General features: G+C 34.7%; 17 protein-coding genes and 1 non-coding gene across 36 annotated transcripts; 14 read left to right on the top strand and 4 right to left on the bottom strand.

The window, feature by feature from the left end:
• Positions 1 to 1,782: 1,782 nt before the first annotated feature.
• LOC111019449 (phosphatidylinositol:ceramide inositolphosphotransferase 2) lies at positions 1,783 to 5,957 on the top strand. The gene is made up of 12 exons (XM_022295841.2): positions 1,783 to 2,236; positions 2,345 to 2,434; positions 2,799 to 2,885; positions 2,969 to 3,037; positions 3,671 to 3,751; positions 3,982 to 4,053; positions 4,230 to 4,290; positions 4,375 to 4,477; positions 4,619 to 4,714; positions 4,809 to 4,855; positions 4,943 to 5,070; positions 5,163 to 5,957. Exons 1-12 carry the CDS (start codon positions 2,204 to 2,206, stop codon positions 5,244 to 5,246), a joined length of 951 nt encoding a protein of 316 aa, XP_022151533.2. The 5' UTR covers positions 1,783 to 2,203; the 3' UTR covers positions 5,247 to 5,957.
• A 3,915-nt stretch (positions 5,958 to 9,872) lies between these two features.
• Positions 9,873 to 13,736, top strand: LOC111019450 (serine/threonine-protein kinase BSK5). Of its 2 annotated transcripts, none has more exons than XM_022295844.2 (10): positions 9,873 to 10,280; positions 10,405 to 10,625; positions 10,745 to 10,880; positions 11,171 to 11,304; positions 11,395 to 11,500; positions 11,893 to 11,978; positions 12,147 to 12,335; positions 12,603 to 12,767; positions 12,980 to 13,093; positions 13,307 to 13,736. In XM_022295844.2, the coding sequence occupies exons 1-10, from the start codon at positions 10,199 to 10,201 to the stop codon at positions 13,547 to 13,549; spliced, it is 1,476 nt and encodes a 491-aa protein (XP_022151536.1). In that variant the 5' UTR covers positions 9,873 to 10,198; the 3' UTR covers positions 13,550 to 13,736. The 2 variants fall into 2 exon arrangements, with proteins under 2 accessions (XP_022151536.1, XP_087980581.1); XM_088124455.1 differs by having other exon boundaries at positions 9,877 to 10,308.
• Positions 13,737 to 14,312: 576 nt separating this feature from the next.
• LOC111019441 (uncharacterized) lies at positions 14,313 to 16,463 on the bottom strand (the record flags this gene model as incomplete). Its single annotated transcript, XM_022295823.2, has 3 exons — positions 14,313 to 14,472; positions 15,113 to 15,308; positions 16,180 to 16,463. Coding segments are annotated over 3 exons (558 nt in total), but the record flags the coding sequence as incomplete, so codon positions are not given.
• A 2,084-nt stretch (positions 16,464 to 18,547) lies between these two features.
• Positions 18,548 to 21,926, bottom strand: MYB1 (myb domain protein 1). The gene is made up of 3 exons (XM_022295872.2): positions 21,500 to 21,926; positions 19,442 to 20,680; positions 18,548 to 18,773 (listed from the first exon to the last, which is right to left on the bottom strand). The coding sequence occupies exons 1-2, from the start codon at positions 21,834 to 21,836 to the stop codon at positions 19,887 to 19,889; spliced, it is 1,131 nt and encodes a 376-aa protein (XP_022151564.1). The 5' UTR covers positions 21,837 to 21,926; the 3' UTR covers positions 18,548 to 18,773; positions 19,442 to 19,886.
• Positions 21,927 to 29,848: 7,922 nt separating this feature from the next.
• LOC111019442 (laccase-7) lies at positions 29,849 to 33,198 on the top strand. Its single transcript, XM_022295824.2, has 3 exons — positions 29,849 to 30,222; positions 31,130 to 32,094; positions 32,887 to 33,198. Exons 2-3 carry the CDS (start codon positions 31,578 to 31,580, stop codon positions 33,015 to 33,017), a joined length of 648 nt encoding a protein of 215 aa, XP_022151516.2. The 5' UTR covers positions 29,849 to 30,222; positions 31,130 to 31,577; the 3' UTR covers positions 33,018 to 33,198.
• A 1,409-nt stretch (positions 33,199 to 34,607) lies between these two features.
• LOC111019410 (fructose-1,6-bisphosphatase, chloroplastic) lies at positions 34,608 to 37,303 on the top strand. Of its 2 annotated transcripts, none has more exons than XM_088119252.1 (5): positions 34,608 to 35,170; positions 35,843 to 36,067; positions 36,178 to 36,690; positions 36,882 to 36,981; positions 37,124 to 37,303. In XM_088119252.1, exons 1-4 carry the CDS (start codon positions 34,736 to 34,738, stop codon positions 36,951 to 36,953), a joined length of 1,245 nt encoding a protein of 414 aa, XP_087975378.1. In that variant the 5' UTR covers positions 34,608 to 34,735; the 3' UTR covers positions 36,954 to 36,981; positions 37,124 to 37,303. The 2 variants fall into 2 exon arrangements, with proteins under 2 accessions (XP_087975378.1, XP_022151478.1); XM_022295786.2 differs by having other exon boundaries at positions 34,610 to 35,170; positions 36,184 to 36,690.
• Positions 37,304 to 37,888: 585 nt separating this feature from the next.
• On the top strand, positions 37,889 to 40,718 carry LOC111019417 (fructose-1,6-bisphosphatase, chloroplastic). Of its 2 annotated transcripts, XM_022295795.2 has the most exons (5): positions 37,889 to 38,385; positions 38,480 to 38,704; positions 39,839 to 40,345; positions 40,461 to 40,550; positions 40,625 to 40,718. In XM_022295795.2, the coding sequence occupies exons 1-4, from the start codon at positions 37,978 to 37,980 to the stop codon at positions 40,530 to 40,532; spliced, it is 1,212 nt and encodes a 403-aa protein (XP_022151487.1). In that variant the 5' UTR covers positions 37,889 to 37,977; the 3' UTR covers positions 40,533 to 40,550; positions 40,625 to 40,718. The 2 variants fall into 2 exon arrangements, with proteins under 2 accessions (XP_022151487.1, XP_022151486.1); XM_022295794.2 differs by having other exon boundaries at positions 40,461 to 40,675.
• A 141-nt stretch (positions 40,719 to 40,859) lies between these two features.
• Positions 40,860 to 44,757, top strand: PTAC13 (plastid transcriptionally active 13). Its single transcript, XM_022295897.2, has 5 exons — positions 40,860 to 41,940; positions 42,389 to 42,567; positions 42,928 to 43,231; positions 43,394 to 43,501; positions 44,291 to 44,757. Exons 1-4 carry the CDS (start codon positions 41,530 to 41,532, stop codon positions 43,475 to 43,477), a joined length of 978 nt encoding a protein of 325 aa, XP_022151589.1. The 5' UTR covers positions 40,860 to 41,529; the 3' UTR covers positions 43,478 to 43,501; positions 44,291 to 44,757.
• Positions 44,758 to 50,554: 5,797 nt separating this feature from the next.
• LOC111019493 (L-type lectin-domain containing receptor kinase S.4) lies at positions 50,555 to 52,309 on the top strand. Its single transcript, XM_022295898.2, has one exon. The coding sequence runs from the start codon at positions 51,012 to 51,014 to the stop codon at positions 52,098 to 52,100; it is 1,089 nt and encodes a 362-aa protein (XP_022151590.1). The 5' UTR covers positions 50,555 to 51,011; the 3' UTR covers positions 52,101 to 52,309.
• A 456-nt stretch (positions 52,310 to 52,765) lies between these two features.
• LOC111019446 (tubulin beta-8 chain) lies at positions 52,766 to 54,823 on the bottom strand. Its single transcript, XM_022295832.2, has 3 exons — positions 54,296 to 54,823; positions 53,944 to 54,213; positions 52,766 to 53,634 (listed from the first exon to the last, which is right to left on the bottom strand). The coding sequence occupies exons 1-3, from the start codon at positions 54,687 to 54,689 to the stop codon at positions 52,961 to 52,963; spliced, it is 1,338 nt and encodes a 445-aa protein (XP_022151524.1). The 5' UTR covers positions 54,690 to 54,823; the 3' UTR covers positions 52,766 to 52,960.
• Positions 54,824 to 57,006: 2,183 nt separating this feature from the next.
• On the bottom strand, positions 57,007 to 61,278 carry LOC111019454 (chaperone protein dnaJ-like protein). The gene is made up of 7 exons (XM_022295848.2): positions 61,065 to 61,278; positions 60,736 to 60,942; positions 60,410 to 60,476; positions 59,191 to 59,522; positions 58,872 to 59,013; positions 58,556 to 58,681; positions 57,007 to 57,651 (listed from the first exon to the last, which is right to left on the bottom strand). Exons 1-7 carry the CDS (start codon positions 61,084 to 61,086, stop codon positions 57,267 to 57,269), a joined length of 1,281 nt encoding a protein of 426 aa, XP_022151540.1. The 5' UTR covers positions 61,087 to 61,278; the 3' UTR covers positions 57,007 to 57,266.
• Positions 61,279 to 66,264: 4,986 nt separating this feature from the next.
• On the top strand, positions 66,265 to 69,960 carry PUMP1 (plant uncoupling mitochondrial protein 1). Its single transcript, XM_022295876.2, has 9 exons — positions 66,265 to 66,627; positions 67,296 to 67,508; positions 67,597 to 67,675; positions 68,318 to 68,451; positions 68,529 to 68,627; positions 68,738 to 68,842; positions 69,044 to 69,118; positions 69,309 to 69,395; positions 69,645 to 69,960. Exons 1-9 carry the CDS (start codon positions 66,544 to 66,546, stop codon positions 69,681 to 69,683), a joined length of 915 nt encoding a protein of 304 aa, XP_022151568.1. The 5' UTR covers positions 66,265 to 66,543; the 3' UTR covers positions 69,684 to 69,960.
• Positions 69,961 to 71,151: 1,191 nt separating this feature from the next.
• TRNAY-GUA (transfer RNA tyrosine (anticodon GUA)) lies at positions 71,152 to 71,244 on the top strand. The gene is made up of 2 exons: positions 71,152 to 71,188; positions 71,209 to 71,244. It is a non-coding gene; the product is annotated as a tRNA-Tyr (tRNA).
• Positions 71,245 to 73,901: 2,657 nt separating this feature from the next.
• On the top strand, positions 73,902 to 79,562 carry CAC3 (acetyl Co-enzyme a carboxylase carboxyltransferase alpha subunit). Of its 5 annotated transcripts, XR_015790148.1 has the most exons (13): positions 73,911 to 74,159; positions 74,550 to 74,969; positions 75,062 to 75,136; positions 75,252 to 75,359; positions 75,460 to 75,620; positions 75,762 to 75,876; positions 75,959 to 76,113; positions 76,280 to 76,331; positions 76,422 to 76,490; positions 76,968 to 77,045; positions 77,129 to 78,350; positions 79,120 to 79,273; positions 79,514 to 79,562. XR_015790148.1 is itself a non-coding variant. In XM_088122374.1 (12 exons), the coding sequence occupies exons 2-11, from the start codon at positions 74,637 to 74,639 to the stop codon at positions 78,347 to 78,349; spliced, it is 2,367 nt and encodes a 788-aa protein (XP_087978500.1). In that variant the 5' UTR covers positions 73,902 to 74,159; positions 74,550 to 74,636; the 3' UTR covers position 78,350; positions 79,120 to 79,562. The 5 variants fall into 5 exon arrangements, 4 of the variants coding, with proteins under 4 accessions (XP_087978500.1, XP_087978494.1, XP_022151491.1 ...); XM_088122374.1 differs by having other exon boundaries at positions 73,902 to 74,159; positions 79,120 to 79,562; XM_088122368.1 differs by lacking the exons at positions 79,120 to 79,273; positions 79,514 to 79,562 and adding an exon at positions 78,643 to 79,043 and having other exon boundaries at positions 73,912 to 74,159; positions 74,585 to 74,969.
• Positions 79,563 to 81,539: 1,977 nt separating this feature from the next.
• Positions 81,540 to 92,804, top strand: LOC111019426 (mRNA capping enzyme family protein). 9 transcript variants are annotated; one of them, XM_088119340.1, is made up of 19 exons: positions 81,540 to 81,558; positions 81,689 to 81,919; positions 82,187 to 82,419; positions 82,870 to 83,005; positions 83,315 to 83,466; positions 83,865 to 83,948; positions 84,052 to 84,114; positions 84,637 to 84,768; positions 84,876 to 85,112; positions 85,300 to 85,422; positions 86,425 to 86,474; positions 88,913 to 89,075; positions 89,177 to 89,314; positions 90,169 to 90,291; positions 90,367 to 90,465; positions 90,865 to 90,957; positions 91,039 to 91,123; positions 91,963 to 92,090; positions 92,172 to 92,804. In XM_088119340.1, exons 3-19 carry the CDS (start codon positions 82,291 to 82,293, stop codon positions 92,313 to 92,315), a joined length of 2,079 nt encoding a protein of 692 aa, XP_087975466.1. In that variant the 5' UTR covers positions 81,540 to 81,558; positions 81,689 to 81,919; positions 82,187 to 82,290; the 3' UTR covers positions 92,316 to 92,804. The 9 variants fall into 9 exon arrangements, with proteins under 9 accessions (XP_087975466.1, XP_087977118.1, XP_087975683.1 ...); XM_088119557.1 differs by lacking the exon at positions 81,540 to 81,558 and adding an exon at positions 82,027 to 82,084 and having other exon boundaries at positions 81,602 to 81,919; XM_088119822.1 differs by lacking the exon at positions 81,540 to 81,558 and adding an exon at positions 82,027 to 82,087 and having other exon boundaries at positions 81,602 to 81,919.
• Positions 92,805 to 94,442: 1,638 nt separating this feature from the next.
• On the top strand, positions 94,443 to 100,933 carry DEX1 (defective in exine formation protein (DEX1)). Of its 2 annotated transcripts, XM_022295805.2 has the most exons (13): positions 94,443 to 94,824; positions 95,022 to 95,132; positions 95,283 to 95,365; positions 95,582 to 95,699; positions 95,809 to 95,969; positions 96,154 to 96,695; positions 96,798 to 96,868; positions 97,148 to 97,404; positions 98,043 to 98,224; positions 99,153 to 99,436; positions 99,556 to 99,673; positions 100,007 to 100,189; positions 100,308 to 100,933. In XM_022295805.2, exons 1-13 carry the CDS (start codon positions 94,685 to 94,687, stop codon positions 100,623 to 100,625), a joined length of 2,568 nt encoding a protein of 855 aa, XP_022151497.1. In that variant the 5' UTR covers positions 94,443 to 94,684; the 3' UTR covers positions 100,626 to 100,933. The 2 variants fall into 2 exon arrangements, with proteins under 2 accessions (XP_022151497.1, XP_022151498.1); XM_022295806.2 differs by lacking the exon at positions 94,443 to 94,824 and having other exon boundaries at positions 95,016 to 95,132; positions 95,267 to 95,365.
• Positions 100,934 to 103,961: 3,028 nt separating this feature from the next.
• LOC111019421 (Transducin/WD40 repeat-like superfamily protein) lies at positions 103,962 to 114,569 on the top strand. Of its 3 annotated transcripts, none has more exons than XM_022295801.2 (20): positions 103,962 to 104,165; positions 104,284 to 104,502; positions 104,731 to 104,839; positions 104,933 to 105,277; positions 105,363 to 105,418; positions 105,814 to 106,060; positions 106,143 to 106,198; positions 106,342 to 106,579; positions 106,858 to 107,021; positions 107,158 to 107,303; positions 107,374 to 107,475; positions 108,213 to 108,351; positions 108,530 to 108,616; positions 108,682 to 108,843; positions 110,099 to 110,461; positions 111,772 to 111,947; positions 112,027 to 112,145; positions 112,902 to 113,194; positions 113,704 to 113,898; positions 114,043 to 114,569. In XM_022295801.2, exons 1-20 carry the CDS (start codon positions 104,121 to 104,123, stop codon positions 114,499 to 114,501), a joined length of 3,720 nt encoding a protein of 1,239 aa, XP_022151493.1. In that variant the 5' UTR covers positions 103,962 to 104,120; the 3' UTR covers positions 114,502 to 114,569. The 3 variants fall into 3 exon arrangements, with proteins under 3 accessions (XP_022151493.1, XP_022151492.1, XP_087977153.1); XM_022295800.2 differs by having other exon boundaries at positions 112,896 to 113,194; XM_088121027.1 differs by lacking the exon at positions 103,962 to 104,165 and having other exon boundaries at positions 104,363 to 104,502; positions 104,735 to 104,839; positions 112,896 to 113,194.
• Positions 114,570 to 124,649: 10,080 nt separating this feature from the next.
• OPS (LOW protein: UPF0503-like protein, putative (DUF740)) lies at positions 124,650 to 127,079 on the top strand. Its single transcript, XM_088126444.1, has one exon. It carries the CDS (start codon positions 124,659 to 124,661, stop codon positions 126,870 to 126,872), a length of 2,214 nt encoding a protein of 737 aa, XP_087982570.1. The 5' UTR covers positions 124,650 to 124,658; the 3' UTR covers positions 126,873 to 127,079.
• Positions 127,080 to 129,745: the final 2,666 nt, after the last annotated feature.

Below are 129,745 nucleotides of genomic sequence, written 5' to 3'. Positions count from 1 at the left end.
GTTGATCCGTACCTTCTCCATTCAATTTTTGTCATTACTATCTATAATGAGTTACGAGTTAGAGAAATCAAAAAATATATGGGAAAAATTAAATTGCTTGTTGTTGGAAACTGAATGAAAAAAAAATTACGCCATAACTGTCTAATTCTACTGGTAGATTTTTCCCTCTAAATTATTGAGAATTTACCTGGACTCTTCTTAACCAATATGTGATGATAAGATTTTATTGTTTTTAAAATATGTACCCAAACAATAGGGGCATTTGTTAAAATTTAAAAATACGAATAATTACCAAATATTTATATTTATATTGATGGATTAAGTAAATTCAATTCATTTATGAGTATCTCAACCCCCTCTCTCACTTTGTCATATTTTCGATGAAGGCAAGTTCGCTCATCCGGAGAACAAAACTTCCACAACATTGATGACCCAAGTCGTCGTGAATCGCAATGACGAAGGATCCATGGTAGCGGCATCCATGAATACGTTACATCATCCTCTTCGTTAGCATATTTCTCTCAATTGCGGCTAATCTTCCCACATATCCTCCATACAATTTTTCGTAATAACGATGGGAGGGAGGGGGTCACGAGGAGTATAATTTTTTAAAGTTAAGGTGTAATTTTGAAAGTAAGAAAGCTTGAGAGGTTGTAGTAAAGGTTGAATGGTCTAATTTTTTCGCCTGTGAAAGTTTGAGGGTTCAATTTTTACAGTAGAAAATTTAAAAAGTGTGATTATAATAACTAAAATATTTCAGGGTGATTCGTACAATTTACCATTTTTCTTTATAGGATGAGAATCATACTACAAAATAGAAAATTTTTCGTTAAATCAAAATCTAAAATAAAATTTAAACAATAAAACCATTATCGAAAGTGTTATAAAAAAAATCTGAAAAGAACATAGAATAAACATTAATAAATCAAATATAATTGTAACTAGAAATACTAAAACCTAGGCCAAAACAAATACAATGAATATATACAATGTATTTTTATATACCAATAGAACAATGAATATGAAAATATAAAATATTTGCTCAACCTCGAGCAATAAACTGAGAGTTCTTTTTGCCGTACTTTTCCCAAATTGTAGAAACCCAAGCAAACTCGTATTATTGCCGTACTTTTCCATCATTATAAACTCTTCAAACAATGAGAGTTCTTGAAGAATTCTCATTCTTTGTTGAATAGGTACGTGACGATTTTAAGAAATCTTTTTAGTATTTGCAAAAGTTAATAGTATGTATGTATATATATATATATATATATTACAATAATCAATTTGGGGATATAAAATATTCGAGCTTCCGACCTCGAATAAATGAGGACATGTTAATTACCAATTAACTATGTGTGTAATGGATTGATGATACGAGTTTAAATATATGTGTTACTTTGCTAACTCAATATATATTATTAACTAAAAGATTAGAAGTTCAAATCTCTACTTTTTCGTATTGTAAACTAAAAAAATTTGTTAGTCGAATTAGGTATCCGTATTATATAAGTCTCCTCATTGTAAAAATAGTCGAGATGAGTCAACTAGCCCAAATACTCATGGTATCAAAAAAAAATTTTTAAGTATAAAATTAAAATATAATCTCATAAATTAGAGAACCCGTAATTTAAATCAAAATTGAATTTTCTTTATTTTATGGGAGACTCCGAATCCCGTGTTGAACTCGCGTGGCCGGTAGCCGTCACCTCTTGTTAGCGAAGGAACCAGAGGCTTATTTATTTATTTTTAATTGTTTAATTTTTACTCTTATTTCAAAATTTTGATTTTTCAAATAACGCGTTGTCGCCTTTCTTATTCAAATACTTCGCCTTCGCTGGCTTCTCTTCTTCAACGTAATCTCTGATTTTTTTTTTCTTTTATCTTTTACTCAACAGATCTCGTTTCCTCCTTTTCGAATTTGATTTTCAGTCTATTATTCCAACCCAAGTATTGAAACGAATCGATTAAGTTTCTGATTCCTCCCGATTGCTTCTATTTTGGTTGTTGGAGGCTCTGGTTGTTCCTTCTTTTTTTGGAGGGAAATTAAACATTTCTGCCGTGGTTTAAGATTTCAGAGGCGATTTCCGTCGAGGGGTTTTTTTTTTCCTCTCTTAATTTTATTTGTTTTCGCGATGATCGATGTTGGGTTTACGAGGTTGATTCTGGAGTAATATGGAATTGGCTGTTCCACGAAGAGAAAATGAATCTTTACATTGGCCGGGAATCTTCAAAGGTTGGTTTTCTTATTGTGCTGGACGACGATTGTTTATGACGTCGTTTAATTTTTCATGTACTGTTGCTCTTGTTTAATGTGTTTGTTGTGTTTGTTGTGGGAGAGAAGCTATGGAAAAGAGTCTGTGCAGAGACCTCCACGGAGATCATCCTTCTCGTAGAGAATTGGAAATACCTTCTTGGGGGGCTCATTTGTCAGGTATTCTTTGATGATGAGAATTTTTATGGGAACTTGTCTGCAAATTTAAATGTTGTCATGTAGAGGCTTCCCCAACTTCATGCTCAGGGATGGCTTTTGTTTTCTTCACCACACTGCCTATCCAATTTCTGTAGAAACAGTGTTCATTTTAAGGATAGATTGAACTGTATTTGAAATTTGGATTTGAAAAGGTGTTGGAACTTGTAGAAACTTAAATATGCTTATAAATTGAAGAGGGAAGTAATATTTCTTTCGGATGTTTATGTCAAAGAGTTGAATAAGCTTTTGTTGTTTATTTTTTCTTTAGTCTGTCATTTTGTCAATGCCCTCCAAGCCTGACATGCAAAATACTTCTTATGGACAGTACATACATGGTTTAGCTGCTAGAGGAGTTCATTATATACATAGGCCTGGACCAGTACTTCAGGACGTTGGTTTCTTTCTTCTTCCGGTTAGTATCAAAACGTTGCATCCTTTGGTTTATATTACATTATCTTCAACTTAGATGTTCATTTTGAGTGTGTTTGAATATAGGAGCTCGGACCTGACAAAGCTTACATCAGTGAAACTTTGTTTTCTTTCATCTTTATATCATTTGTCTTGGTGAGGTTCCATTCCACCTTTCGCTAGTTTATTTTCTCCAATCTTTTTATATTACTGGTTTCTTGGTCACATAAAACATGAATTCCTGCTAGCATGTTAATATGCACCTTTTGTATTGAAAACTTTTTAGCAAGGCTTTGGTTTTATCCTCTATTTGATCTGCCTTTCTACATTCAACATCACTTAAACTATGGTAATGATCCATTGTCTTTCTCATTTTGATCAAGACTTCATGAGTAGACAGCGCATACTGAACTGAAGAAGAATATCCCGTGCTGATTTCTAGGGCTTGAATTATTTGACATTCTTGTTGTAAGGAGGTGACACAATTGTCATATGAGCAAAGCGTCTCTCTTGGTTGATGCCTGAAATTTGACTAGAAATTTGAGTGGCATATAAACAAGATGCCCTTTACAGTTTAATATCCATGAAATTGTATCTCATAGAAAAAGAGGGAAAAAAAAACTTGATCATGATTTTGTTTTTACTTTCTTTCATCCAGATCAATGCAGGTTTTGTTTTCTCATATCATTTATCTCTTTATGGCATATCGATTTGTTTTCTCAAGGAATTGTAGCATGACACACATGGATTGTTTTTAGTGGTTCTAATGATTTGATTTTTCTGTTGCAGTGGACCTTCCATCCTTTCATTCTCAAAACTAAAAAGATCTACACAGTTCTGCTATGGTGCAGGGTTCTAGCGTTTTTAGTTGTAAGTACAACTTTTGTTTCTTAGTTAACATTTTGGAGTCTTGTGGAATGTCTTCTGTGTTACGTGTTTGAGTCTTGCCTTTATCATCTCCCCTTTCCTCTTGCTAAAATTGGTTTCTTGAAAGAAACTATTTTTAAGAACTTTGTAGTTGATGTTACATCCCAGTTCCTTCACAACTTTGGTTAAAAGCAAACATTTATATTGTATGGCCTTCTTATTTGTTTTTTCAGGCTTCTCAAATCCTTCGTATTGTAACATTCTATTCAACCCAACTTCCTGGTCCGAACTACCATTGCCGTGAGGTATAATTTCTAATGTAGATCTGAATATTTCTCGGTGTGCCTGAAGGATAGGTGCAGATTAACTTTTGTTCATGAGTAAACTTGATTGATCAATGCAAGGCTTTTATTTTGTAATTATTTCAAAATGGCAATTAGAAAAGGAAAATGTCAGTGATGTCTTCACCACTTTTGTGCAGGGTTCAAAACTTGCCACGTTGCCTCCCCCGAAAAGCATACTCGAAGTTTTCATAATCAATCGTAAGGAATAATCATGAACGTTTAAAGTCATTTGAGATATTATTATTATTGCCATTATTCCTCATACAGTTGTTGCATTTGCAGTTCCAAGGGGTGTATTGTTTGGTTGTGGAGACTTAATTTTCTCATCGCACATGATCTTTACTCTTGTTTTTGTGCGCTCGTATCAGATATATGGTACTCAAAGGTATTATGTGACCCCTTCTTAAAAATTACTACAATATAAACAAAAAAAGAAAAAATGAAAGGCCAATTCTATACCTTAATGAGCTGCGGACGTATTAAAATTTTAAATACTAGCTAATGTTTTATTTTTGCAACATTTTAGGTTCATAAAGCAGTTGGCCTGGTTACTCGCTATAGTACAGAGCTTCTTGATTGTAGCCTCGCGCAAACATTACACTGTTGACGTTGTAGTAGCATGGTATAAAAAATGGCCATTCGCTTTGTTGTATGTTAAGAATCATGTATTGGGCTTTTTAATTTTTCATTGTTTTAAACGTTCCATCTTTCTGCAGGTATACAGTGAACCTGGTTGTATTCTTTGTTGATAAGAAGTTACCAGGTTACTTCTACTTTCTTATTGCCCTTTGTTCAATTTCATGGTCCGTTGACGACTACCTTTACTGAATACAAATTTTATCGATTTCAGAATTGCCCGACCGAACCAGTGTCGCTGCATCTACATTATTACCATTGAGCACAAAAGACAGAGACACCAAGACAAAAGATGAGAATCATAAGCTCATCAATGGGAACTCCGGGGACCCTGCAGATAGGGTACGTATCATCAACCATTCATATTCTGTTCATGATGTATAAATACCGGTTTCCTTTTCCTGAAAATTACTCGGTCCACTGTTCAACTCCAGAGATTAAGAACTCAAGTCAATGGCAAGATTGTTGAAGAGGGAACTGCAGTTCACATCAATACTTCCATGAATGGTGGTGCATAGGAGGGGCAACAGTAAGTTCTCCAAACGGGCCTGGAAAAAGATTTATATGAGAAACTGCTCAATCTTTGATTTAGGAGGGTTGGATGAATCTGGTTGTGAATCTGTATCTGGGATAGGTGAAATTAGTAGTTTAACTCTCTTTTAACCCCCACCCCGGAAAAAAAAAAGAAGGAATCAAAAAGGAAAAAGAAGTAATTTGAGTTATGTGCTTCTTTGACAATTTTGCAGCATCCTTTTTTCTACTTCTTATCTGCCTTAAACAGTGCATTAAATGGATCAAAAGTTTGAGAGTTTCCACTGTAAATATGTGAGGAAATGGACAAAAGATTTTGAAGAATGCATCATCATCTGATTCTGATAGGTACACAACATGCATAAACAGGGTGGAAGACAATGTGGTGGCAGTGGGGGCCCACATACAGAAAGATAGCAAGAACAGCAAACGTTGCAATTTGAAAAGTTTGATGAAATAACATGCGGGAGAGCACATGATGTTCCTTTTATGATGAGGATCTCTGGCATGTGCTGTCCCAGCAAAATTAATGCCCTTTTTTCTTTTTCTTTATTTTTCCTGCCCATCCCCACCTCCAAACCAAATCTTTCTCTGTAGGCAAGCTTTCTTTCTTTCTTTCTTTCTTTCTTTTTTAATATTATCAATGAGAATGGTATAAAACATCACACTCTCACAGGTGATTTGTTTTCATTTTAAAAGCAAGCTGGCTCTCAATCACGTGCCCTTTCTTTTTTCTCACATTGGCTGGGGGTGATCTACAAGTTATTTATTCTTTTTGGACCAAATCCATTATGTTCAATCAAAATACGTTTTCTCTGATCTTTTTTACCAATGTAATTGGGGTCAAACTCTTGATGGGTTCTTTATACCAACCGATTGAGACACGACGTAAGTGAAGAAGAGTATAAATAGTGTATATGTTGGAAAGTGGTTCGAGTTATACCTCTAGCGGGAAGAAGTACAAAGATTAGAAGTTGTTCTTTTTTTCTAAAACAAACTGTAGCTGTCTGAATCAAGCTGGGTGTCACCTCCAAAAGTACTGAAGAGAAAAGGAGAAAACATGAAGCATCTGTCTAGTTTTTCATGGATCCAAGACTGAGTTTACAGCAAAGCTTGGGTTTGTTTTAATGGCGGATATGGTTGGACACTTGACATCAAATTGGAGGACCCATATAATATAACAAAGAAATATGATGTTGGTGTGAGACTGGGTTGGAAGGCTAAAAGCATGGCTGTGGCCCCAGAAACAAAAAGCACTGCTTGCGCAATTTAAGCCTCTCGACTCTCCATTGATGACGACCAATGATGAATTCTTTTTTAGAGAGAGAAAAAAAATGTGTAAACTTACTTAAAATGTCGGTGTTTTTGTGTATTTTGGTTTCTGTAATTTCAAAACATCTTTTGTTTTATAAATACAAGGACCACAAAGTTGCTTTTCTTTACTCTTTTGGGTTAATATCAAAGGCTGAAATCAACCATAATTTGGAGTAATCTAATGATGTTTGTGTGTAATGCAATGATGATGATTGAGGCATGTCTTGACCACTTTGAAATGAGCTTCCTTTTCACTGTAACGAGGGGTCGGCCGGACACCCAAATGGGGTGGCGCTAATCATAGCGCCACCGCCTCTCAGACAAAAAATGCTCGCCCCTCGCTCTTCGCCTCCATTGTCTTTTTTGCTTCAAAACTAATCATTTTTGGCCTAATTATTACGATGGGGACGAAAGATTTGAGAACCCCATTGTTTCAGTTCCTGTTTGGAATTTGAAAGAGAATGGATATTGAAGAAGAGAGCGCATTTTTGGGTGTGGAAGTTCACTGGGGCATTTTGACAAACAGGTTGTGGGCGCTAAGTGTTCCAAAGGATTTTTTTTGTACAGTTGCGTGGAGTTGAGGCTGGCGCCAGCCTCATGCTGCACTATCAACAACTAGCACTAGCACGGTCTCTGTACAAATCGGCGTAAACAATCATTCAAAATTTTAGGGTACGGTTTTTCAAAACAATTTTCATGGAACTGATTTTGACAACTATAGAAATGATTTCCATTATGCCAAATCACTTCCAAACATGTCGTAATATTTATAATGATAGATAAGTGATATTATACTCATGATCGAGCATGAACGTTAGAGTTTGTCAAAGCAAGAGGTCATGAGTTCGATCTTCCATCTCCACATGTTATACTAAAAAAAATCCAACCTTAGAGTTCTGCTTCCTTATACCTAGGACACTTGCACTGGCCAAATGCTCGAACTCGAGAGACATCGATAATTTTTTATATTAAACTCATTCGAAAGTTTTAATTTTTATCGTGACCCACAAACTATGAAGGGCTAATTTCGAATAGGTTCGAGAAGGATTTAGATACGAAATCAATCTTCAATCTTCATAGACCTAGTTTTAAACTCTTTAAAATATAAAGGGACAATGTTATCATAATCTCAAATGCAGGGAAATTTTTTTAATTAAATTACAAATTTAGTCCTTCAACTTTTCCAAACATACCTAATAAGCGGATAAATTTTCAATTTTATGAACTTTAAAAGTATCTAACAGGTCCATAAAATTTTAATTGTGTCACAATTTATGTGTTTAATAATGTCCGCATTATATTTAACATTTTTAAAATCTACAAATCAATTAGATATTAGTAACTTACTGGACACTTATTAAAGTCCAAAGATTTATTAGGGAGTTAATAACTAAATTTGTAATTTACTTATTTATTTATATTAGAATATAATTGAGGTGAAGAAGCAGTATGCAGAATGCACATGATATGCTGCTCTCATTCTCTCTCTATGAAGAAAAAGACAGGCTTTCACATGGACTTCATGAGACCTACATATAACGTATGAAAACTTGTCCTTATTTCCATTATATATTTTTCTAAAACAGAATGTTTTTACAACTTTCTTTTATTTCTGCCCACTTTTTTCCCTTTTTCCTATCAAATAAACACGACTCATTTCCTTCACAAAATTATTTGTCAATGTGATTGTATTTATTACCTTTCATAACGTGTTTGTACCTCTTACTTATTAGCGAAAACAATATCATTTGGTTAAGAAGGAAGGATGTAAAAGGATGGACAATATTGTTAAAACCTTTAATTCTTTCGATTAAAAATAATAACATTTTCTAGAATTTAAGGACAATTTGGTTGGAGGTGATTTCTCACTCATCACGTGACAACTCTTGATAAGACAATGATGATGAGTCAGCACAGGATTCTCTCCTCCAATCTCGCCCTAGAGGTTGAGTTGACCTATTTCTTACCTTAGTCGCTAAAAATACAAGTCGAGCTAGATTACCAATTTCCACTTTGGCTGCCTTAGTTGTTAGTTGTACCGATCAAAGGACACTCCTTCAGGAATTTAACTCTAACACAATCCACGGCAATACGCTGCGATTATCGGGTTGTCGGAGAGATGTTGGAGACTTGTTGAAAGCTCCACGTATAAATAGAGACCTCTCTCCTCATTTTTAGGTACGCGAAACTATATTCTCTCTCGAATATAGATCGGCCAGCTAATGACTTGAGCATCATAGTACTGACTCTTTTTTATAGGTCTTCTACTTACCAGTATGTCCGCTTGCCTAGCCATGCTTCACAACCTTGGTCAAAATAAACAGATTTTACTTTAAAAAAAAATCATGAAAAAATAAAATGTTCTTTTTAAATCCACTTCAAACAAAAAAATTCCCTGATTTTGGAACACTTTTACATGAAAATTGAAAAAGAACACCAAACTGTTTGCTATAAAATGATGTATATCCTATGCTAAAATGTCCATGGGATTTCCTAATGAAGAGAGAGTTCTATTTTGGAAGCCTCGACCCATGAGGAAAAATATATAATTGGAAAATTTGAACCTATTTCATTACAATTTTACTTTTTAATTTCCTATTTTAAATAGTTTATTAATGCTTCTTTGGTTCATGATTTGACCTGTTATAATTTATTCGTCCTCAAATGAATTGATGGATATTATTACGAAGAAAAAAAAAGAGCAAAAATTTGAAACAAAACAACTACCCACCTCATTAAAAAAAATAATCTTCTTAAAATTTTCATGGAAATGTCATTTTATAAAAAATTTCATGCTGTAATTTTTAAAAGTATACCAACAACGTGAATTTGATTGAAAATATTTAATACAAAAAATATTATATTGAAATTTTAAAAAAGGAAGAAAGAAAATTAAGAAAAACCAACATGTGCATTCTAAATCAAATAATATATCCAGCAATTTAATTTAAATATACTTAAGTTAAAGGTAAATATTGAAATGGTTTTCTTTTAATTTGGGGTTAATAAGAAAATAATATTTAGACAATTATGTCAACAACCGTTCCATTAAATTCTAATTCCAAGTACCAAAACAGAGGGCTTTACGGTATTTATTTGTTTGACTTTTCTAGTGATTAAAAAAATCTGACCGTTTGATTCAACTCTCAGTCCACTTTCTCCATGCCAATCTGACGAAATGGAGCAATCAAATGGCTCAAATTTATTTTCCTTTCCAAAAAATAAGAACTGGGAAATTGGAAAGAATTAAAGAAAAGGAAAAAGGGGTGAGAAAGATGCAACAGGGAAAGAGTGGAATGATGAAAATAATTAGAAAAAGAAAGCTGAATCCAGAAAGCGAACGCTCTTTTGCAAAGACAAACACATGAAAGGCAAGAGAGAGAAGGGAAAAAAAAAATTAAAGTGAAAAGTTTATATTAGCAGCAGGATTTGGAATACAGAGAGATTAGAGTGTGAAACAACCAGAGATTTGGATCCATAAGATGAGACTCAGTCACCCCTTTTCACCCCATTACTGAAATTTGAAGGAAACGAGGGATTGTTTCTGAAAATGAACGCTATTTGATCAGTTTCCAACTTCATTTCCTCTCTTCTCCCTCTCTCAGTTTGATCGAATCCACCATTAATGGGGGCCCGTTGCTCCAAATTCTCCCTTTGCTGGTTCCACTCCCACCTCAAGCCCTCCGTCTTGGAGTCCTCTGATCTGGGTACCTTGCGTTTTTAAAACCTTCTCTGGTTAACCTCTGTAGAACCCATTAATTTTTTTTTTTTGAGGTTCTGTTTTGATGATTACGACTAAGAATGCTGGGTTCCTTTCGCCATTGTTTGCAGAAAATGGGAACAAGAACGACCGGAACTTGTGGCCGAGTTTCAGCGAGTTCAGCTTCGAGCGGCTGAAGGCGGCCACCGGTGGGTTCTCGTCGGAGAACATAGTTTCCGAGCACGGGGAGAAAGCCCCCAATGTTGTTTACAAAGGGAAGCTCGACAATGGCCGCTGGATCGCCGTGAAGCGGTTCAACAAACTCGCCTGGCCCGATTCTCGCCAATTCCTCGTCCGTTAACTTCCTCTAATTTCTCTGACTGTGTTTTTCTTCTTCTGCTCGGTTTATCTCTGAGTGTTTCTTTTCTTCTGCTCGGTTTATCTCTGAATTTGATTTGGGTTTTAATTCAGGAAGAATCAAGATCGGTGGGAAATCTAAGAAGCGAGCGATTGGCGAATCTGATTGGATGTTGCTGCGAAGGAGAGGAGAGGTTGCTGGTGGCAGAGTTTATGCCTAATGAGACTCTTGCCAAGCATCTCTTTCACTGTAAGTTCTTTGGGGAATAGTTGATTGTAATTCCATGGATAAGGTTGTCTTTATTATCTTAATTAGCTCTCAACTCATTACCCAAAATCTCTTGTAAGATAAAACCCTGTTTGTTGGTGAAGTGGAAGCATGTTAAGAAACAATCCCACTTCCTCAAATGAACGTGACGTTCACCAAGCACTGCCTAATTTGACAATCTTTCTCCTTCCTGAATATACATTGACTGAAAAAGTGAAAGAAATTTGAGTGCGTTGATGGTTTTTGCTTCTTTTAAACAATATTGATGTTAGGGGAGACGCATCCGATGAAATGGGCAATGAGGTTGAGGGTGGCATTGTATTTAGCACAGGCTTTGGAGTATTGCAGTAGTAAGGGACGAGCATTGTACCACGATCTAAATGCTTACCGAATTTTGTTTGATCAAGTGAGTGCTTTCTTTCTTCCTTAACTTACTATTTTTTCTGCTCAAGTTTATGTTCAAGTGTTGTGATTTTGGTTTGTTGTGTGGGTTCAGGATGGTAATCCCAGGCTTTCATGCTTTGGCCTTATGAAGAACAGCAGGGATGGAAAGAGTTACAGCACAAATTTGGCTTTTACCCCTCCAGAGTACTTAAGGACAGGTATATTATTTCTTTCATTCTCTGCCTTGTCATTCTGGTCTTCATCATGCTCAGACAAATAACCACAGCCTAAACTCTGAACACAAATGCTTCTGGACGTTCTTTTACCGATGCATAAAACTTGAGTGAAAACTGTTACAAATTGATGAACTGAAAACTTCCGTTCATTGCCATATTACATGTTTCATTGAAAAATCCGTGTTCCATGTTCATCTTTAGTTTGCTAGATAAACCAAAATATTGTCCTTCACACGGGTTTGTACTTTTGATATCTTTTCTGAGGGTCTTTAACGTGCAAAATCCGTAATGTGAAAAACTCAGAGAAGATTAGTACCGGCATGTGTGTTGTCGATGGGTTCTTATTAGAATGCACAAATGTGTGTTTTTGGCAGGTAGAGTGACACCAGAAAGTGTAGTTTATAGCTATGGTACCCTGCTGCTAGATCTTCTTAGTGGCAAACATATCCCCCCCAGTCATGTAAGTTCTCTTTTTCTGGTCCTGTTAGATTTTTGTACAAATAATCCATGATTAAACATCTGCCATTTTTTTTCTTATTGCAATCAATGTTAGAAACCTTCCTTTTCTTTTGTTTGAATCTGTTTAAGTTGTTGAACTTCGGACATGCTTGTGCTTGTATGAATACAGGCATTGGATCTAATTCGTGGGAAGAACTTCCTGATGCTAATGGATTCTGCCTTGGAGGGTCATTTCTCAAATGATGATGGAACTGAGCTAGTGAGGTTGGCTTCTCGCTGTTTACAGTATGAAGCTCGGGAGAGGCCGAATGCAAAGTCTCTCGTGACTGCCCTCATGCCACTTCAGAAAGATTCAGAGGTCTGCACTGTGAATAACTATTCAAATATCTTATTTTAGTCGATAGTTGCAATAGATTCGAGTACACCGACGGGTTCCTCGATCGACCTGGCTATGGTGTTTGATAAACTCGAACAAGTTTCTTTCTAAATAAGCTCTTCTGTTTCCTTCTTAAGTGAATAATGGTGGATATTTGATAGTTATTGAATGGTCACATTGTATTGTTTGTTGGGGTTGTCTACTAATTCCTGAAAGGCTCGGATTACTGATCAAATCGTTTTCAAGCAGGTTCCATCGTATGTTTTGATGGACATCCCTCATGAAAATGCATCCCCAACGCAACCATTATCTTTGACACCGTTTGGCGAAGCGTGCTTAAGAAAGGATCTCACCGCCATTCATGAAATGCTGGACAAGAATGGATACAAGGATGATGAGGGAATTGCCAATGAGGTTGGCTACTGCCAATACATACTTTAACTTTCCACATAGAACACAAAAATTGCTCACTCGACACACACCATAGTCTACTGCCTACTATGTTGTTATCCTCTCTTGTCGAGAGTCGAATATAACAAGTTCAACAAGGCTGCAAACTAAGATATTGTATTTACAATTGCTCATCTTTTACATTAACTCCATACAACTTCTTTGGCCTGTTTCAGCTTTCTTTTCAACTGTGGACCAGTCAAATGCAGGAGACTCTCAATTCCAAGAAGCATGGAGATACAGCTTTCAAAGCTAGAGACTTTGCAACTGCTATTGATTGCTATACTCAAGTGAGTGCTTCTTATATAACCTCATTTTCGACTATCTCTTACCCTTCGAGCTCAAGAAATTATTGATGGCTGGCTGGTAACTTTATACCGTTGGCTGAAACTTCTATCCAACTGTTATTGCGAGACAACCACATTGTGTCATCTACATTCAATAATTTTTCTTGGAGCTTATCTTAGTTAGTAATGTAAGACTGAAATGATTTGTTTAAGCAGTTTATCGATGGCGGGACAATGGTATCACCGACGGTGTATGCCCGGCGGTGTTTATCGTACCTGATGAGCGATATGGGGCAAGAAGGTCTAGGAGATGCAATGCAGGCCCAGGCAATATCACCAGAGTGGGCAACTGCTCTGTATCTTCAAGCAACTTGCCTGTTCAACCTTGGGATGGAGGATGATGCCCAAGAAGCTCTAAAAGAGGGCACTAAATTTGAAGCCAAAAAGAACAAAAATTGAGGGGAAAAAAGAAAGAAGAAAAGAAAAAGGAGGAAATGTACAGGTGTTTTTCCATTTGTTTTTATGCCATTTCCTGTATTTTTATATAGCTTTTTATATATATAGTTGTGTTTTTGGGAGATTGTTCTGCCAACTTGACCATTTTGCTACACAACAGGAATACTGGAAAAAGTTGTGGTTTTGTTAATCCTTTATGTGGTTTCTTGTGACCAATTAATTTCACCCATTTTTTTTTGTTATGGTCAATTTTCTCATCTGAAATAATATTTAGATTTAAATCCTATTTTAGTCTCTATACTTTTATAAAGGGATTATTTTGATTTCTATTTGTAAAATCTTAACACAAATTTTATACATAATGAAAAATCTTTAATATAAATGACTATATTTTAAGTTTTTTTTTTGAATAAGCATGATGTTTTAACTGTTGGTTTTGCTCATGTTGACTATATTTCAAGAAATTTAGTGATTGAAGTATTGTGTTAAAATTTTGATCAAAATATATAAGATAAAATTGAAAATGAAAGGACTAAAATAGTCACTTTTAAAATATATAGGGACTAAAACAAACGCTTCAAACGTATAAAGATTAAAATAAACAAAAGTATAAAATATAAAGACCAACATGGACATTTTAAAAGTATATAAATAAAAATGAACTAAAGTTGAAAATATTATACCTAATACTTATTAGAATAAGTTGATTAAATAAGAAAGGTAAAATATAATTTACCCTGTTAATTAGGGGTTGAGCCAAGAATCTATGTTAGGGGCAGGAAATTCTTTGTCACATATCACATGCTCAAACTCGATCACCAGATAAGTATGAACAGAAGACAGGCATATTACCTTGGTAGTAAGAGTTCGGAGATATCTGTAAATGGAGCTCCAACCACCCACTCACCACAACTCTGCTTCATGCTCTGCAATATTCAAAAAGAATATTGTGGACAGTTGCCATCTAATCATTGACGGTCTATAAATACTCAAACACTTACCGATCTCGATTTGATTTGAGAATAAAAAAATTCAAACCTCTACCGACTTGAGCATCAAAATGCTCATTTTCATTTTCATTAGATTTTCATTAGGATTCGTGAGATGTTTGAATGAAATTTTATGCTGAATATATATATATATATAAAAGTTTTTTCTCCAATGAGTGCTAAAATTGGAGGGAAAGTATTGAGAAATTTAGAGGGGATTCTTTGTTGGTTTTTACTAGTTTATATTTATGAAAAGAAACGTTTGTGTATACAAAAAGTAATAAAGTTTTCCATTTTTTCAAAATTGGCTCGATTTTTTAATTAAATATTAAGCTATGATTCTTTTTCCTTCAAAATTATATCCATCCCTTAGTTAATTATTTTTTAAAATGAAAAATGATACACTTGTCCTTAAAATTTGGCTTAGTAAATTTGAGGTAGAAAATAGAAATGCAATCTAATCTCATCAAAGCATCAAATTGTGGCAACTTCTCTACATATTTCTTCAAATATTCCAAGTCTTATCTTATGATGGCACATTGAAATGGAAGAGCCAAGATATGACAAAAGCAAATACCATACAAGCCAGAAGAAAATTCAGCACACGGTGGACTTGCCAAAAGCTCCGGCCACCATTGGGACCACCGGTCACCGACGTCGCAACGGTGGTTGTCGATACCGTTGCATTGTTCGACTCACTGAGTTGCTCTACTGGTTCAACTTCATGTGCTCCAATGACATTGCTTACCACTGAATGACATATCTCACACGTCCTAACAAAAACCACCCACATTCAAATTAGACTAATTTACATAATTAAAAAAAATTGTTCTTAAGTCTATGTTCAGCAAGACAATCTTTATCTTAGAACTTAATGTTTGAAGTCTTTTATAACTCGAGATTCCTCATGAACTCTTTGACCAGATCAATATATTAGCTTTAACACCCTCCCTCACTTGTGAGTTTGAAAATTTGCACAAGACGCAGTTGATGATAATCAATATTAAATGGAGATGAAATAACATTACAAGAGTTTGAATGCAGGACTTCCTAATATAATACCGTGTTAAATTGCTAATTAGCCCAAAAATTTAAACTCATGAACTATGATAAATTTCATCTTTTACGAGCTCCTTTAACACTTTTAACACTATATAGAAAGTATATAATATACATACATTAAGAATCATAAATTATAATATTATTTTTTTAACACAACATGTGAGTCTGAAGATTCAAATTCACGACATTTCAATTAGAGATTAGGTATTTTAACTAGTGGAGCTATGTTCAGATTTTCGTAGTTTATAATACCATTGAACATAAACAAACATGACACTATAGAGTAGAGATGTCTAATTAATCTCCGCTTTATGCTTCAAAAAGAAAGGTAGAAGAGATTCCTATGTCCATTAAAGGCAATAGAATAATATTTGAAGGTAGAGAGAGTTTTTTCCAATGCTTCACTCCTCAATTCCCTATTGTATTCCATTCCCTTTTAATTTGACCGAGACAACATAACATTATTCTTAATTTCCCCTTAATTTCTTTCTTACCCTTTGCCCAACAAAGGATTTAAAAGAAAACCCCTCAAAACTAATTAATTCTTAAAAGGGCATTTTGTAAATGGGATTTGAGACTCACTTGTTTCCTCTGATTTTGAACCAAGCCTCAGCACAATGCTTGTGGGCAGCACCCAAATCGTTCTTACAAGAACATCCCAATTCAATTCCAATTCCACACTCATCGCTACTGCTCTCCAAACCCAAATGGCAAATCCTGCAGTCTCTCTCCGCCGCCTCCCGCCGCCGCTCGCCGCCGGAGGAGCAGCGGCCCTGCTCCAAATCGGCTGATCCGGGAGTGTCCACAGCCGCTATTTTGAGAGAAACCCCCAGAAGCAGATATGAGAATCCGAAGGGTTGTGGAGTTTATGGGGGCGTGGGGATCCTCTGAAGGAGGGGTTGAGTGCGTAATCCGAGAATGTAATGTTTTGGACAATATATGTCGGAGTTGAAGTTGGACTGAGAGAAAATTAATAAAAGAAGAAAAAAAAATAATTGAATTTTGTGTTAGAAGTTGTCGTTTTGCTGTGCTCTCCTTGTTTTGCGGATGTTATAGGAATAGGAAGAAGGCTTTTTCACTGTGAAAAAGACTGTCTTGTGGCCCTGCCCGGGGAAAATATTCCAGGGGTACTTTTGTCATTTCACTTCAAAACTACCTCTATTTAAATATTTTTTTAGTACAACGGGTGGGACTTGCATGTTCGAATTCGCTAACTTCTAGTCTGATATACGTGCTTTTAATTTATTGAATTATACTCAAGTCCCGACAACTTTTACTTGGTGATATTTCTATTTTTGGCTCTTATGACTTGATGTTGACATCACTTTTATAATTGTTAAATGGATAAAAGAGAATGACAAATATTTTTAATCATGTATCTCACAGTGATACCACTTTTGGTGAACTTATCTCTTCTTACCTTCAATTCGAACTCTAGAGAATGGATAGTAGTAAAAAAAATAAAAAAAATTAAATATTATTTTAGTTCATGTATTTTTAATTTTGGTTCATAGTAATAAGTAAAATGTTATGCTAAAATTGTGAGAGAAAGAATTGAATTAATAATGAAAACTAAAGGAGTAAAATAATTACTTTTTCTAAAAGTACCAGGATTAAAATGAACATTTTGTAAGTACATATTAAAATAAATAAAAAAATTGAGAGCACAAAAATAAAATAGACATTTTGAAAGTAGAAGGACAAAAAATAGATATGAATTAAATTGAGACCAAATTACAATCATAACCGTGTTTTGTAGATTCTATATATATTTATTTATTTACTTAAAAATTACAAAAAAATAGCATAAAATAAAGTAAAATGAAAAGATTCAAGATATGAATTAAATCGAGACCAAATTACATTCTGAAACCATATTATTTTGTCCTTTGCAGATGAAAACTTTTAACTTAAAAGTTGCCAATACTTTAACTTGAACCGAAGTACAGACCAGTGTTAGTTTTCACTTTTCAGTCAGGGTGTTCTCAGATTCTTGATTTTCGTATTTTACCCCTATATACGTGTCACACAAATAAATAATTTCCAAGTACCTATCTTGATTGAGTAAATTTCGAACAAGTTATTGAGTGCTTGGAAGCCAAGTCCTGTACTATAGTAGCTTTCAATAAATCATAAGCCTTCATTTCTTTGTCTAGACCGTTTGGACAAACTAAAAAGAGACTCGAAATATGCCAACCTAAGCATAATTTAATAGGTTAAAGTACCTATGTTCGACCAGAATTCCTATGTTCTATATTCGACTAGAGTTCGAATCTCCACCCCAATATAGTATCTTTCAATAATTCATAACCCTTCGTTTCTTTATCTAATAGACCAACTAAAAAGACTAGAAACATGTCAACCCAAACATATTTAAATATATACTAAGAAACATGAAAATCTGAGCGTAATTTAATTGGTTAAATGTTCGACCAAAGTTCGAATCTCTATCAAATATTCTGACTCAAATCAGTAAAATTCAGAAAAATTCACATCTTAACTAAATATTTTTCAAATTCCCAGATATTCTATTCCTGCATAACAATTCAATACCTTCAAACATCTAATTCTCATATATTTCAATGCATTTCATTCCTATCACACCATCAAACAGAGACCATCATCTTACCTTGTTGCTCAGCTCACACCCCACCACCATTGAAATGGGGATTCGTTTTCATGGGTTTCTCCAATAAGACATCAGAAATATTCACTCTTTTACTTCTACTTCTGCACACACTGAAATCCCACAGAAGTATTTGCCATAACCTTCATTGATGCAGCTATGGTGAATCAACGAGGGAGCAGATGACAATGAAGAAAGAGTTTATAATAATATCAGGGAAAGAGAAACCAGTAAACCACCCTTTCCACATGGATATGGATAGAATAAGGCTCTGTTCATTAACATACGTTTAAATATTGATATATATTTGGATAAGTCAACGCATATGGAAAACTACCTATATTATGGACAGATAAAATATAAAATAACCAATCGTGTTATTCCAAAATTGAACATTAGAATTTTTAAAAATTATAACAACCTATATCCCAATGACAATCATCAGCCATCACATAAAAAAGGATTTATAGTTATGCTAAATTAAAACTAACGAGCAGTTAGAATTATCTCTGGACCTCTACCACGTCGAAGGCTGTAGCTTCAATTCACCCTGAAACAGAGAGTTGGAAATTAAAGGGGGAAAAGAGATGGAAGAGGGAGAGGAAATATCCAATGAATGAGTTACAAATAACCAAGATTGTTGATACTGCATCTCTAAAATTTAAAAAAAGAGAAGAAAAAAGGAAGACGTTTCAAGTTGAGATTAATAAGATAATCTATAGAGTTGTGTCTATGCATAGCCATTGGAGCAGAGCACCAGACTGGACACATGCATTCGAACTTTATAGAAGTGGTTATGCTTTTCACATCACATAAGTTCGAGGGAATATCATTTCAGGTTTATTCGATCACAGACATTCACTTCAAGTACCTATAGTTATGAGAGTGAAAATGCAGAATGCAGTTGACCATTTCGATCGGCAGTGTTTCACATCACACACCTTCTTTTTTCCTTTTTTCTTTGGTGGGGTGGGGTGGGGTTTTACTATTTCAAAATTCCATATAGATATATATTGAATTCAGGTCCATACAAGCTTCAGAGTTGAGAAGGCACTGCGTCACTCACAAGATCTTAAGAAGTAGGTTATTTGTGTTTTACATCAGCAACATTCATTAAAATAAAATAAAATGAAATAAAAAGGTTGCACGGAATCCCAGATCTCAGAGGCCTAATTAAGAACAAGCATATGCTAGCTAACTGAGGTAAGAGAACCATACCTTTCCATCGAACAGTCATCAGGAACAGCTTCCAAGAACGTTCATCAGCTGGAATGATACAAGAAACTTCAGGTAGTATGTTGCTGACAAAGTTTTAGCCCTCTCAATGCCACAAAGATTCTGTGGTCAGAGACAAAAAAAGAAAGGACTTAGGAAACTTAGACACGAGGTTACTTTACTTCCCTCCTTTCATCCACGATTCCTAGCAGCTGAGACAAGCTGTACAGCTGGTAAAGAGTAAAACTAACTTATCACAACACTAAGTACAGATCCAGTAAACTCCAAAAGTTTCTCCTGTGTGCAAGAAAACACCTCCATCAATGCCACAAATAAAATCCAGGTCCATTCTTGTAGTCTGAAGGGATAGCATAAACAATCCTTGTCAAAATCAATCATATATGCTACTGGCTAGCGTATTATTCCCCACTTCCAAGTGAAAAGTCTCTTATAAACGCCCCATTTGCATCTGACAACCATTTAATCTCCCAGCCGAATCTCCCATTGCTCTAACACTGCCATTCTCCAATCCACTCTTAAGCCAAGCAAGGTTACTTATGTCAGTTGCAATTGCAGCTAATTCAAAACTGGGAAAGGATGGTGGAGGATCTGAGAAGTCTACAAATTCTGGCCCTAACAAAGAGTCTACAGGAGATCCCTGGTTATGACTCTCACAACAACCATGGCCACATTGATGGGGCACTGATCGATCACCATAGACACCTTCAAGCAATTTGCTAGCTTCAACGTCTGGTTTTGATGCTTGAACTAATGGTCCTTGCATCGGAACAGGTCGTAAAAATGCCCTCAAAGACTCTTGCCCATCCAAAGGGTTGTATACACTAAAAGCACTTACTCGAGCCACCGGCCTGAAAAGAGTAGGCTGTTCTTTGACTTCATGACTAAATTGACCCTCAATAGCAATAGGTACTTTGTCTTCAAATTGGTCATCCATATGCTCCCGTGAGCAGGCGTCTCTCGCTTCCAAGGATTTAAAGGAATTGACATCTCCACATGAAAGGGTTTCTTCAGATGATCCTTTGGTTTTTTCTAAACTAGCATCATCCACCATGTTCCCAGATTCTAACTTGATTCTTTCAAGCTCTGTGCATCGCCGCCGTAAAGTGGAATTCCAATGATTCTTTATAGCATTATCTGTTCTCCCAGGTAAAAGTCTAGCAATTGCTGCCCACTTATTTCCATGTATGGCATGGGCTGCTACAATGATCCTGTCCTCCTCATCTGAACATAATTATATCTTTAAACCACTTTTACTAATAAAATTACACAATTATATTAATAAATGACCACCATTTAAACAGGATATAACCAAGATCAATTAACACAATGCATATTTTCACCCACCCATGGAAGCTGGTATACGCAGTGCAAATAAAAAAACAGGAAAAATGCACATTCACATACGCTATGAGAGAAAAGGTGTGTCCCATATGCTATTTGCTTAGTTGTATTTGTTTGGCTGACAATCTAAATACATAATATGGTTCACATTCCTTTATTTTTCAGTTAAATATTTGAAAGCAACATAGATCAGACAAGTCTCGTGCCAAAGTCTTAAATGCTTGAGAATCATATAAGAAAACTTCTACCTTCACACAGAATTTTGAATTTCACAACAATGAACTACAAATCTCTAAATTTGGCTCATAAGGACGACTACCAGATTAGAAAGCAAAATAAGAAATCCACGTCATACTTGTTCGTGTTCAACTCGTGTACTTTACCTCGCATAGAACTTGACCACAAACACAAACGTCATTTTCATTAATATTTATGATGGCATCGCATTACATTATAATCCTACTATACTAGACGAAAAAGAAATTACGGAAAAGAGCAATGTCCAACAAAACAATTTAGGCTCCAGAAAGAAAAATAATCATCACGGAGAATCAACTGAGATTAGACATCTAATTTTAAATCAAAAAGCATATAACTCAACTCTCCAGACGCTTAACACTAACAACCATTCAGAATCGGGCCCGCAAATGAAATAAAGAATCAGACGAGCAATGAATGATCAGAGGTAGAGTCTAATACCGGTGAATGGCTTGCGTTTCACGGAAGGGTCGAGTTGATTACACCACCTAAGGCGGCAAGACTTTCCGGATCGCCCAGCGATTCCCCGAGCAATTAAGCTCCAATTCCTCGCCCCGAACTTGCTCACGAGGCGGCTGAGTATCGCATCCTCTTCAGGAGACCAAGGCCCCTTCACTCTATCTTTGCCGCCACGGCCACCACTTGCTTCTCCCTCACCGACGATCGGCACTGCGTCGTCCCCGCTCCCGCAGTCGGCAACGGAAGTAACGGCATCACATGCATCTACTCCTCCTTCAGCGGCGGTAGCATCGACCTCGGCGACGGCCGTGCCCTCCATCCCGGACTCTCACCGGCAAGGCAACCGTCTACGGAACACAGTCACTTTATTGACTTAACTGCTCTTGTTTCAATACGAAACAAAGACGACCGAATAAAATTTATAGGGCAAATGTTTCGGAATTTCATTCTTTCCCAATTCCCACCCAATTACCAAACTGTCCATTTCATAATTACTTTAATACCCTCCTCCCCTCACTCGCCAATTCCCACTTTTTTTTATTCTAATTTTGCTCTATGGCTAAATTTTACTGCATTTTAATCAATTTTGGAAATAATTAATTTGAGATTTTTTTTTCAAAGGATTAATTTAATTTGAGATTTTAGAGGAGTAGTTGAAATTTAAAATTCGTTTGAGGATCAGGGACTCGCGTCTAATTAGCTAGTTTGTGAGATAATATCCTACAAATACAATGATTAGTATCTGATTCGAGAAAATGATTAATCATACTTGGACTGACACACGTTCCAAACTCCTAAAGCAAAAAAAGTGCGAATGTTTATCTATTACAAATCGAGATGAATACTATATGGCAGCAACAACAAATTTTTTGCTACTAATTTTAGATACAGGAGGAATAGATTTTTCCAATTCGTTATCATTAACAATTCTTGACTACTTAATAAGTAATTTTCAAATTTCTTAAAACTTAAAAACATAGATGTTGAATAACTTTAAAATTATACTACTAACCTATTTTTGTAATATTCAATCCAAACATTACTAAGCAAATATAGCATCAATTACCTTCTTTAAAATCAAAGTTGAATTCACTTGCATGTAAATTTTTAGTGAAATATAGATATTTTATGCAGTGGAATTCTGCACAGTTGGACTTTTTGTTAACAAAATTTTCATATCATTCAGAATTTATTTTGGTTCGGTAGTGAGTCTATTTTGGTAATTCGACCATTGCCCCTCTAATCTGTTTAAAATCCAATGCCGATAATGCCCATCGAATTGAAAGTTTTACCATACAGGCACTGAACCGAAGGAAATGAGACAAATGGGCCGGCCTGAATTACTTCCGGAGCCCAAATATTTCGAATGGGCTTCTTATGTGGGCTACATAGGTCCAGTGAATGATACAATCGACAGTCTTTAAACGACATGTCGTCCACTTGCGCAAGTTGTCATTGGACGACAGCTGAAAAAAAAATTACACTTCAACTGGAACTACTCTCGTTTCTTCAACTATTTGGACGAGAAGGTTAAAATTTTAAATGACAAATTGCAAAAATCACCCTTAAAATATAATCATTGTTGCAATTGTACCCTTAAACTTTCAATTGCAAAAATTAAACACTTAAATTTTAACTAGTAGGAAAATTGAACCCTTAAACTTTTATGAGTGAAAAATTTATACCCAAAAATTTTTAATTGTAAAAATTAAACCTCAAAACTTTCCTAATTGAAAAAATTACAACCTTAAAATTTATAACTTTAAAAATTAAACACTAAAAACATTTTTTTTACGGTCACATTGTTATCCTTTCTCTTTCATTGCTCTCCCTTTCTCTACTTTGTATGCCGGTCGGCGAGAAGACATATGTAAACAACAATGGAAAGAGTGGACAGGTGTTGTGGGTTGGGAGGATTTGGGGCCATGTAAGATAAGAACGCATTACTCCAATGGAAAATCTCCGATGTCTACAAAGTCTCTCGAAATTGGTGGACGACATCTATGTGTTTCAATTTCTTCAAGATCTGGAGTGCCAAGATCTTGAAGGAGACATCGAGAGAAAGAAACGCAAACATTGGTCAGGAGTTGAGGTCATTCCGAAATCTGGAGAGGTTGGAGTTTCTAGACATTCACAAATTTTGGAACACCCAGATTTCTCTCAGGTTGAAGGAGGTTATTGGGAGAGTCAATTTTCTCGGAGGACAGAGTCCAGAGATATGGAAAAAACTCATATCAGCCTTTTGAGGAATAGATTTTCCGCCATGGATTAATCAGAAAAATTCCTCTCAGAATTCTCTTGTACTTGACGATAATAACCTTGAACGAAAATTGCCCATAGGACCAACTCTCATTTCTCCATAGTTTCATTATCAATTTCCATCAGCCCAGTGCTCAACTTCTATTTTTTTATGGTTTAATTTTTAAAATTGAAAGTTCCATGGTCCAATTTTTTCATTTACGAAAGTTTAAAGGTTTAATTTTTACCATTGAAAGTTCATGGGTACAATTTTTTTTCACTTACATAAGTTTAAGGGTTTAATTTTTCTACTTGAGAAAGTTTAAGGGTCCAATTTTTATAATTAAAAGTTTAAGGGTGAAATTGCAACAATCATCATACTTTATGAGTGGTTTTTGCAATTTGCCCAATCTTAAAAATCGATATTAAATCCAGAGAAAAATATAGATAAAATTTTAATGTGGTTAAATATTTTTAGAAAAATTATAAAAATAAAAAATTCATAACAAATATTTAAATTAATAAACAAGTATTTCAATATTTTTAAATAAGTCAAGAATTATCAATATTAATATTAATATTATATCTTTTTTTACATAAATATTATGTCAATTTTTTATACTATAAAATCTATATCGGTGCTAAACTTACAGACCAGATCAAATTAAAATAATACCTATTTGACTTCCATCAACATCATACAGTGGTTGTAAAAAAAAAAAAAGAAAGAAACATCTTATGGTAAAATTGTTATTATAAATGTTTTGCCAAAGCACACTAGCACAGACGTACACGAAATCCAAAACTATAATAAAATAATACCCAAAAAAACATAAATTTAATAAGGTTTGAATCCTTTGATAAGATATTTACTACTTTTTTTAGGAAATAGAGAGAAAAAATATACAAAACAGTTGTTCTTGATAAATCATAGAATTGAAAATTCTAAAAAAAATCTTTGGATGAATGAGGATGGGTTTATCTTCTTAAAAAAATAATAATAATAATAAATAATAGTCACAGCAAAGTTAAAAAATGGTGAACATTATTATTTGAACTATTGTTTGAAATGATCTTTTTGTGATGTCATGAAGTCAATTTGATAAAGCAACGATTTTTTTTTAACGACAAAATTTTAACCGATTTACAATATAGTAATTTCAATATGGTCCATGCTATTTAGTTGTTTCGAAATTATTTTTGTCCCCTTGTAAAAAAAAAAAGTTTTTGTCCAAATATATATTGATTTTTTTTTTGGAAGACTTAAATTTTTAAAATTTTTAAGAGAAGGTTATTTATTAGGTTTAATTTGCTTTTAAAATTTTATTAATATAGTTATTTGATTAAAGCATATCATAGAAATGGAGAGGAAATCAACCTAACTTTTTAAATTTAAAACAAAACAAAAAATCGCATTTACTGTTTTTAAAATTTAAGTTTATAATATCTACCCTTCTAATTTTTTATTTTTAAAAAATGCATTCGTAATATTAGCCATCTTTTCTAAAAAGAAAAAAGCTTTAGGTAGGATTTAATAAAATCAAGGAGTGTTCTGTAAAATACAAGGAAGAGAGTGTTGGATTGTCTCAAAATTCTTCCCCAACTTGAAGAATTCGGTAAAGAATTCAGACGATGAATCGTGAGATCTTTCCATTTGTGCTCAACCGTAACTTGGTTTTCATAGATTCCACTGCAACGCTACAAGAAGTTAGTGTCCTACCCACACAAAAATCCAACACTTCAATTTTCAAAATTTAGCTATGATTTAAAAAACGATTTTGAAGTAGGATATTAGAATACAAAGAAAAATGTTATTAAATAAACATAACTTTCAAAATTAAAAATCCAAAACTCAGAAATATTATCAAATGACCCTTGTTTTTTTTTTTTTTTAATATAGTTTTGTACAATTAAAACATGGAAGATGACAGATGATGATGAGAATGCAAACATGCTCGTTTAAGGAAAAGGTTAGCAACGTGTCGACTAATTAAATATGTTTTAATAGTTATTAATAATTTAATATATTAATAATGTGATTCCTATAAAGCATAATACGATTTTTCTTACAAGAAGAAAATAAAAACAAAAATAATATATGTATTTTCTTATAGACCAAGCAATGAATTAGCTGCAATAATATGTGGTCAAATTTGACAACTTTATCAAGTTTGACAATGATTTATTTAACATTACAGTCAATCTTGATCATGATGTTAAATTTTTGTCCTTTTTTTCATTTTCATCTTTTTACTTATAAATTATCGTCATTCATCAAAGTTTTTATTAAATAAATGCTTCAAATGTAGTGTAATTTTGTTTACTATTTATATGTTATGTTATATAAAAGGAGTACTAAGAGTTCAATTATCCTTTGGATTAAAATATTAAACAGACTAATTGCTAAGAAATTTACCACCATATTTTATTGTTATGAAATGGGATTCAATACTATAGCTTTTAAAATTCACTAGTGTTTTTTAAATATATATATATATATATATATAGAAAGACGAAAAAGGAAATTGTATTTCGAACGTAGTAGGAAGAAATTAAAGATACTAGCTACTTTGTACCAAAAAAACCAATAAACATAATTCCTCCTGAACAATAAAATATGGAGGAGCGTATTTGTTAGTTATATCATCTAGAATCGCTTGAATAATTTCAAGTCGTTCTTAGAACCAATCATACACTTTATTGAGGTAGGTAAATAGAGGGGACCCTCTCTGAAAATCGTATATAGAATTTCGTCTCGTACGACTCAAACAAAAACACCTAAATAATGCTTATAAGAGATACGTGTACTAAAAAGTTTTAAACTTCTTAATGTTATGATTCCTTTTTTTTCCTTTTTTTTTTCTTTTAAGCGATTATAGAGGAGATTTCACATTTTAGAAAAATGATAAATAAAAAATAAATAGTTTATGTGGAAAATTAAATGTTAAAACATATCTAGACACAAATGTCAACGTTTTCTTTCTTAAATAATATTATTCATTACATCAACGGGTCGTCTTCTAGATAAAATATTTAAATAAAAGTTCCTACCCAATTAAAGGAAAGTTTTAAGACTGTTTTGGCTTGCAATTTTTTTCGTGTGCTACTGGCTCTTTTATTTATTTTGTTTTTTTCAGTATATTAAATGTGTGGGAGGGAGATTCAACTTCCAACCTTTAAGAAAAATGCAAAATATTCAACATTCACTACGAACTTTTATACTAATTTATAGAATTTGTTTTTTTTTATACAAAACCTAAAGATGGGTCAAAATTACATTCTTATATAGATTCATATGTCCAACTCTTTAATGTGACGCCCGATTAGGGAGGAGGAATACATGAATGAACCAATACCACATCCGAATGAGAGAGATTATGAGACTATGTAAGCATGTTCAATAAAAGGTTAAAAGAATTGATAGTTACTGTTTATACTAACAAGGTGTACCTTCATTTTTGGTAACTCAATCGTAAGAACTGGTGGTGCAGCCAAATTGCAAGGGACGCAAGGGAATGCCGAGGCGACTAGGCCTAAATTCGGATTCTGAATCCTAGGCCTGACTTGGAGCAATCTTGGGTTGGGAAACTTCCTAGTTGCTTTACTAGGAAGCATGTGAGTGAAGATAAAGCATACTAAAAAGACACGTGTTGATCTGTAGGAATAGTCTGTAGCTCAGAACGGTGGTGGAGCTACATCGAGACTATTAAAAGTTAAATAATGTGAGAATAAGTTAGAGTTAGTTTAATAATTATTTTGAATTTTTTTTCCGGAAGAAATTTTGAAATTTTTTTTAAACCAGTTTTTTAGTTACAAATAATATTTTTATTTTGTAATTTATTTTTTAACAAATGTCTTTAAATTTGCATTAAATTTTCTCTGTTTGATAAAAAATATAGATTTGAACCTACAAAGAGAAGCAATGTCTTGATTGCCAGTTGGAGTGTGATCATATTAGTTGTTTTCGAATTTTTAGAAACCATGAAAAATAGTTATTTGAAGAAAGTAGTTTTTTCAATCTAATTATTATTTAAAAAGAAAAATTTAGAAAGCAGAGAATCGAAGTTACAGTCTCTTGGTTACTATGGAGGTATTGTTCTTTGACATTTAATTTAGAGTTTTAATTTATTTAAAGATATATATACAAATTAATTTTTTTCCCAAATATATAGAGGATTCATTTTGACGTCAAATGGGGTGAAAAGAAGTCAAATATAATACTTTTCAAAAAAGAAAAAATGAAGTCAAATATATTAGTGTTTAAACTTCTATGAGTGAGAGGTCAAAATGGCTGCTTTAGCTTGCTTTCCTTGGATAACAACCAACATTTCTAACATATATATTCTACGTATCCACTGTTACTAGGTTTAATTGGGGATGTTATAATTTTCTTTTTTCTTTCAGCTGTTTTAGATAACGAAGAAACTTGAAAATTCAAAAACCATTCCCCAATTTTAATTTCCAATGAGCCGCAGAAGCAGATTTTTAGACGAATTTATCTATAAATATCTCTATATTGTGGTTCTTCTTCTTCCATCTCAACTCAATAATAATTCTCTGCAAATTGCTTCTCTTTTTGCTCTTTTTCTTCTGGCTTCCTCTTCAATGGCTTCCGCTGCCATTCTCCAGCATTCTTTCACTGTAAAATTCTCCATCTTCATGCATATGCCTCATTATCATCATTCGTATGTTATATGGTTTTTGGAGAAAAATAAAATGCCTGTATAAAGTATAATTTTCTTTTTTTTTTTTTCTCTTTTCTTTTCTTCTTGAAAGTCGAACTTGTTCACCTTCTTTTGAAATTGTTTTCAAAATATTTTTTTACTCATAGAATAATATTATTGTTCTAATTTGTAGTTTTCTTTGAATGAATGAATCCTGCTAAAAAGTTGTCAAACTTGAACCTTATTTGAATTAGGTTCAAGTTCGGGCAACTTTTTATGATAAAACTTCAAATTCTTAAAATAATTTTGATAGGTATTTTAAAAAATATTGCAATTTTTCCTCTCTTTTTTTGTTAATATAGCATAAATTTGACTAATTTTAGTGTGTACCTTTTTTATTACATATTTGAGTTTGATGATTTGAATTATGTCCTTTTTGAAAATTTTATATTTCTGGCTATATTTGAAAATAGATATTTATGTTATCTTATTTATGTAAATGCTTCAATAAATTTTAGAAAATTGTCTGTGAAAATACATTTAGATAACTTTCTTTAAATAAATTTTCTTATTTTCCATATTTTCTTTGATTGTATTGACAAATGAACTTACGTAAAATGATTTTTAACTCTTCCAATAACATTAACTATTATTTCAATAACAAAAATTTAAACACAGTTTTGAAAACAAAACGTAAAACTATTTGTCCAAACAGCCTCTTGATATACATAAAAAATTCTATGATTTCTTTTGCATGCATATCAGAAGTGAATATTATCGAGATGAATATTTCAAAATATATATATATATATTTTTTTTTTTTAACTAATGCTTATTCTCTCTCTACTTGTATAGGTGCAAGACATGACCGTCCGCCGGCTCTGCCGTGACCAAGTTATAACGGCCGTCAACGGAAATTCCCGGGTCCAACCATTCACGCTCAAGACGGCGACGTTCTGGTCGTCCACGTCTTCAACAAGTCCCCTTACGATTTAACCATCCACTGGTAAATTATTCTAAATTAATTTAGTTTGTTTGATTAGAAATTCTGAATCTATTTTTTGTTTTCATCAAATTGATTGATCTCGTTGAACAAAATTTGGAAAATGCGTTTTTTTAAATTGTTTTCGAATTTTGTTATCCAAATTATCAAAATTGACACGATGTCAATTACCGCTGAACTATTGCTCGCTTTAACAAAATATAATCGTATTCTAAATTATGTAAAATTCACAAAATATATTAATTAATTAATTAATAAAGTTTAGATTAAACTATATTTAATGGTAACTATTTCTAGCTTATAAATATATTATTAGAACAATTTTTTAAATTAATACCAACCAAAACCACCTTTGATTATTCGTTGATGTCTGATCATTGCCATATTTTTTTCTTTTAACTATTCCGATGATCTGTAATTGGTCAGGCATGGGGTTTTCCAGCTGCTCAGCGCGTGGGCCGACGGGCCGGAGAACGTAACGCAATGTCCGATACGGTCCGGCGAAAACTACACGTACAGATTCAAGATCACCGGACAAGAGGGGACTCTGTGGTGGCACGCGCACTCGTCTTGGCTACGCGCCACCGTCCACGGCGCCCTCCTCATCGCCCCCAAGTCCGGCCGACCGTTGCCCTTCCCGAAACCTTACAGGCAGATTCCGATCTTGCTCGGAGAGTGGTGGAACGCCAACGTCGTTGAGGTTGAAGAGGGAGGTCTCGCTACCGGCGCCGGTCCGAATAACTCCGACGCCTACACCATTAATGCCCTCCCCGGAAATCTCTACCCTTGCTCGCAAAATCGTAAGTAAAATATTCCACCCATACAAATTTTAGGCGCATGCATAATTTCCACTATTCAAAAAAATTTATAAAATCTTATTTTTCCACTGTAGGTTTAGTTTCCTTGTAAATTGTAATCAAAACTTTAATTTTCAATTCGTCCTGCAAATCTTAAAGTTTTAATTTAGTAGTGATGTGACCTCAACAAAAATTAATAATAATAGTAGTGATGCTTCTTATTTTAAAAATTTTAATTTGTTGGTGGTGATTTAAATTTATTGATTATTTTCAAACTGTCTTTTATATCCTCAGAAACCTATCTTCCTTTTTCATAATTTCTAAAGTGTATCAATACTGCAACAAATAAGGTTTTTTCTAATGCATCGGCAAAACCCTTAGAAACTTCGGGAGTCACATTTAGTTGGACAAAATGCAGGAAAAGATACTCCCAACGTTTTTTTTAGAAAATATTGGAAAAATATCACTTTTCCTCGTCTTCTTTTTTAAAATAATTGAAAAAAAAATATTTATTTTCCAAACGGTTTGTGAAAATGTGATTTGACTTAGTTTTAAAAGAATTTGATTGCCATTTTTTTAATTTTTATTTGATCCATACAGAGTTTTAAACTTTCATTTTTATCTTAATAATTTGGTCAAACTCTTACTAATTAAATATACTCCAAATTGTCATCTACCCATCCAATAAAAAAAAATTGTCAAGATATTCATATGATATAGAACATAAATTATAAAGATCATAAAGTTGAAATTTTTAAAATTATTGAAACAAATTAAATTGAAATTAAGCTTAAATAATATTGAAACTTTTAGAAGTGGAGACGCTAAATTGAAAGACTAAATTGTCAAATATATATATATATATATATATGTAATCCCATTAAACCAGTTTTTCGATTCCTATTTTTAGAAACCTATCAACTGAAGATGGTGCCCAAAAAGACATACTTGCTTCAAGTAATCAACGCTGCACTCAACAACCAACTGTTCTTCAAGTTGGCCAATCACAAAATGACAGTTGTCGCCGTCGACGCCATGTACACCGACCCTTACGTCACCGACGTCATCGTTCTCGCCCCCGGCCAGACCACCGACGTCCTCGTCAAAGCCGACCAGCCCATCGGCTCCTACTACATGGCCGCCAGCCCCTACTCCGATCTCCGCCCGCCGATCCCATTCCCAAACTCCATCACACGCGCCGTCGTCATCTACGACGGCGCCTCGCCGTCCGCCACTCCCCGGATGCCGGTCTTACCGGCGTTCAACGACACGCCGACGGCGCACAGATTCTTCACCAACATAACCGCCCTCGCGGGGGCCCGCCACTGGGTCCCAGTGCCCGCCACGTGGACGAGCACATGTTCGTCACGTTCGGTGTGAACCTGGCCCCGTGCGAAGAGCCGAACCGGCCTTGCGGCGGTCCGAACGGGCAGCGGCTCTCTGCGAGTATGAACAACGTGTCGTTCGTGATCCCAAACGACGCCGGATTGTCGATGTTGGAGGCGTTTTTCCACCGGGTGGAGGGCGTTTATACGGCGGATTTTCCCGATCGGCCGCCGGTTGAATTCGATTACACGAATCCGAATATTTCTGTGGAGAGTCCGTTGATCTTCGCGCCGAAGGCCACGAAGGTGAAGAAATTGAAGTTCAATTCGACGGTGGAGATGGTTCTGCAGAACACTGCATTTATTGCGATGGGGAATCACCCATTGCATCTCCATCGATTTAACTTCCATGTTCTGGCTCAGGGATTCGGAAATTACGACCCGATTAACGACCCGAAGAAGTTCAATTTCTATAACCCGCAGATCCGGAACACCGTCGCCGTCCCCGTCGGCGGTTGGGCTGTCATCCGGTTCCAAGCCAACAATCCAGGTCCTCATTCTTTTCTTTTTTAATTTTACTCCCTTAAATTTTTTCACATTCATTTTATTTTTTTTAGATAAGAGAATATTTATCCTATTTTGGTACCTAATTTGTGATTTTAACCTTTGAAGTTTAAAGATAATCATTAAGGTCTGTATCTTTATTTTAACTAGAATATTGTGCATGTTAATTACATAGTGGACTAAGTCTGGATATATTAAATGGTAAACGAATAACAATTACCAAAATAATTGTTTTTTTTTTTAAGTTTGAGGATTAAAATTGATATCTTGAAAGTTAAAAGATGGAAATGGTTATTTTGTAAATTTAAAAAGAACACAATGTTTTTTAAAGTTAAAATTTTGAGTCTTTATAGTTGAACCGATTAAAACATATATCATTTTTATATAAAAAAAAAAGTTGAAAGTTTGAATTATTTCTACTCTCATATTATACTAAAAACAAACTTCAAGTGATAAGTTTAATAATTTAGTCTCAACTTAAAAACAAAATTACTTTAATAAAATTTTAAAATGCTATGTAATTAGCATGATCTAATAAAGTTTTCGACTTTTAATTTTATGTTTAATGAATTGCTACCTTTGTGATAGAAATTTATTATTTATTAGACACAAAAAGGATAAGTTTAGAAATTTATTTGAAATTTTTTAAAATATAGTTTTGGAATAGATGGATTGTAGATATAACCTAATTTATGACTAAACTTCTTTTTTATTGATAATATTACCAGTCCGTGATTAGTATTTTTTTTAACGGTTTAGGATGTATTGAATTTAACAGGTGTATGGCTGATGCACTGCCACCTGGATGTCCACCTACCGTGGGGATTAGCCATGGGGTTTGAAGTCGAGAACGGACCAGCTCCGTCGTCAAGGCTGCCTCCGCCGCCGCACGATCTTCCCAAATGCTAGAGAAATTGTCGACAAAGTTCCTAAAATTTGAAGAAAAATTATTATTATATTTTATAGTTAATTTAAGTTTGAATATAAATTAACAAATACAATAATTGTTCTATGTTGTAGTCATTTTAAGATGTATCAAGTTACGTAATAATTCAGCCTACTTAAGTATAGGGTAAAGGATTAGTTTAAATTTTTTAATTCTCACTTGAGGTAAATTATTATGTAATAAGTGAGAATCAATTTTAATGGTAGTACAATTAAGTTTAATAAATTTATATTTGTGTAGATTTATAATTATGCGAAGAAAATCAGGTTAAATTTTGATATTCATATTAGGAAAAAAATTAAAAATAAGGGACCTACAATGTTTAAATATTGATATCATATCAAAACCAATTCAAATGGGATTCCGATTCAAAAATTGACCTAACAAGAATTTTTATAGTAATTACAATAAGAGAAGTGGATCAAGTTGAATAAATAAGATAAACAAGTATTGAATGTTCTATCACAATATGGTTATCTCTGGATGCAAGTTCAAAATTTTGATATATGTTTCTAATAATAGTCTAAGCTACATCTTTATAATTTACTTTCATATATTTCATGGGTTAAAACTGCCAACCAAATCGTTTTCAACCTCCAATAACTTTCTAAAGGGACAAAGAGAATTAATTACAAGGTATTGGAAAAGTAAAAAAGGCAAATGGTATACAAATTTGAATTATTATTGCGATTTAACTTTTACCACTTCATAAAACAAAAATAGAGTAAGCTAACCAAAACAGAGTAACCTCCTTATTATAGCTAAAGAATGAAAAAGTCCATGAATAAATCCTAATGTAATATACATAAAATGACTTGAGTGATCAATAATGGATTAGTTTCAACCACATTGTGAACAAAACAAAAATATAATTTTCTATCGTTTTCGTTTATCACACGTAAAAAGTCTTACTTAAATATTCTTTCGAAGAAGACGATTTCAAGAGTTGAAATTTAACTTTAATAATTTTTTAGGGAAGAATAATCATTAATGTGAGAAAACTCTATACATTTCGATCCATGTGTGACCAATTAAATTTGGTTAAAATTGCATTAACGAGTACGATGGGTGGAAGATTGCAAAAGACCTTAACCATTATGAAATTTTCTTCTTTGATTTTTTCCTCTCCAATCTCCCATTGGAATTTGTTTTCAACTTATATTTTTATTAGACAATAGCTATATAATTAAGTTGAGTATAATTTATATAAAATATTATAAAAGAAATAACCATTACATGTGACCCAATGATATACCATGGCTAATATAGCTAATCAATATATAGGTTAATCACAAATTACCATTATTCAAGAAAATCAACAATTTACCAATTCAAAAACTGGCTATATTTACCCTTAAGTTTTGGAAATTATTGGGCTTTCAAATGGGCCCAATAAAGCCCATATTAGAATCAATCCAGCTAAATGGATCAATCTCATATTGGACTCCCAATAAAGCATGATCACAAAAAAGAGCGCGAGATAAAGTGGGACCCAATATCGCCTCGACGGTTGCGAACCTCACAAATTCCCTCAATTGAAACTGTGAAACAAAATCAATCAAATTCAGAACCCAAGCGCCAGAGGAGAGAACTGAACAGAGGCGAAAGCAGAAGAAGAAGAAGAGGAAGAGGAGAAGAAGAAGAAGAAGAAGAAGAAGAAGAAGAAGAAGAAGAAGAATCAATGGCTTCCGCCACAGCGACGACATCGCCGCGCCATCTCTCATCACCAGTAGTCTGTCGCTCTCTCTCTCGTCTCTCTCCATTCCACCTCTCCGTTTCATCTGGCTCTAAGCCCGCCGTTCATCCTCCATGCCGTAGCAAGAGAAGGCACGGCGGCGCTGCAATCCGGTGCGCGGCGGTAGGGGCGGCGAAAGAGGCGGAGACGAAGAAGAAAAGCACGTTTCAGATTGAGACGCTGACGAATTGGCTGCTGAAGCAGGAGCAGGCCGGAGTGATCGACGCGGAATTGACGATTGTGCTTTCGAGCATTTCGATGGCGTGCAAGCAAATCGCGTCGCTGGTGCAGAGGGCTAGCATTTCGAACTTGACCGGAGTTCAGGGCGCCGTCAATGTTCAAGGAGAGGACCAGAAGAAGCTCGACGTCGTCTCCAATGAGGTTCGTAATCGTAGATTCGTAGTTCGTACTCTGTTCTGAAACTACCAGAGATAAAGTTTATAGAACAATAATCTACGGATATTGTCTATATAACAACAATATGACATCTATATCATTTCTCATTAATAATCTTATGATTTTCTTAATAAATATCTGAGTAAGTTTAGAAGAATTAGGATTTACATTTTGGGTTAAAAAAACATGTAATATGTAGTATTTTTTAGTGGTGAAATTATGAAGGTAAGAGATCAAGTTAGCGTCAATAGTCTCAACAGGTTGCAAAACTTTCACTCCTGCACAAAAACTAAAAAAACAAAAAATAATCCTATAAATATTCATCTTAATCGTTAAAATAATGATTTGAAAAATCACAACGGACTCGAGTAGCTTAGTGGTGGAAGAATCATATAAATACTCTTGGTTTATTGATTTTCGTTTGCTTTTAACAAATAAATAATTAGACTTCCAAGATGTATAACAACACTAAATGCGTACAATATTGGTTGAGATGCGAATATTAACTCAGTGATTAAGGTATCGTCCTGCTTTGTTGTATGTTTAATAAACCATATTTAAAAATGTGTAGAAACAAAATGAAATTTGAAATTTGTTGGGATAAATTCAATCTCCCATCCAGAGTTATGCTCTAACAAGCCAAGTACACTGCCAAAGGTGTTCTCCAATTGCTTGAGATCAAGCGGGCGAACAGGGATTATAGCATCGGAGGAAGAAGACGTGCCAGTAGCCGTAGAAGAGAGCTACTCCGGCAACTACATCGTCGTATTCGACCCACTCGACGGCTCCTCCAACATCGACGCTGCCGTCTCCACCGGTTCCATCTTCGGCATCTACAGCCCAAACGACGAGTGCTTCGCTGACATCAGCGACGATTCCACTGTATGTTTCTTAATCCCCACACTCTTCTTTCCATAAACATTTCCCCCCGACTTCCCTGCAAAGCTTGGGCCACCCCGTCATGCCCTCTAACTGTTCGATAAAATGCCAAGGAACAGCTGAGCTCGACAGAACTGAGGTGCGTGGTGAATGTGTGCCAGCCAGGAAGCAACCTCCTCGCCGCCGGCTATTGTATGTACTCAAGCTCCATAATCTTCGTGCTCACGCTCGGAAATGGCGTATTTGCGTTTACTTTAGACCCAATGTACGGGGAATTTGTGCTGACGCAAGAGGACATCAAAATTCCCAAGGCTGGGAAGATTTATGCCTTCAATGAAGGGAATTATCAGCTGTGGGATGATAAATTGAAGAAGTACATTGATGATTTGAAGGATCCTGGCCCCAGTGGGAAGCCATACTCTGCTAGATATATTGGTAGTTTGGTGGGTGACTTCCACAGAACCTTGCTTTATGGTGGCATTTATGGGTACCCCAGAGACAAGAAGAGCAAGAATGGGAAGCTGAGACTTTTGTACGAGTGTGCACCCATGAGTTTCATTGTGGAACAAGCTGGAGGCAAAGGCTCTGATGGCCATCAGAGAATTCTTGACATCCAACCAACAGAGGTTAGTTTTTCTAATCCATATAGCTTTAAGAACAAATATACTATGATCCATCCCCTTGAAATTCTGAATCTAGTGATTATTTAACATGAAAATTCTGAGTTCGAATGTTTTTGGGTCTAGTAGTGATTTCAATAAGGCTAAGTTTGACTGAAGTTTTATTTTTTTTTTTCTGATTTTGTGTTGTGGAATAGATCCATCAACGTGTGCCTCTGTATATTGGGAGCGTGGAAGAAGTGGAGAAAGTGGAGAAGTATTTAGCTTGATTTTGGTTGATTTGAGATGAAGAATAAGGTATATATTATTTGTATTCTTGTATAAAGTTCATTTCAATGCTGAATAAAATTTGAGGCATTGTGCAATTCATATTTTCTTCCACCTGAAAAAGCTAATCCATACCCAATTAATAACTTTAGCTCGTGCTTGTGCCATGCAGATATAAAGGGATTGAGACGTAGGACTAAACACCTTCAAAGCAACATAATAAATCAACCTCCTCGATTGATTTTCATAAATTATGATCGCACCAAATATACTTGGAAAAATTTGTTTCTAACCAAGCCAATTGGTTCATTCCTCCATGTGATCCTTACTTTTTATGAGATAACTTCCATTACTATGAGCTGTACTTACAACTTAACTATATCAAAATGAGTAAATTTAATTTTAAAATGTTGAGAACCTTAAATTCAAAAGAAATATTCTAGTTTTACTAGCTTTGAACCATTTGCATTACTTTCAAAACATTTAAAATGTAATTATCATAAATAATTAGACATTCTAGAGATTTTGAAGGTTAAACATATTATAGTTTAGTCTAAGCCCAAGGGAGATACCTTTCTTGGCTTTTTGGTTAAGATTAAGTGTAGTTTAGTCCAAGGAAGTGAAAAAGAAAACCATTATTATATATATAAATAATATTTTCATTTCTTCAATGCATAAATGAGATCACTCAACATGAGCAAACTCAAATCAAAATAAGAATTAAAACCTAGCAAGTAGCAACCTAAAGATTTATGATTAAAAAAAACCATTTCTAAAATCAAACTTTAAAAAAATAAAATATGCCATACCTTACTAATTAATTCCTCTAGTTCGACTCCAAATGTTGAAAGATTCTTTCATGTGTCGAATTTGAATGATGAATCAGACGATGGTCGTTACCGGTTACTGAGATAAACTGTTCACTTTGGCGAATCAGAATCACACAATTGTTTCACAAAGAGATAAGCCACAGCAAAACCCCAACAAACAGACACAGAGAAGACAGAGAGAAGAGAGAGAGAGAGAATGGTTCGCGCGATTTCTTCTCCTCCACAACGCACTCTCTTCTCCAGCTCCGGCGCTTTCCCCTCTTCCAATTTCTGCACTCGCCGCCCATACAGCTTCTCCGGCATCCCGCCGGCCAAGTCCCCGACCAGAGCCGTGAGCTTGGGGACGACCCAGCCGGATACCCGACCCAAGAACCCGACCCGACGCGGATTCGACGTCGAAAACCTAACCACATGGCTGCTGAAGCAAGAACAATCGGGCCAAATCGACGCGGAACTCACCATCGTCCTCTCCAGCATTTCCTTAGCCTGCAAGCAGATCGCCTCGCTGCTGCAGAGATCCAGCATTATCAACCTCACCGGCGGCCACGGCACCATCAACGTCCAGGGCGAGGACCAGAAGAAACTCGACGTCATCTCCAACGAGGTGGTTTGGTTAATTAAATCCTTTTGCTGTTTGGAAACAGGGGAAATCGGGGGAGAAAAAAGCCCTAAATCTATAATATGGGGAAATTTTTCAGCTGTTCTGCAACTGCCTGAGATCGAGCGGGCGCACGGGGATCATAGCCTCGGAGGAAGAAGACGTACCAGTTGCTGTGGAAGAAACCTACTCTGGAAACTACGTGGTGGTGTTTGATCCCATTGATGGCTCTGCCAATATCGACACTGCCTTGACCACTGGTTCCATCTTTGGGATTTATGCGCCTGATAAGCAATGCCTCTTCGACATTGAAGATGATTCTCCGGTAATTTCATCTTCATCTTCTTCCTCATATTAATTGTCTCTCGAGAGAGTCTGCCATTGTTAATAAGGCTCTCTGCAACTCTGCTTTTATCCGCCATTTTGAGAAATTTAGGTTTGGATTAACTTCTTAAATGGCTTTGGAGGCCAATTGTTTTTTTCTTTTAAATAAAAATTAATTTCAAATTAATCGAATATTCTTAAAGTTCATCATTCAAAAAGTGATTCACTGATAATCACTTTAAAATCTAATTTAGCATTTGTAGGGTACATTCACTTTTAGATATACCCAGCCTAAGAAACTAGTGACTAAAATTACTTGAAAATGTAATTAACATAAACAAGTATTTCAATAGAGCTATTTTTATATATAAAAAAAGAGAAAAAACAGTGTTTTAACAAAAAAAAAAAAAAGTATGTTTAAAGAGCGTTTAAATTAAAAAGTCATCATAACTCACCTTGTATTTTAAAAAATCTTTAAATGGGTCTATAAACCTTCAAGATTGTTTGTTTGTTTTGTATATAAAATTTTTAATTTGTCTATAACTCTGACTATAATTTTTTATTAATCTATCTATTTGGTGGCATAAGTGTTATGCTTCTGAATTCGATGATATTTTAAACAAAATTAAAAGTAAAACTTCATAACCTATCAAAAAAAAAAAAATATATATATATATATTTATAGGGACTAAATACATACCATTTTCAAAATCTTTTGCACCAATTTTTTTAATTTAACTAAAGGTGGCCCTTATAACTTTCAAGTTTAGGTAGCACACATTCAGTTAACTAAAACAAGCATCATTTCTTAATTTTTAAGTTATACAAACATAAGCCTTATTTCTTAATCTTTAAGCTCTCCTTTCTTGCTTTTATTTTCAGCATGGATATAGAAAACGTTTTGACTGGCCCGATTTTCGCAATTTTATTACTTCTGATTTGTAATGTACTTTTGTTTGAATAATACTTACTAATATATTAGTAGGTATCTTCTTACCGACTATCATTGAAAGTTGAGTTTTGAAAGAAGAAAAAATCTCTCTTTTCTCTCCTTTCTAAGCGGTGAATAGATAACAACAATTTTAGTAGGTTGGATTGATAATAGCCATATATTAATGTCTTTGCATTGGTACAGCTTAATCAAGAAGAACAAAAATGCATCATGAATGTATGTCAACCTGGAAACAACCTATTAGCAGCTGGTTACTGCCTCTATTCAAGCTCAGTTGTCTTCACAATCTCCATTGGAAAAGGAGTTTTTGCCTTCACTTTGGACCCTTCCTATGGTGAATTTGTCTTAACTCATAACAACATCAAGATACCAACCTTGGGAAAGATCTACTCTTTCAATGAAGGCAACTATGATCTTTGGGACGACAAGCTGAAGAACTACATCGATCATCTCCGACAACCGACGTCCTCTGGCAAGTCCTACTCCGGCCGCTACATCGGCTGCCTGGTCGGCGAAATCCATAGAATGTTGCTTGTTGGAGGTATCTATGGAAACCCTGCAAATGCGAACAACAAAAATGGCAACCTTAGGTTGTTGTACGAGTGCGCGCCGATGAGCTATCTGATCGAACAGGCGGGAGGGAAGGCGATAGATGGTCATCGGAGAATACTTGACATCGAACCCGCGAAGGTAATGCTGATGATATGAATGATGTTAATGTCATTGGTTTGTTTCATAGTAACAAAATTGTGGATGCTATGGGATGTAAATGTAAATTTTGATCTAATGTTGTGTTATTGGACAGATTCACCAACGCACACCAATATTCATTGGGAGCTCAGAGGAAGTGGAGAAATTGCAAAAGTTTTTGGCTTGATTTGAAACAGAGAATGAGGTTGGAGGAGAAATCATTTTCTTTCTCAATGTTCTTTCTTCAATATATATCTGTCTCTAATTTTCTCATTGTAGGTAATCCAAGATTATGGCATCAGAAAGTTGAATTTTCTCCAATTATTCCAATATTTTTGGACACCAATGCAGTGATGGAAATTGTTGGAGATAATCTGTTTACCATATATATTTAAAAATTTGTTATAATTCTTTTTTAGAGAAAATTGCAATCTTGATTTTTAAGGATGTTTCATGGGTTTTTTGTCACTTGTAAAAAGTAAAAATGGACTTCTTAATCACAAGAATGCAATACAGGAGAATCCAAACTCTTGAAACACAACATATTTTAAAAGGTATATATGATAATCAAATACAAAATCAATTAAATGAAAAAAAATATATATTTTTTGAGAAATAATCTTTAACTAATTCGAAAAATTACCGACTTGAATATAGCTCAACTGGCTTAAGTACTTAAAACCCAAGTATCCCCATCTAATCCTTAAAATTGTAAATCTCACGTCTTTTTTATCTTTCAATACTTTCCTTTTATCTCTACTTTCTTTCTACATATAACTTAAATTAATTTACCACCCTAAGTGTTAGTAAACTAAATCAACCCTAATATACTACATTTTCTACTCCAATTCCAAAATAGTTTTATAGTTTTAGTAAACGCAATATTAAAATTTTCATTTTGATTCCCCATTTTTTTCATTTCAATTGATTTCTTATTTGGGCCTGGAGTGGTTCTCTTTCATATGGGCTCCAACTGTAAAGCCGGGCCCAATAAGATGTACCCCGATTCTCCATCCGCCATTAGCCCGCGGCCCCGCAATGCCGACAGATCGGCTCGCAACCAAATTATCTTCTTCTCCACCAAACGACAATGGGAGTTGCAATAACGACCACTCATCGGCGTTTTCGTCACCGGTGACTCCGGAGCCGAGCCAGTAGTCGGAAAACCGATTTCTGCAAAGAACATGGCCTTTGGGCTTCTGCCGTGGAGTTCAATTTCTCTCCGCTCTTCCTCTTTCCCTGCCCTTTCCTTCTCTCTCTCCTCTTCCAAATGCACCCAATTATCCATCTCCGCCGCCCTCGAAACCGCCGCCGCCGACGATGTCCAGCAGCTGTCGGCCCGGGAGAGGAGGAGGCTGAGGAATGAGAGAAGAGAGATTAAAACCACTACCAATTGGAGAGAAGAAGTGGAAGAGAGGCTCTGTAAGAAGCCGAAGAAGGAATTTGCCTCTTGGACTGAGAAGCTCAACCTCGATTACCTCGCTAAATTGGGCCCTCAATGGTGGGTTATGAGGGTCGCTCGCGTTAGAGGTCAGGAAATTGTCGAACGCCTCGCCCGTTCTCTTGCTAGGAACTACCCCGACCTCGATTTCAAGGTGAAATTTCTGCATTCGACTGTTTGATTTCTAGGTTTTTAGTTTCTGGGGCTGGTGTGTTGCGTTAATTTTCCATGAATTTTCTTGAAATTCATTAACAGAACTCGAAATATAAATCTACTGAGTTCCATTGTTCTGAAACTTAATGGAATGAGTGAATACTATTTCACTAGCTTGAGTTCATCAGTGCTGAAATTGGTAAATTTCTCTACAATGTAGTATTTAGATTAAGAGAAGGAAGGATTTAAGTAAAAGAGTCAAAAGAAAAAATAATAGGTTATGAAGATCTTGAAATATTCCTTTTGTTAAACTTTACATTAAATTCCAGAAACGAAGGTATCAACCTGATAAAGAATAAATCAACGGGAATCATTTTTCTAGCTGGGATGAATTGTTTGAGATGAGACCATGTGTATCAATAGCTCAATTTCTTAAAGTTGGATTGCAGATATATTACCCATCAGTCCAGGAGAAGAGGCGACTAAAGAACGGTACTTACATGGTTAAACCAAGAGCTGTTTTTCCTGGATCTGTATTTATAAGGTGTATCATGAACAAGGAGATACATGACTTCATTCGAGAGTGTGATGGAGTTGGAGGCTTTGTTGGCGCGAAGGTCGGGAATACGTGAGTCGTTTATGTTGTTTTATTCTATGTTAAAGCAGCTAAGCAACTATTTCTTCTTTAGGTTAGGAGATAATTCTACTCAGAAATTGTAAAGAAACTGCAGAAAGGGAATGAGGGAACTGCATTGGCCATTTGGGGTTATGATATTTATATGCCTTAATAGTCTAAAACTGAAGGATTTTGGTGTCTAGGTCTATGGCACAAAACTAAGTCTAAAAATCTGAATTATAAAATTTTTTGGAATAATTTTGGATTGAAGTTTCAGGTTCCGAATTTTTAAAAATGTCATCTTTTCCTATTTTGAATATGTCTTATCGTTCTCAGTTAGTCTGTTATTCTGATAGTTTGCGCAATACACAGGAAACGACAGATAAACAAACCAAAGCCAGTATCTGAAGCTGATATGGAAGCAATCTTCAAAGAGGCAAAGGAAGAGCAAGAAAGACATGACCAGGATTTTCTTGAGAAAGAGCAAGAGAAAGCTCCAAACTCTACCATACACAAGACTGACTTAGATACAAATGGTACTACTGCTACAAAGCCCAAAGGAAGATTGAAAAAAGCCGTTAATGCTTTGTCTCCTGGGTCAACTGTTCGGGTGGCATCCGGGACTTTCGCAGAATTTGAAGGCTCTCTTAAGAAGCTGAACCGTAAAAGTGGAAAGGTATGCTGTTTTCTTCTAGACTATAATTGTTTTTGTGCTCAGGACCCGTTAAGAAGCATTTGAGAGCTTTTTTATTATTTTTTTTTTAACCATAATTGATCGTTTTAGAGATTGCTACATAGAAGAGAGCAAATGAATTTTAATTTGATTTCCTTCATGCAGGTAACGGTGGGATTCACACTATTTGGGAAGGAAACCCTTGTAGACCTTGACATTGGTGATATTGTAGTTGAGACAACAAATTGAGGCGAATCTACTTTCTCATTGATGGTAAGTTTTCGAAATTGCAACGAGATAGAAACTATTTATCTTGCTAACCCATCTTGTATCTGAGGTTTCTTTCTTCAACTTCGATGGAAAGTTCAGTGCCTTGGTAATCAGAAAAAAGCCACACCATGTTCTATTAAGTACAGGGGAAGAATAGAGAAGCCACCTAACCATTGACCTTAGTCAATTCATTATTATCATAAGAACTTGCAAAGATCTTGTTTGGTCCTTCAGATCTTTCAACTCACTCTTTGTACAATCTTGATTTGTCACTTCAATATCCTTAGTAATATTGAAAGTTAGAATAGGCTGTAATTACAAAGTTCTCAAAATTGCAATAGATACAGATTTAGCAACCATGTCTGCAAGTTTTCAGGAGATGTTTGTACCTGAAGTGAAATATATCATGATTAATTTTTCCGTCTCAAGCCAAATGTGGATTGTGGTGGAAATGTTTTGGTATCTCTCGAGACCAGTTCGGTTAAGGAGAGCCTCTACTCGATACTTAGAGTTATTTTCTCGAACAAAAAGCTAACGTCCTTTAACTTATCGCTTCCGAAGTGATCATGTACGAGTTGTTGTTCGAAAGAAATAGAAGACTATTCCAAGAGGAGTACAAAGAACCTTTCTAGATTTGGGATATTATTTCATTTGTTGCTTCTCTTCGAGGTTCTAAAATACCTCCGAGATGACTCGCCTCCCTACATTATTACTAATCGGAGCATCTTTTTGTAAGCTTCTTGCAGGTTCATAATTGATCACTCTTCATTCTTGTCTGTGATTGGTTTGCAGTAATGGGGAAGAAGAAACTCATGAAGTTGGAGGATAAGTAAAGAGCTCTCAACTCACAGGCACATCCATGAACAACCAATGTATGGAAGAGAGCTATGCTGCTTGAATTTCCAAACAGCTCTCACTTTGATGAACATCAATGGAAATCAGATCAACTGTGCTGCCTGAAATTACTCTGCAATTGGAAATCAACAGCTCGAAGGAGTTGGCAGAAGCCCGAATGTATTGTTCTTTGACTTTTGAGAAAGCAAAATAGGGAATATTTTGATCCTTAGAACTTTCTTAATAAAAAATTTTCAAAAAAGAGGCTGATTTGGAATGTTACAGTCCTATACACTAAACGTTGTAACTATTCTAAAATCAGCTCGAACACCCAACAAGGGTGGTTCACTCGTGGTGGGAGAGAGGAAAGATTCCTTTTTTTAGGGTACGCCAGGAACAAATTCAATAAAGAGGTGGAGTCTGTATCTCACGGTGTCGAGAGTTCGAATTCCTCTTCATCCACAACTGGCCAAAAAAAGAATGACTTTTTCTCTAGGAAAGTCATGATCGAGATAGCATACTTAAAGCTATGAAACTTGGGCGTGACCGTAAATTTCACAACGTCCACTAATTTTTGAGTCTATTCATTTTGGACTTATAGTGAACTTCTCCCAAACTTCAATCCTAGACTTGGACCAACCCACTTCCATGGCCCCAACATTTATTTCTAACCTCAAGATCATAAAAAGATGTTGATAAAGAGTGTGTGGGAAAATGGTCAGATATGAACTGAACTGAGCTGAGCTGCTGGTGGTTGTAAGTGGTGGTGCCACCCAATGGATTACAACTCACATGGGCTGCGCCTGCGGTCCCTTTTGCCTCAAAACCTTAATTTAATGCAACATGTGAGTGTTTCTGTTAAGTCACTACCTCTTCTTCGCCCCCACATATCCCTCCTTCACCCTTCTTCAATCCAACTTTTTTATATTATATGCTCTCTTTCACCTTTTTCCTTTTTCTTTTCAATTTCCACTTTTTGTCTTTCTCGGACGTTTACGTTCAGTCTCGGGTTATGAAAGAAGGAATTGAGTGGAAAGTATTAGCAACGACGGATTTTATTACAAGACAACTCATCATGTTCTTGATCTATTATGCACTTCTTGTCTCGCATTGAATAGTAACTTTTGTTTCATTGCTTCGCGACTATAAAACAATAAAAGAAGAGGGGATGTTCACTTTTGTCAACTTAGCTATTTTAATACTACTCAATACTAAAACAAAGGCTTTTGGAGCTCCTAGGCCTGGATGTCTAGCAGAACACTTGGCTCCCTGCGCCAAAAGCGAGACCCGAAGGGTTGGCTTCTAGAAATAGATAAAATAGGCATTAGGCATTCTGAGCTGGAATAAGGCAAGCAAACATCAAAAGATGTCATTCATTTGATGAAAAATAAAAAGGATTATCGAAACTTCGAGAAGTTGAAGCTGAAGTAGCTACTTTCAAAGTAACGAGAGTTAGGCAACGACTAGAATAGGAGAGTTAGAGTAGAAAAGAGGATTCCTCACTTCTTTCTTTCAAAACCATGCATGAGACTTTCATCTCGCACGATTAGAATCAATAGGTTTTCAAATCGTTCATCAAGGACAATCTCAAACACTTTTTTTTAATAGTCTAATATTACTTGTAGAAATTCGTACTTTTATTCTTTCTTCAACATATATCATCAACATAAAAGGAAAGAGGAGGAGACAATCGCCCCTCTCTTGTTTGTTTTCAATTAAAAAATATAGATAAGAAAATTAATATTTAAACGTTTTCATCCTAATGTAAATTTCTGGCTTCGCCCTTATTTAACGTGCTTATTATAGATGATAGAGTTATTCAAGTTCCTATAGTTAATCATGTATATTGTATACCATAATCTTTTATCTATTAAAAATGTCTAAAAGTGTTTCAAGTACTAGTGAAACTTCATAATCCTTCAGCATTTTTCATCATTAGCCTTAATATTTGATGTGAAATTTTAAAAGATTTGATTAATTGATATACTATAATCATATAAAAAGGAAAGTGTTAAATCTTTGAATAATACGACTAATAAAATTTGAAAAGAAATGCTGATTAGATGTCGCAATGCCATTGGTCAAATTTTAGAAATCATCTATTTAAATTCAAATTTAAATGGTTTATATTCCATCACAAAATTTGATGTTCCGGTTTAGCTCATATAGGAATTGCAAATATTATCATAAAGTCTAATAACTAAATAAATTTATATTTATATTAAATTATAAGTTTGATCTTCCAACTTGTTTCTAAGTATCTAATAGATTCTTATCATTAATTTTACCTCACTTCTTTATCCGCCCATCAAACACTTGAGCTAGTCCAAAGATCGAAATTCCAAAGCTTTAAATAATTTTATCAACATACTACGTAAATTTTAAATTGATGGTTAACGACAAACACTTATTAAACATAAAATTAGAAGTCTTTCATAAATATTTTAAAGTATAGATACAATTTTGAAAGTTTAATGATTTTTTAGAAGCTTCTTAAACTAAAAAAAAAATTAAATAAATACAACCTGAAATTGCAAAGGACCAAACTTGTAATTTAACCTCTACTTTATTATACAATTCAAAATATATTTAAAAAGAGTGAAAAGTGAGATTGAAGAAATGGTAGGTAAACCAACTTAATTAAATTTTTAGAAAATAAAAAGTTAAGAACAAAAACTTTGTCAAATTGGAGTTAATTGTTAGTTTGATATTTAATTTAATACACATAAATTTATTATAATGTTATTTGTAATATTATTCTAGAAAGAAATGCTCTCTTGCAAGCTCCAACTAGATTGGGACCATAATCTTTTAAAAAGATTCGCTCTTTTGGAAAGGATGTCCAGAGATATTCTACTTTTTGTTGGTTGTAAATTTGAAGGTGAAACTAGACAATGGATGCAAAATTTGTCTTTGATTTCAAGGTAAGATGTATGTAAACTAAAAAATAATATACATTTAAACAACAAATTGAGTGTTATAATTTGGATTTAGTTTAATCTCGTAATTTTAAAAGTTTTAATTTGATTTCTGTTGGTGGTCAAAATCAGACTCGACACGTGTAAGCACAAACTTCGTTCGTACTAGTTTCATTTCAGATTGGACCCAGTACCTGACGACATGATTCATAACGAGTTGAGATGAAATGGAATACAGCTACCGATATGAGGAATTCGACCTCAGGATCGAGCACCGATTTGGGGACCCGACAATCGTAACCGCTGGTCGTAACAGTCAAACGACTTTGTCTCCCTCACCTACCTATAAAAGGGACACTCCACCCCATCATTCAGGTGCATTATTTCCTCTGAGAACAACCTGAACAGCTTGAGCTTGCAACTGACTTGGGCGTCAGAATGTTTGTTCCCTGTGTAGGTTTACTTGTGAGCACTTCGACAGCTCGTGATCGACCTGTGAACTCGGTTGTAAAGCAGTATCAATAATTTCAATATTTTGAACTCAATCTCAATTTTAATTCTTATGATTTTATAATTTTTAATTTATTCTTTATAATTTAATTAAACCTGGCTAATGGTCTCTCGGGGAAAAGCTAGCTAATGTTGGTTGATTTTTAAGTTATTCATAACAATAACTATATGTCGGTTAATGTAGGATTTTAACCCTTCTTCGAAAGAAGATTGAGATTTTTTTAGGAAAAAAATATTTAATATAGATTTATGAAAGGGAATAATAGAGATGTTAAACAAAATAGGGAGAAATTTATTTAAAAGAAAAAAAAAAGGAGAAATTAAGGACATAAGAATTTGATTAGGTGTAGGGTTGTTTTTTTAAAAAAAAAAATTCCTTCTTTGTATAGTGTTAAGATATCTCGAAAATTTGTCTCTAAAAATAAGACGAATTACTAATAAGTAAATGCAAAACTTCAACCACAATCCTCAACAAACACTAGAGCAATTGTCCAGAGAAGGAGAAATTTGAGAGAATTTCTTTTTATACAAAAAAAATAATAATAAAGACTGTTTATGTTTACAAACTATTTAAGGTCATTCAAATAGTCGCATCTTTTATAATATCTTTTAATAAAAATACACATCCTTCATATAAATTTCTGTGATTTAAAAAAATGCATCCTCTCATGGAAAAGTCGTAGTTGTTTACCAATTTCATTAATAAATTCCAACCAAAGATGACAAAAAAAGTAAAGAAAATCAGGTGGGGGAGGAAGGAGCCATAAAGAAGAGAGAATTAGGGTTTTTTTTTTTCTCTCTTTTTCTTTGTAAAATACCCAATACAAAAAAGAAAAAAATAAATAAAATCCCACAGAAAGCACAAAAAGGAAAAATGGTATTTTTCATATCACAAAAAAGGAAAATGGAAAAGGGTGAAATTTTGTTAAAGCCAAAATTTGAAGGAAGCTGTTTGAGTTATATTGTCGAACAAAGCGTTTGTTTGTTAATTTGAGAGCGCCAAGACGACAACAAAAGCACAGCCACAATCACAACCACAACCACGCGCACTGTTAAAATTTCTCATGTGAAAAGACCTCACATGCCCTCGACTCCCACAGCGCTTTTCCCTTTTATTGGTCCCCCGACCGACACGTCGTCCAATAATCCTTCCCACCAATCCACTCTCTTTTTGTTTCTAATTTTATTTATATTCTTCCCCAAATAAATCACCATAAAAATCAACTTCTAGTTAAGTACTTAGGCAGGATCACCTTACAAGTGCTTCTCACGAGATATTTTAAGTTTCTTCTTACTTTTTAAAAAAGTACTCTATGTTACTTCTAACACAATATTTTTTTAGTGGAAAGTATTGTAGTTATATTAAAAATAATCTTAAATATAACGTTAGAACATTGTGGCATCACATGTGGTAGCATACTACCTTTACATCATAACAATTGTCAATACTCAAGCTCGTGTCACAATTCTTGCCTCCATTGTGCACGGTCATATTTGAGAATTTTGAATGTGAAAAATTATCTCCTCTCAATTTTTAGAAGTTTATTCAAGAATTTTAAAGATTTTACATTTAATTAGAATTAATTTTAGAATCTCAAATTCAATAACTTCTAAGGTGAATTTATCTCTCCCTTATATAATACTGTTGTTTAGATCTTGTTTGACGAAGCACAAATAATTTCAATTCATCAAAGTTGTAGAGTGATATTCTTGAATAATCGTAGAACATTGTATCACAAAAAATCAATGTGAAATAAAATGCACAAATAAGAAATAAAATGCAATACTAAACATTCTATTTCAATGATTAAATATACAAAATACATCTTGAATAAAGATTTGCTACATTAAAAATCACATCATTTAGATTTTTTATTTGAAATGGAGTAGAAAAAGGAACCGTACTCGCTCTTTGACTTGAACATGTGTCCATTTGGTACTCCCCATTAAAAAACAAACAAGGAGCGCGTGATTTTACGACAGTGTACTTCGCCTGTCTTTTTCTTGTTTCTGAAGAACGGTTAATAATGTTTCCATAATTTGCTAAAATCCGCTTCCTTTTTGCTTTATTTTCAAATTCACCCATCATTTTTGCTTCTCTTCAAATTATTTCCACAGTTTCTTAATATTAATTATTTGCCCCGACATTAATCATATTTTGTCCTTTTTTTATTGACTTTAATTTCTGGTACAAAAACCAGTATTGACAGTCCTCCCATTTCTTTCTCTTGAATTATAATCTTCTCTAATTCTTCACTAATTTGTTGGAGGAAGTTTCAACTTCTAACCTTGCATAATATTATTTTTTTTTTGTCTTGATCATTGTATTTAGATTAATTTCTTGAATTAGAATGTGGTTCGAAAATAAAAATTATTCGATATTGTACATTAATACAAGTTAAATTTAGCTCTATCAAGTTCATCATTTTACCCGACTAAAATACAAATTGAGTATCAAACACTCATGCTCTCTTTAATATATGCGAACTAAATGTCTATTTTGTTAATAATATATTAAAAATGAGTTCGTCTACCCTAAACCTAACCATTTACATTTTACAATCTAATGGTATTCATTGAATTTGTAAATGATCGCAAACAAAGTCTCACGTTAATAGAGAAGAGATTAAATATAGAACAATTATCATGTTTTGTTTTTGTGAAATCAAAGTAAGATATGAGGATTATGTCTAAAACAGACAATATCATACGTGTAGAGATACTTTGAGTATTAGGTACCTGTTGTCTTTAACAATATTTAACTCCAAACTCCAAATAGGTTCAAACTTCATGACAATCCTTTTTTTTTTGTATGAGTTAAACAATTATAGGTGAAAAATCAAATCATCGAACGATAAAATAGTAGGTCGTGAATGTTGGAATGGACTAGGGGCAAATTTGAGAGGTGAAAGGGGAAGAGGGGCATGATAGCAAAAAGAAGAAGTTTGAGAAATGAGTTAAGAGTGAAGAGTAGTGAGTAGAGGCATTTAATTTCCTCAACCTCCGAGCCCACCCAACCCCCAATGTCCTATATTCTTTACTTTCTTCTTCAGCTTTCTACCTTCAAACCCTAGTGAAAAAAGGGGCACCAAAAACAAAAACAAAAAAAAAAATACAACAATCAACCAAGTTGCAGAAAAAAAAAAAAGGTTCAATCGCAGGTGAAAGAAGATGTTTTTACTTCACAATCCAAAGCAACCGCACTAGCCCCTCCTTGCACCCACAATCTACTCAAAACTCCCACTTCACCCATGGCTGCCTTTCCTCTCTCACCCACCATTTTCATCTTCCTCTTCTTCCTTCTCTGCAAATCCATCCATTCCTTTTCATCTCCTTCCTTTTCGCTTTCTGGGTTTCGTGGAGATCCAGATTTCGAGCTCAATGTCGCCCTGTACGGCGATGCGGCGGTTGTCGGCGGCGGCGGTGCTCTCCGGCTCACCGGCCCGGCCAGTTCCAGTGCTGGGCGAGTCATGTACAAGAAACCCATCAGCCTTGTTCGAGGTAAACCCAGGAGATTGATGTCTTTCTCCACAGATTTCTCGTTTTCTTTCTCGCCAGACACGGGGGATGAGGGATTGGGTTTTCTTATGGTTCCCAGTGATTTTAATGTTAGTGCCTTCGATAACAGACCATTTGGGCTTCCTTTTGGATCGAAGGAACAGAAGTTGAAAACGATCTTTGTTAAATTTACGGCTTCTTCCGATGCTAAGAATGGTGATCTGGTTTGGACTCGGGTGGGAATTGATGTGGGTTACAACAATAATACTCCGTTAGCTGGTTCAGGTAATTTATCAAACAGTTACCAGGCATCAATTAAGGGGCAGAATTTACACGCTTGGATAGATTACGAGGTGGGTTCTAGGAAATTAGAAGTAAGATTAGCAGAAAATGGCAAGAAGAAGAGGCCATCTGCGCCATTGTTTTCGATCCCAATTGATATCTCTCAAATTTGGGGAGAAGATGAACAAGTGCAGGTGGGTTTGAGTTCATCAAATGGGAACTCCTCCCAGCCATGTCTGGTCTATTCTTGGAGCTTCAAGGTGAAGAACATTCCGAACTGGATGCATTCGGAGCCGCTCGATCCGAAGACGATCACCGTCGCGAAGGAATCGGAGCCTCAAAGTGTGGTTAAAGAGGGCAAGAACTGCTTAATGAGAGTGGTTGCGGCCATGATTTTTGGGACTGGGTGTGGGGCATTGACAGCTTTTGTAGCACTGTATTTATGGACCATCTTTGGGAATAGGCGCCCTGTGGTGCCTGAGGAGTTTGCGGTGTACAAGAAAGTTGTGGTGTTGGACAAGCCCACGGAAGATGATGGTAACAAGAAAGTTGATGTTTGAGGTTGGAGAGAATTGTCTGTTGTAAAAAGCCAATATGTTTTGTTCTTGTATTTGAAGGGTTTTGGTTTTTTTCTTGTGTTGCTGTAATTTGGCTATCAATTGTCTAAAGATGTAGTTTTTTTAGTTACATTATGTGCAAAAGGGCAAGCCCATCTCATCTGGCTTTTGTACTGTGATTACCAATTTAATGGAACCCATCTCTTTGAATCTGCCCACTCAAAACCTAATTTTAGGCTGATTTCGACTTTCTTTTTGCATCATATGACATTGCCAAGCCCACAGCTAACAATTGTAACATGAACTGAAAAGCTTATAAAACCCAATAGTCTGAAACTCAACCTTTGAGAGTTTGGGTAACATAACTTCAAGAAATCCAACCTCGTTAAAAATTGGTAGAAACATCTTTTTTGCAACTTTACAAGAGGCCTCGTCGCTGTTTTAGTATGTAACCAGAAGAATACTAGGGAAATCTCTTCAATGGGAATTCTTGATCCAAACAATTTCTCTATTGAATTGATCAACATTTCAGAACAGATGAGACTTCAGCAACACTTCAAACAAAACAAAAAACATCATTCAAAACAGTTCCACACACTTGCCTTTGTGAGCTTTTACTATTCAATCAAATGGCATAACTTGGCTTCAGAAGGTGATGTTCACATATGGGATTTGAACAAAAATTCATATTAGGTAGGTTAAAGATTTAACTGTCTGCAGACAATCAGTTCAGAAGTCAAGCCACATAAAAGACAACAGAAAATAGACAAATCCATGTCTAGCAACATAAAGTTGCAAAAGTTGCAACACATATTACACATCCCTACAGACATAAAAAAACCCCTTCATACAATCTTCTTCCCTTACACATCTTCGGGTTCCTCCTCTTCTTCATCGTAGTAGTCGTCATCAGCAGTGGCATCTTGGTACTGCTGGTATTCAGAAACCAGATCGTTCATGTTACTTTCTGCCTCAGTGAACTCCATCTCGTCCATGCCTTCACCTGTGTACCAGTGCAAGAAAGCTTTCCTCCTAAACATGGCAGTGAACTGCTCACTCACACGGCGGAACATCTCCTGAATTGATGTGGAATTTCCAATGAAAGTCGAAGCCATCTTCAGACCAGTTGGGGGGATATCACAAACGGTCGATTTGACATTGTTTGGAATCCACTCCACAAAGTAAGAAGAGTTCTTGTTCTGCACATTGAGCATTTGCTCGTCAACTTCCTTGGTGCTCATCTTGCCTCTGAACATAGCAGAGGCAGTCAAGTAGCGACCGTGTCGTGGGTCAGCTGCGCACATCATGTTCTTAGCATCCCACATTTGTTGAGTTAGCTCTGGAACAGTCAATGCTCTGTACTGCTGGGAACCGCGGGATGTAAGAGGAGCAAAACCCACCATGAAAAAGTGGAGACGAGGGAAGGGAATGAGATTAACAGCGAGCTTCCGGAGATCAGAGTTAAGTTGACCAGGGAATCTCAAACAGCAAGTCACTCCGGACATTGTTGCAGAGATCAAATGGTTCAGATCACCAACTGCTCCAACAATAAACGTGAAAGAAATTAGTACAAACAAACACGACTAAACCAAATTGTATTTAAAATATAGCACAACACCTTGAATTTAAGATGCACTTTAATTTCCTCTACGTAAAATCACTAGGCAAATAATTCTTGTAACAGATCTCATCAGTAATTTACAGCAACTTCTCACATATCAGCTTAAACTCAACGTATTTAACTCAAGACATTCAATGAAATTAACAAATATTCAGCAAACTACTAAAGCAATCGGTACAGAGCAAAGAATAAGGTTCCAAGTGTTTAAAAGAAGAAAGATCTTACAGCTTGGAGTGGTGAGCTTGAGGGTTCGGAAGCAGATATCGTAGAGAGCTTCATTGTCAAGAACCATGCACTCGTCTGCATTCTCAACCAATTGATGAACTGAGAGGGTTGCGTTGTAAGGCTCAACAACAGTATCAGAGACCTTCGGGGATGGGAATACAGAGAAGGTAAGCATCATCCGGTCTGGATATTCCTCTCTGATCTTCGAAATCAGAAGAGTACCCATCCCAGATCCAGTTCCCCCTCCTAGAGAATGGCACACCTGAAACCCTACAAAACCCCAAAACCACACAAATGTTCAGCGAAATCCACAGAGATGAAACAAAAACAAAGAGGCAGATCGAGAGCAAACCTTGTAAACAATCGCAATTCTCCGCCTCCTTCCGGACGACATCGAGCACAGAATCAATAAGCTCAGCGCCTTCAGTGTAGTGGCCCTTGGCCCAGTTGTTTCCAGCACCAGATTGACCAAAAACAAAGTTATCCGGCCTGAAGATCTGGCCATAGAGCCCAGATCTGATACTGTCCATGGTACCGGGCTCAAGATCCATAAGAACCGCGCGAGGAACATACCTCCCGCAACTGGCTTCGTTGTAGTAGACATTAATCCTCTCGAGCTGAAGATCGGAATCTCCCTGGTACTTTCCGGTGGTATCAATGCCGTGCTCGGCGCAAACAACTTCCCAGAACTTGGCGCCGATCTGGTTGCCACATTGCCCACCCTGAACGTGAAGGATCTCTCTCATTTTCGCAGAAGAAGAAATGGATTCTGTGAGAAATGCGAGAGGGAAAATAAATGGGAAGTTGTAGGGACGGAAATGGAGGGGTTATCTTTTTTACAGAGAGATAATGGAATGGCTTATAAAGAGAGGGAGGAGAGAAATTGGATTTAGGGTTTTTTGGTTTTAGAGAAATTGAATGAGCTGTGAATTGCAACCGGCTACCTGCTGCGGTGGTAACGGTAAATGGAATGCGCTGGATGGTTTTCAAAATTTGAAATTCAAATTTCATTTAACAGCTGGACTAGACCCGGCCCTTTACCAAATCCAATAAATAAATTTTAAAATAAAATCCTTTTGAAACTTCATCATCAGAGAAGTAGCTCATGCATTAATTAATAAACCTTGTTGGATCCTTTGATCTTTTTCGAGGTGGGATTATTAACACTTTTAATCTTGCAATACTCACCTCAACTGCATTAAAGACGATGAGAGGCAAATAAGCGCCTTGTAACCGTAGAGTCACGTTTCTCAATGATACTCCTCTGTGAAATTATGAGTCCCACCAAATGTGCGTAGTTTCTTTGCATTAATTTTCGACTCAACACCAACTCAAACTAAGTAACTAAGTAAGAGTGTTCAAAAAATGATGACTTCAAAAAATCAATCAACCTAAACAAACACCTACACTTGTTTGAGTTGAATCGAACCAACTCGAACTTATTAATTTTAAAACTTTTTATTTTACTCACCATAAAACCTATATTTAGTAATAATTATTTAATTTTATTTCATCCAATAACCTTTTATAGATTATTTATTCTACATCGGGTTTTAAAAACAACTTTTAAAGTTTTTTTACGGTACTTTTTTCACCCTATAAATAAACATCAACTTACGGATTTTAATTCAATGTTAGACAATATATAAATAAATATTTTAGATATTATAATTTACCTTTTTTTTACACTACTTTAAATAAGTGACTCAACTAACCCAAACTAATCATATTTAGGTTGAGTTTAATATTTAATAAAAGTTATTTGAGTTGAATAAATTTAACAATTCGAACAATTGAATCGGGTCTAAAAAGTACCTCGACTCAACCAAGACCTAATCCATGAGCACCTCAATAACTTTAACTAATTAAGTTTTGGAGTGTACATGTGCAACGTTGCCATTTAAGCCCACGTCAGCCTCCCCTCATACCTGTCGACGTGTAATATCACCACAATCGTGCATCAGTGTGGTCGGAATCAAACTTATTATTTGTAATTTTAACAAAAGACTCGTTGTTGCATTTTTCAAATTCTTAAAATCATATAATGAAAGTTATACATGCTAATTTTGTTGGGGAAAATAAATAATTTTGTCTTAGAAATTTTTTAAATGCAGAATTTTATTGAAGATGAAGAATGATGTATTCTCAAATCTCAACAATAAGATCAAATAGTTGAAGAAAAATTAAAACTCAGAATTTTATTTTTTTTATTTTATTTTTTTTTGTTCATAGCACGAAATAACGAGGAAAAACATAGCTTTCCAAGCATGTCCTCAAAAATCTAAAAAATCATAAGTTAAATTTGTCGTTTAACAATCAAATGATTTACCATTCTATGTTATCCTATGTTACCCAAAATAGAAAGAGATGAATCGGACGAAAAAAAAAATATTAAATTTAACACCTGTCCATAATGGGACAGGAAAACCCATTGTCTTAAGTGGGAGAGGGACATTTTAACAACTTTTGCCCCTTTTATTTTAATATTAAAAATTAAATGAAAAATATATATATAATATCCCTGTCACAGTCCTAACTTTAAATGTCATTCTATCATTCAAAAAATAAAATTTTGGCAACTTTCATATTTTTTAAAAAAAACAGAAAAAAAAATATCTGAACAAAAAATATATATTTTCGTACATTTATCTTCTACTTGTTAAAAAGATTTAGAAAACTATACAGATATCATAAAATACATTCAATCAAAAAAAAAAAGCATAAAATACATATATTTTTATAAAAATGTCACTACCTTTTGTTTTCTTATCATGTAATTGTATAAATTTACAATTTTGGCCCTTTGAAATTTTTTAACATAATGCTATATATAAAATATATATTTATTTTGTGATATTTTTGTAATTTTTAGCCAAAGATAGTTGCTGACCAATAAATACTTTTAAGTATTTTTCTTTAATTTTAAGGGAGCTAAAAATTTCTCTTAATTGCAGAGAACTCCCGACCTCCCCCTTTGATTTAAAAACAAATGGAAACGGACTAGATCCTTGTCCCCACCCGTCTTAATAGCAGCAGAATCTCCATAGCCAATGAATATGTTGATTGAAAGAGAAGCGAATGTGATATATTTGTCATTTGGAGCCAAAACTTTCAAGCAAAGCAAAATAGAGAGGGTCTCACTCGGAAAAAGCACAAAGCAAAAGAAAGGAGGCTTGGTCACAAAGATAACCCATGGCAGAAGGGAAGCCATTGCCAAAGTAAAATAAAAATTACACAAGAAAGAAGCCCACATGAGTTTCAGAGTCACAACACACACTAAGAACTGGCAGCCATGTGCTATATGCTTGTGGTTGTGGTTTTATTTACAACTTCAGCCACTCCAAGCAAGGACAGAACCCCCAACAGAACCTTGAGGGGTAGTAGTCCTTCAAGTAAACTTCCCTGCTGAAACCCACAATGTAGAAACTGAAGGACCTTCCACGGTCTCCCATCGTGACACGGGTCACCGGTACGACCGAGATGATATGTCGCTCGCATATGACCCGTGCAGTGGGGGAGATGGGCGTTCGATCTGCGATGACTTCGGAAGAGAACTTGTTGAGGAAGAAGGAATCTGCAAAGAAAGCTGGGGCGCATTGATAGGCCTGAGTGTTGCATAACTGGACCCCTTTGGCTCTGTGGAACACTTCGTCCGGTACAGATGCTGCTCCGCTCATGGCGCTTACTTTTCGAGTCGAAAGTGTCCTCCTGTGACAGAAGAATTCCTTTCTTGTTGTAGTGGTACACATCTTTCAGCAAAAGAGAACATGAATATATAACTAAATAAACAATCTGATTCAAAACTTTCACTTTTGTGGTAGTCTAATTGATATACACAAGAAGTTTAATCATCTACTCCATATTCCAAAGCCAAAAAATGATGAGGGCAGAATAGGAAGGTTAGCTCACAAAATCTATGTGGTATAGCTATAAAAAGTTATACCGGAAAAGGTAAGATTCTTCATGTGGGACTTATGCCTTGGGAGGTATTAAAATGGGAGCACTACTTCAAAGAACTCCTACCATTCAAATTTCACCTACTCACTGCTTTCTTTAAGGTAGAGGGAAGAAACTCGAGATCGTATGTTTGTTCGTTGCCACTCTGATTAGTAATTAGTTAAGGGATTTATTTGTAAGGAATTGTTAATATAGTAAGCGGAAAACGATGAAGGCAGGCAATTATTTAGTGGGTTTAGGCTTGAATAAGAATACTTAAGAGTTAGAGGTTCCAAGTAACTCGAATACTTGGAGTTATATCTTCTGTCTTTTTTTATACTTCAATATTATTCTAGTTACTTGAGTGTCTGTTTTGGGAAAGTTTGGAGGAAAAGGAACTGAAGAAGTTTCCAAGCATTGGGAAATTTTGAGATATCATGATTTTCATGGCTTCCCTTTGGAGCTCTTTCCATAAATATTCTTTTGTAAATAAGATTGGATTATTTTTCAATTAAAACCAACCAACTAGGGGATTTTTTGTAATCCCCTTGACTTCCGGTTGATTTCTCACCACCCTTTCCTCTTTAAATGAACGTTACTCCTGCTTCATGTCAGAAAATACTATAGCTATAGAACAGCAAGTCGTAATAAAATGTATCAGAATTAGTATGCACACCATCTAACAACGGCAATACTCCGAGTCAGAAGAGAACCACTTTGTTGGCACGTGTCGCACTTAGTTAGGCCACGAGATCCACAAGTTGCACAGGGGATTTTCCCCTTGCCATCACATTTTGCACATCTGCATAAGACATTAACTATTCAGCATAGAGAAACAAAATAGTCTAAACAGAAAGTTATGTCACCCAGCAGCAACAGTGAAATTTTAAGTGGGTTAGTATACATCAAACAGGTTGACGAGTCTCATGGAAGAATCTAATTATCGAATAATTTCTTAAGACTCAATGATATACTGATAAATAACTTCTTACATGGTGTCAGATCCATCTCTATGAGCAACCAAACCCCGACCGCGACAAGAAGGGCATTCTGCCATCTGATTTTCAATATAAACTCCAGGTTCTTGATCTGCATTACACGTCGGACATACAAGACCTCCTCGTCCCGCACAGGCTGCAAATTTTTTCATACACAAGTGTCAAAAGCAAATGATTAGTGCCTAATACTAAAGATTTTATAAAAACTCCGGTTGAGTTATTAGGAATCTTTAAAAGGTTAAATCAGGTATTCATACTAAACATAAAGTAAAAGCACTTCAATAACTACAAATTTGATTTCCAGAGTCCTCACCTGAACACTTCTCAACGGTTTCTGAATGAGGAATCGTTTTCCTTGATTCTTTATTATGTACAAAAAGAAGTGGGAACTCAGATTTCAAGTCCAATTCCCAGACTCCAAGTTCAGGACCATTATTTCTTCCATCAATCGTGCCACCTCTATATGCCTCGGTTTCTCTTATAACATCCCTTTCCTCTATAAAAGTATCCAGAGTTCCCACATAAACATTACAGTCTTCCACTGCAATAATCTTCCAACTACGAGCAGGACGACTTCCCCAACAACAACGATGACCGACATGATCAATAAGCAGTTCTCTTATCTCTACTTCATCCAATACTTGTCTGTCAATTCAGGAGCCACATTAATGATTTGCCATTGAAAGATAGACTCGACTCTTGACCAGAGAAAATGAGTGATGTCTGAAAACTGTTTTGATAATCAGTTTTCTACTTTTTGGATAAAAAAAGATGTAAAAACATGTACAGTTGAAAGTGTGTTTGGGGCTTTGTAAGTGATTTTGGAAGGAAAGAGTGTTTTTTTTTTTTAATCTAGAGCATAATAATTAAATTAGTTTTAAATCTTTTATTTTTCAAGAAATACTTTAAAGTTATTATCTAAAAAGTGATTATTGATCGGGAATCGCTTTATCATAATTTGACTTTTGTGGGATCACGTTTAGATGCATTGCAACCATACAAATTTGTGATTAAAATAAATTTTAAGAAAATGTAACCAAACACATAAATGTTTTGATCAAAACCATTTTTATTTAAAATGATTTTTTAAAAAGTGTTTAAAGTTTAAACTAAAAGTGTCAAACTCACCCTAAAGTTTCTTAAAAGTTATATATTGCTTCTTTAGTGTATTATCACAAATGGTCTATACCATCAAAATACAAGTTTCAAAGATTTGCAAACCACACTAATATTAACTTTTACGAGTTATTCAATTACAATTTTCAAACGCACTTTTGAAAACAAAAACAGAACTGTTTCCAAGACAGCACCTAAAGCTTTAAGATCACTAAGACACATGAAAGAGTGAATGAGAGCCTCCCCCATACTGCCATACAAACAAACAGATGAATAATGAGTGTGTTGGAGCTAACCAGTTATTGATACTATTTATCATTTTCATGTCTCCATTTTCAACAAAGCAAACTAAGTGCCGCGGAATGGAAATCGATGCATGATCTAAAAAAATTCTACGAGTTCTACGCTCCTCTTACCTTCCAAAATCATTACTGGTTGGACCATACTGTCCTCCATATCCACCTTGATAAGAAAGAGCTTGATCTGCAATAAATAACTATTCATTAAACATCCATGATAATTTTCACGATTCAATTTCACAGACTTCATTATTTGTTTCAGATTCTAAATAGCAAATCTCAAAATTCTGATCATACTTAACAAGAAGCGAAACAGTAAGTAGCAATCAACAAAAGAAATGGAAGATTCTGGCATTGAGTAATATCAATTTCCGCAAAAGATCCAAACAATTGACACCCACGAATTTGATTCTTCATAAACTAATTCCAACGCGATTGCGTACCTCTAGGATCAGGCTCTGGCGAACTAACCAATGCGCCGTGAAGAGAAGGTGGGTAATAATCAGAAACATAGGGCGCCGATCGAATTTCTTCGACGCTGACTTGGGTCCCTGCAGATGAATCGGTGGGGTTCGCGGAGCCTGTTCTTCTCAAGTACTGATAAGAACTCAACTGATCACTCCCTTTCTCTCCCAATTCGCTTCGATTTTCTTCCCCGAGCCAAAGTGAAAAGAGAAAGGGGGAAAATCCCACGAACAAAAACTATCAGCAATGCCAATTCGAATTTAGAACTCTAAAATTTTCTACCAGTACAAATCAAACGAATGGGTACCTGAAAGAAGGGGATCCTCCATGTCTGTATCTTCGTGACTACAATTCGGGGAGGGGAGAAACTAAAGTAACTCTAATAACAAGTCCATTTCCTTCGGAGCGAAGAAATCAATCGAGTTCCTGGTGATGGTTTGGATTTTTGTCATGTTGATAGAATTTCTCTATTATTTCTTGGTCCACGTATTGCTGGATTGTTTCCATGTCTGTCGCCTTCCGTTGGTTCGTTCAGTACCCTCCGGCTCTTCGTGGAACAGTGGAGTATGATTTTTTTTTTTTATTCTTTTGGGTCATTATTATTATTTTTAGTACAAACACGAGGTAGGTATCAAACTTACTATCTTTTAATTTGAAATGTATGTCTATCATTATTGAGATAGGCTCCTTCGAGGATTCGAACACATTACTGTTTGATCGGTATCTCAACTACTTGAATTATGTTCATTGCTCAAGTTGTTTGATTAATGTAGTATAATAATTTTTTATTATAATGTTTAAGTACTTATATTTAAATATGTATTTCTTATCTATTCATCTTTGTACGGACATAGATTTTGAGATAACAGGTAATTAATTTCAAGGAAGGATAAACGAGTACAATTCATATATCTCGAAGTATAGTAGTTCGATCTCTTTCACTAGCTCGATTTCTCATTGAGATTTCTCCTATATCAAGCCCTCAATTCTAATCCATTATCGGATTAGGTGACAAATTGATACTCCTGAGCAAGAATTTTACACTTCTTCGACTTCCATCACTCATCTCGTAGAGTTGTCATGTCACGGTCGGTATGGATTCACATTTTGTTGCTCTATGATTATAGATGTTTTGATCCTTCAACTAAAATGACATAATGTAGTGTATTTTAAAGACTTGAAATATGTGAAATTGTTTAAACACATGTGTTGAACGGTTTTTTATAACATATTATTTTTATTAAATAGAAAAATAAAATTGATTTTTAGACCATTATTGTATTTGGTAGGAAATCTACTGACGGAAATATACGTTGTGTGAGTGGCAAACCTGATATGTTTATGTGGATATGGTGGAACGTAATAAGGATGCTTGAATAGTCAATGTTAATTATAAGTTTGTTGTTGAATTTTAAACCTAGTTTTCATGAGTTTATTAAACTCTATAAAGTTAAATTCCATTGTTAAAATTTAAATCACGTGTATATTTGATATTTTATTTTCTTAATTGATGATTAGTCTCTGTTTAGTCAACAAAGTGTATACATGTTTCACAATAATATTAGTATAACTTACTTATATCTCAAATTACCATGTATGTTCTATACGATTAAAATATTAAAATAAAATGAAACAAGAGTAAGTAAATCAGGATGTCTATAATACTCGTATGTATGTTGCAATTACATTATCTAATCACGTAGGTATTGTTCCATACTATATCTTAACATTAATAGACATAGTCTCTCATTCACATAAAGTTGAGCGGTGCATTGTTTCAATATTTTCTAACAGAATGTAAGAATAAATTGGTCAACAGTGTTCCATCTCTCATCTTCATATAATTGTTTATACTTAACTAAATGATCGATGACTTACCCCAGACGTGCAACAAATTGAGTATGTGTACCGATCCTAGAAGAAGATTACTAATCATCTATTATTTTTTAATAACAAATATCTCATAGACTCATAACTGCTCAAACGAATCAAAACTCATATTTAAATGGAACATTGTACGGAAGAATCATAATTTATTTTGAATTACTTCTATTTATAAATTACTAAAAGAAGCCAATTTACCAACCATAGCTCTTTTTATAACACTAGTTAGTCCATAACGAACATATGAACTATTTATAATCCATTTCGACACAAAAATCAAGCCCTCTTAAATAGCCTCGACACTGTCAACCATGCGAGAGATTTCTTCATCCCAAATTTCCTCCTAACAGTAACAATGTAGATAGAAAATCTTACAAACATCATCACTTTTGAAAATAATTGAACATGGCAAATGTTGATTTAACATAAAATGCAAATCTCTGCAATTTGATCATATGCCTGACATCAAAAGACAATTGAAAGATGGTGAGTGTGGCAGGCCTTATATGCAATGGCAAGTGGCCTATAATTGTAGCTTTAGGGCCCCCTTTTGGGCCTTTTTTCTAATGCAAGTATAGTGGTCCATTTTCCTTCAAAATTATTCCCATTCTCAATGTCAACTTTCTCATCTTGTCTTTATTTTTTTATATATATATATATATATATATATATATATATATATATATTAGTTTGACAAAAGAAACAACAATTTGAGTCCTCGATGTTTTGATCGATAATATACATATATATGTATTAACTAATTGAGATATGTTTAAGTTAGCGGTATTATTTTTATTTATCTCTTTCCTTTAACATACAAAATAAAATGGAATGATCATTTTTTTTTTAAGTGAGAGTTAGATATCACGTTTGGTATCGAACATCATTTTAAATAAATATTTGATGTTTGGCTACTTATAAGTATTTTTAAAAGTTATATAAATACTTGAAAAAATAGTTTGATTTTTTTTGTTTTTTGGGACAATATAATTATAGTGAATTTTCGATGCAAGTGGTCTAGTAAATCACTTTTTCCTATAAATAATTTTGAAAAAAAAGCATTAGTCTGGTGTTTACTTTAAAAGTTTTTTATTTTTATTTTAATGTTTTCAAAGTGTTATAGGATCTTCCATATTAGTTTTGATTATCAAATTAAATGATGCTTTGATATGAGTTTACTCCAATAGGACTTGTTGAAAAAATATTTAAAAAATTGTAAAAAATCATTTTAAGTGTATGATTTTGAAGTAGATGAAAAAACTAAACCATGAAATTCCAAAGTTAGTTTGGAGAATAACTTTTTTTATGAGAAAATATCGAAAATTTCAATAGGCTCCGTAATCATCTGTACTAATTTACTTTTGTTTGTAAAATGAAATGATATGAAATTTTGGGTCATCGCTTTTTCCTTTTTCATTTATAATCAAAAAAGGTAGATCAACACAAATGAGATTTAATATTCAAATCCGTCAAGATATACACATTTAGATGAATAACAAAAAAAAGGAAGAAATTGACATAATATAACGTATTATGTGTTCGCATGACTTTTTAAATTCAAATCTCATCGTTTGACAAGAAGAAATGAGAAAAAGTTTATGATATTGCTTCCTAGAAAATTACAAGATATAGAAGTTGGACTTCGACGTCCCTCTTACAACAAACACGTGAACAATGTTGTAATAATACGTATTGACTAACTACTCTATTTGTTCACATCTTACTTTTTTTTCCTTTTATAAATTATTATTTCGAAACATGATTACTTTCTTATTTATCAATTTCTATATTATTTTTAAAAGTTACTGACGTGATTAACATGAATGGTAACGAGTGCTAACGGCTCCTATAAAGTTAGAATTTTATCAAACGAGTCATCTACGACTCAACTTTCCTTTGCCCACTTGGAGGGTGTCAAGATTGTCGATATCCACGTGGCGCCTTATGACTTGTAAATGAAGGCTGGTTCCATTCCTATTAATGTATCGCCGCGCTTTTTGAAACTTTTACCAATTCGACGATATTTTTAATATTATCGAAATATAAATTATAATTTTATAATTACGGATAGTCCGTTTGTTTCGTTTTAAACTATTCTAAAATAGACATGCACACGGACTTTTAAATAATATATTTTATTATCTTTTCTACAACTAAATATATTGCATGTATATTCGTTTTAGTACAATAAATTTAGTAGAAAATTCGAATTCATGACCTCTAGAGATAAGTGGTCATTTTTTAAGAGATATATATATAGATCGAGTTTGTTGTATACATATCTATGTGAATAAAAAACAGTGTATGAAATTTTTAGGATTTTTTTCAAAATCGTCCTCTCTCACTATTTGCTATAATACTCATTTTCTTCTCCACTCTAACCTTGAAGTATTTTATCTGACTTTATATTAAACAACGTGTTGCACAAATTCAAAATTGATGGTATGTACTTTCTTTTTAACTTATGGACCATATTTAATAAATACATGTCCATTTAGTCACAATCCAACTAACTAAAGTATTATAATGACAATTAAAAAAGTTAGACAATCGAATCTCTATCTCCACCTCGTATATTGTTGAATTAAAAAACTATATTATTATGCAGTGTATGATAACATGAAATCAAATAGTGTAATCTCTCGTTGAACACATAATACAAATTCATCATAAAAAATTCATGATGGGTGTATATATTACGCGCGTAGGATGGAAATTCGAACACAAGAAATTTTAGTTGCGAATATATATCTTAACCAGTTAAGTTAGGGAAAAAAAACTAATATTAAAAGATAAAAAATTAAAATACAATAAATGGAAAAGTCCAACGTTCAATTCATAAGTATCTTATGTTCAGATTATTATCTACTTGATATATACTAGTTTGAAATGTCAAATGTTTAAACAACATAATTAATGAGATTAAAGTTATTATGGTTGACTTTGTAGACTCTCTAAGTTATCTATATTTATATTTAATATATTCGTTAAATTTAAGAAACATAAACTCCACATATTATACCTTAAGATCTATTTAATATGGTGAATAGTATTCATCGATGGTACCTCATCATTAATCAATAGTTGCACAGTTCGTGGTGCGAGATACTTCAACAACTAAGAGGATGGTAAGTCAGTTTTAAGATGAGTAACACTGTAAATATTGGCAATTTAGATCTCATATCCCATTAATAGATGGTAGTGACTCTTAAGTGTCTTGGAGAGATAGATGAAGTGATGAGCTAGATTAATCCTGGCTATATAAATACCAAAAAACTTGTTAACAGAAAATATAAGGCAAGAAAACCTCAGTTTAGTCCCACGGTCATATGAAATCGATATAGTCACTTCACAATGTATCGAATGAAACACCGCATCAATATGCAATGATTTATTGGTTACTACGTGCAGGAACAAACATGCGACAAGATGAGAAGCCAGAGTATATCACCAATTTTCTGTTGAAAACCTATCTACACCGCTATATTACGATTTACTCCCTCTGCAAAATCGGAAAGTATATTGAAGAAAAATGATTACATTTAAAATTTAAATCATCATACATGGAATTTAAATAATTTGAGAGGTTTATTATTAAATACAAATACCAAGTACGAATATTTTTTCCACAGTGAAAATTGAAAATAGGAAGAGGTAATCGGAGTGACGACTGGGATACCGCAGCCCGAGAGAAGAGCCGCCAAGACGAACAAAGCTTCGCCCCCATTTGGTTCTCGTTTTTGCTTTTCCCTAGATTCCCATATAAACGACGACACCCATTATTCTCCTGCTTGATATTTTCGCCTAATTTCACTGCCTTCGTTTGTTCCTGAACTTCCGATCGCCTTATCGACGGTTCTGTCCTGTGGGCTTTTGCCCTTCGGCTGCTGCGGTATATTGCAATGGTTGCCGATTCGAAAGTCAAATCTGATATCTCATTCGCCGGCACTTTCGCCAGTAGTGCATTCGCCGCTTGTTTCGCCGAGGTAATCTGTTAATTCCTCGCAGTATGTCTACATGCGCTGATTTGGAATGTGTTTTGCTTTCTGGAAAAATTTCATATGATTCTGCGGAGGTAATCCGTAGATTTGGGCTTACTTTAATCAGTGTTTGGTGTACTTGTAATTGTTAAATTCAAATTATAAGCGTGGGTATGTAAGATCATTAGCTGAATTTGTCTATATGCTGATCATTAGTTGAATTTGATGGGTCGAGTTTTTTATTATTTTTTTTATAACAAGGTTTTATTTTTATATGCGGGTAGAGTTTTACTGCTGTTTCGAAGAGACTTTACTATGATTAGAACTGGATTTTCTTGATCTATGATGAAAGTTATGACTTCATAACTCTTTGCTTTCCTGTATGTGGGCGAGAAACCTATATTGCGGATAAAGTTAGCTAAAGGGCTGTTTGGTGAAGTTTTTGTTTCTAAAATTTGGGAGAGTGCTTAAAAGGTGAAAAACCGATGAAAGAAGATGTAGATAAGTTGATATTATAAGCATAGTTTCTATGAATAGAAAACTGAGAACAAAATTGTTTGTTCTCAGATGGGGTATTGCACTCAAGAAATTGTTTTTAGCTCTTATACCCCTTTATATTATTGGATCCGAAGTCATTTCTGTAAATAATCGGCTTGCATTTAATATTGATGCAGGCATGCACTATTCCTCTGGACACTGCCAAGGTGAGGCTTCAGCTACAAAAGAAAGCTGTTGCAGGCGATGCCTTACCAAAATATAGGGGCTTGCTGGGCACTGTTGCAACCATAGCCAGAGAAGAAGGTCTGGTGTCCCTATGGAAAGGCATTGTACCTGGATTGCATCGTCAATGCGTATTTGGAGGTTTACGGATCGGGCTATATGAGCCTGTAGGTTATTGAAGTGAATTCTCTATGCCTACTGTTCTGTATTTTAGTTCATATCTAAAACGAACTACTATATTTGTTTACACAACAGGTTAAGAACTTCTATGTGGGCAGTGACTTTGTGGGTGATGTTCCTTTATCTAAGAAGATTCTTGCTGCACTGACAACTGGTGAGCCTGGATTGGAGTTTATGCTGTGTGTAATCTTTGTTCTTGAATCCATGATTGAACATAGATGTAGTTTCTAATGGTTGGCATATTTGTTGTTTATATTAATGCAAACTTATATTTCTCGTCGAGGGTGTTGGGAAAATTTTGAGGATTAGGAGTTTCTGAAAGCATCAAAATGACAATATCATGAAATGAAACATCTGTGAAAGAAAAAGATTTGGGCTGCAAATTCTCGATTGACACCAGCATTGTACTACTAAAAATATTTTGTGTAACACTTTGACACAAATCCCCTTATTGCTCGTATGCTTAAAGCAAAGGACGAAGAAGTGGGTGTTCTGATAAGTTGGAACCAGAGAAAAGCTTGCAAAAAATGAAGAAACTGTCTCTATCTTTGGGGAAGGCACTGGGATTCAGAAGAGGGGTTTTTCCAACCCGTTTTTATGTTTTAACTTTTCACTCATTTTTAAGAAAACTGCTTCCTTTTATAGGAAAAGGGTTGAGATTTTCCAACCAATTTGGAATATTAAGGACTATTTAAAAAAAAAAAAAAATCTTAGAATCATCTAAAAGAGGAAAGGGTAAATCAATTTACTAAACTAAATCTTATTAACTCCTTTCCTTTTCCTCCTTATGTAACAGGTGCTTTAGGGATCACTGTAGCAAATCCAACTGATCTTGTGAAAGTTAGACTTCAAGCTGAGGGAAAATTACCTCCCGGCGTGCCTAGGCGCTATTCTGGGGCATTGAATGCTTATTCTACCATCGTGAGACAGGTTAGCTATTTGACCTAAAAATTCCGGGAAAATGTAATTGTCCTTTCCATTTGCATAACTTACATATTAACATATAGGAAGGACTTGGAGCTCTATGGACTGGCATTGGACCTAATATTGCAAGAAATGCCATTATAAATGCTGCCGAACTAGCCAGCTACGATCAAGTGAAACAGGTAAAACATAAAAGCATTTGAAATTGTTGTTCTTAGAACTACTATTGTCTCCCACCTCCATACCGGGGTCTTTTCTGATGTTTCTTGTATTATTATATATTTTGTTGCAGACAATTTTGAAAATTCCAGGTTTCACGGATAATGTTGTTACTCATCTTTTTGCTGGTCTCGGGGCAGGGTTTTTCGCTGTCTGTATTGGGTCCCCAGTTGACGTGGTAATCTCTCTATATCCATGCCAAGCCTCATATTTCATGGGGTTTTATTTAATAATTTCTCAGCGCCACACTCTTTCGAATATATAAAGCACATTTGAATTCGTACTGTTTATCGTAGTTTAAAAGCACACTGTTTATGCCTATTACCCTTCTATTGAAGACTTGGAGTCATTTTCACATTATCATTTACCCTTTTGGCAGGTGAAGTCAAGAATGATGGGGGATTCAACTTACAAAAGCACACTTGATTGTTTCATCAAGACTTTAAAAAATGATGTATGTTTTCTCACCCTTCCAGTGTTTCTTTATCAATTTCTTTATGATCCCAATCCATGTATTTCATTTTCATTAACTTAGTTGAGTTTGTTCTCTTGATATCTGCTTTTACTATAAAGAAACTGCACCTTTAGAAGGAAACAAAAACAGAGTAAATATCTTAATACCATTAGGTATTTGCATTTCTCAGGGACCTCTAGCATTTTACAAGGGCTTTATCCCGAATTTCGGACGGCTGGGATCGTGGAATGTGATCATGTTTCTAACTCTAGAACAGGTACTTCTTTTCCGACCCACACACTTTCGATGTCAATTGTTATCAGCTGCTCATTCTCAGTAACTTCTTTTTTCTATTGAAAAATCAGAAACAATAAAAATAATCAAACTCTTGATCTTCTACTTCTCTATCTGAACAGAACCAATAATTATGAAAGACACAGTTATATGTCTTGTGTCTCCTTTTTCTGGTAGGAAACAATACATCTTTGCTATTGAGACCTTATAAATCAATTATTTGCTGTGATAGGCCAAGAAGTTTGTGAGAAATATAGAATCTTCATCCTGAGCTATTTGGGGGATTGTGGAAGAAGATTGCTCCCTTTTCAGCCATTGCTTAGAGAATAAAAAGCACCCCACATGAAGAGTAACTTTATTTTCTGATTCCATTGATGAGATGAAATATTTTGCTCCTGCCATGGGAGAATAAGTTGAAAGCAATCCTCAGACTGAGGTTCTTTCTCAAAGTTGTCATTCATCTCTGTGCTACTATAAAATATATAATGTCATTCTGCTAATCTTATTAAACTATTTCCCTGAAATATCAGTACTATGTTGTTCTTCAATATTTGCTAAATGCCTTGAATGCTAGACTATAATCAGGTCGTAATCCTCATACGAAACATCTGTTGATGAAATATTCGAATTTTTGGAGATGTTTGGCTCGTGTTTTTTACTTTAATAATCTCGGATGGGTCTATGTAGCTCGAGATCGGAAGCTTGGATTCGTATGGTGTATAGTTTGAATTGTTAGGAGAAACGAGTTCAAATATTAGTCTCTTTTTAGTTTGTGTTTGTGGAATCTGAACTGATGCTTTAAATATTCAGACTCAGTAAAATGAAGTACTGAATATTCGAGATACTGTACTGATAGCCGAGATCTAATTGCCATAATAAACTTTATTTATTTTCTTTTTCCCATGAAGTTGGCAATGATAGTGAGGAAGTATAAAATTTAAAATACACAACATATTTTTTTTTAATTTAAAATAGTGGATAAGACACTTGTTACTTTAGGCTTTGTTTAAGAACCAAAATGAAATCGATCATAATGAGTATTATTCTCTTGATATTGTTTACTATAAAATTTTTGTAATCAGAATAAATAAAATCATTTGAGATTATTTATTAAACTTGTCTAGAATCATAATCGAAATAGGAATAGCTACTTGTATACTATATTTTATTTATTTATAGCTAATTACATAAACATCATTGTAGTAATCGTTTTTTATTAAAATAATAACAAAGGTTAATGTCTTTTATTACTATTTTATTGATAGTAGATGATTTTTATTAAAATAATTTATTTAATATCAACAAATAATAACTAATTAAAAGAATACATCAACTAAAATAATTTTTTTACTACAACAAATTGAGAGCAGAAGAGAAGAATTAAATGTCAATTACTGTCAATATTAGCAACAAATTTTTTATTAGAACAACTATCATTTAATATAAAATATTATTAAACTTTACTGTTATAATATTTAATAGTGATGACTTATATTTTGAAAATTTTATTAATATTAAGTAATAATAACAAAGTTGTCAATCTAAACATAATTCAAGCGGTTAAAGTATTTAATTCTAACTAAAAAGTCACAAGTTTGAATCACTAACATCTAAATGGTCGATGGTCATCTTGGTAATGGTTAAATTCACAAATAATAAAAATAAATTATTTATGAAGCATGAATTTGTAAGAATACAAACAAAACTAAATATGATATGAGGCAGAATAATTTCAAAAACCGACCTTAGCTCAGTTGGTAGAGCGGAGGACTGTAGTAGGAATAATCCTAGTAGCCATCCTTAGGTCGCTGGTTCGAATCCGGCAGGTCGGATTTTTTTAATTTTTTTTCTTTTCATATTATTTATTTTAAGGATTTTTTTTCTAATTTTTTTTAACTGTACAACAATTAACAATCCTTCTTTTAAATGACGTGTTTAATATTAAACAGATTAATATAATAATAAAAGAATAAACAAAAAAAATTTACTCCAGTTAAAATTTTTTTTAATGACAAAATATAAAATCTTCATCTTGGTTTAGATTTATATAATTATGATTGATTTTTTTTAATACAATAAAAGTGAGAGGTGAGAATTTGAACCTTCATTCCGTCCTCTAAAGAATTAGTAAATATTTGTTCATCTATACTTGATAATTATAATTGAAAATTTGAATTTGTATATGGATGGGTAGATTTTCACCTAGCTTAGCTAATCTTATAAGATACAAAAATAGCATACACAATAACCTACTACCCACCTAAAATCCACCTATCTTTTTATTAGTGGCGTAGAAGAAATAATAGTTTAATTATTCCAAAGTTAAAGATTTCAATATATTTATGAAATATAGAAAAGTATTTTTTCAGTCCATATAATTTCAATTTTTTCTTGTATTGAAATTGTTTGAAATTTTGAAAATATATGATGTAGCCTATTTTGATGTTGTGGATGAAAAAATAATAAATTAAGAGATACTGCGTGATATTTGAGGGTAATTTTATTAACACGATCGATAATTCATGTGGTTGAAATGTAAATTCAATAAAAAATAATAATAAAATAAAAAATTTATTGGTCAATTGACTCCCCACTAGACATGTAATAATGAAACAAAATTTAAAACCATTGTACTAATATTAGCTTAGATTATAACATATAATTCATTTTCTTAAATTTTTTTTACAACATGTGGAGTAGGAGATCGAACTCACTACTTATTGGATAGAAATATATGCTAATTATCAATGAACTAGACTTATTTTGACAATCATTGTCTTAAAGTTGAAGTTAAAATTTTCGATACTAAAAATAATAATAATTAAATTCTAACATCGTACCTTTTATTCTATTAGCAAAAAATGCAAAAGATGGTTGATTACAAAGTCGTGGTTAAATTTAAAATAGTTTCCTGACGATTTTATATTTTTCTTTTTACAAGTATTTTTTTAGTGCAATATATGGGGTGGAAAATCAAATTCACAACCTCTTAACTGGAAGTATATACCAATTATCGAAACTATACATGCTTTGATTTTAGATGTGAAGTTGTAATTCATGGTCATCTTTAAATCATAATTAATGTAATATTATTTGAGGCCCATAAACATTATTTTGAACTTTGAATTTGAAATATTTAATTGATTAATTTAATGGTTGTAATTAATACAAATTAATTGATTAAAACCGAAGGCCAAAGTTAGTTAAACTAATGAAAATTTATTCTTCAGTTAATTTGGAAGTCACATTGTGTGGATAAAACTCGATGCGGGAGTTACAAATTATCATGATGTTTGAGTTTATCAATTACCCATTTAAATATAGTTCAATTAATTATATTAATATTTTAAATTTTGATGTCTTAATTTTATTATTTCACACATTTTAACTAAGTTAAAAGGTATTAATATGTACATTATATCCATATATATATACACATACACATATATATGTATATGTAGGTATCTATTTTAAAATTTTTGTGATATTATGAAAACGTGGTTTCATTCTTTTAAGTTTATGTTGATGTCAAACTTATTGTTATATAAAAATGCCAATGGGAATATCAACATGTGAATGAAAAGTTAGTATCCTAATTTAGATATATCATTGAACAAAATGTCGAAAGTTCGAATTTTCTCTTCCGCATATTGTTACTACTAAAAAAGATTATTTATTTTGAAGAAAAAAATTATTTATTATTTATTATGTACTTGCTAATAATTGGTATTTGTAATGTTCCAGTCACAAAATTTGAATTCTAACCTTCATTTGTAGCGTAAAATAAATAAGTCGTATAAAATTGACGAGTTTATTTGTAGACCTAAAATTAGTTAAAAAAATAATATGTAGTGCAAAATTAGCAATTCCACCCACTTGAGATAGCACAATTTTACGCGAGTCGAAGATCTCTTCAATTAATATATTTTCAATAGAAGCTTAGCAAGTTACAGAAATAATAAAATTTAGAAATATGAATTTGTGTAACATATATTTGAATCGTGGAAATAAATAAATTATAAAGAAATATAAGTTTAATGTAACTGAATTTAGCCTGCATATTTATGACTCTTTTTTTTTTATGACTGTCTTTTTTTAAAAGGCATATTTATAGATCCTTAAAGTCACATTACAGTACAAATGAAATAAGTTTTATAAATTCGTGTAACCTATGAGTTGTAAGATTAACCGGTCTAAAGTAATTTTTTTTCCCCATTTTTAGTAGATCTATTATGTTGTTTAACATTAGTTAATGAAGTAAATAAGAATTGAAAATTTTGGAAAAAAGTAAATATTTTTAATCAAAAAGAGAGAAAAAAAATGGGGGAATAATTGGAGCAACGCCAGGTGTGAGAAGTGAGAAGAGCCCTAGGAAAAAGAGCATCGAAATCATCGAAGGGAGTCACGTGCGAGGGGTGGGAGCAGACACGTGCGAAGGGCTGAACCAGCGAACACCTCCAAGAGACCATTCTTCAACTGCCCAACCGAAAAAGACTGCCTCTTTATACCGCAAAGCCCACCTCCGCTCCGACCCTCGCTTCTCTCACTCCATAAGAAGTATCGCCCTTCTCTCTCTCTCTCTCTCTCTCAGGGGCCCAATAAAACGATGCCTCGTTTCTGACGATCTCTACGATGCTAGATTTCTCCTTCTCAGTGCTTTAAGACCCATCTTCCTGTTTCGCCAACTTCTAGATCCTTTTCCGCATCTTTTCTCCGGGGATCTAACGCCTCTCGCACCCAATTTCGGGTAAGTTTGTTCCGGAATGAGCTATGAATCTATTGTTTTGTGTAATTGTTATGGCAATAGTGGGTGGGGTTTTGATTTGGATGTGTGCATTGGTGAGTCTTACTGGGTGATTGTGCTTGTTTGATGAGAAAGTGGGGTTGGTTTGGAAGTGGGATTTTTTGAATCGTTGTGCTGTTTTGGGCTCATTCTCAGCTGAACGAATGGATTTAGTTGAATGGGTCTCAGTTGATTGAAGCTTTTTGTGAGATTCTGAGTTTGTAGCTGTTACCTTCGTTTTCATTTTCTCTTTTTTATTCCCTTTTCACTTTCTTAGCAATTGACACTTTTTATCGTCTTCACAACGCGTACGAAGCTTTACTTTTTGCACTTCTTTTTTTCCCTCCCTTTCAGATTTATGATTTTGGAGTGATTAGATTGTTTATTAGAGATATCGTTGGCGGGTTCAGCTGAAAAAGGAATTAGCGTGCGATTGGGAGAATGGCGTCTATTTCTACTTCTCCAGCTGCATTATCGGGATCTTCAGCCTCTGATCTTCTTCGAAGTTCGAGTAATGGTGTTAGTGGAATCCCTTTGAGGGCTCTAGGAAGAGCTCGATTCAACCCAAGAAGGAAGGACCTCTCAGTTAGTGCCAAGTTAAGGAAGTGGAAAAAGCACGAGTATCCATGGCCAGATGATGCGGATCCTAATGTCAAGGGTGGAGTTCTTACTCATCTTTCACACTTCAAGCCTCTGAAGGAGAATGAGAAGCAGAAGCCTGTTACTCTGGAGTTTGAAAAACCACTTGTTCTTCTTGAGAAGAAGATTATTGATGTTTGTCTTTCCTTACTGATGTTAGTTGCTTCTTCTGGTTGGGTATCTGTCACCGTATTTGGCAATGATTGTCTTTTTCATTCTGGACATAGGTGCGGAAAATGGCTCATGAGACTGGTCTAGACTTCACTGATCAGATTATTTCGTTAGAAAATAAATATCAACAGGTTTGGTATTATTACCATTGACAGAATTCTTGTTCCAATTTGAAGTGTTGAAAAGAAATCTTTTTTTCATGAATTGTCCTCAATAAGTTTCATTGCCTCTCATGGTTTGTTCCAGGCTTTAAAGGACTTGTACACTCATCTAACTCCTATACAACGTGTCAACATAGCTCGGCATCCTAACAGGCCAACTTTCCTCGATCACGTGTTCAATATCACTGAAAAGGTTTGGTGCTCATTTTACTCTTAAAAGCAATATGAAAATTTTTTATCGTAGATTTGGTTATGTTGATGCAAGGAATATTTTCTATATCTCTGTCTTACAGTTTGTTGAACTTCATGGAGATCGGGCAGGGTATGATGATCCTGCTATTGTTACTGGCATAGGAACCATAGATGGTAGAAGGTACATGTTCATGGGTCACCAAAAGGGTAGAAACACAAAAGAAAATATTCAGCGTAACTTTGGAATGCCTACACCGCACGGGTATGTTTAGTCATGTATACACATGTCGTTGTAAATTATACGTAATAGTCCTTGAGTTTTCAAGTATAAAAGAAATGAATTACTCTTAGTTGAATATCAGATACCTAATCCTGATTATAAGTTTCACTTACTTCCTAACAGTTATAGGAAGGCACTTCGCATGATGTACTATGCAGATCACCACGGGTTCCCGATCGTTACTTTCATTGATACGCCAGGTGCATTTGCTGACCTGAAATCCGAGGAACTGGGCCAAGTATGTAACAAAAATATCCTTTTGTCATAGAGCTCTTCCTTTATCTGGGGAACTTATTTCTTTTGGTTCATACATTATGCAGGGTGAAGCAATTGCTCATAATTTGAGGACCATGTTTGGTCTCAAGGTACCAATCATCTCAATTGTTATTGGGGAAGGTGGTTCTGGTGGTGCCTTGGCAATCGGTTGTGCTAATAAGTTGCTGATGCTTGAGAATGCAGTTTTTTATGTGGCCAGGTGCATTTCATGTGTAGCTTCAGCAAATTAACAACTCCACAATAATATCATTATAAGTTTAGCTGGATTACCATTTGCTAATAATACCCGGTTAAATCTTAAAATTTGTTATGCATACTGATCATCTTTTCCTTCTGTTCTTTTGTCTATTCTTACTACTATCTAGTCCTGAAGCCTGTGCTGCAATCTTGTGGAAGAGTGCAAAAGCTTCCCCAAAGGTTTCTAAATTTCTATACATTCAAGCCTTAGTTTCCTCTTTTAAAGGTTTACTTGCACTTGTTGAGATTCTTTTTTATTGTAATTTGCAGGCAGCAGAGAAGCTAAAAATTACTGCATCGGAGTTGTGCAAATTACAAATTGCAGATGGCATAATCCCTGTAATGATGATGTCCTTCACATATAATGTTATTGCATGTTCTTTTCGTAGTTTGTCTTTCTCTTTTGTCTATCCCATCCTAAATATTCTGAGACCATTCGTATCCTCTTAGAAATGAGTGGGGTGAAAGTAAAACATATATGATAGGGCACGGCCTTGTTTCTATGTTTAGAATGCTATGTGCTTCATTATTTTATATATACACCCCATTTTTCATTTTGACAATATCCGTAAAATTGTACTGACTAGTGACTGTGCCTTTAACATTTAATACTATCCAACCATTCTAAATTTAATTAATTTGTTTTTTTTTCTTTTAGTTTCTTTTCCCCTCCACATTAACTGCAGCTCTAAATTGGAAGGCCTTTCTACGACTTACTTTAGTCTTGAATTCTGGCTTTTCATTTAATTAAATTTGTTCTTTTTTTTTTAAAGTTTATTCTGAACCTGCAATGTTTTAAAAAATTATTGTTCACAGGAACCTTTGGGTGGTGCGCATGCTGATCCTGCTTGGACCTCGCAACAAATAAAAATTGCAATAAATGAAACCATGGATGTAGGTTCTTGAATTCTTCAAAAATTATGAAACCTGCTCATGGTGGCATACCTTAATGAGTTTTTATGCATATGTAATTTTAGGAGCTTTTGAAGATGGAGACGGAAAAACTGTTGAAGCATCGAATGCTGAAGTTCCGTAAAATTGGTGGGTTTCAAGAAGGCATTCCAATTGACCCAAAGAGGAAAATCAACATGAAAAAGAAGGAAGAACCCATTGTTGGGAAGACAACAGTTCAGGAACTAGAAAGTAAGGTGGAAAAGGTGAAACAACAAATATTAAAAGCCAAGGAATCCTCAGTTGAGCATTCAGATTTGGATCTGAATAATATGATTGAAAAACTAAAGAAGGAAGTTGATTTTGAATTTTCTGAGGCAGTGAAGGCCGTGGGCTTAAAGGACAGGCTTGTCACGCTGCGCGAAGAGTTTTCGAAAGCAAATTCACCAGAACAACTTATCCATCCAGCATTAAAAGAAAAAATCGAAAAGCTTAGGGATGAGTTCAACCAGGGGTTATCTAAAGCTCCTAACTACGAGACTCTGAAGAATAAACTTGACATATTGAAGGACTTATCTCAATCCAAGGCTCTCTCGGTGAAGGATGTTAAAGTGGCCTCATTGAAGCAGGAAATCAACAAAAAATTCGAAGAGGTTTTGAGTCGATCTGAAATACAGGAAAAATATGAAAGGATGAGGGCTGAAATTGAAAATTCAGGGGCGTCTACATATACGGATTTAGACCCTGAATTGCAAAACAAAATTGATACAGTAAAGCAGGAAATACAAATGGAGTTGGTAGATGCCCTCAATACCTTGGGTTTAGATGTTGATATATTAAAAACAGATGCAGAAGTCCCCAGCGAACAGACTTCATTGTCACTGTTCGAGCCAAAGATAGATAAGTTAAAGGAAGAAATGTACCAGGGAATTGAAAGTATTGCAAGCAGGACAGATCTAAAAGATAAGATTGAATTACTGAAACTGGAGGTAGCCAAGGCTGGAAAGACACCAGATGAAACCTCGAAAAACAGAATTTGGGCTTTGGAGCAGCAAATAAAGCAGAGCCTTGCTACTGCATTGGAGTCTTCAGACTTGAAAACGAAACATGAAAAACTGAGGGAAGAAATATTAGAAACTGCAGAATCTTCAGCGGAGTTGGACCCAAAAGAAGATGATAGTTCCAGGGACAACCACCCAAAAGAAGATGATAGTTCTGGGGACAATCACCCAAAAGAAGATGATAGTTGTGGGGACAACGATGCCAGAATTCAGACGAATTTGGGTCCTGAACATACCTTAGCTTAATGTGAGTTCTTCAACCTTTTTTATCACTTTAAAGGAACACGCGCACAAGTAGTACATGAAGAGAAATTCATAGAAACCTGATAGGCTTGGTGCATCCACATCTTCGAAAACTAGCTCTATTCTTGCCCTTTTTTCCTTTATGCTTGACATCGAAAAATGCATATCTCTATAGTTATGACATATTTTCTTAGGCTTGAGGTACACAGAATCCAGATGATGGAAAAGCTCTTTTGCAATGGATGCAAAATAACTAAGTTGAAGAGTTTTACTTATTACCTTTCAATTTTTTGCAGTGTTTTTATTACTGGGATATGTATGAGCAGGACCATGTTTTAGAAGAAGAAAAATGGACGTAACTGGAAATTAGTTAGAGCTTCCAAAATGGCCAGAAAACCAAGTTAGCCGTTCCTGCTTCTAACCCGAATACGACGTCGCTTGATTTTGATAGGTTACAATATTTAGCATCAACAGGAGGAGAAAGGACACAGGCGGAGCTAGCTACACTTTCTTTTTCCTGTTTTCAGGGATTTTTCTTTTATAAATTAGGTGCCTTGAATTTTTTGTTGTTTCTCTGGCTTCTGGTTTTGATGTTGCTGTGTTCCTTATTTTAAAATTAATAGATCCAAATAGAGCTTTGTATAGATTGCAAGAATGTCTTGGAGGCTAATAATGCTTTGCAAACTCTTTAAAATTATATTTTTCCCACTTTTGAAGGACTGATCATGATTGTTTAGAAACTAAACAATGCTGGGTTGGAACTTTGAATATAGGATCAGAGCATTTAATGGTCTGTGTTCCATATGCAAAAAATAGCCTCTCTTTGAATTGTTCTTGAGGCATGCTGGTTTCACATTCTACTCAGCTCATCCAACAAGGAGCTCAGCTAAGCCATGCTTGTTGGGATTACTCTTTTCAACTTATGAGGTAATTCTTATGGTCTCCCGGTGTCCCATGGTCCGAGTCTTTTAACTAATTCGAGTCTTTTGAGCTTTTTATGGTACCTGGTCTAAATCAATTATTAAGATGATTGTGGTCTACATCAATTATTAATTGGATTGTAAAATCTTTTACTAATTCGAGTCTCTTGAGCTTTTTATGGTAGCTAGCTAGTCTAGATCAATTCGTAAGAGAACTGTAAAACCTTTTACTTCGTATACTTAGCAGGTATCTAAACCCTTCACTCTATAAGAAGCTTTTGCCACATTCAAGGTAAGCATTCTTCTCTTGTTCTCTCGTCCTTTTCACCATAGTCCATGTAATTTGAGCGTTGGAGTCATTTCGACAAATATCGATGATATCAACGTTAATTAGTCTAATTTCCTAAGGTCATGAGATTTTCAACACCCCCATGTCATAATTGTCATCTTTATAATTATGATATTTCGGTAAGCTTTCTTTTTTAAGAAAATAACATTCATTCATTAACAATCACTTCATGTTAATTCAATTATCGAAAGATGTTTTGATAATTATTGAATCTTGTTCAATAAATTGTGACTTTCATTACTAAATTATGCAAAATAAAAATTTCTGTCACAGTTTTCTTCTTTGCTAAAATCTAGTTTGGAGTTGTTCCATTTTGCCAAATTTTCATCGCAATGTAATAAATGTAACCCGTAGTGGGTTGTATACATTCAATTCAAGTGGCTGGAATTAAAACTAAATAGTTTTGAGGGACCAGATTGACTTGTTTATATGGTTTGATTATTGTGTAACATAGTCTATCTATTATGACGTATGAGACCGACAGCTATGTGAAAAATGCGTAAGGTTATTTTATCTTATATTATTCTATATGTTTTAACTTTTTCTTATTCATTAAATTTGATGTACCCACGTAATATAGCTCAGCTGATTGAGACATATATCTTATACTAAAAAGTCGTAAATTATAATTTTCACCTCATGTATTGTAATAATTAAATAATTTTTTAAACCTATCCCTTGATATGTTGGAGATAAGTAGATGTGTTTATGACAATGTAATTAATGAGTTGGATTTAATTCACATATAATATATTAATAATAAAATTAAGTAACGAGACTATGAAATTATATATATTTTATTTTAAGTACAACAGTTTGGAGATATGGGGGATCGAACTCCCAACTTTGATGGTAGGAATATATGTTAATTACCAATTTACTATTCGTCAAAGCAAATGATGGAAGGTTCGTATAATATTATTAAAATAGCTTTGGGGTAAATTTGTTGTTTCCGATAAATCAATTCCATTTTCCGAAAAATTTCAAAAGCAGAACTCAAAACGGGGTATTTACAATTATAGAAATTATACACGTGACCTACTTACCATGAATAGTTACACATTTATTGTAATTTAAAATAAATCACAAATTTCATAATTTTATTTTATTTATGAATATATTCTCCATTTTACTATCAAAATAAATAGTCACATTTTTTATGCCACCTATATAAAGTTCAAAATATTAAAGAGTTCATAATTATTATTTAAAAATGTACCTTTACTGTATTAAAGTGCTGTGAGGAGTGAAAACAAATTACACACTAGGCCTCTTGTCACATAATACGTATTATGTCTTCAGATGAATAAGATTTTATTGCCAACAGTCAATTCTGCTACTATAACATATTATGACTATGTTATATGTGTTAAATGAAAAATATGAATGACATTACAACAAGACACTACTTCCCAATACTCTTAAGGCAGAGTCTCAGTGGTACGCAATATCTTACATGTAAACTCGGCTCGACACCAACTCGAACTAAATATTGACTAAAATTTTAGACGGTGATCATCACGCTAATGCTAGATTCTACTTTTAGGTAGTAAATTACTCAAGTTTATGTCATAATTACCTGTTAATGTATCACGCAAGCTATAATCGTCCATCAACAAATGAAGTAATCAATTTATTTATTTATTATATAATTTTGAATTGCTTATTTTTTGAGTTTATATTCTCCCTCACAAGCTATTTGTTGATAAATATATTAATTTTCTTTATAGAAAATTTTATTTCCAAGTCTTACTATCACCTGCCCAATGCCTTGTTTTCTCGTGCCAACGTACAAAACAAAACCAATTAAAATTCTCAAAGAAAAAGAAAAAAGAAAAAAGAAAGAAAGAAAAAAGAAAGAAAGAAAGAAATCATTTAATACCCAAATATAAACGTAGGTTCAAGCTTTGAACCTCCTTCCTTAATTTTGATTTGGTAGCGAGGTGTGCGACTCGTTCATCTTTTTGCACCCACGTTCGTTTCTCTCTCTCTCTTCCCCGTGACATTGATTATTAACTATCATCTTCTTTCTTTCCCTCTCCTCTCTATTTTTTTTTCCTTTTTCTTTCTTAGGGTTTCGAATGCGACTTTCAGTGGCGGGTGAGGTTAATTATGTAGGTTTTTGCTTCTTGGATTTTTCATGCGACTGTTTCAGCTGAGAATATGTCCGACTACGGGTTGGTGGCGGTGGATTTCTGATTTCCGAGGCCTACACGTTCCTGCTTTCTCATACTGCTTTCAACCCCGCGGTGTTGGATCGTAGTTTGGGCAGGGATTGGCAGTCGATTGCAATTGCCTGCCGAGGTTTGATTTTTTTGTGTTTTGTTTTGTTTTCTTTTTCCTTTTCATTTGGAATGACTTTTTTTAGTTTTTTATTTTTTGCCCGCTGCTCATGTGCTGCCAATTCGCAGAATAGAAGCATCGGGAGTATGGAATTTTGCTTGTCTTCAGGCTGTTTGATTAACTAGGGTTGTAGGTTTTGTTCTACGAGTAATGCGGTTCATATTTTTACTCGAGGTACCGGTAGTCGAAATGGTTGTAACTTTGTGGTATTCGGGTTTGGACTTGCAGGGTTGTGTAAATATTCGGTTACAAGTGAAGTTCACGACTCTCCTGTGTTAGAGGAATTGTGGGCACGCCACGGTTTGGAGTAAATGTTGCTTGGTGGACGTTGAATGATTGTTTCCATGGACTTAAATGCCTCGCCGGTGCCTGATGAGGATGAAGAGACGTTTGAGAGGCATGAAGAGGTGTATAGCGCTCCAGAGGAACATATAGAGACTGCTGTCAGTATAGCACGGCGGGTACGTGCGTTTTTCTGACCTGTATTTTCTTTTTAACAGGAAACATAAACTTTCATTATCGAGAATGATGGTAGAATGGAGGGATGGCTTGTGCGAACATTCAGTTGCAGCTTCCTATCTGTTTTTTCTTTTTGGGACGCCTCATTAGAAACTTATAAATATTTACGTGGAGCAGAGAATAGAGGGAAAGTTTCATTTTGGTGTTCTATGTTCTCTAGTAAAATTTGATATCCGGGGAGACTTTTTTTTGGGGGGGGGGGGGGGGGGCAACCAGTTAAAAAAACGAGCAGTCCAAAAGGAGATATTCAGGGAGACTTGGAAGAGGAATCTTAGCCTTCTTGTGAGCGCACTAGTGTATTATTCTCGCATGAGCTCAAGCAGTACTATGCATACACATTTGTATCTGGGTGTGCGGTCCAGCTTGATTGTACATCTATTCGTTTGTGTTAGGAGCGAGAAGAAAGAAAAAGGCGGTTGAAAAGAGATCGCTCTATTGAGAGACCAGTGCATGAATATCAACAACCTGCTCGGGATCAGTTTTATCCTGCTAAAAACCAAAAATCTGATAGAAGCAGGCTTCCCCCAGGTGATGTCCTGAATTTTCAGATTTCATGGTTTTCCTCCTCCTTTACTCATTCTTTAAGATTGATGGAGGTTTTAGTTCCTTTGCATGCATCTATTTGTAAATATTTCAGTTTCAATCGACCCAAAAAAGAAAAAAAGAAAAGCGGTTCATGAAAGTTCGACGTGTCTACTTTTTGCTGGATCTTTCTCATGCAAATATTTGAGGCTTTAAGTGCTCATTCTCCCATGATAAATTAATGAACCTGTAAAGTTATCTTTTCTATGCTCCATGTTTTACAAAATTTGCCATATACCTCTATTTTTTCTGTAGGTTGGTTGGATTGCCCTGCATTTGGTAAAGAAATATGTTGCATGATTCCTTCCAAGGTTCCTCTGGGTGAATCCTTTAATGATTGTATAACACCTGGTAAAAGATACTCATTTAAGCAAGTGATCCATCAACAGAGAGTTTGGGGAAGAAAAGTAAGTTGTCTCTCATTTATCACTCCCACCCTCTACCCAACATGCACGCACACGCACACACAAATACAGAGAAGGAGAGAGAAAACTGCAAAATTTGCTGATAAAGGGTGGAGCATCTTAATCCTGCAATCTATTTTTCTTTCCGTTTATAAGGAACTAATTTCTCACTAAAGATGATTGTAAAGAAAACAAGAAATCTCTATGCCCAAACCCTACTAGATACAAACAAAGACCCAAGTATCAAGGGGGACATGAATCTCCATATTCCTCTTAATCCCCAGTTGTCCTTGTGTATATGGAGGACCAAAAGACAAAATATGATGATAAAGGATTTGTTATTCTTGCATGGGTTACGATTATCTGTTGAAGTAACAGCTTCTTTTGAACTAAATTTTCAGCTTGGTTTGGTGATTGATTTGTCAAATTCTTACCGTTATTATACGACTTCAGATTTGAATAAAGAGGGTATCAAGTATGTTAAGGTGAGTCTTTTGAGTATGGCATGTTATCCTAACTGTACTTTCTGATTGTAGGAATTAAACTTTACTAATATTGTGTGATCTTTGTTCTTCTTGTTGGGGGAAGATTCCTTGCAAGGGGAGGGACTCTGTACCTGACAACAAGTCAGTCAATATGTTTGTTTACGAGGTCTGTACCATTTTATATATGCACACTTGAGATTCTTTTGTCACGTTCTTAGAAGTAGTGCTTCCGTACATTATATTTTTAGTGGAAGGGATTGACCTTTGTTTTATTATTATTTTTCTTGGAGCATTGGATACAGCATGAAATTAGGAACTGAATGACTATCAGCACTTATTTTTGGTGTAGAAATAAATACCATCTTGCTACTTAACCAACGTGGGTCACTTTGATATACCAATTTACTAACTTATTGTCAATTGATATCGTTAGTAAGCAGCAAACTCATGTTGTGGCAATGTCCATTAGGTCATAGAATACCTTCTCCACCATATCTGTTTGATATGGGAGAAAAGGTATATTGGCATCTGTGGGCAGTGGGCACATACATACAGTCATACACACACTTTTAATTAAGTGTTTTAAGTGTTTATCTATGCCTGGACTTGTATACTTGTTCAGAAAAGAAGATGAGATACTTATAGAACCTGCGCGTGCCTACATCTAATTGAAATGTCACCTTTTCAGGTTATTCAGTTCCTTTCTCGTCAGAAACACTCAAGGAAGTTTATTCTTGTCCATTGCACGCATGGCCATAATCGTACTGGATATATGATCATAAATTATCTTGTGCGTGCACATTCTATTTCTGTTACTGAGGTTAGTAAATATACCTGAAAAATGTTTCAAGTGTCATGATCATCCTCAGTCTTGCTTTGTTCTTCCTATTGATTCATCTCTCGTTTTGTCTCTCTACCCCTTGAGAGGGGTTGTTTGGGTTATCCTCTTTGTGCCAGGCTCTAAAAACGTTTTCTGATGCCCGCCCTCCTGGAATTTACAAGCCAGACTACATTGATGGGTTATATACCTTTTATCATGAAAGAAAACCTGAAGTGGTTGTTTGCCCGCCCACGCCTGAGTGGAAGAGATCTTCAGATCTTGATCTTAATGGCGAAGCAGTTCCAGATGATGATGATGATGGAGGTCCTGCTGCACCTTTGAATGTATGCACTATTTAAAGAGTTCTCGTTCTTTTCAATATTTCAATTCCTTCATATAAATGGAGTGGGTATGCAAGAAATGTAAACAATAATATATAAGTTTCTCTACTTAGTGACGAGTCTATGGAACTTTTTTACTAAATTGTGTTTCCTAGTTAGAAATGAAGACAATTTACTAAACTGTCTCCAGGAAAATCACGAAGATGGTGTTCAATTGATGACGAATGATGATATATTGGGAGATGAGATACCCGAGGACCAGGAACGTGCTTTGAAGCACTTCTGCTACCAGATGCTTAAATTGAATGCTGGAGTATGCTCTTTAAGCCCTTTCCTTTCTGTCTCTTTTTTTTTACCTGCAACTGCTAAGATGTCCATGGTTTCACATTCTCCTTTATTGAACCCAAGACATTTATCCCATCTAATATTCTCACAAGCTAGCTGTGGATGGACTTGGCTTTTTTTTACTTTCTGGATGGGCATTCTGCCATTCTATTTTCACTTAAACCACTTATTTACAAAGTACCACTAAAAATTAGGGAACTTTTTCCCTTACAATTTCTTGGTTCTCTTTGTTAATTATCATTATTTATTTATTATTTTTTTAAAACTCATCTTTTAGTTGGATCATTGGTCACAGGTATCCTTTTGTGCAACTCATATTTAGGAATCGCATGTTTACCAACTCATGTAATGATTCAGATTTTTAGTATGCTGAGGATTCAGAATTTAGAAGCACTTGGTTTATTTGGTATACATAGAACATATTTTATACTCGATATAATATTTTGCTGTCGTACTCAATGCTTCTATTCATCATGAAAAAGTGTAGATTATGATCATCTGAGTTTTCATATGGTAAAATGAAATTTTATTTCAGTTTGCACTTATCGCTGAAGCCAATTTGAAGTACTGCGTGGAAAACTGTAGTCAGAATGTGTGCATATCATAATTGTCATTGATATAACTTGAAAACAAAAAGGAAATAATCAAATTGAAAATGGGTTAGAATACTGGAATTTAGAGCCTTTACTAGTTTAAATTTCATGCCAATAAGTTGGTATGGAGTATTCCAACATGTCTGTCATTATTTTTTTCCCTCTTTATTGCATCCTCATTGAAGGTTGAACGTTATAGGAAACCCTGCCATTCATTCTGATTCCTTTACAAATATCCGTTGTAAACTGTTCTTTCTGTGTGGAAGAAATCTGGTATAAAATTAAATATTGAAGCACTTGCATGTGTATCTTGCAGAAGTAGTCAGTTTTCTTGTTGCTTGTGTTTGGTACAGTATCTTACTTGTTTTATTTTTCAGGCCAGAGCAAATTTGCAATTTCCAGGGTCACATCCAGTGTCTCTTAACAGGTCATTTACACTAATTTTTCTTAATTTAATTTGTCATTTTTTAATTAATTAATTCACTTCTAGGTTATTTCTTTGTTCATCCTGTGTCATTCTATGCGTTGTGAGGGCTAAGAGCCCTAATGTGCTTTTTTTTTTTATAGGAAACTATAGAACTATATTGACCCTAATGTGCTTTTTGTTAGTTTTTTTTAATATTGTTTTATTGGTACTACAATGACACAAGTATACTTGGAGGTGTCATGTGCTTCACAGCACCTAGAAAGTAGAAACCCACAGTAGCATATTTGTGATTGAGGGTATAGGTAACCTGAGAGTTTGTAATGGGGCTTTGCTGGCCAAATGGTTGTGGCCTTTCTTTTAGGAACCTAATGCTTTGTGGCACAAGATCATTGTGAGCAGGTACGGGTCTCACCCCTTAGTGTGGGTCTGAGCTAGGCTTCTGCTAAGAGCCCCTGGAAAGTTATCCCTTATTTTTTCTGTAGGTCATGAGATGTTCTATTGGGGACGGATATGATGTTTACTTTTGGGTGGGAGAAACCCCCTTGCCTCTTATTTCCCCACCTTTACCCTCTCTTTGATATGAAGCTGCATTCTGTGGCTTCAGTTTTCCATCCTCTACTAGTTTTCATCCATTTATTTAGGGTTTTTTCTGTCTTTTGACATATAGGAAGACTTTGAAGGTTTCAGCCTTACTGGTTTTGCTGAGGAATGTCCATATTAGCCAAGGGAAGAGATTTTCGTGTTTGGTCCCATAGTTCGTCGAGAGGGCTCCTTGCTCCATTTTCCATCTTTTATGCATCCCTCAGTCTTCCCCTGGCCCCCCTAGCTATCTTCACTATGGAGGGTTAAAGTTTTGAAGAAGATTAAATTATTTTCATGGCAGGTCATGTATGGAAAAGTCAATACTTTGGACTAGATTCCCTTTCGATTGGGCCATAGTGGTGGTGCATTTTTTAAAAAATACTTTTGGAGTTCCATAGGCTCTTAGAAGTGATTGTTGGGCAATGGTGGAGGAGCTGTTGTTTTATCCTCCCTTTCAGGATAAATAAAATGTTCTTTGGCAGTCTTGTTTTATTTTTCCTATTTTGTGGAGTATTTGGCTGGAAAGAAATAACATAGTTTCAACATAGTTTTTGGAGGGGATGAGAGGTCTATGTAGGAGGTTTGGGACATCATTAAATTTAATTCCTCTAGTTTTAGTTTCTAAGGTCTTTTGTACCTTAGTTAGGTGTTATTTTTTTTAGATCTGAATCCTCTTTGCGGGTGACTTTTGTTTTCTCCTTTTTTTCTTATACCTTTGGGTATTTTTCCATTTGTTCAATGAGAGCCTGGTTTCTTATAGAACGTGTTTTGTAATTATCAGAATATCAGTTAGGTTTAATTCTTTTGGATTGGAAGCCCTTTCTTTAGATAGGGCTCTTTCTTCTAGGCCTTTGTTTTTGTATGCCCTTGTATATGCTTCTATTTTCATTTGCTAAAAGTTCGGTTTCTTATCAAAAAAAAAAAAAAAGATAAAGAAAAGAAAAAAGAACGTGTTGTGATCGAAGAGAAACAAAGTGATGTTCCAAAGCTCTAAATCTCCTTCCTCTAAATGTTCTCATTTTTTAAGATCTAACGAATTCTCAATCTCCTTCCCCCAAGTGTTTCAGTGGAGTTTCTAACCCTTCACATTCTTCCAATGATGAGCCATATGGTGACTTTATTCTAGTCCTCAAGGGCTGGATTGATATTTAGATCTAGAATTGGGAAAGCTTCACAATGAAATGAATTTTTACCTCGAAGCTCATTCTAGAACAAAGCTTGAGATTCAAGCCGAATTCGAGCAGGAGATTGTAGAAAGCTTGAGGTGTTTTATTTAAGATCATCAGAGGAGATTCTTGGTTCAATGATCTTTTAAAATTTGTTTTGGTTAGTTGGTGGTCCATGACTTTGGAAATCTTCTATTTCTTCAAAGGTGGCGGTTTGGGTCGCTTTGAAGCTAGATTCGTCTGAACATTCTCTCTCTATTAGCGTTTTATATTTCTTATTAAATGGAAAAGAAACCCGCTAACAGCCACCGGTTACACAAACGTATGCTTTGAACAATTTTGTTCCTTTTCGTTTAAGAATGAGAAGTTCATATATCTGCTTAGCACTCTCTCTAGTTTCTGGTAGCTGACTCTTATTATTTTGTGTTTAAATCTTGGGAATTGGACCCCCTTTCTTTAGGGAGTCTTCTTTGTGTTCTGTGTTATGAGTTGGGAGCTTCGCACTTGAGTCTCTTTAGTTAATACAAATGATGCTTATCATGAAGAATTAAAGCAAAGAATTGATCCTCCATTATTTGTATATTTACATTGATTATAGCTTCGTATGTATTTATGTTGCTATTTAAATTAGCCTCATGATACTGAGTTTGATTTTTTTTTTTTTTTTTTTAATTTTTTTATGGCATGCAGAGACAATCTGCAACTGCTAAGGCAACGCTATTATTATGCCACATGGAAAGCTGATGGAACAAGATATATGATGCTAATAACCATGGATGGATGCTACTTGATTGACAGGGGTTTTAAATTTCGAAGAGTCCAAATGAGATTTCCTTACAGAAATGCTAATGATGTATGTTAGCCCGCTCCTTCACTGGAGATTACTATTTGATAATTGATTATATAATTGTATCTGCATTCGTTCTGATATACATAGACCATTTTTGCTTCAAGGGCTTAGTTGAGAAGATTCACCACTATACATTGCTTGATGGAGAAATGATAATTGATACTATGCCAGACTCTCAGAAGCAAGAGAGAAGATATCTTATATATGATATGATGGCAATTAATCACGTCTCAGTTATTGAGGTTTGATTTATCTATCTGTTAATGATTAAAGTGCTCCTGATGTAGGAAACACCCTTATGTCTTTATGTAGTTTAACCAATAAATGCTTGAATTCAATTGGACTTGCTCAAATTTGTTAAATTATTGGTTTGATTAATTGTTTTTGCCTCCTCCATTGCATTGCACAACTTACAGGCACTAATGTGTCTACTGACTTAACTGAGTGCTTGATTGTCCAGTTCAATTCCGAGCAAGTAATCAATGGGGGGTGTAATCTCCTTTGGGTGTTCTTGGGACGGGACTCCTTAGTCATCGTGTTTGTTTTTCATTGTTCTTTCATAATGCCTTCTCTGAAGAAAATCCTAGCACAATCTGATTAGCGTTAGTAATTGGGTCTTGGGAATTAGTTTGCTTCATATGCTACCATCAACTTGAAAAACCTTTTCTGGCCCCCATAATTTAAAATTTTTTTAATTCCTAATTTTGTGGTAGGTCGATCGTCTCCTTCCCATATTTTTACCTGATTTAGAATGTAAGCTACAGTCTACTCGGATCTCTTAATTCATGTGCGAACCTATTGCTGTCATTCAAGATGCTCCTGGCAATATCTATTTTAGAAATATTTAACATATTAAGAAATTCTTACTTGGTTTTGCTGGTAGATGGCCAACTTTTTGAAACTTCCATCTTCACTGTTTGGCTGAGAAATATATTACAATGCATACTGTTTAATTAATTGGGCATATAGGATACAGTATTGAGTATGTTACTATTTCTTACTTCACCGTGCATGTATCTTTTAGTGATACATTGTTATTTTTTCAATGTAAAAGGTCAATCTTTTTTATAGCTCTAATAACTTGCTGTTGTTATAGCGTCCTTTCTATGAACGGTGGAAGATGCTTGAGAAAGAAGTGATTGAACCTCGCAATTATGAGCGCCAGCATATTCACAAAAGTGTGAACCCTAATTATAGATATGATCTGGAGCCATTCAGGGTATGTATCCATACTTTCCTTGTTTTGACGTTTCTTCTCAAAGTGGTTATTTGATTCAACATAATTACTCATTAGGTGAGGAGGAAAGATTTTTGGTTGCTCTCCACAGTTACCAAACTTCTGAAGGAGTTCATACCGAAGCTTTCACATGATGCCGATGGCCTAATATTTCAGGTAGAATATCTGTAGATAAAATGTTAACAGATGCCAGATGACTTATTCATTTTTGGTAGGACTTGAACCATCCTTTATTATAATAAACTTGTTTTCTTCTTTCAAAATGTTGTAATTTCATTAAATGTCCAAGAAACTAAAAGAAATATTGAAACAGAATCCAATTACGGTACAATGACTCATATGATAGTATGAAACAAATTTTTATTTCTAAAAGTTCACGGAAATCTCTTGTAACATCTTCATTGAATACCATCGTTCTCTCTGTTTCTCAAATATTGCATATTACCTTTATATTCTGTTTGGGGATGGGATTGGGGAAATGATACTTTTTTTTTGGAAGTTTATTATTGTCATTTATTGGGATAAAATGGTTGATGTTCATCCTTTTTTTTTTAGGGTTGGGATGATGCTTATGTTCCTCGAACTCATGAGGGTCTTTTAAAGTGGAAGTATCCTGAAATGAACTCTGTCGACTTCCTATTTGAGGTTGTAAGTAATTTCTTTAGCATTGGTGCATGCTGCAGCTGAATGTTGAATGCTGAAGTAATTTGAAGTTATTTGTCTGTACAGTTGGGTGAAGATGATTCTCAGGTTCTTATTTTGTTCGAACGAGGAAAGAGGAAAACAATGGAAGGAAATAGGGTTAAGTTTAAAGGTTGATGCAAATAGTTTATGCCTCTTACTTTGTTGTCTCAAGTTCTCTTTTCCTTTTATCAGTTAAAATATTTTTAATAATCTATATGTTTGTTCGCACTTCAAAAGTCATCTCAATTGTTGAGGACTACTTGGTGGGGGTAGGAGTATAAGCACTTCGAGATTCTATTATCTTTATATTTAGAACTTCTGATTACAATTGTTGAATATTACTTTTGGGGCTTCTAGATTGAACAAAGTATTAACATACAGTGTCTGGAAAGCACTCAATGAAATGTTTAAGTAGGATGGGGTGTCTAATCTACTTTATAAATTGAAGCTGATGCTCTAATGAGAAGAAAAAAAATGTAATTATTTCATTGACTTGAAAACCTTTCTGCTGGCATTGGCTCAATGTTGCCACACAATCTAACGACTATAGAACTTTCTTCTGTCCTATCCTTCCTTAAACTATAAGTCTGGATCCTCCCTTAACCTATAAGTCTGGATGCACTAGTCGATTCCAGGATGGGCGGTCATTGGTTTAAAATCCTTGGATTTGTTGCATGATATTTTAGATCTTTTGACTGAATATTTCTCCAGATCGGGTAATAGTCCCCAGTTTCCAAATTTATTGATAAGGTTGAAGAAGTTTTGGCATATAAGGAGAAGCTGATGCTAGGACTGTCTTCAAGAATTATCTATAGTAAAGTTAATTATCTAAAAGGAATATTTTATCGTTTTGTCTTTGGGTGTCATTAGCACATTGATGCCACAGATGTTGCATTCATGTGTTTTCGTCTGGAGAGATATCGTTATTTGGTATAGATCATTTTTGACCTTATTTTGAAATTTTTGCAGATGGTGATCCCTCCTTCTATTCAGGAAAGATTGTTGAGTGTTCTTGGGACTCTGATGAGCAAGTATGGGTCTGCATGCGTGTCAGGACAGACAAGACAACTCCTAATGATTTCAATACTTACAAAAAGGTTCCTTTATTGCCAATTTGCTATACATTTTGATGCAAGTTTGAATCCTCATCAATTAATATTTCTTGATATTTGAAACAGGTCATGCGCAGCATTAGAGACAATATCACAGAGGAAGATTTGTTGAAGGAGATTCACGAGATCATACGCTTGCCCATGTATGCTGACAGGATAAGGAATGATAGTAAAGCAGCCCAACATACAACCTCAACACGACGGAGGTGATATCTAGACGTTGCCCAAATACAAAACTTAGGCAGTATTAGTCGATAATCTTCGGATGAGATGCTGGAAAAGTGTCCCCCCACATGTTTTGCTTGTTCGTTCTGTTGCCAGCTTTACGAATGTCCCCTTGGTTGAGTTGTGCATATATATTATTGATAGGGTGACCAAGCCATTAGCAGCTTCTCCTTGTGGTATCCTTTAGTGTGTGCAGAGCTGGTGAATTGTATGATCCAGTCAGTGCACTTAATAGTTGTCTTGAATTAGGGCTTTGAAATCCATTTCTTCTAGTTTTCCAGGTGAAGAGATGTAGGATTAGGATCATCATGTATATTAGTATTTTAATTTTTCGTTATTTAGTGATTGCTAAGCAGCAACTCGAAGGCAGTCATTTTAAGTAAATCTGAGCCAAGTTTTTATAGCAAGGTTTTACATTTTTACTGTTGTGAATAGCCTCTACTCTTAATGATCATGTCTCCACTGTCTTTTCTATTTCGGTCTCCGTTTTCCCTGTTTCCTCTATTTTGAATTTTTCCTTCGGCTGAGAAATAAGAAATGCGGCCTGTTATCTCGGTTTCAATTCATTGATGTTCTACAGCCTGTTTGCTTTGTTCTTCCTACCCATGCTGTTTCATTTCTATGCAGTATGCACAAAAATAGTTGAAAAGGCGGTTTCCATTAGGATGGAAATGTAAATTCCATTCACAAGCATGAAGTTATTTGTAAACTGGACGGGTATTTTTCTACCAGAATGGAAGATTTAAGTTTCATTCAGTTGATATTGCTTGGATTTTGCCATCAGAATGGAAGATGTAAGTTCCAATCACATGCTTCATATTGTTCACTTTTGTGACCAAACTCAAGCATTTTTCTTTCAGAATAGACGTAAGTTTCATTCATATGCTTCGAATACTTGGCTTTATCCAGACAAGCATTTTATATCAGAATGGAGAATATTGAAATTTCTTGGATTTTGCTGTCAGGCTGGAGAATGGAGAAATTCCATTCCATTAATATGCATTATATCTTGTTTTGTGACCAAATAAGATTAGTGATACGTATTCTTAATCTTTAATTTGTAAAAATTATGAAGGTGCAAGTTTCGTACACATTTTAATTGTTGCTGACCAGATTCATTTCTCTATTAGGATAGAAATTGTTGAATTACTTCGCATGCTTCATAATCATTTGCATAATCAGGAAGGATTTTGGAATGGCAAAATAACAATCAAAATCACTCCCATTTTTATTTATCATGTATGGCAAATTAAAAAATTGATTTTACGGAAGCATAAAATCACTTAAAATTGATTTTTAAGGTATCACTTGAGTGTTGATTTTGGAAAATCGATTATTTTTAAATCTCTTTTTTCAAAATCACTTCTAACATCACTCCTAAATACATTCACGGATATAAAGAAGAATTTTTTTTTTTTTTTTTTACCATTTTAGTGGTGATTGAAATTTTATAAAATTTAGGAATTGCACTATAAAGTGTTAAATTTGTAATGAGTTTAAATCTAATTTGTGTCTCTAAGTCATATTAGTTCAGAAGTCTCAAGTTCGAACATTTGGTGGTATTATACTATTGAGGTCACTCTGGTTTGGACCTTGAGACGAACCCAGACATCTCTAGGTATAAGGGAAAAAATTGACTCTCAATTATAAAAAAATAATAAATAAATATTTTGATATTAGTTCACCATTAATAGGTTAATGGGAAGAATCACAAGTATCTTTATATTTAAATGATGTGGTTAATGTGTTGTGAGTGGATTGTTAAACAAGTATTTTAGATTAATTTAAGTTTAGTATAAATTTCAATTATTATCCAACCAATAATTCAAGCGTAATTTGAAAAATAAAAACAGAATTTTCTAGATAAACAACTAAATGGAATTAAATTCAGAATCTACCGTGGAGAAAAATAAATTACTGCTATGAAATTAGAACACAGTAAGCATAATTATAAAATATCAAATGTCTTGCAGGATACTTTGGTTTTCTAACGATAAGATTCGAATTCACAGCATCTAATCAGGCAAATATCATAAAAATTTAAGGTATTATTTACCCAAAGCAAACGTTGTATTAATTTCAATATATTGGACAATTCTAATAGAATAGTCAACATTTTTGGTTCTAATCTTCTCGCTTCAGACTCGCAGCGCACGGGCGCCACTGCACTTGAATTTCGCAGATCCTTTTTGGGGTTTTGGCAATCTGATCTTCTTGGCTCTGCATTTCAATTTTCAGAGTCCCCATAGGGTCTGCCCGGGCAGGGCTTCGTTCCCTGAATTCCACTGATCTTTGCGTCGAATTTGAGTTTTCGCTTCTTCCTGTAAACATTCGTAGGGCTAGGGTGGCCACTCATGAAATTCTCCGTAATCTCAGCTCTTCTGGTTTGTCTAATTCTATTTGCTCGGTCGAAATGCATTCACGGCGAGGAGGCCAAGAAAAACAAATTTCGTGAACGAGAAGCCACCGATGATGCCCTTGGATACCCTGAGATGTAAGTTGTGTATCGCTCTTTCATCATTTCGCTTTCGTCTTGCGTGTGAGCTGCTGTTATTCTTGATATTCCTTTTCATTGAATTATGTGATTAAATTGCATTTGGGATTTGGGGCTTTTGTTCGGTTCAAGTGCTTAATGAATTGTCTTCTTTCAAAGATTGACTTTTTTCTTTTTTACTTTCGATCTTTGATAAGAGACGAGGATGCTTTGTTGAACACACAATGTCCAAGGAATTTGGAGCTAAGATGGCAAACGGAAGTGAGTTCTAGCATATATGCTACCCCCTTGATCGCTGATATTAACAGGTATAGTAGGCCTTTCACTTATAAATTCATCGTCACAGGAGGCTTAAAAAATATGAGAAGGGTTCCTCAGAGTTTTAATGCTATCACTCTCACACTCGGGGTTCAACCTCTTTACTTAAGCTTTATTTTTTTAGTTTATCTATTTTACAGTGATGGGAAACTTGAGATAGTGGTTCCATCTTTCGTTCACTACCTTGAAGTCCTAGAAGGTTCTGATGGAGACAAAATGCCAGGTAAAACTTGTGGTAGCTATTTCAAGAGTGCCAATTTCTCTGGTTGATGACATGCTCAGCTGGATTATAATAATGCATAGGCGGTGATATATTTTTGAAATGAAAAGTTTGAATTGTGAAAAATATTGCATAAATAATGATGGCTGTAGAGAGTATTAGTTGTGCACAGTGTTTCACGAAGAAGCCTATTAGTCTAAATTATATATTTTCTTTTAGGCTGGCCTGCTTTTCATCAGTCAACTGTGCATGCTAGTCCCGTTCTATATGATATCGACAAAGATGGTGTAAGGGAAATAGCTTTGGCGACATACAATGGGGAAGTGCTCTTTTTCAGGTGCTTATCTTTGCATTCTTGCACAAAAACCATCTCTTTCGTTTTCTATAATTCAGTCTTCAAATATTTTTTAATTTTATTTTCCCTAAAAAATATCAATTGTTATTAGGGTGTCGGGATATATGATGACAGATAAGTTGGAGATACCTCGTCGTCGCGTTCGTAAGAATTGGCATGTGAGTCTTAATCCTGATCCAGTTGACCGTTCTCATCCAGACGTTCATGATGACCAACTTGTCGTAGAAGCAGCCAAGACTAAATCAATGTCTCGTAAGTATATCTCACCCTCTGATTATTGATTTTCCTCGCTTCCCATGAAAATTCTCGTTAATCTATGTGCATGGGGAACGTGAAATAAATCTGTGGTAGCTAGAACGTTCTTGATTTTATGGCTGCATTATGAATCACATGAGATGAGACAACTGACGTTACTGTGTATTTCTTGTCCTTGCAGAAACAAGTGAAGGTGTTCCAGAGTTAAACCGTACTACTGAGATCACGATGAATGGAACTGCGAATGAACTTAATAATTCAGCTACCATATCAACACAAATGCTGAACATTTCAAATACTGTGAATACCAGCAAGGGGAATGACAGCAAAGTTGAACCAGATATTGTCCTGCCTACAAGCATGGCCAATACTTCTATGAATCTTACAACTGGAATACTCGATGGGACAAATGGAACTGGCACTAGTAGACGACTTTTGGAAGATATTGACTCTAAACAATCTCAAGAATATGGTTCAAGGTCCAAGGTCAATGGTAGTGGAGATGCTCACGTTGCAACCGTTGAAAATGATGAAGCTTTGGAAGCAGATGCTGATTCATCATTTGATATATTCCGTGAAAAAGATGAGCTGGCTGACGAGTATAATTATGACTATGATGATTATGTTGATGAATCCATGTGGGGAGATGAGGAGTGGACTGAAGTCAAGCATGAAAAAGTGGAGGAATATGTGGATATTGATGCACATCTATTGTGCACTCCTGTGAGTTCAACTTTTATACTTCAAATGAACCTCTGTGGCATTCCCTACCATTGATATGACTCATTGTAATTAACTTTAAATGGTACATTAATTTTCACCCAGGTCATAGCTGACATCGACAATGATGGGGTATCTGAAATGATTGTAGCTGTTTCATACTTTTTTGATACTGAGTGAGTCCTCTTTGATACTGTCTCGTCTTTGGTGCTTTTAGTGTCTCACGCATACACATACGGTCATAATGGTTAAGAAGATGAGGAAACGGCATCAAGAAATTGGTATTTTTACTTCAAATATTTATGGTACTCTGCGAGTAAGTAGATTGTATACTGCCGTTGCCGTTTGGCAGTGACGAATATAATTCTTTTTTTTTCTCTGGTGTAATTTCTTGAAACATCAATTATTATTTTTGGTATCCGGTGGAAGAAATTGATAACCCTCTATAATAATAGGTACTATGACAACCCAGAGCACAAGAAAGAATTGGGTGATCTTGATATTGGGAAATATGTAGCTGGTGCCATTGTTGTTTTCAATCTGGACTCAAAACAAGTAAAGTGGACAGCTGAACTAGACTTGAGCACAGATTCTGCAAACTTTCGTGCTTATATATATTCCTCACCTACTGTCATTGATTTGGATGGTGATGGGAATTTGGATATTCTTGTTGGAACTTCCTATGGCTTGTTCTACGTCTTGGATCATCATGGTAATCTCCTAATCTATTTCTGAATACTAATTTTCTTCTTGTTATATGCATTGATGAATTCAGCGCTTTATGCTCTTAATATGTTCCCAATGGTTACAAAATTGGGGAACATTTAATTGATTTCTCCTGCGATTTTTGTTCATTTTATTTATTTGTTTTTTGGAATTTCATACGCATGCAAACTAAAAAGATTTGCATGAATGTCTTATCCTCAAAATAATTTATAGGTTATTCTAAAGTAGCTTATCGCTGCTTCCGCTCAACATTAAATTATTTTTCTGATGCTTGGCTCTCTGTGCCCAATAAATGGGAGATAGTTGATTTGAGATCTTGTGAAACCATTCTTTCTTCGAGTCATGTTCTCTTTGCTGTTACTGCCGTCTTCTTCTTCTCTTTTTTTGATAGGAATCTTCTTCTTCCTTCCCCTTTTTAGGAGATAGCATTTACCTCTTGAATATTATACTAATGGTAATGGTTAGCTCTTTTTTTTTTGGGTTATGAGGGCCCCTGGCCTTGTTGGTTTTCTTTTAGTAGCCAATGATTTAGTTTGTTCGCTCATTCATGAAATTGCAATATTTTGCATGTAATGTTTCTTTCTAATCCCCTGAAATTTGAACCTTGATTGATATTGTGTCCAGGCAAGGTGAGAGAGAAGTTTCCTCTTGAAATGGCTGAAATTCAGGGAGCAGTTGTTGCAGCTGATATCAATGATGATGGAAAAATTGAACTTGTGACTACTGATACACATGGAAATGTTGCTGCCTGGACTGCTCAAGGTCAAGAAATTTGGGAAACGAATCTTAAGAGCCTTGTACCGCAGGTGAACCACTTTCTGTTCCTTGTTAGTTACTCTCTTCATGAAAGGTTGTCACTGTCAAGCTGCTGGTGGCAAATTCATGCATGACCTTGGTTAAAATTTAAATTAGCACCAACTTCACACTTCACCAAAATGTGCTTTCTTTCAAAATAAAGGAGAAAGATTAGAGATGTGTTAAGAGTTATGTCTTTTGTTCACACTAGCTTGAGGTGGCGTTTATTTAGGCAAAATGGAGTTAGATACAAGTAGTGTGGCCTGCATTTTTCACTGACTAACAGTTATATCATTCGCTGTTATAATCTGAGTTATTTTCATGTCTAACTTTTCTGATGATGAAATTCATTTCATTTAAATTTAAAAAAAAGAAAAAAGAAAAAGGAATACATTTCAATTTTTTAATCCTTGATGCGTCTGTTTTTTCTGAGTTTTGCCCGTTGGCTTTCTCAGCCATGCCATTGATCCTAGGTTCATGAGCTTTACTGTTAACTGCTGACTGTTTGAAGAAACTGAATTTAGATAGATGGCTTGTATTGAGACGGACACCTTTCTCTGAATGCACATACCAAAAGTTTATGTTAGGGAAGGCCGGTAAGGAGTGACACAGTTCACAAGAGTGGTTTGTTATTGGCATTGTTAAAGTTGATAGAATAGAAAACGGCGGCAACGTAAACGTTAATAATATAATAACTGATTCGGTTGCCAAAAGAGAGAAAAATATCTTTGTTGGGTTCATAATCTGGATCTCTGTGTCAGTTTAGTAATCTACTGACTTTGTAATATGATAGAGGCTAGCCGATATCTCTCTTATTGATGATACAGAATACAGATGATCCTGGAGATGTTTCTGTTTGATGCAAAGCATCTGAAATTTTCTATCATAGGCCAGTGTATTAATCTAGCATAGTTTTGATGCATAAACTTATTTCTTCAGGGTCCATCCATTGGCGATGTTGATGGGGATGGTTATACCGATGTTGTGGTACCGACGGTGTCAGGAAATATATATGTTCTCAGCGGCAAGGATGGGTCATTTGTTCGTCCTTACCCCTATAGAACTCATGGAAGAGTGATGAATCAAGTTCTTCTCGTTGATTTGAACAAACGCGATGACAAAAAGAAGGGGCTTACTCTAGTCACATCATCATTCGATGGGTATCTGTATCTTATAGATGGACCTACATCATGTGCTGATGTTATTGACATTGGCGAGACTTCGTAAGATATTTTCTAAAATAGTCTCTAAAATCTATGAGTGTCAGGACTCGTGAACATCTAAATATTATTTTTGCTCTCCCTTCATCGGAGTTCACTATGTATGCGTTCTTCCATTTCAGATATAGCATGGTCCTGGCTGACAATGTTGATGGTGGAGATGACCTTGATCTTATTGTCACAACCATGAATGGAAATGTTTTCTGCTTTTCAACCCCTGCTCCTCATCATCCTCTCAAGGTATGATGATATGAAGCTGCTTTTCTGAATTCTTTTCTCACTCTCCCACACAACTTAATGTTAATGTTAGACAATTGATTGATAAATGATTAAATTTACCGTAATCCATAGAGTTTAAGCTTTTGGGTTCAGTGGTGATTTAATGTGATATCAATAGGAGGGTCTTGTGTTTAAGCTCTCGTAATATCATTTCATCCGTATTAATAAGCGGCCATTTTGCTCATTTTCAAATCCAAAGGTGGGGATCGTTCAAATAGTGATAAAAGATTAAATTTACTATCAGTTTAAGCTTTTTTGGTTATTTAACACTGAATGTTACTTCTTTTGACTTAGGCATGGAGATCACCCAATCAAGGAAGAAACAACGTTGCAATCCGGGACAACCGTGAAGGTGTTTTCATTTCACATTCATCTAGAGCTTTCCGTGATGAGGAAGGCAAGAACTTCTGGGTGGAGATGGAGATTGTAGATCGTTATAGAAACCCATCCGGGAATCAAGCACCATATAATGTCACCGTAATTCGCGCCTAAACTCAGATTCTTTTATTTTTCTAAATTCCAGCTATTCTCTGAAAGTATACACATTCTACTTGGGATTGTGATTTTGATCTGAATATCTTGCTAAAACTTGCAGACAACCTTGATGGTTCCTGGCAATTACCAGGGGGAGAGAAAAATAATACAAAACCAGATCTTCAAAGAACCAGGAAATCATCGGATAAAACTTCCAACTGTCAGTGTTCGGACCACAGGCACTGTTTTGGTGGAGATGGTTGACAAAAATGGACTCTATTTTTCGGATGAGTTCTCCCTCACATTCCACATGTATTATTATAAGCTCCTGAAGTGGCTTCTTGTCCTCCCGATGCTCGGAATGTTCGGTGTGCTCATCATCTTTCGCCCACAAGAGCCCGTGCCATTACCATCATTCTCCCGGAACACTAACCTATGATCATAGCCCCATATAAAATGCTGAGCTGAGGCACATTCAAGTCAACGAACAAGGTATCTCTGACCGAGAGCTGGACTATGCGCGATCTTTTGTTATACTTGTTTAGAGTTGGTTGTTCATCTAATCTACAGACATGTTGAACCCGAGTCGAATCGAAATTTTTGATGATGATGGAGTAGTGGGGTTTCCGGTGAACATATCTGAAAAAGCTAGACACTCAGAAAGTGTTGCAAAATCACATCGTTTTCGAGATCGAAGGGATTTTAGTCGAGATAAATTGATATTTATATACAATTTTATTCTTTTCCTGTCCTGTGCTTCTTGCTAATCTTGTTCGAATCGGGAAAACGTCGATGTTTGGAAATTCTGGCCCTTGACAAATTCCATAGATTTTCCCTGCAATATGTGATATTGCTTCAGGTCTAAAGGTTGGTAAGAGACGTCTTTGACAAAGCAGAGACGACTTTTTAAAGTAATTTTAAAATCAACAGAATAATTTCTCAAATAAGTTCATTAGATTCAAAATCAAACTGTCTAGGTTGATAAGAGAAGCCTTTGGCCTCTAAGAAAAGAAGAAAATAAAAAAAGAGGTGTATTTGGCAAATGGGCAAGTTTAATATGTGTTTGAAATTTTTTTAACTATATTACATTATAAATGAGATATAAAATTTTAAATATAAAATTTTAAATATACGATCTAAAGAAGGAAAATTAATGCTTGATCACTCAAATGGTATAAAATTTAATGCTATAATCACATTAGAAAATAAAGTTTGTTTGATAATATATCTGTAAACTAGTAATATGCTACCCACTAAATATACGAGGTTTGAATCCATTCGCTCTCAACTTACCTTATTCTATTTGGACTAATGAACCACCAATGATGGTTAAGAAATACTATTATAATAATTATAATGTATCTTATTCTTATTTTGATTCCATATCGTATTAGTAAAACAACATTTTTGATTCTAATTCCAATAAGCAATACAAAGAAATAACATTTTCATTCCAATTACTTATAATTATATTCTGGTAAGTAAAAGAAACTCAACTTATTTTGTTTAATTTGCTTTAGGTTTTAGTGTGTAATTTAAAATTTGCAACTTCATGATTGGTGTAGTTGAAATAATACCGTGTGAGTTTATGTTGGGAATTTGCAGTAGTGTTGAAAATATCCTCAACACGAAATTCCTTTTAAGATTCACAACTTCGAGCTACATAAATATAGAATGTGAAATATTATTGTCAATTATATTTTTTAATACAATAATATGAGGGTAATGGTTCGAACTAGTTAAGTTAAATTTAGAATCGTATATCTTAATGGGTTAAAATATTAACATTTTAAAAAAATATATATAAAGTATAAATTTCAAGTTCATCTACTTCTATACGGAAAAAGTTTAAGAATAATGTAATTTAAAAAATAAATTACAAAAATAATGTATATTTAAAAGTAATAACAAAATAAATGTAGTATAAATAAAAAAATTACAAAATTAAGTTATACATTCAAACTATTGACAAAAATAGGTTAGGTGCTAGTCAAAGTCAAAAATCGCATACAATCGATGCGATTTAGGTGCCAACATAGATGAGGTGGACTCGAAGAATGAGTTAGCAACAAAAATAGGTTGTACGCAATTTCTATTTATGGAAAGTCGCGTACAATGAATGCGATTTTCATTTAAAATATTTATATATTTATTTATGTAGTTTTTTTTAAATTTTTTTACGAATAAAATATTTTATTTTATTAGTATTTTATTTATTTTCTATTTTCTATATAGTTTTTATTTATTTTACCTATAAAATACAATTTATTTTATTATAAGTAAAAGTATACATTCGTCTAGAACATATTTTTTCAATAAATCTTAGATCATACTAAACGTTACAATTATTTATATAAAAAGAATCACATGTACGTAACGGCAACCTACAATTGAAAATAACAAGAAGTTAAAAGAGAAAATGAAATTAGAAAAGGTAAAAAGAGAACATTAAATTTTTAAAAGAAGGTTAAAAGAGAAATTGAAGGAAAAAAAGTTAAAAAACGTTGGAGGAGTAAAAATTGAAAATAAAAAGAAGTTAATAGCGAAAATGAAGTAAAAAAAAGGTTAAGAGAGAAATTGGAATAAAAATGTTAGAGCATGGAGGGTTAATAACGATCATTATGACCAATGCTGCACAATTCTTACCATTTAAAAGAATTGACAAAATAATATATATACCATATATGACTCGCAGCAAATGCATGCGATTTCCATCCCAACACGTGGCATCTTTAAAGCCGTGTCACACTGGAGTCGCGGTCAATGACTGCGACTTTCACAAAATCGCGGTCATTGACTGCGATTTCGGCTTGCAAACAACTATTTCGCTTAAAATCGCCGTCATTAAATGCGATTTACCTGAAATTGCATCCAATGCTGCGATTTCACTACCCTACTTTTGAAATACTTTCAAACCTACATTATTTGTGTGATTTGTTTTTTGAAAAACATTATTTAAAAACTATTTTGAAAAAAAGAATCCCACAATTTCACTACCAAATTTTGGGATATGTATAATTAGGGTTTTTTACAATTATTTTGTTTTAAATTATTACATCATAGGAATATGTCCAATCATGTTGTAGGTAATTAACAACTATTTTCCAAACATGGAGAAAATTAAGATGATAGTATTTTTTTTTTAAATTATGGTTTTTTAAAATAAATAAAAAAAAACAAAGGGATATGGTGGGAAGTTGCAAACAACTTTTAAATTCAAAATATAAAAATAAAAAAGTTAAAAAATAAAAAATGAAAGAGGAAGTGGGGGAAGTGGCCCGGGCTGCCACTCCCAAATTTAACAAAAAAAAAACAAGAGGAAGTGGGGGAATTGGCTGCCACTTCCCAATTCAAAATAAAAAAATAATAAAAAAAGAACAAATGGCCCGTCAGCAAAGACGTGGCTCCATTTGTGCCACGTCAGGGAAAAGTCGCAGCCAATTGCTGCGATTTTAGTGAAATCGCGGTCAATAACCGCAATTTCGATGTAAATCGCAGCCATCGCCTGCGATTTTGGACAAATCGCAGCCTATCCCTGTTATTTATCTACCCTAATTTTGTAATTACTTTGAAACCTACGCTAGATTTGTCATTTGTTTTTAAAAAATAATTATTTAAAAAAAATCTCCTTCTATACATCCCCGAACAATTATTATTACTTTTTAATTTTTTAAAGGGGCAAGCCAACGAAACGGGACCCACTAGTCCACGTATTTCCTAATTATTATTTAATATTATTATATATTATTTTTAATTTGTGCAAATTTACCGCGTTTCGTCCGTCCCTTCCATTCCAGTCCAGATTTTTTGCACAAATTTCCTGCTTCCAGTTCCAAGCATTACTCAGAGGCCAGAGCTACGCATCTCCAAAGCCATGCTCTAAGCCGATCAAGATTCACGACTAAGCAACTCTTCTCCCTCCTCTTCCATTGATATGAAACCCAATCGCAAGCTCAAGAAAACCGACTCATCTTCAAAGGTATCAATCTCTTCGCCATTGATTGTCATTTCCGTTTTCTGTTCAAGGCCATTGGTTCAAATCCTCCACTATCACGACTCTGTTTTTCCTTCTCTTTCATGTTTCATGTCTACGGCAGCTTGTATTGGAAGAAATTATCGGTACCACAACAAAGAACAGCAATGGATTGGCTTCGAACGTCAATTCTGCAAACTGCGTCTATTTGGCGGGATGCGTTGTGGTGGTGTACAATGTTGACTCTGGTACGCAATCTCACCTCACCGTACCTCATCGACTGTGCAAACCTATGAGCTGTGTTGCCATGTCCCCGGATGGCCGCTTCGTGGCAGCTGGAGAGGTGAATTTTTTTCCTTATTGTCTCTTTTGTTTTTGTAGTCTTACGAACTCAAATCGGCATGATAGTTAAGATAATGTTGATGTAAAATGTCGTATAGTCCGGTTCGTACAGACGACGTTTCTTTAGATGAATGCTTTATTCGACAGATCAGTTGTGCTTAGCCAAATAATTTTACCTGCTTTACGATTTTCAATGCTTCTTATCCCATGTTCTATTTTGGTTTTGTAGTCAGGGCCTCAGCCTGCAGTATTTGTGTGGGATTTAGCTGGGATGGCCTTTCTATCAGAACTGAAAGGTCATCTGTATGGTGTTGCTTGCCTTGCTTTTTCACCTGATGGTAGTTATAAATTGCTTTGGTTTCGGCTCTGATGCTTCTTAGTCACTTTTCCCTTTTTACTCTTAAATAAGTCGTTATTTTTATTTAATTTAGGGAAATATCTAGTGTCTGTGGGAGGATACATATATATTTGGGACTGGCGGAGTACAGTGTTGTTAACTAAGCTCAAAGCAAGTTCATCTTGTACGGCTATCTCGTCTGTTACCTTTTCATCAGATTCAAAATCCCTTTTAACTGCTGGGAAGAGGCACTTGAAGTTCTGGACTATCACATCTCCTAGGACCCAGATTAATTTAGGGACGGGTTCACTGTCTTTGCATGGAAAACCTGTTAATCTTGGTCCCCATCAAGGTAGCTCATTTATTTCTATCACCTCTGCCTTATTGGCGGATGGCAGCTCAGGTGAAGCCTTTCCGATGTATGCATTGACTGAATCAGGTTGGTTTTGCTTCCATCACATCTATATCCTCGAATTGAAGTTTCTGAGCCTAATTTCTTTCTTGTTCCATTCTTTCATTTGCAGGTGTCCTCTGCCTCGTGAACTCTGGATTTTCAGTAACAAAGTCAGTAAGTTTAAAGGTACACGTGGCTTCTACATCTTATCTTAAAGATTTCAGCTTGATATTTTTCTTCAAAATCGAAAGGGTGAGATAACTTTTGAGGGCTGGCAATTTTCTTTCAAAATTATAAGAGTGAACTTACTTTCGAGGGCTATTGTGCTCAGTTCCTGGAGGAGAATCTAGGAACCCCCAGCTACGTACAGGGTTTTTGGCCCACAAAGTAGTAACCTGTCGTATTATCAGGACCTAACTTTGTTAATTTCCTTTGACAAACCTTGCACATGCACCTACGAATCAAATGGACAAATATAAGTTTCTTGAAGATAACATCTGAAGAAAAAGTATTGTTTGGATGCATGTTTTAACACGCATGTGAATTGCTTCCTAACTCTTTTGAAGCATGACATTCATCAGGCCGATAAAAGTTTTGCTGTATCTGCATCTAGCAAGTTAGTTGCTTGTGCATGCATCAAGGGAATAGTACAACTCTTTGATGCTGAGAATCTTCAATATGGTGGAAGTTTAGTATATTCAAGGTCCAAGCAATTCCATGGGACAAGCAATATTGTTTATCCCATGAAAGATGATGGAAAGGTTTTACGAAACTTACCTGTCCTTCCTGATGCAGTTGCATGTAGTTTTTCAACCTCAGAAAAGCTTGGTGAGCATTTAACTATTTAAGCAATGACTTTGGGATAATGGAATGCCACTTCTGTTTGAATATTAATGATTCTGCTTTGCAGTGGTTTTTTATGGAGATCACTATCTTAACATATGGGATGTCCATGATGTGAAGCAGGTGCGTATTAATTATTATATCGAGATATGACATTATGGTCGACACTTCTTAGCTTACTAATTGTAGCGTCAATTATATTGTATGGTTCCAGAGAACTATTGGAGCCTTTTTCATTTCTTCAAAATTTTTGTATATTTTCTCAGGCTACCAGGTCCTGTGTGCTGGTTTCGCATTCTGCATGCATATGGGATATCAAGGTTCTTTGTTGTGAAAACATGCACGATCCATCTCTTGCTTGTGTTGCTAGAGGTTGTTCAGGAGGAGTGTCTTTTGCAACATGCTCAACAGATGGTACTATAAGGTTGTGGGATCTTGCCTTGCAACCTGATTCAGAAGATGAAATGGATAATCAAGTTCGAAAAGTGAGCACTACACGTTTAGGTAGACTCCATTTTTAACCCTCCACAAACACCTTTCAAATATATGTAAGAAATTGTGAGATTATTTAACATTAATCGTAGATTCTAGGATTTAATATCCTACGAGTTACCTTGTCAACCAAATGTAGTAGGGTCAGGCGGTTGGCCCGTGATTAGTCGAGGTGCGCGCAAGCTGGCCCGGACATACGGATTTCAAAAAAAAAAATTGTAGATTCTATGTTTTTATTTTTTAAAATTCCTAGTTACAATGTTATTTTTTTTCTGGGTTATTGGGAACAGAAAGTGCTGGGATATTTGAACGTGAAACTGTGGAGGCTGGTTTTAACACTCAAGGCTTTCGTTCTCTGGCTGCAAGCTCCGATGGAAAATACCTTGCAGCTGGTGATTGTGATGGAAACATCCACATATTTAACCTGTTTACTTCGGATTATACATGTCTTCAGGTGGGCCATTGGAACTGTGATATATGATTTCTTTTAGTGAAAGAAGTTTGTAGAAAGATCCCCAATATATACCACATGGATGGCAGGCGACTATGTCCTTTATGAATTAAATAAGAAATGTTTTTCATTCTTGTAGGGTGCTCATGATGCAGAGGTCCTGTCATTAAGCTTTAGCTCGTCGAGTAGAAATGATGCTATATCTAAAGAAGTTGTTACGCAAAGTCATTACTACCTGGCTTCAGCAAGTAGAGATCGAATAATCCATCTTTATGATGTTGAAAGGTACAACTTCTTTTTATTGATATTGCTATTTTTTTGTCTGTATTCTTAATCCTCATTCTTTTTGTGTCAGGAATTTTGATCTCACTGATAGTATTGCTGATCATTCAGCTGCTGTAACTTCGGTAAAGATCAGTAACAATGGACGCAAAATTATAAGTTGTAGTGCTGACAGGTAGAAACATAAAAGTTTTACTTTTTTGTAGGTGTGTATACTTGTTACTTATTTGATGTAGGGAGTTTATTGTTATAACTTGCTGTCTAGTTACTTTACTATTTGTTTACTGAACATGTGGGCTTGCTGTCGACTATTTTGTTTATTAGTTGGATGCTTGACAGTACCAAATTGATACTTGCATTAAAATGAAGAAAAAAGTTCAAAGATTGGGATGAAATTTGAGAGCCCTCCCCAACTACTACGTTCACCAACCTAACAAACTCCCTTACTAATGGCTAGCCCCGAATAACAATCCTATTACTGCTTCAGTTGCTTGGATGAATTATTGGTTAGATGGCGGCCTCTATTAGTAAAATATTAAGCCTTTTTAGTTATAGTCTTTGATACTGAATACATATTTTGTTGACTAGTCTTGGAGAGGTCCAATCCTAGACTGCATCTTTATTGATCTTGACTTGAGCCAATGAACTCAGCTGTTCTAAATGACTTTTTGGAGGGTTCATGAAGTGAAACAGCTGGTTAAAGTTCTTGCCAGAGTCTCTATGCTATATCCTGTAGACTGTGGCCTCATTCTCTAGTATGTTTAATGTTTAGTGGTTCAGTCAGTCTTTCAGAAAAAAGTTTCTTAATCTTCTCCATGATAGAAGATAGATTATAAATTTGACTCCAGAGCCAACAAAAGTACGATACTAAACTGCTTTTATCAGCCATCCTTAATTGACTCTTACACGCAGGTCTTTGATTTTTCGTGATTTCACCACTACAGATGGTGGTCATATGATTTCCCGTAGTCATCACCAAATGGCATCCCAGGGTACTGTCTATGATATGGCTGTAGATCCTAAAACAGATGTTGTTATTACGGTTGGGCAGGTATGCATGTTACATTGCATTGGTAGCTGCAATGATTCTACTCAATCACTCCATGTAATGGCTGATAGGTGCTTGACGTCAAGATTATCCATTAATTTAATAGCTTAATGGGCAGCAAGGGTTTCCCAGTTATTAAATATCATTTATAGAATAATTCATTTAGTTATCCAACTTGTAGGATAAGAAGATCAATACATTTGATGTTGCTTCTGGGAAGCTAATAAGATCTTTCAGGCAAGAGAGAGATTTTGGAGAACCAATTAAAGTGAGTGAATCGATGTTAATCAGATTTTCATCTTGGTATTCTGCTTAACTTCAAATCACGTACAGGTTACAATGGATCCAAGTTGCAGTTACCTCGTTTGCTCCTATTCGAACAAGTCTATATGTATGCATGATTTCATTACTGGGGAAGTGGTTGTACAGGGAATGGGGCACGGTGAAGTTATTACTGGTGCTATTTTCACACCCGATTGTAAACGTATTATATCTGTAAGTTCCATCTTCTTTTTGGCCTTGCATGACTTATTCTAGAAATAGCCTATTTACATGCTTTTAATTCAACATTTGACTCTGACTTACTTTTTGCATAATTTAAAGTCATAATTGGAACTTCTAAATTTCAAGATTGAATAGGCACAATGCCAAAATATAGGAATGAAATTGGTAAATGGTAATCTAACCAAATTTATTTTTTAAGGACTCGATACATATACCCCAAAAGATTTATATACTTATTATTTTGTTTTGATTGTGAAGTCTTTAAACACTGAAAGAGTAAATGTTTGACATGGGAATAATGTATTAATTGAACTATTTTTACATTTACATGCCTTACACATGATTAAATCACCAATGAATCCAAAAGTTGGGTTAGAGTAAATTTAATCATATAAATATATTTAATAGTCCCCTCACTTGTGGACTTAAAAATTTGTACAAGTTCCAACAATTGGAAATCAATATTAAATGGTGAAGAAATGACAAAGGTCCGAACATGGAATCTCCTACTCTGATACCATCTTAAACATGATTAACTCACCAATGAACTTAAAAGTTTAAGACAATGAGTTAGGTAAATTTAATAATATATAGATATCTAACAACATGGTTGAAAGAATTTTGAATTCTACTTGTTATTATGTTCGAGCGTATGTTCATACAGGTACAGTGCTCCTCCAGTTTCAGTTGACTTATTGTAATGAAGAACGCAGACATTTTATTGTGATATCTCTGTAAATCAAGAACCCCAACATTTCTATTAAGAATGATATTTTCCTTGGTACCATGAAACATGTTACCACACTGGGGGCTATTACCGACAGCAGTAAATTTTTTTATCACTTAAGTTTTATGTTAGACTAATCATACTTAAATCTTTAAAATGGTTGGCTAGCATTAATTTTAAGGTTTCTTCCTATTTCTTAATCTTGGGTCTGAAAACAAGGTTTGACTGTGCAGATAAGAAGCAACATAAACAGGAACTCCAGTCGGTTCCTCCGGGCCCTTCTTGGAAGTCCCAAATTTGTCCTCGGAAAGATGTTCAATTTAGAACAGTCATAGGCATCTGAAATTAGAATTTCTATCAATCATATTTGAGCAGTTTATAGTATGAACTTTCACCTTCATATGCAAGTTAAACTCTCTTAGACATACTAATTGTACTTATAATAAACTCATTTAAATATTTTGTATAAAGTTGAGATGTTGATTTATTTTTCTAACTATGGTCTTGTTATACACGCAGATAGGAGGGGATGGTTGCATTTTCCTATGGAGACTTCCTGCCCTTTTATCTTCAAGGATGCGTCAGAAAATAAATGAAGGTTCCGGTCCACTGTCTCCAAGAAGCATGGCTCAGCATATATCTCTCAGTCAAATCCTGTTTTATGAAGAGGACAGAGATGAAGAAAAGAAACGAACAAACAATCCTGGTGATGATTATCAGCCAGAACAATCCAAGCAAGTTGGTTTTCGAGTGCTTCATCAAGGACGAGCTTCTCCAGAGGAAACGTTTAGGTTTAGCATTTCAAGACTGCCTAGATGGGCACAAGATAAAGTAACGAACTCTGACAGGGCCCAAATAAATCTCGAGTCCACACCTTTGCAGGTACGTAAAATCTTTAGTAAAGATGTTAGATGATATAATAAAGTAGATCCATAATTTTTTAATAAGAAAATTAGGATTTTCTGAGATATATTGGTTCAACATATTTAGGAGAGAGAGAGAAATGCTTTTTTGGATATCTTCTGTTGCTTGAATTCCCAAGTCATCTTATTGATGGTTTCCATCAATAATTATCGAGTAATATCCGGCTGCGTGTTTAGTTGGCATTGATTGGTTTACATTCCATTAGTCATCTTAGGACAGTAACTTTCATATTGGATCACATATGCTCGAATTCTTTTATGAAAAAGTTTTCCTTATGGTTTTCTCAGATTTCTCTTTTTCCGGAAATTTTCTATTCCTGTTTATTGCTAAGCAAAATCTAGCGAGCACAAACACAAATATTCAACATGGATATGTTGATATATAATTGTGGAGGCTTTGGACATGCAGAAGGTAGTAAGTATATAGAACAAACATTTAGAGAGAGAGAGATGTATGTTTGCATGTACGTATATGTGTTTTTATTATTGTTCAAATATTCAATTTTATGAAAGTTTGACATGAAAGATGAGTTCATAAATATGTGCCATTTTCATTCTTATAACCGACTTCACAGATAGTGGTGTGTATGTTTGCATGCATATATACATTTTATAATTTTTGTTCAAATTTCAATTTAATGAGTTTTTTTAACTCTTTTTTTCCCTTCTTGAAAAAGAAACTAGATTTCAATATTTCATTGATAAATGAAACACACAAGGGCACTCCAACGCAGTTACTAAAAACAATCCATTTAGGAGATATTTTGTGGAATTCTCGTTTCTTGTCCTATGTAAAGGTTGTGCATGGATCCCACCACCCTCTTTCTACTTAATTTTGCAAGCAGATAATCATGAACGACAGCTTGTTTCTTTAGGTATTGGGAGAGAGATAAGATATGGGAGGTGCTAGATGGCTTATTCGGCCTTTGCGGGTCTTGTTGGTGCTTAAGGTTGTGAAATTTGCTCTGGAGAAGTCGTCTATGGGCCAGAATACTAGATTCTAAGATCCATGAAATGCCTTTCATTCACATCAATACTTCATGCATATGTAATGATATCATATTACTTGGTTCTATTTTCATGAGTAAGTTTCGTTCCTAGGTCATATTCACTTCATGGGTATACCAAACATGAATCTTTAAAATGATTCAGCAAACTTGATCTCTGTACAATTGCATGCCCAATGTTACATCACTTTGAGTTTAGCAAGGTTTTTAGTTTCTTGCCCACCCTGCATGTCCAATTTTTATGTTTCTGTGAATTGAACAGAAAAGTTGCGCTTCTTTGGTTGTTGATGATCAAGAAAATGCACGTCTACCTCCAGAATTTCAAATTTGTTCTCGCCATGTCCTTGGATCTGTTAACTCCAGCACCAGCAGCCTATCCCCAAAGTCTTCTGACAACAGCAATAGCAGTGGTTCTCGTGTGCCTCAAGAAACTGTTGGGTAATGGCTCCAAAATTCATCAAGCTTTTAAATGGTTCTGTTTGATATTCTCCATGCTTACAGTCTCATCTTCCTCCAGTGGCCACCCGGCTATGGATAATCGCTGGCTCTCCATTTATAACGTGTGTCTAGATGTACTGAGTTCTCCTGAAATGCAGAATGTAAGGGACAGAAAATCAGTGTCGTCCACTAATATATGTAAGGTCACATCCTTTTTTTGCTTAATCTTTTGATTGGTTTAGCACTATTTTAAGTATTCATGTACTCGGTCGTGAATCACTTCAGTGTTTGCAAAAACATACTTGCAGTTGCAGCTTTTATTACCAGGAGATTGCTTGACAACCTTGATGAATTTTGACGATCAGCAAGATTTTCCTTAATGATCAGTTTTCTTTCGCATGTCATTGGGTTGGTTACTTTTAATTAAGGCGGTTGTTTTTATGCATGGGTCACAGTTTCGTTTATCCTAGGAAGCAATATAGAGGGTCTTATTTTTTTTGTTCAGAAAAAAAGGAGGAAATGAAAAGGAAAAAAATATTGCAGTTAATATAAAACTGCTAGAATGAAAGCTTATTGAAGGGAGCCGCATGGTGTTTGTCATTTCTGTTAAAATGCTTCTAAGCTATTTGTGAGAGTTGTAAGCACCTATATAATGTGGGGTTGCCTATCACCATTGCTTCCGTTGTTAAATGTTTTGCGTGACCATTGCACAAGTGTCAAGTTTGGATACTTTTTATCATTTAGTCGTATTCTGTTGTGTGGATATCTATTCTGGTATTGACATGGTGTTGTCTTTAACAGCAGACCAGATGCTCTAATTTCAATCTGCGTTGACATTAGAGATTGCTTATATGTAATCTCACTTATATGCAGTTAACTATTATGATGAGTCATTGCAGAGAAATTTGTTAATCTTTTTTCTGATGAGGAATGTACTTTACATTGAAGATGCAGCAACGCTACCAGGTTATAATGGATACTCTTCTGATCAAGCTGACAATGTTATTGATATTGGGGGAGAGTTGACTTCTAGTATGATTGCCAATTTTGATAATTCTGAATCTTTGAGCAAGTGTGAATTTCATATGGGAATGAAAGAGGCTGATTCTAGGGAAATGGAAGAGCTACTTTCTGGTAATGTGAAAAATGCGAAGCAAGCAGCTGGAGATAGTAGTCCGTTCCACATTAAGTCTGAAGATGTTGATCTATTCAAGCTACATTTTGGCAGTCTATCAACGTCACATAAGGTTAGTGGAAATTTGAATCGTTACTTGAACTAAGTCATGGTTTGGGAATTCAACTAGAATAGGAAAGGTTTGTTGTCTAAGTATATGAGACCTCTATTCCTGAATTCTTGTTGAATCGCTCTGCTTAGACAGACTGAACTAATCAGCCTGAAGTGAACTATATGCAACAGTTAGGAATTCTCTATAGCTAAAGATATTTTCAGATAGATGTTCGGTTGTAGAGAAATGATCTCATAATGTCAACTAATGCTCTTTGTCTGCATTTGTCTTTATAAAATAAGTGATAGAATATAATCACAAAAAACTTGAAAGAGGAGTTTCAAGCCACCTCGATTGCACATATTCATTTGTCCACAATATAAATGAATTGATTTCTTTTAATCTACCCCCAACCACAAAATAAAAAAAATAATAATAATAAAAAAGGAGAAAATATTGGATATCATATATAGATAAATGTGGTCTTTTAGACTTCGATGAAATTTAATTGACGAGTGTTTATAATACAGAAAAGTGAACCGTCAGCAAGGAGAAGATACTCCTCCAAATATGTTGTCCAGAAGGATTATCTTGGAAGCACCAAAAGACTCCCTCGAATGCTGCCTCATGATTCTGGTTGTAGAACTTTAGATTGCATGGACGAAGTTATCAACCATTCTCCATCAGAGGATCTGTCAAGTCAGGTTTTGGCAGAACAAGAATTGGTAGGTTCTTTTTAACTGAATAATGGAAAGTGGGCTCTAATATATTAAAATGGGCCTTGGGAGATCAAGATTCTCATTTCTTAGAACTTCATTATTTTAGTTGTAAAATGAATTTATTCCTGTTATGAGTTGCGAATTGTGCAGGATATTTCTAGGACAGCAGAGACCTTGGTAAACACAAAGTTGTCACGCTTTCAAAATGAGAACTATCCAGTTGAAAAAGACCCAAAAAGAGTAAAGTTGTCCAAAGAAGGAAACGATGGCAGTTTTCCAGTTGTAAGTGAATTGCAAGAGCAACGAACTAGTTGTACGGAAGTGCTACTTGGTTTGGATGCTGCAGCCGAGAATGCAGTCCAATTATTTTCAAGATTAGATACGAGGGGTTTCCATCAAGATAGTTTACATGAAGCATCCAAGTTACTTCCCCCAATCATAGAGAAGGTTAATGCAATTGCCAAGTGGGTGCAATGCAGGAACAAAGATAAATGTGAAAGTACGAAAGATATTATTACAGGGTTCGAACCTCTCTTAGGAACATTTGCTGAGAATCTATCTCAGAAGGTTGTTGAAATTTTGAAGAAGAATACTGGCGGGGATTCATAGTTTTCTATAAATAACTTTGTATTATGAATTAGTGCCTACTTATGGTAAATAAATGGCGCATTATGTCATCTTGGTTCCATATGTTCGGCAGGTAGTGAATCAGCTCTATAATGAACAATAAAAAATTCAGAGGTAATTCTTTGAATATTAAAATTTATGGCAATTAAAAAAAATCTCCTCTTGTTTAATTCCACTTCCTTGCATTCTTGTTTTAGGACGGAACCCTTCGGGATTTTGCCAAAGATGACCTTTCTATTGTCAAGCTTGACACCAATGGTGAGACTCTAGATAATAGTCTATTTTTTGCTGGAAAAGAGCTAGTTTACAAATGTTTTTTTTTTGGGCTCGTTAATAACTGAGGAACCATACTTATTCCTAGAAAAGAAAAGAAAAAGAGTTGTATCTTCTTTTTCTTTTCTTTTCTTTTCTTTTCATTTTTAGTTGTAGGGTTCCTTATTTTCTTATGTACATGTTTTATAGGCATAATTCTTGTTCTCCAAACTTTAGAACATTTAAAAGTGAAGGGGTAATTTTAAAAAATAAAGAAAAAGAAAAAGGCAAAGACCAACTTCTCTTTTTCTCCCCCCTTCACTTTTAACAAGTTTCATACTTGTCATTTTCATGCATTTCTGATTTTAAATTGTTAAGAAGCACCTTTTTTTGTGAATCTCAAGGCATGCTAGTGAATAATTAGCTCTCCAAGAGCTTACAGATATCGAAGGTCTGTTGGAATATATACAAATCCCTAAGAAGGTATGCCTAGAAACTAATCTCTTATATGCTCATTCTTTTGCTTTTCTCTCTCTATGGTAACATGCCAAAATCCACATTCTTTCTTGGGATTCCTTCACTCTACTCGTATAATAATGTAGTTTTTAATAAGCCTATCATAGTAGTTGCCTCGAGGAAGTGGCACTTTCCTTCAATAAGAGGTCTATCCATTTCATGTAATGCTGGAACTTGGGCTCATCATGACCATTTCAGGCACTATGAGCAGACCAATAGGGACCATGAAAGCACATCCTGAAAAGAAAACCTCTAGTGGTTATCCTCCCTCCCCACCTACACACACACAATTTCTGATCGGTTATAATATAGATCAATTGAAGGCCCAGTCATCAATGATCTTCATGGGCCAAAAAGAAATGGAAAAGCCCTTTCATATTATGCCACACGTTGGAAGAAATGAATGTGTATGAGATACCCAATTCCTTTTTTGGGTATAGGATTAAAATCTGTTGAGTGTAGCTTTCTCTGTTTCTAAAGAAACACTTGACACCTTAACCCTCCCAAAAAATTATTTTGACAACTTCATTTGCAAATATTTTCAAGATAATAAGCCTCATCATCTGTAAAATTTGAATAGATCATTTTCACATGTATATGGGGTCCAAGAGGGAGGCTCTGTTAAAGTGGGCTATCATTTTATTCATTGTTTTTTTTTTATCAGAAAGCAAAATGGGAAAGGAAAAAGCCTCTGATTTATATGAGCTGTATGTATGTGGGGTAAAGGAATGGGGTAAAGGGGCTTCATTTGATTGTCCTTTTGTGCTCATTTTTCACTTGTAATGATGGGTTTTTCTTTTTCCCCTCTTTTGTTTCACAGCTAGACTTGTTTTTGCAAGCCATTTTCTCTTTACTTAATTAACACCAAAAAAACACCAAGGGAAAAGAAGTTATTCCACTTGGAACTGTCACTCGGGACTCACTTTTTGAGCGAATATGGGTTGCCTAATTATGGGCAATAATAATCTAGGCATAAAATTAGACAACATTATTTGATATTATAGCCTTGTAGAAATTTTTGGAATCTTTAGATGCGCATGTTTATGCTATCTACTTCTCATTAGTTTTTATTACCACTAGCAGCATGTTGCTGTAATGGGTGCTCCACACCATTTTATCCTCATTATGAATCGGTAAAGGTAACTTTCATAAGCCCAAGATTATGTTACCTAGCCTCTAGATTCACTCAATCAGGCCATGGTTGTTCCTTTCATGAAATTTTTGATGCTCTAATTATTGATAGATTCATCTGTGCAAGAGGCTCATTGCCATTTTCCATTCCAGTTTTAGATTTCTCTATTTTCACCACATGTTTGATTTCTCTGTTGGTTTAGATCATTACCAGATTTTTACTTTTTTTTTTCAACCTTATTTTTATTATATTCAACCAGTAGATTCTACTAATATTTATGATCCAATAAAAATAAATTAATCGGTATCCTAGGCGCACTAATATGGAGTCAACAACTTTTCTTTTTAGCATCAACCAATATTTAAGAACTCTTTGTACACTTTTTAGCACCAACCAATTAGAAAAATTAGGACCAGCCAAAAAAACAAAACAAAAAAGGGGGAATGGAACACTGGCGATCAACTGAAGTCTTATTGTTGATCACCACAGGATCATGAAAAACAATGATAATGTGAAGTCTGTCACATTGACAAGAAAATGAACTGATGGTGGTGCTGTTTACATTATGATAAAACCATATGTTTATTTATTGTTAGTGAAATTATGTAGTTTGGCCTTTGGAGGTTGGTTTGCAATTGGAATATTTTGTTAAACATTAGGGTGTGGGGGGTGGGGATGTGTTGAATCCAAGACTGGGAAACTGTTCCCAAACTCTGTGTCTTTTCCATTGAGAAAATGACAAAGAATTAAAGAAAATTGAAGAAAGCTCATTCTCACTGCATAAAGCAAGCACGGGAGAGACAAAAACTGCACACACTCTGATCATTAGAATCTGCAGTTTCCCTTCACAAAAGAACACAAACCAAAGCTTAAACCAATCTGCCCCCTTTTGCCAAATCCAAATCTGCTCTCTTCCTAATAATCTCAGTTTGCAGGCTCTGAATAATGCTTAAAAAATTGAAATTTTTGAACTTCTTTTCATGTCAAACAATTTTTATTTTTCTTTCTTTTTTTTTTTTGGGCATATATTACTGCTAGATTTCCATGGCCTCACCTCTGTCTCTGCTGCTGAATCCTCAGCCTTGGTGTGGATCCATAGGCATGCATGAATTTATTATTGTTTTGGTGTTTTCTGGGCACAGGTGGTTGAATTTGTAGGGAGTTTTATATTGTTTTTAGGATCATAATAATTCCAATAGATTGTAGTGTGAGAAAATCTTTGCAAGATTCTTTTGCCGTCCATTAGATTAGAAGGAGAAAAGAAAATGAAATGATTAAGTTGCTTTAATACTATTTTAGATCCATGTAAGACAACTTTGAACTCTTCTTTTTTTATTATTAATAATGATATTATTATCATAGTCATTTATTAATATAGGGGAGGAAAAAAAAATAGATTGTAGAAGTTAGACGGCCTTAGTTTAGCACTTAGTTATTAAATTATTACATGAATAGTTAACTAGTTTTAGGTTTTAGGTTTGTATCTTATTTAAGAATAAAAAAAAGGTCACTAATATTCACTCGATTTGATGATGATATTTCTAAAATAAAATTTGTAAAACGTATCAATGATAGTTATTTTTCTCTATTCTTTTCTCTTAAAATATATCTTTGACGAATAAGATAGATTACTAATGCTTTAACCTTTGAATTATGTTCGGTAAGATATAAATGAATGAAACCTTATACCTACCCTTCAATTCCTCATTCCATATATAGATTTGCCAAAAAAGAAAACCCAAATCATTGGGATTATTAAATGTCAAAAGACCAACAAATTTGGAATGAGAGAGAATTTGAACAAGAGCAAAATCTAATTGTATCTTAGTGGAGCATGGATGGGAATGTAGTTGATTATTGTAGGATGTGGGCCATCCATCCCCACAAGTTGAAGAATTTTTGTCCCAAATTGCATCTGTGTCTCTCTCTCTCTCTCTCTCTCTCTCTCTCTAGAATTCCATGCAAACATATCCTTATGGGTCATGAAAAAAAGAGGGGGAAAAAACCCATAAAAGACAGATCACTTAGACAGAGAAAGATGGAGAGAGAGACAAACTCCTAATCCTTTCTTCTTTAATAAAAAATAAAAGAATAAAAGAAACTAAAAACTCTTACTTTATTAATAAAGGAAAAGTTAAAGATAGAGGACACTAATACACTTTACGCCTCATATATTCCAGCCACCCCAAAAAAATATATATATATATAAATAAAGAAATACACACACCCATCACCCTCCCCCATTTCTTTGGGCTAAATTACAAAACATATCCCCAATATCTCTATTTTTTTAAAAAAAAAAAAATTTAATACTATCTTTAGCTTGTAGCAAATTAGTGTTAATATTTTGATCTAAAAATTGAAAGGTGAGAATTTGAGACAACGTGAGAATTAATGTGAAAGCTTGTTTGTATTAAGTTTGAAGAGAAATGAGATGTAGAAGAAGTTATTATTTTTAAAAGGAAGACTAGAGAAAAATTAGGTAGACAATAGAAAAGTAAACTCTCTTGCAATTTTCTTGAAAAATTTGAAGGCAAAATTGATAATTATCATATTGCTTTAGATTTAACTTTCTGTTTCAAAATATTAATGGATGTTTGTTAAAAGAGTAATTTTGAAAGATATGAAATCTACAGTATTGAAAAATTTAAAATATACGAGTATTTTCTAAATAAAAGACCAAAGATTAGGAGTTTTTTTTCTTTTGTGTGGTAATTGTGTTAATTTAGCGATTTCTTTTTCACACACAATTGCTACTCCCAGCCCCCAATCAATCAAAGTTGCATTAATTACCATCATACCCCTCCCTTTAAGCCTCACAAAAAGGGAGGCTTTCTTTCATGTGATTGCCTCCAACGATTGAAGAGGATGATGCCATTGCCTGCCCCAACCGCCACCCTTCCTCGTGACTTTGCGGTGCCAAAAGCTATTTTATTTCCACACCCCTCTCTATTTTATTTATTTATTTATTATTTCTTTTTTATTCCAATTCTTTTCTTTTGGTCTTTTCATCCAAGTTCAACTCTACTTCATTTCTTTTTTTTTTTTTTTATAATAAACATCTTTTTACTGAGTAAATAATGATCTCAAAACTTCCGCTTTTTTAGTTCAATAATGTAAATTGAATGTTCGAACTTCTAATATTTTGATCTAGAATATATGTTTTAATTAGTTCTCGTATTGATATAAAAACTCATTATTTTTTATGGTAATGTCTTATTCATTTTGTACGTTGTTTATTAACAATAATTCGTAAGTGTGGCTTTGAACAAAAATGTGTATTTTGGTTAATATTGATTATATCCTTTTAATTAGTATGTATTATCTATATATTTTAGATTAAACCATTAGTTTAGTCTTTAGATATTCATGAGTGTATCTATTTAGTCCGACTTTAAAAATTGTCAATTTTGTGCAAAATTAAGACACACCTACCTGTTATTTAAAAAAAAAATAGTTATTTCTATCCTAAGTACAATAGTGTAAGGATAAATATTCGAACTCACGACATTTTGGTCAAAGATATGTGCTTTTTAACCAATTGAGTTATGCTCGGGTTAACGCTGGTAAAAGTTGGTTGTAATTATTAATGAGATTTGTTTCATTATTTTCCAACTCCTAATTTTAAAAAATTCGCATTTTATTAGGGGTGAGCCGAATGTTTCAATCATGAATTATGCATTCTATTATTATGAATTGGCTTCTCTTCAGTATCCACCCCACCACACGTGAGATCGTTCCCTATGCTACTACTTTTTCTTTTTCTTTTTCTTTTTTTATCAGGGAAGAAAAAGGACTTGAGAGAAATAATCAGGTGCGGTGAGGTGCATGGAAGTAGAGTGGGGTAATGTGGGCCCAAAATCTGAGGTCTCGTGTTCAGGGAAAATATATGACGATACGTAATTTCTACGTTTGCACGTGTGCTTTCATTTTCGTAATAATAATTATTATTATTTTGAATTTCATTATTATTTCGTGTTGTTGTTGTAATTATTATTATATGACTTCTGGTTTATAAAATTATTTTTAAATTTTCTATTATTTTTCGTATACATTACTACAAAATTAATAATTATTAATTTTATGATACAATAAATAGGAGCAAGGATTTGAACATACGAGTGGTGCCTCAATCAGTTGAGTTATGTCTAATAGGTCTATGACCTTTAAATTTTGTATCTAATAGGTTTTTGAAGTTTTGACTGTGTGTCTAATAAACCCTTAACTTATGAATTATTATTTATTATTATTTTTTAGTACAATATGTGAGATATGTACCAATTACCGTTGAACTATACTAACTTTTTGAAGTTTAGAGATTTATTGTATACAAAATTGAAAGTTAAGAGACTTCTTTTTAAAGTTCACCGGCTTATTAGACACAACCCTCAATATTTAGAGATTAAACTTGTAATTTAACCTCTATGTTTTATAATTATTGTTAAATACGCAAATTTATATTCTTGTGATATTACGAGTTAAAACTATTTCGATAGTAATTTTGTTTTATCTTTTTAATTGGAAAAATCAAGTTTCTAACAATATTCTTCGTTTACTTTTTTCGACAATATTTTTGAAATCTTAAAAAAAAGAAATATTTGAATATTTTGTTTTATTTTTAAAATTGATCTAACATTTTAAAAATCCGGATTGAAAGTATATTATGAACAAAAATAAATTTACTAGTTAGCAAGCATAGTTTTGTAGCAGAGGTGGAATTGGTGTTGTTATTAATCCTCGAGTTGTAATGATGTCCAAGCATGAAATTCATACCTATGTTACCTCCAAGGTTTTCGCAATCTCCAGATCGTGGTCCTTGAGTCTGATTCTTTGGAAGCGACCGACCAATGATGATCTTTCCGGATAAATTGAAATAAGTAGTTGTATTCGAGACAGTAAGGATACCAGTAAATCTTTCAGGTCAATTACTGAATCATTTTTATCAAAAAAAAAAAAAGAAGAAGAAAAAATCAAATTTAATATTACAATTTTTAACATTTTTTTATTAGAGAGATTTGTTAAGTAAGAGGTTTATTTATTTATTTATTTTTTATTATTATTTTTTGAGATAATACTAAGAGTTTGTTGTGAATTAAAAAGGTATATATATTATATATAATAAGGGCATCCCTTGGCAAATATGTGAAGACATGCCAAAGCCAATTTGAAAGGCCGCGGAATAAGGAGCCCAAGAAAAAGTAACCCTTCCTTTGGTGAAAAAAAAAAGTAAAGAAAAGATAAATAAAAAAAAAGCCATTCATTTCTTTTATTTTTATTTGTTTTAGAAAAGTGAATTCACTCCTCATGATATATATATATCATTTGTTTATTAAATAACATATTGAAGTATGCATGTAATTCAAATTTATTTTTATACTGCATAAATTGTATATTAGGGAAAAAAAAGTGTTGTTGATTTGATTGCATTTTTTATATTCAAAATCGAAGCTAAATTGAATAGAGATAATGTTTGATCAAAATAGATCGTCTTGTCAAGTTCGGATCCAACGAGGTTGACCTAGATTCACAAAGAGACTTTGATGCTCAAGTTCGTTTGAGTCCAATATATGCTCATAAAAAAGAGAATAATATCATGTACCTGAAAAATAGAGTCACCTGCTCAACTATTATAATTGTTGTGGAGTCCGTGCATTGGTAGAAAAAGAGTTAAGAGCAGTAAGGCGTGAAGTTGTAATAGTCGACTTGTCTTTTACAAAGGTCTAACCGTTTAAGATTCATATTGGTTGCCCCAGCTTTTATGAAGGCACGCACGACCATCTAATGTATTTGTCAGCTCAACCAAAAGGTGTGGCCGAGATGCTTCAATCGTCTCTCCAGACTTACATATTTACACTATAGAATTGTTATGATGACGTGACACCTTTCAATCTATAATTTATCAAGTCGTTATCTTAACCTCCACTAGAGATTAATGAAAACGAATTATATAGTTTAAATTATTTTTACTTCGTTCATATGAATATTTATATCATTTTAAACATAAAAAGATGTGGTTGGTTGATAATAAATTTATCCATCTTTTATTAGTTAAATTTAATATTTAAGTAACAATCGAAGCATAACTATAAAACATCAATTATCATCCTACATATTTAATATCAATACTTATTAGCTTTATTAAAAATGTGATAGAACTCACATGTATAAACGAGGGATAACATCTCCATCGATATGTAATGCAAAATCAATGGTTATACATAATCACCAACCCGATCATAGCTCAACTGATTAAAACATATATTTCCGACAAAAAAGTCATCAGTTTAAATTTTCACCCCACCTAATATAAGTTAAAAAAGGTTATGTATATTATGAAAATGTGGCATTTAAAGCAAAGTGACAAAAAAGGATTAGTCACCAAACAAGCCCTATATATGCATATCTGAAATTATTGTCTCTGTTTCCTCTCTCTCTCTTTTTTTTTTTTTTGGTTGAAAGCAGAAACTTGATGTGGCATTCAAGCATGGGAGAAGTGACAAAAATAAAATAAAACAAAATAAAAAATAAAAACTGAGTGGTGAAAGATCAAATTGTGACTAGTTATTGCAAAACAAAACAAGGAAGGGAATAACACAAGCAGGATTGAGAATGGGGAAGAAAACCCTGTTTGTTTGGCAAGAAAAGAAAATGCAAAAGACAGAGAAAGGCCATAAAAAACCAAAAAGAAAACCCTAAAACAGGAAAAGAAATAAAGGGGAAGATGGGAAAGCCAAATGAGGAAAAAACCTTCCCCTTCAGACCCAACCCTCTGTTTTATTTACTTTTTTTTTACATTTGTTACCTTATCATCCCATCTCATTAGGAATATTTTTAAAAGAAAAATTCACTATTAAAGTAACCTCAACGACGAACGGTAGAGTTTTACGTTTCGTATCAAAGTAAGAATTGACATATATTTCCAATCAAAAGATCGTGAGTTCGATCTCCACCCCATATGTTGTACTAAAAAAAGAGTTTCATGTTTTGATAAACTATTATTTTATCAACTGATGAAATACATAATAATTCTCGACAGTGCCTCAACGGCTCTTTAAGGTGGTTGTGAATTACGGCGTATTGTCGTGGAGTCTGTCGGTGACTGAGGTTGAGCTTAGATGATGCTAATCAGATCAGCAAATAACAAGGAGTAGGTTTCTATAAATTTAGATCGGTTCGGTCACACAAGACGTCGGCTCGACCATAGATCACATAACCGAGATTATGAAACTCGAAGCTTGTCCACCATTGCAATACGTCACACCCTCTTCCAATCCACATATGCCACGTGCTAGGTTGAATTCGCCTCCAACACACTAGAAATAAAAATTAAAGGGGAGTCTACCTATAACATATAACATGAGAGGCATCAGGTTGAGATTAGACATGATTTGTAAAACGATAAACGTTATTGATACTTCCAATTGGCTAAGGAAAGTTTGAGAAAATTACTAAAGAACTAGGTTATATTAATGTAACAGATGAGTACTTTAATTGGGTTTGTGAAAAATTAATTTCTACTTCTAATGAAATGATTATAGAGTCTAAAATAAATTAAGAAATTACCATAATAATAATATCTAATAATTTCTTTTTTTTTTCATTAGAATAATGTGACTGAAACATAGGAGAATAATATGGACTAAAATGGTTCGTATATTTAAACACTAGAAGAAAGTAAAAATGTCTTAACCACTTAATAATAGTTTTCTTTTGGAGCTTAACATTACGTAAACAGAGATAGATTCAAACCAATTTGATCGAGTATATATATTTCATAACTATGCCTAGTTTTTTTTTTTTGATATGTTACCAATAGATTATTGGCCTAAACAATCATAAGATATAACCCCCATCCAATAAGAATAACATTATTGATAATAACATTATTGATAGAATTATGTACTTTCTTTCTATTTATTTATTTATTTATTTTGTAGTGTGTGGAAATGGATTAGGGAAAGGAGCGTGTTGTTTTTGTTAAATGGGAGAAGGGAAGCAAAATTAATTAAATGGTTTTTAATTAAAAAAAAAACTTTATATCATAATGCCTAGAAAAAGCGTGGGGTAAAATGGTAATTTCAGAGCGGCGCATGTCCCTAGAATAGTAATTTTCCCTTCTTTTAACAACGGAGAAAGGAAAAGGGATGCGACACGCAGCATGTGGGGGCCACCTCCTTCTTCTTCCCTCACAGAATTTCTCTCTCCAATTCTTCAGTCGTTTTTAACCTTATTTTCTTTTATGTCCGTTGGAGCCAAAATTCTCTCTCTCTCTCTTCTTTCTCTCTCCTGCTCTCTCAATTTCACTGGTGCATTTCTTCACTGGTCTCTCTTTTTTTCTCTTTTCTTCTTAATTCTGTTTCTGTATCATGAGCAGCGGCTACCCATTCTCCATTTGGAATCAAATCCGCCGGAAATGAATCCAGTGACGGAGGCGCTGCCGCCGCTGCCACCGCAGCCCCACCGCCCCTCCACCTCCTGCGACCGTCATCCAGAAGAGCGTTTCACCGGATTCTGCCCTTCATGTCTCTGCGAGCGTCTCGCTGTACTCGATCCTTCTTCATCTACTTCTTCTTCCTCCTCCCGAAAGCCGCCGATTAACTCTTCCGCCGCCGCCGCCGCTCTTAAGGCCATCTTCAAGCCCTCCGGTGGCGGTGGGGGTCCTGCCGGCTCCTCCGGCCGGAGTAAACCGTCTTCGTTTTTCCCCGAGCTTCGTCGGACCAAATCCTTCTCGGCGTCTAAGAACGAGGGGTTTTCCGGCGTTTTTGAGCCTCAGAGGAAGTCCTGTGACGTGAGGGTTCGGAACACTCTTTGGACTCTCTTTAGTCAGGATGATGGACGGAATCCTTTAAAGAATGAAGCTCCTCGGGTCAGTAATGGCGGTGTTCACATTGAGGATGAACCTAGAAACTTAGCTTCTTCTTCTGCTGTTATTCAAGGTCCGGTGTTGGAGCCCAAGGAGGAAGAAGGCGACGAAACTGACCCTGAAACAGAGCTTTCTGAGGAGTCCAATGGCGGCAATGTGGTCGAAGGCAGAGTCCAAGAAATCGTGGAAGAGGAGGAAGAAGAAGAGGAAGAAGAAGAAGAAATCAAAGAGGAGAACGAAGAACCGAGGCCTGAAATTGAACCATTTGAAGAAGACTTCAAGAGCATAAAAGACCACATAGATCTCGATTCCCAACCCAAGAAACCCTCCGGTCGGGACTTCAAGGAGATCGCCGGAAGTTTCTGGTCGGCCGCTTCTGTTTTCAGCAAGAAATGGCAGAAATGGAGGGACAAGCAGAAGCTCAAGAAGCGCAGAAATGGCGGCGAGTCCGCCACATTGCCGGTGGAGAAGCCGATCGGCCGTCAATTCAGAGAAACTCAGTCGGAAATCGCCGATTACGGATACGGCCGGCGGTCTTGCGATACTGATCCGAGATTCTCGCTCGACGCCGGCCGAATCTCCTTCGACGATCCTCGGTATTCCTTTGACGAGCCAAGAGCGTCGTGGGATGGCTATTTGGTGAGCCGTACTTTCACCAGAATGCCGACAATGCTCTCGGTGGTTGAAGATGCTCCGGTTCATATTGCCCGGACCGATACCCAAATTCCGGTCGAAGAACCTGCATATTCCGGGGACGAGGACGAAGCCATTCCCGGTGGCTCAGAACAGACCAGAGATTACTACTCCGACTCCTCTCGCCGGAGAAAGAGCCTCGACAGATCAAGCTCGATACGGAAAACGGCGGCGGCCGTGGTGGCGGAGATCGACGAGATCAAGTCGTCGTCAAACGCGAAGGTCTCACCGGCCACCGCTGATTTCTTCTCTGCACCGAAATTGGTAGCTCCAGACAAAGTTCTGAGAGATTCCAACTCGAATTCCCTGCGAGACGACTGTTCGGAGACCTTCGAAATTCCATTCAGAAACGGCGGTGGCTTCAGGAACGGCGAACGGAAGGAGGCGAAAAAGTCCCGCCGGTGGGGGAAGGGGTGGAACATTTGGGCCTTCATCCACCGGCGAACCGGCAGCAAATACGAAGACGAAGACAGATACAGCAGCAGAAATAACGGCGTCACGAGGTCCTTATCGGAATCGTGGCCGGAATTTCGCGGCGACGGGAGAAGAGGAGGAGGAGGAGGCGGCGGAGGGGGTTTTAATCCCAAACTGCTGAGAAGCAACAGCAGCGTGAGCTGGAGGAGCTCGCAGAACAACAATGGCGGATCATTTGGCAGCATAAGGAAGAGCAATGTGGAAACGAGCGGCGGATTCGCGAGGAAGAAGAGAGAAGAACAGTTCGTGACGTTGGAGAGAAATCAGAGTGCGAGATTTTCACCAAACGACGTCGTCGACAATGGATTGCTCCGGTTCTATCTGACGCCGATGAAGGGCAGCCGGCGATCAGGCGGCGGAATCGTGAAGAACCGGCCAAATCCTGCTCAGTCCATAGCAAGAAGTGTACTCAGATTGTACTGAAAAATTAAGCCCAAGAAGAAGAAGATGGAACTGTTTTTTTTTTTTTTGTTGAATTTGGTGGTGAATTTCTGTGTATTGTTGGTTGGAATTGGATTAAAAAAATTAAAAAAAAAAAAAAAACACCGTGAAAACTTTCTCTTGCTGCTGCTGCTAATGATTTTACCATTAAAACTCTCAATTTACTGAAATAACAAAGATTTCAGTGTTTCTTCTTCCTTCAAATATACATTCTTATTATTTTTCTACTTCCTTTTAAGAATTTACTATTACAGTGCAGAAAATGAAGTTTGGTTCTTCTCATCTTCTTCATAATTTGATTAACGAGAGAAATCTTTGAGATATCCATAGTCCACATGAGACCCATTTAGGGTTTTGATCTCTCTACATGGAAACTTAATTTGGGGAGGATTTATAATGTTTGATCTTTGAGACCCTTTTCATCAAATTTTTATTTTGGTTTGTTTTAATTTTGTTCAATAACAGTTTTATTATATATATATTTTTAGGTTTGAAAAAAATATAATTATTTGAATGAAACTTATCTATAATTGACACATACGCATAAAGTCGTGGGTTCGAATTTGATATTTTGTACTAAAAAAATAAATTACATTTTAAATGATTTTGATTAATTTCATATCCTGTACTAAAAAAAATAAATTACATTTTAAATGATTTTGATTAGAATTCCATATCCTGTAATATTTTTAATGTCATCTTAAGTTGAGAGAATTTATTAAGAGAGGGCTTCCTTGGGGGGAGAGGCTCAAATCCCATCAGCCAAACAGTAACTAAAGCTGAGTAATGATTTTGTCTTGAGCAAGAAAAAGAAAGAAAGAACAGACACTGATTGTGAACACAGGAAATGGAGTCAAAGCAATCAGACATTTTTGATTAATCAATTTTCAGATAATGTTTTTCTCTCCCTTTCCTATATGTTTTTACCAAAAAAGCAAACATTAGACAAATTTGTGTCTAAAGTCAAAAAGAGACATATAATGAATTAAAAGTGTATATATATATATATATATATATGAGGAAGCCTAAACAATCGCGCCAATTTCAAAAAATGATAAAAATTTTCCATCTTTTTTTTAAGGAATTATTGCTGATAATTTGTATTAAAAAAAGTATCTAAAGATTTGTTAGTAGTCATCAATAATTATTCAATTCTATATAAGAATGTTTTTATTATAATTATTGAGATATATTAACTAAAAAAATACATGTCACATGGTTAACATGTCAAATTACTTACGAATAATGTATAATGTTAAATATATATTTTTTTAATTTCTTATATAACTTTAATGGAAATGAACAAATAAAAGGAAGGGGAGATATGGCGCCAGGCCCAATTGTAGAATTGGGCTTTCCCAAAGATGTGATTGCCTCTTCTGTTTTCAGATGGGTAGGAGTCCGTTGATACTCGTGGGCTAAATGTATAACTGGCCCATCTGTATGGTTTAAATTTTTTGAAATTAATGGTGTTGAAAAAACCCAACAACCCGACCAACTCAATCCAACCCAATCCTTGGGGTAGATGAAGCATTGGATTGGGTTGAGTTGGGTTTCGGGTTCAACCTTTAAAAAGTCGTGTGAACCCAACCCAACGCAATCCGAATTTATGCATATATATTTATCTTAAATGTCCACCGTCCATTTAGTTTTAATCCCAGTCTTAAATTTAAAGTTTTTATATTATTTTCTTTCATCTTGTATCTTAATCTCAGCCGCTGCCGCCGTGATAATAAAAAATTGAAAACTATAAAAAGAAACACAACCCGACAACCAAACCCAACCCAATGAGAAGATAATGGGTTGAGCTGACCATCCAATTCAGACTCGACGGTTCCTATATATGGTTGCCCCTAATTAAGAGAGAAAATTCCATCAAATTTCTGTGTGAGTAAACTCAAAAGAACCCTGATAACACTCCTCATCTTGATAGTATAGTTTAGATAGGAAACTTTTTTTTCAATCTTATAATCGAAACCCTCCAAAAATTGAATGATTTATCAAGTTGGACAGTTTCTGAGGCGTGCAAGGTATAAAGCAAGCAACTGCACACAATACATGCTCATAGTTTGGAAGCAAAAGAATGTACAAAGGCTAAAATTTCATCGATCATCATAAAAAAGCTGTAAAATCTCAAATGTATAATCGAGAGCTTGTTTCCATATAGCTAATCAAATAAGAGACTTGATTTAACTAAACTAACCTAATTAGAATAGTGTTTAAAACAAGTTAAGCTAATCAACAAAGCATAAATGTGAGAAATCAGTTTCCCAAACCTTTGTTTCCTCTTCCATCATTGCTCGTGTGGTGCGACTTCGTAGACATAAACTAGCTTAAGATCATGATCTATACTCTTGAGTGGTGAATATTGTGGTCGGTGACGTCGGTGGGAACGAAAAAATATTAGTCAAGGAAAAGGGAGAGCTATTTTTTTTTTCTTTTTACCTCACTTTTTTTTTAGTGTCACATATGTGTAAGTATACACCATCGTCGTAGCCAGTAATAAAAAGTTTGAATCCGCTCACTAAATATTTTAATGACTGCTCAAGAAAGCAAATACTTAAAACACAATATTTTCAACAACATAAACAAAAAGGGCAATTAAGGAATTAAATGCTAGGGTGCTAACTGCATGCAATAAACATGCACCTAAATCAACTTCATTTAGTTTCAAAAGTAAAGTACACAATCAAAAGGTTAACCACTGACTTTTAAAAAGGGTAAGGTGAAAGTTTAATGTGACCTTTTATAGGCTACACAAATGATACTATTGCATTAATAATGTTGAAATATTGGCCAAACAGACTGGAGTCTTCTCATACATCCCAAATTTTATGCTATTAGGGTTTCTAGAC

Source organism: Momordica charantia, assembly GCF_013281855.1.
Source record: "Momordica charantia cultivar OHB3-1 chromosome 1 unlocalized genomic scaffold, Mcharantia_2.0 BLBB01000001.1, whole genome shotgun sequence".
NCBI classification, from domain to species: domain Eukaryota; kingdom Viridiplantae; phylum Streptophyta; class Magnoliopsida; order Cucurbitales; family Cucurbitaceae; genus Momordica; species Momordica charantia.
Note: the sequence above shows the minus strand (reverse complement) of the source record. Positions and strands in the feature narration are given on the sequence as shown.

What these genes read in the sequence shown, in the direction of transcription:
- LOC111019449 (XM_022295841.2), top strand. Translation starts at nt 2,204, where the DNA reads ATGAATCTTTACATTGGCCGGGAATCTTCAAAG. An exon ending in TTGGCCGGGAATCTTCAAAG is followed by an intron (nt 2,237 to 2,344) that starts GTTGGTTTTCTT and finishes GTGGGAGAGAAG; the next exon opens with CTATGGAAAAGAGTCTGTGC. An exon ending in CAGATATATGGTACTCAAAG is followed by an intron (nt 4,478 to 4,618) that starts GTATTATGTGAC and finishes GCAACATTTTAG; the next exon opens with GTTCATAAAGCAGTTGGCCT.
- LOC111019450 (XM_022295844.2), top strand. Translation starts at nt 10,199, where the DNA reads ATGGGGGCCCGTTGCTCCAAATTCTCCCTTTGCTGGTTCCACTCCCAC. An exon ending in CTTGGAGTCCTCTGATCTGG is followed by an intron (nt 10,281 to 10,404) that starts GTACCTTGCGTT and finishes CATTGTTTGCAG; the next exon opens with AAAATGGGAACAAGAACGAC. An exon ending in TCCAGAGTACTTAAGGACAG is followed by an intron (nt 11,501 to 11,892) that starts GTATATTATTTC and finishes TGTTTTTGGCAG; the next exon opens with GTAGAGTGACACCAGAAAGT.
- MYB1 (XM_022295872.2), bottom strand. Translation starts at nt 21,836, where the DNA reads ATGGAGGGCACGGCCGTCGCCGAGGTCGATGCTACCGCCGCTGAAGGA. An exon ending in GAAACGCAAGCCATTCACCG is followed by an intron (nt 20,681 to 21,499) that starts GTATTAGACTCT and finishes AATTATGTTCAG; the next exon opens with ATGAGGAGGACAGGATCATT.
- LOC111019442 (XM_022295824.2), top strand. Translation starts at nt 31,578, where the DNA reads ATGTTCGTCACGTTCGGTGTGAACCTGGCCCCGTGCGAAGAGCCGAAC. An exon ending in GTTCCAAGCCAACAATCCAG is followed by an intron (nt 32,095 to 32,886) that starts GTCCTCATTCTT and finishes TGAATTTAACAG; the next exon opens with GTGTATGGCTGATGCACTGC.
- LOC111019410 (XM_088119252.1), top strand. Translation starts at nt 34,736, where the DNA reads ATGGCTTCCGCCACAGCGACGACATCGCCGCGCCATCTCTCATCACCA. An exon ending in TCGACGTCGTCTCCAATGAG is followed by an intron (nt 35,171 to 35,842) that starts GTTCGTAATCGT and finishes ACACTGCCAAAG; the next exon opens with GTGTTCTCCAATTGCTTGAG. An exon ending in TTGACATCCAACCAACAGAG is followed by an intron (nt 36,691 to 36,881) that starts GTTAGTTTTTCT and finishes GTTGTGGAATAG; the next exon opens with ATCCATCAACGTGTGCCTCT.
- LOC111019417 (XM_022295795.2), top strand. Translation starts at nt 37,978, where the DNA reads ATGGTTCGCGCGATTTCTTCTCCTCCACAACGCACTCTCTTCTCCAGC. An exon ending in ACATTGAAGATGATTCTCCG is followed by an intron (nt 38,705 to 39,838) that starts GTAATTTCATCT and finishes GCATTGGTACAG; the next exon opens with CTTAATCAAGAAGAACAAAA. An exon ending in TTGACATCGAACCCGCGAAG is followed by an intron (nt 40,346 to 40,460) that starts GTAATGCTGATG and finishes GTTATTGGACAG; the next exon opens with ATTCACCAACGCACACCAAT.
- PTAC13 (XM_022295897.2), top strand. Translation starts at nt 41,530, where the DNA reads ATGGCCTTTGGGCTTCTGCCGTGGAGTTCAATTTCTCTCCGCTCTTCC. An exon ending in ACCCCGACCTCGATTTCAAG is followed by an intron (nt 41,941 to 42,388) that starts GTGAAATTTCTG and finishes GTTGGATTGCAG; the next exon opens with ATATATTACCCATCAGTCCA. An exon ending in GGCGCGAAGGTCGGGAATAC is followed by an intron (nt 42,568 to 42,927) that starts GTGAGTCGTTTA and finishes CGCAATACACAG; the next exon opens with GAAACGACAGATAAACAAAC.
- LOC111019493 (XM_022295898.2), top strand. Translation starts at nt 51,012, where the DNA reads ATGGCTGCCTTTCCTCTCTCACCCACCATTTTCATCTTCCTCTTCTTC.
- LOC111019446 (XM_022295832.2), bottom strand. Translation starts at nt 54,689, where the DNA reads ATGAGAGAGATCCTTCACGTTCAGGGTGGGCAATGTGGCAACCAGATC. An exon ending in GAATTGCGATTGTTTACAAG is followed by an intron (nt 54,214 to 54,295) that starts GTTTGCTCTCGA and finishes GGGGTTTTGTAG; the next exon opens with GGTTTCAGGTGTGCCATTCT. An exon ending in CAAGCTCACCACTCCAAGCT is followed by an intron (nt 53,635 to 53,943) that starts GTAAGATCTTTC and finishes TTGTTGGAGCAG; the next exon opens with TTGGTGATCTGAACCATTTG.
- LOC111019454 (XM_022295848.2), bottom strand. Translation starts at nt 61,086, where the DNA reads ATGGAGGATCCCCTTCTTTCAG. An exon ending in ACCAGTAATGATTTTGGAAG is followed by an intron (nt 59,523 to 60,409) that starts GTAAGAGGAGCG and finishes CTGAATTGACAG; the next exon opens with ACAAGTATTGGATGAAGTAG. An exon ending in AACCGTTGAGAAGTGTTCAG is followed by an intron (nt 59,014 to 59,190) that starts GTGAGGACTCTG and finishes AAAAATTTGCAG; the next exon opens with CCTGTGCGGGACGAGGAGGT.
- PUMP1 (XM_022295876.2), top strand. Translation starts at nt 66,544, where the DNA reads ATGGTTGCCGATTCGAAAGTCAAATCTGATATCTCATTCGCCGGCACT. An exon ending in TCGCCGCTTGTTTCGCCGAG is followed by an intron (nt 66,628 to 67,295) that starts GTAATCTGTTAA and finishes ATATTGATGCAG; the next exon opens with GCATGCACTATTCCTCTGGA. An exon ending in ATTCTACCATCGTGAGACAG is followed by an intron (nt 68,452 to 68,528) that starts GTTAGCTATTTG and finishes ATTAACATATAG; the next exon opens with GAAGGACTTGGAGCTCTATG.
- CAC3 (XM_088122374.1), top strand. Translation starts at nt 74,637, where the DNA reads ATGGCGTCTATTTCTACTTCTCCAGCTGCATTATCGGGATCTTCAGCC. An exon ending in GGAATGCCTACACCGCACGG is followed by an intron (nt 75,621 to 75,761) that starts GTATGTTTAGTC and finishes ACTTCCTAACAG; the next exon opens with TTATAGGAAGGCACTTCGCA. An exon ending in CAATAAATGAAACCATGGAT is followed by an intron (nt 77,046 to 77,128) that starts GTAGGTTCTTGA and finishes ATGTAATTTTAG; the next exon opens with GAGCTTTTGAAGATGGAGAC.
- LOC111019426 (XM_088119340.1), top strand. Translation starts at nt 82,291, where the DNA reads ATGATTGTTTCCATGGACTTAAATGCCTCGCCGGTGCCTGATGAGGAT. An exon ending in ATCACGTCTCAGTTATTGAG is followed by an intron (nt 89,315 to 90,168) that starts GTTTGATTTATC and finishes CTGTTGTTATAG; the next exon opens with CGTCCTTTCTATGAACGGTG. An exon ending in ATGATCTGGAGCCATTCAGG is followed by an intron (nt 90,292 to 90,366) that starts GTATGTATCCAT and finishes ATTACTCATTAG; the next exon opens with GTGAGGAGGAAAGATTTTTG.
- DEX1 (XM_022295805.2), top strand. Translation starts at nt 94,685, where the DNA reads ATGAAATTCTCCGTAATCTCAGCTCTTCTGGTTTGTCTAATTCTATTT. An exon ending in TTGATCGCTGATATTAACAG is followed by an intron (nt 95,133 to 95,282) that starts GTATAGTAGGCC and finishes TCTATTTTACAG; the next exon opens with TGATGGGAAACTTGAGATAG. An exon ending in TGATGGAGACAAAATGCCAG is followed by an intron (nt 95,366 to 95,581) that starts GTAAAACTTGTG and finishes ATTTTCTTTTAG; the next exon opens with GCTGGCCTGCTTTTCATCAG.
- LOC111019421 (XM_022295800.2), top strand. Translation starts at nt 104,121, where the DNA reads ATGAAACCCAATCGCAAGCTCAAGAAAACCGACTCATCTTCAAAG. An exon ending in GCTTCGTGGCAGCTGGAGAG is followed by an intron (nt 104,503 to 104,730) that starts GTGAATTTTTTT and finishes TTGGTTTTGTAG; the next exon opens with TCAGGGCCTCAGCCTGCAGT. An exon ending in CAAAGTCAGTAAGTTTAAAG is followed by an intron (nt 105,419 to 105,813) that starts GTACACGTGGCT and finishes GACATTCATCAG; the next exon opens with GCCGATAAAAGTTTTGCTGT.
- OPS (XM_088126444.1), top strand. Translation starts at nt 124,659, where the DNA reads ATGTCCGTTGGAGCCAAAATTCTCTCTCTCTCTCTTCTTTCTCTCTCC.